Source organism: Crocuta crocuta, unplaced genomic scaffold (assembly GCF_008692635.1).
Source record: "Crocuta crocuta isolate KB4526 unplaced genomic scaffold, BGI_CrCroc_1.0 scaffold45, whole genome shotgun sequence".
Taxonomy (NCBI): Eukaryota; Metazoa; Chordata; class Mammalia; order Carnivora; family Hyaenidae; genus Crocuta; species Crocuta crocuta.
In genome coordinates this window covers 440,528-551,105 of record NW_027530544.1, presented here as the reverse complement: position 1 = coordinate 551,105, position 110,578 = coordinate 440,528, and the positions used below count along the sequence as shown (strand labels likewise).

Below are 110,578 nucleotides of genomic sequence, written 5' to 3'. Positions count from 1 at the left end.
TGCACTTAAATATCAGCAAAAACAAATAGAAAAGGGAATTTAAAAAGTGAGACCAGGTATAATTGTACAAAAATACCTAGGAATAAGTCTAATGAAAATGTCCAAGACCTCAATGTTAAACAATATGTTACTGAAAGAAATTCAAGATCTAAATAAATGAAGAGACATACAATGCTCATGATTTACAAATTCATGTTTTAAAGATGTCAGTATTCCAAATCAACCTATTGTTTCAAAACAAAATCCCAATAGGTTTTGTGAGTGTAGAACATGACAAGTTCATCTTCAAAATTCATATGGGGATGCATAAAGCCAAGAAGAGCAAAGGCAGCCTTGCAGAACAGTAGTGGAGGAGTTGTACTACCCAATATAAGACCTGTTATAAAACTACAGTAATTATAACAGAGTGGAATCAACACAAAGATAGGTAAGGCAACAAATGGAACAAAACAGAGTTCAGAAGACATGCACATGTGTTGAGATATCATTAATGACAAAGGTGACACTGCAGTGCAGTGGGGGAAATGGTGCTTTCAATAAATAAACACCATCTGGATATCCATATGGAAAAAATTAATTTTAACCCTTATCTTACACCATAGGTAACAAACAATGCTATATAGATTGTGGATCTGTTTTTAAAAAATAAAGCTTTTAGAGGAAAACATAAGATGTTCTCTGTTAGATGTTCTCTGTGGCATATGCCAAGATTTCTTAAATAAGACATAAAAGTATGGTTACTATAAAAGAAAAACGATATGTTGGAAAGTATTAAAATTAAGAAGTTTTGTTCACCAAAATACACATTAAGAGTGAAAATACAATTCGTAGAGTGCGAGAAAATATTCATATTACATATATTGTCAAAGGGTTTGTGTCCAGACTATATAAATAACTCCAAAAGGCAGTAACAAAAAGAAGCATATCCAGGTTGTTTTGAGTTTCCTATTATTAATAATACTATCATAATAACCTTTTATGTAAGTCAAGTACATCTAAAGGATAAATATCTAGAAGTGAGATTTCTAAAAGTATATGTTTTTATAATTTTTATAACTGCCTATTCATTTCCTTTGCTCACTTTCTTAGTGAGTTTTTTCCCCTTCTTGTAAGTTTATAAAATCTACATTTATTGATATTAATGGTCTGCCATTGCCTGCATTACAAATATTTTTTTCTATTGATCTTGTTTTTTGGACTTTTAAAATTAAATATAACCTAAAATGCACAAATCTTGTGTAAAACTCCATTTTTTTTACATTTGTGTAATGCACACAACTATCACCCAGATAAGATGAAATATGTATATGTATTTCTAGCACCTCTAGTGCTAAAATAATACTTGCTGATTCCCTTCTGTCTTCCAGTCAAACCCTCCTTCCCTAAGGTAATCACTATTCTGACTTATCACCATAGATTTGTCAGTTTGAATTTCATATAGATGGAGTAATACTGTTTGAATTCTTTGTGTTTGATGTTTTTGTTGTTGTTCAACACTATGTCTGTGAGACTCATCTATTTCATTGTCTGTGACAATATTTTTTTTCCTATTGTTCAGTAGAATTCACTGTACAAATATGTCACAATTCATTTCCCTCTTCTTTTGTTGATGGACACTTGAGTTGTTTCCAGTTTTGGGGTTGTTTATTGTCAAGCTGTTTAAGCTAGGAACTGTGTTTCAAAGAACTATATTCTCTGGATGGGTCTAGGCCAGAAAAACGTAAGTGAGATTTGGAAAATGGAAGTGAAGCAGTATGTTTTACTCAGAGCAGTCCAAGGCTTGTCAGAGTTCATAGTCAAATTCCTTGAATCACTAAGGCTTTGTCCTTTGCTGATGTATCTGTATGAATAGGGGAATGTGGTTCAAAGTTCAGGCTGTTTTCAAGTCTTTCCAGATTTGACTTTTCATCAGGCCCTTTTCAGTGTCCTGTGCACATGTACATAGCCCCAGAGTTAGTCAGGAGTGTGTGAATAGCTTGGTGCATCTCTGGTCCCTTCTGTGCATGCACATCACCTCATCTCAAATGTCATTGCCCTAGCTAGGATTGCAACCTCAGGCTCCTACCGCTAAACTCTTGCTCTTCTCCACTGGCCAGCATCTGCAAGATCACTTCCACATAAAATGTTGCAGGGCATGAATGTCCCCTATTCCCACAAACTGAGTGAGTCCCCTTCATGAAAGCAGGGTAGGAGAGCTACCAACCTTTAGAAAACTTTTTTGACATTTTTTTCCATTCTTGAGTTCTTAATTTTACTCATCTCTTAACAAATTGGAAATTATAGGAATTATATGTGAATGATAGAATTCCCGAATTCCGACATGTGTAAGAACTCTTTCTTACCAAATTATGGATAACATTTAATGCATACACTATTTACAGGTCACACTCATATCTTGTGCAGGTGCAGCTTTCCTAACTTCAGTGTTTTAGTGTAGTGTTATGGAACCATGTAGTGCATGGCTCTATCATCATCATTTTCACCAAACCATTCTGAACAGGTAAAGTAAAATGACATGTACTATGTCAATTAAACTTATTGTAGTATTAATTTCATAATATATATGTGTATCCAATTATCACATTGTACACCTTAAACTTATACAATGTTATCTGTCAATTATATCTCAATGAAGACGGGTGAAAAGCTATTTACTTGGCATCATGTCAGGATCATCAGATAATTCTGGCAGAGAACCTCATATGTGAGAATCTGTCTCATCTATAGCTCCTTGCATTTCAATGTCTGAAAACACATCAAATGAGGAGGCACAGAGGCATGGGAGATATTATTTCATTCCTCTTTAAACTACAGTAAAACCTTGGATTGTGAGCAACTTGTTCTGTAAGTGTTCCACAAGATGAGCAAACATTTCTAATAAATTTTAACTTCATAAACAAGAGATATCTTGCAATACGAGTAGTACATGACTTCAAATGTCACATGATCACAACTGAGCCAATGGTTCTTCTTTTTCTCTTGCTGCGGGATTGTGGGTGATCGTCAATTCAATGCAATGTCACATTTTCATGAAATCCTCAAAAGGAGGCAAAAGCAAGTGTCATTTGGATAGATTCCCTGTTAAAGTTGCACAAAAAGAAAAAGATTCCATTGAGCCAATAGATAATAGTGATTCCGTTAGTGAAAGTTGTCCTACACAATAACCCTGCTCTCTTGTCTCCCTCATACCAGCCATGAAGGTTTTTGAAAGCAAGTGCAGGTTAATTTGTTTATTTTTCTTTGTATTTTCTTTATTATTTTGTATTATAGTATTATAATCATTTTTATATGAATATTTTTGGGTTGTGGAATGAATCATCTGAGTTTCCATTATTCTTATGGGTAAATTCACTTTAATATACAAGTGCTTTCGATTATAAGCATATTTCCAGAATAAATTATGCTCACAAAACAAGGTTTTACTGTACTTATATTTATCCTTAAAGGGTATAGAGAATGATACTCTAGGTATTCAAACTGTAAAAACGAACACGTCTTTAAGAAGGTGTTTCATTTACAGGGGAAATAATAAGGGGAAGAAAGGATGAACTGTTTTGATTCCAAGAGGTATAGTTTGAGAACATACTGTTATGTAGCCAGCATTATCAGCTCATACCACCATGTACTCATTTCTGGTAGAATAAACACTAATCAAAGAAATCCCAGCATACCAACTTTCAGAAAACCATTATAATTTTTATTCCTATGTTAGAATGATAAACTAGTTTTACTAGCTACTTTAAATATTCAAGATTGCTTTATTATTTTTCTTTTCAAGTTTTTATTTAAATTCTGGTTAGTTAATATATATGGTATACTTGGTTTCAGCTTTAGAATTAGTTATTTATCATTTATATACAATATCCAGTGCTCATCACAAGTGCCCTCCTTAATACCCTTCACCCATTTAACCCATCCTCCACCTACCTCCCTACAACCCTCAGTTTGTTTTCTACAATTAAGAGTCTTTTGTGGTTTGTTTCCCTCTCTCTCTCTTTCCCTTCCCCTATGTTCATCTGTTCTGTTTCTTAAATCCACATATGAGTGAAATCATATGGTATTTGTCTTTCTCTGACTGACTTATTTTGCTTAGCATAATAGACTGGAGCTCCATCCACATTGTTGCAAATGGCAAGATTTCATTCTTTCTGATGGCTGAGTAATATTCTTTGAGCTTGCTTTAGTTAAGTAATAAATGACATGGCTGTGGTTCTCAGATAAGTATTGATGAATAAAAAAAGATATAAAAATGAAGATACAAATAGATTAGCTGTAGGCCAGAGAGAGGAAGGGAGAGGGAGAGAAGAAAGTAGGAGAGACTAAAACCAAAATGTAAGGAATAAAAAAAATAAATAAACAACTACATAAATTCCTATGTTAAGAAGCAAGTATGAAAATTTTTTAAATTCAACTTCAATTGCCAAAACTTGGAAGCAACGAAAGTTCTTCCAGTAGGTTGGTGAACAAGTAAACTTTGATACGTCCAGACAACATAAGTTTAGTCAGTGCTAAAAGGAAATGTGAGCTACTGACTCATGAAAAAGACATGGAGAAAACTTACGTGCGTATTTAACAGAAAGACTTCAATCTGAAAAGGCAGCATACTGTATGATTCTAACTTCATGACATGCTGGAAAAGGCAAAACTAAGGGGACAGTAAAAAGATCAGTGCTGGAGGGGAGGCAAGATGGTGGAGAAGTAGGGAGCTCCGTACATTTCACTCGCCCCCATCTCTCAAATGGAGAAGGCCTGAAGCCATAGGAACCCTTACAGAATCCAGGAGTTTGAGAGGAAAAGAAGACATAGTCCGCTGAGAAAACCTTATAGCGTGAGTGCGAACTGGGGAAGATAAAATCGGGCCGGGACCAGAGACACAGAGGGATGCGGGCGATTCCCCTCTGCAGGGAGTTTAGAGGGGAAAGAGAGTGGCTGAAACTGCTCAAGACACTGTCCCTGTCGCTGGGGAACAGAAAAACCTCTGCTCGGGACACAGAAGGACCTGTTTTCCTGCTGTCCAGCTGACCCTAGGCAGGACGCACTTGTCCCAGGCAACCCCTGGGGAAACTGCTCCCTGCGCACCAGCTCGACCTAGAGGGGCTGCGCGTGAGCCGCGCCTTTGTGCTTCTGGCTCAGCTGGATGCCTAGAGGGGAGGAGAAGGGCTTAAAACTGGGAGATTTGACTGCGAGTTCGTGTTTCGGGTGACGGGACACAGAGGGACCCAGTTTCTTGCTCTCCAGCTGACGCTAGGCAGGACGCACTCGTCCCAGGCGACCCCCGGAGGAAACTGCTCCTCGCTCACCAACCTGACCTGGAAGAGATGGGAGCAGCAGCTTCTGGCTCAATCCCCAGGAGGAAGGCAAGAGGCTTGGGACTGCCCTGAGGGGATCGCCTGCGAGTTTGTGTTTCCGGCAATTTCAGTGGGGTGTGCAGACTGAGATCTGGAAACGAAGCCTGGCCTGGGATATAGAGCATAACCCACCTTGGCTGCGCCCCCGGCACAGGGAGTTTACAAACGCAAAAAGGTGAGTTGCAGCACTTGGTTCAAGAAGGGTCTGGAGCGCCGACACTCTTCTCCCCACAACCGCCAAGGCAGGCCTCTTGCCAGATGCATTGGATCAAACCACGCCCATCACTGCTAGAGAGCTGCCCTCCCCCTTTTTTTTTTTTTTTACTGGAGCCAGGGCAAGACCAACATGGATGCAGTGCCCTGATTAATTCTGGTCACTGGCTTGCTTAAACAGTCACATTTAATCCATTCTCTAGAGGTTAAATTCTAACCTACCTATCTTTTCATCTCTTTCTCTCTGGAGTAATCAGACTATATAGTTTCTCTGGATAACACCAGCGTCATTTCTTTCACCTCTTCAACCATATTCCACTCTTTCTCTCTTTGAAAAAAGCTTCTTATTCCTTCTGCTGGCTCATTTCATTTCCAATTTTGCCTCATCCCCGCCCTGTCATTTCTCTCTTTCTTTATGCTCTTCAACCAGCACTGCATACACCCAGCTATTTATTTGTAGCTGGGAAATCAGGTTATATGCTGTAAACTGTTCTTTGTCTATTGGGTTTCTTCTTTTTTCCTTTTCTTTTCTTCTTTTTTTCTTTTTTTGTATTTTTATTTTTTATTATTTGCCTTTCCTCCTTCCTCTTTTCTCTTTTTTGTTTCCCCCTCAGGTTTGCATGTTTTTTGGATTTGTCTGTGCGTTTGTGTGCCTTTGTTCCCTGTGTGTTTGTCTGTTTTCTTCTCCAGGGCTATCTCAAGAAACAAGCCAAAGTACACATGGTGGAGAGTCCCAAAAACCACTACGAGTGGGAAAATAAAATAACCAAGGTCTCAACAAGAGAGAGCAAGAGATACCATTCAAAGAACACTTTCTGAACGGATAGGCCCTGGACAGTCAAAGAGTCTTATTTGGTGCAGCAGCACTCACAGGTGCAGAGAGCATAACAAGCTTTTAAAACTAACAAGTGATAGAAAGCTAACCAAAAGGACAAAACAGAAGAACTCTCCTCCAAAGAAATTCCAGGAAGAATTGACAGCTGAACAACTGCTCAAAACAGATATAAGCAACATAAGTGAACAAGAATTCAGAACAATAATCATAAAATTAATCACTGGGCTTGAAAAAAGCATAGAGGACATCAAAGAAACTATGGCTACAAACACCATGGAGCTTAAAAATAGTTATGATGAATTTAAAAATGCGATAAATGAGATACATAATAAACTAGAGGCGTCCAATGCAGAGATTGAAGAGGCAGAAAGGAGAATAAGTGATTTAGGAGACACCATTATAGAAAAACAAGAAGCTGACAAAAAAAGAGACAAACTGATCCAGGAACAGGAAAGAAGAATTCGAGAGCTCAGCGATACAATCAAACGGAACAATATCCATATCATAGGAATCCCAGAAGAGGAAGAGAGAGGGAAAGGTGCTGAAGGAGTCCTGGAACAAATTATAGCATAGAACTTCCCCAACTTGTGGAGGGAAGTAGACGTTGCAATTCAAGAGGCACAAGAACTCCCTTCAGATGTAACTTGAATANAAATAAGTCAGGCAGAGAAGGACAGCTACCATATGTTTGCACATATAGGAGGAATAGGAGGAACTTAGTGGAGGACCGTGGGGGAGAAGAAGGGGGAAAAATAGTGGGGGAGAGGGAAGGAGGCACACCATGAGAGAGTCTTGAATACTGAGAACAAACTGAGGACTGATTGGGGTGGGGAGGAGGGGACAGGGGGTGATAGGTATGGAGGAGGGCACTTGTGATGAGCGCTAGGTGTTATATGGAAACCAACTTGACAATAAACTATAAAAAAAAAAAAACAAAGATGGGAAAGAAAAAAGATCAGGGGTTGGGGGTGGGGGTTGGAGGAGAAATAAATGAACGGGCAGAGCACAGGATGTTTAGAGCAGATAAACGATTCTGTACGATACTATGGTGGTGGATACAGATCACTATACATTTGTCAAAACCCACAGAATGTACAATGCAAAGAGTGAACTCTAATGCAAACTATAGACTTAGGGTGTTGACATGTCAATATAAGATTCATCAATTATAAAAATGTACCACTCTGGTGCAGGAATTTATAGTGGGGGAGACTGGGGAACAGGGAGTATATGAGCATTCTCTGTACTTTCTGCTCAATTTTGCTATGAACCTAAAACTTCTCTAAAAAGTGAAGTTTAATTTAAAAAAAAAGAACTTACTCACTTTCCCCTCAGTATTTAAGAATCTCTTATGGTCTGCCTCCCTCCCTCTTTGTAACTTTTATTTCCCCTACACCTCCCCATGGAAAGTAGGTGATGGGCATTAAGGAGGGCACTTGTTGGGATGAGCACTGGGTGTTCATAGAAACCTATTTGACAATAAATTATATTAAAAATAAATAAATAAAATTTTAAACTTAAAAACTTAAAAAAAGAGCTTAAAGAAAGAAAAGAAAAAAAGAACTTGTTTCTGGCCATTGGCTTTTAACTATAATCTAATATTTATCATTTTCCCCAAATTCAAAAATACCATAGATGTAAATATTATTTATGTACTTAACACTTTACTGCTTACTTTTCTCTCAAAAGCAAATGACAAAAATATTATGAGATACAAAAAGTTTGTTTCATTAAAACAATTATCTAGCTTTACTTTCATCCTAAATTATAGCTTGATTTTGTTAAAAATTTAAGTATTTTCAACCAAAATTTAAGGGTTATCAGATATAAAAGGCTCATAGATATAATTAAAATCATGGACATTTATTATAAATCAATTGTTTTGATATTTCACAATTGGAGACAGCAGAATGGTAAAATACAGCATTGAATTTGAACCCTAGAACACCTGATCTGCCACTTGTTAACTAACAATATGTGGGCAAGTTACCTAACCTCTGTTTTCTCATCTGTAAAACCTTGGAAATGGAATGCACATGAAAATGCTAGTACTCATAAAAGGTCAAAAATATAACATCAACTGAAAATTCTAAACAAGTTTAATTTCCTTTATCATGAAAAGTTAAGATACATTTCTTCAGTCTTAGAAATTTTTACTCTTTTAAAAAAATTTTTTTAATGCTTTATTTATTTCTGAAAGAGAGAGAGAGACAGCTTGAGCAGGGGAGGGTCAGAGAGAGGGAGGCACAGAATCTGAAACAGGCTCCAGGCTCTGAGCTAGCTGTTAGCAAAGAGCCCAACGCGGGGTTCAAACCCACAAACTGTGAGATCATAACCTGAGCCGAAGTTCGACGCTTAACCGACAGAGCCACCCAGGCGCCCCAGAAATTTTTACTCTTAATATAAATTATCCCATGTCTTACAACTTTTATATATAGCTGAAAGTTTCTTCAGTCATCACTGTCACTTCCTGATTCACTCAGCTGCAAATCATTTCCTAAAATAGAAAAATAGCAAAACTGTAGCAATTAAATATTTAATATTTTCATATTTATTAATTTTGTATAAACATAAATATTATATAATATTATATATATAATATATATAATAAATATTATATAAAATGTAACACCAAGGGTGATCCAGTTTAGCTAGCATTTTGTCATTAATCATCGGATTGCTTATTGTATAATTTAGTCACATCATTAATTTGAAAAATTACTATTGCTTATAAAGAAAACATCAATCTTCAGCATAGTTTTAGTATCACCTGGCATCTATTTTAGTCTTCTTTCACATACCAACACCACCTTCTTTTTTACCCCACTGATTTAATTACAGTAGGAAATGAGAAAAAAAACTGTGGTTTAGATCAGCCTAATTCATTATGAAGAGTGAAAAAAGTTATATAATTTTTTATATAAAATTCAGTCAAAATATTAAGTAGTATTTTTTAAGAGTAATTCATCATTGGTTCCTTTTGTAATTTATCCTTTTGTAATTTATCGAAGTGCTTACAGTAATGGAACTTATTTTCCAGTGGGGGAGACAGAGAGTAAACAAACAAATACATAATATGATGTCAAGTAGGGATAAATACTATGAAAACATGAAGGTAAGTGATGGAAGAGTGGTGGGAGGTGCTATTTTAGATATGATAGTTATTGGCAGGCCCCCTTGAAGGGTGACATCTTAACAGAGGTCCAAATGTAGAGACAAAATCATAAAAATGTGGGTGGGGGGTAGGTACTATCAAGCCTGAACAGGAAATACAGATACCCCAAGGAAGAAGCCTGCTTGTGTTTGCTGATTGCAAGAAGGCCCTGTGGCTGGAGTGGAATGAATGAGGAAGAGAATGATAGGAAATGAGGTCAGGAAGATATCCAGAGACCATGGTTTCTAGGTTATGATAAAAACTTTGGATTATTTTTTTTGAAATGTAATGGCATTCATCAGAAAATTTTAAGCAGGCAACTGACTTGAACTGTTGTAGATCAGTGAATACACTATAATATACTATTAATTGTATCAGTTTCTCCCATAAGAAATAATACTGGCTTTGATTCAGGTGGTTCAGGTGGAGGTGGTGTTAAACAGTCAGGTTTATAATATAAAGACAGAACTTAAAGGACGATCAAAAGTACCAGATTTACAAGATGAAAGAAAGAGAAAAGTGAAGATGACCCCTAACATTTCTAATTTAAATAACTGGATGGTGGTATCATTTACTGAGATGAGAAATACCAGAGGAACAAGATTATGTGAGAAAAATTACAAGTTCAATTTTTGACATGAGATATTTGAGATACCTAGTAAATATTCAAGTATATATATCCAAGTAGTTGGATATATACATCTGACATGGTAGAGATTGGAGCTGGAAATAAAGATTGGGAGTCATTGACTGCAGGGGTTTATTTGAAGATATGGAATTGGATAATATCACTTGGGTAGTAAATTACAATGGTTAAAAACACTGTCGTATTTTTAAACTGTCTAAAATCAACAAAATCAACAAAAAGCTGGCATATTTTGAAGTTAATACCCAGTTTAAGAGGAGTGGTTTCTAGGCCATATAGAAGTTGTTGTAAGATAGCTCAGTTCACTGCATGAACTCCAGAACTATTACATTATTTAATAAAGAAATCTGCTAAAGCTTCTTTTGTGCATGACCATTTTATAATTTCTAAGGATTAAGTTTCCATTTATTACACAACTATTTTATGGCATAAGAATGTTCAACTTGATATGATCCCCATAGCATGAGTTTCTTAAGTCAAACCCAATGTCCTGAGTTCCACTTTTGTAATAGACCTCATGCAGCAGAGGTTATATGCACATGCTTTTGAAATACTCAGTTGATTTGAAGGATCTAGATTAGCCTTTGAACATGACATGCTAATAAAGGAAATACATTTTCAATCAAAATGTTAATTGTGACTTGGAATAGAGAGTTTACCCATAACAAATGCATTCAGACTCCCAAGCCAGTGGTTCTTAATGACAGCAATACTGATCTCTTAGAGATGTTATAGAAATTTATGTGAAGTGTTATTTGTCTAGATGATTTGCAGATTGTTAGTGGCATTTAGTGAGAGGGGAATTTAGGAATGCTAAATGTATTACAATGCAGGAACAAGTCTTGCACAATAAAGAACCCCACAACACTCTGCAAAGCTTTGCAAAGTCCACTAATATATGCATGTACCTGGAAGACCTGTTCATAATTTTAAGGCTGGACCTAATTTCAGTTTTATAAACTAAAGTATTCTTTTGCACAGACTTAAAATTCAGTGAAATTTATGAGGGTTGAACTATTATGTAAACTGAAAGAAGACTACATTTTTTTAAAATGTTACTTGAAATGTTATATTAATGCTGCAAAAACATAGGGGTGCATGTATCTTTTTGAAATAGAGTTAAATCATTATTTTAAATATTTATTTCACAAAGGTTTTTGTATTTAATTGTTTTGGAAAACATCTTAGTGACATGAATGCTTTTCTAATCCTTATTAGAAATTCTAATCCTTATTAGAACTCAACAAGTTAAATGAAGATAAAAATCATTGACATGTGTTGAATGGTGTCTTGCTCCTTTTAATTCTAAATTTATTCATTAAAGATTTCAAGTTATACTATAAAACTGTAATAATCAAAACAGTATGGTACTGACAGAACAGACACATATATCAATGGAACAGAATAGACAGCCCAGAAATAATTCTACATTTATATGGTCAATTAATCATGACAAAGGAGGCAAGAATATACAATAGGGGAAAATAGCCTTCAATAAATGGTTCTGGAAAACTGGACAAAAATATGTTAAGAGAATGAAACTGGACCACTGTCTAACACCATACACAAAAATAATCTCAACATGGGTTTAAGACCTGAATGTAAGACCTAAAACCATACAAATCCTAAAAGAGAATATAGGCAGTAATTTCTTTGACATTGGCCATAACCAAATTTTTCCAGATAGGTCTCCTACGACAAGGGAAACAAAAGCAAAAATAACTATTGGGATCATATCAAAATAAAAAGGTTTGCACGATGAAAGACCCATCAACAAAACAAAAAGACAACCTACTGAATAGGAGAAGATATTTGTAAATGATATATCTAATAAGGGGTCAATATCTAAAATATATAAGGAATTTATATGACTCAACATCAAAACCCAACCCAAATAAAACCCTAACAATCAGATTAAAAAACGGGCAGAAGACCCAAATAGACATTTTTCCAAAGAAGTCATACAGATGGCCAGCAGACATATAAAAAGATGCTCAAAGGGTGCCTGGGTGGCTCAGTCCATTAAGCATCTGACTCTTCATTTTGGCTCAGGGCATAATCTCCTGGTTCCTGGGATCAAGCTCTGCTTTGGGCTCTGTGCTGACCATGTAGAGCCTGCTTGGCATTGTCTTTCCCTTTTTCTCTGCCCCTCCCCTGCTCATGCTCTCTGTCCCTCTCTCAAAATAAATAAATAAACATTAAAAAAGAAAGAAAAGATGCTCAATGTCACTAATCATCAGGAAAATGCAAATAAAAACCAAAATGAGGTATCATCTTACACCTGTCAGAATGGCTAAAATCAAAAAGAGAATAAATAACAAGTGTTGGTGGGGATGTGGAGAAAAAGAAATCCTTTTACACTGTTGGTGGAAATGTAAATTGGTGTAGCCACTGTGGAAAATAATATGGAGATTACTTTAAAAATTAAAATAGAAATACTATATGATCCAATAATTCTACCACTGGGTATTTGTCCAAAGAAAATGTAAACACTATTTCAAAAAGATATAAGCACCACTATATTTTTGCAGCATTATTTACAACAATCCAGACATGGAATCAACCTAAGAGTTGGAAGGATAAGGAATATGTATTTTATATATAAATATATACACACAGTGGAATATTATGCAGCCATAAGAAAGGAATGAGATTGTATCATTTGTGATGACATGGATGGACCTAAAAGGTATTATTGTTAGACTGAGAAAGACAAATACCATATGATTTCACTCATATGTGGAATCCAAAAAAAATGAATAAACAAACAAAAAGCAGAATCAGATCTATAAATACAGAGAACAAACTGATGGTTGCCAGAAAGGAGGGGAGTAGAGGAATGGGCAAAATGGGTGCAGGGGAATGGAAGATACAGGCTTCAAATTATGGATGAATAAATCACAGGAATAAAAGACACAGCATAAGGAATATAGACAATGATATTATAATAATGTTGTATGGTGATAGATGGTAGGTATGCTTGCAATGAGCACAGCATATTGTATAAACTTGTGGAATCACTATGTTGTAATGTAACATTGTATGTCAACAACACTCAAATAAAAAAATTTGAATAAATAAAATAAATAAATTTGTTATTTAAAAGTAGGTGCAAACATTTGGTTTACTTTGTTGTCCCTCTGGTTTGGCCATGCTTGAGAATTTATAAAGTAGAACGTGTATTACTAAGTCATTTTAATTTTTCTTAATATTATATTATTTTCAAAGATGTATGTATCTAGGTGATATTGAGTTATGAAATTCATTTCAAGTTAGTTAAAGGGGACTTTAAAATATCTGTTATAAAAGAGAGCATTGGGTCTGATAAGGTTGAGAAATGAGATTACTGTGGTAACAATAAAAGAAGGTTTAGTTCCTCTTATAAGAAAACTTCTATTTGGATAAAATATATCAGAAAAATAAATTGGCTAGTTTTTTAAAGAAATCCCAAATGGTAGTTAACTACTGTTATAACAAATAACTACTGGCTTCTGCTTATAATTTTTGCATCCACAATCTTTCTGAATTCTTTTGTTATTTCTATAGTTTGTTGAATCTCCCGAACTTTTTCTGAAGACAATTATATTTTATTTCTTGTTTTCAATTCTAACATATCATTTTTTACTTGTTTTATTGCATTTTCTAGAATATTCAGTACAATGTTAAATAAAAATCATGGTGTTAGTCTTCCTTATCTTCTTCCTAACTTCAATGAGAATGCTTGCAGAGTCTCTATTATCATGTTGGCAATAGTTTTGTTTTTTATAATAAATTTTATAAAGTTAAATACATTTTATATTAGACCTTTGGTAAAAGTTTTTAAAATTCGGGGCACCTGGGTGGCTCAGTTGGTTGGGTGTCTGACTTCAACCTAGGTCATGATCTTGCCATTACAAGTTCGAGCCCCATTATCGGGCTCTGTGCTGACAGCTCTGAGCCTGGGGCCTGTTTCAGATTCTGTGTCTCCCTCTCTTCTCTCTCTGCCCCTACCCCACTTGTGCTCTCTCTCAAAGATAAACATTTAAAAATTAAAAAAAAAAGTTTTTAAAATTCATAAATACTAAATTTTGTCAAAATAAAATTTGTTGAAATTGTATGGCTTTATTCCTATAATATCTTAATGTGGTAAATTATACTGATAGCATTTAGGTTATTGAGCATTTTTTACATTTCTGTCATGACTTGCTTGCTTGTTTTAAGTGCATGGGTTATTCAATTTTCTAATATATTCTTTAGTAATTTTGTAACTATGTTCTTAAGTGAAATTGTTCTACAGTGCTTTTGTCTTGCTCCTATTTAGTTTTGCTATCAAGGTTACTCTAATATTATAAAAGATCTTTTCTATTCTCTGAAACAGTTTGTAGAAGATAAGAATTATTTGTTCCTTGAATATTTGTTAAAATTATTTATAAAACTATCTTCAGTTTTCCAGCATCTAGGGTGGAGGAGGATGAGACGTTAACTACTACTGGTTTCGTTAGGCTTTCTTTTTGTTTTTAAAAATATTTTTAAATGTTTTATTTATTTTTGAGAGAGAGAGAGAGAGACGGCATGAGCAGGGGAAGGTCAGAGAGAGAGGGAGACACAAAATGTGAACCAGGCTCCAGTCTCTGAGCTAGCTGTCGGTACAGAGCCCAACGCGGGGCTCGAACTCACAAACCCTGAGATCATGACCTGAGCCAAAGTCAGACGCTTAACTGACTGAGCCACCCAGGTGCCCCTCATTAGGCTTTTGATTTCTTTTTGAGTCACATTTGATAGATAATACTTTTCCTTGAAACTCACCCGTTTCTATCCTAAATTTCCTGGAATGAAATTTTTGTAAAATTCTCTTAATTTAAAAAATAAAAGCATATTTTAGCTATAATTTTATCTACTTTTTCATTCCTAATAATATTTGATAATATTTGTGCCTTTTCTTTTTTCTTCATTAGCTCTGGCTGGAGGTTGGTCTTTTTATTAGTTTTCAAAGAAATTAATTTTAGTTTTGTTTATTCTCTAATTTTTCTTCACTATCTATAATTTTGATTCAAACCTATATTTCTTTCTCTGCTTTCTTTAAGCTTAAGATAGTTTTCTAGTTTTTCAAGATGAATCTTTCACTTATTTGTTTTAAATCTTTTTTAAAAGAACATTTTGAGGCTATAAATTTCCCTGTATCATTTTGGCCACATCCTCAAATTACTGTGATAAATTATTTTTGATATTGCTTAATTGTAAATATTTTATAATTTCATTGTAGTTTCTTTTTAACATGTAAATTATTAAGCATGTGCTTTGAATGTATTTTAAACTAATTTTTTGTTATTTATATTTTCATTGTATTATAACCCTATAATATGATCAGTAGAATGTTAATTCTTTGAAATATGTTATTTCCTTTGTCTTAGTAGAAAGTAATTATAAAAGTTTTATAGATACCTTAAAAGAATGTCTGTTTCTCATTTTTGGATTGTAGAATTATATATTTACTATTAGAATAGGCATGTGTTGTTCAAGGATTATATACCCTTACTAGATTTTGTCTGCTTGATTACAGATGGATTAAATATTTCATTATGACAGAGACTTAGTGTATCTTCTTATTCCAATAATTTTTATTGTATACATATACACACACACACTCCTACCTATTTTAATATATATGCACATACGTTGTGAAGATATATTATCATTGGCACACAAATTTGTAATTCTTTATCTTCCTAATGAATTGAACCTTCTGTCATTATTTGGCCATTCAAGAAGTCAGACGCTCCAATTTTACCTCTTAAGTTAGGAAGACGATCACTAATGACATCAATAACTGGAAGTTCAAAAGACCTTTCCCAATCCCTATTTATTTCATAGTTTTTCTTTCTCTGCCACCCAGACTTGGCTCCTCCCTTCTTTAGTTCTGTTATTTGGATAGCTAGGGTCAGTCGTTTTCTTTATTATTACTAATTAACGCAGTGAGATTAGTTTTATTTTTTTTATTTTTATTTTTTTAAATGTTTTTATTTATTTCTAGGAGAGAGAGAGAGAGAGAGAGAGCGTGAGCAGGGGAGGGTCAGAAAGAGAGGGAATCACAGACTGAAACAGGTTCCAGGCTCTGAGCTGGCAGTTAGCACAGAGCCCGACGCAGGGCCCGAACCCACGAACTGCGAGATCATGACCTAAGCGAAAGTCGGACGCTTAACCAACTAAGCCACCCAGGCGCCCCTTTTTTTATTTTTTTATTTTTAGAGATTAGTTTTAAATACACAGAAAGTTCCATTCTCCCCCTGAGAGTATCAACCTGTATGCTTTTATTAAAAAGTATTTATTGAGCATCTACTATGTATCAGGTTGTGTGCTAGGTGCTAGAACTCAATAATAAGCGAAAAATAAACAAGATTGGTGTCCTCCTGAAGCTTATATTTTAGAAGAAAGCAAATCACACACAAGATATAAATTTATAATTATGACATTTGACATAAGCAAGATATTGCTCTGAAGTTCTACAAAAAGGAGGATCTGACCTTGTCAGGAAGGTATCCTTGATAAAGTGTGCCTTGAACTGTAATCTAAAGGAGAAAAAGGTAACCATATGAAAAGAAAGAATCTGGCTGAATGAACAGCAGTGTTTAAGGGCCCTGATAAAGGTGAAAGGTTTGAGTATAGTAGCAAAAATTAGGTAAAAGTTGCTAGAACAAAAAAAGCAAGACCATTATGTTAAGATGTTTTGTCTCTATCATAGAAGAAATTACAAATGATACTTGAATAATGTGGGAGTGGTTAGGGGAGCTGACTCTGTTGTGAAAAATCTGCATATAACTTTTGATTCTACAAAAACAACTACTCAAACCTACTGTTGACCAGAGGCCTTACCAAAAATATAAGTAGTTGATTAACACATATTTTGTATGCTATATGTGTTATATACTATATTCTTACAATAAATCAAGGTAGAGAAAAGAGAATGTTAAGAAAAGCATAAGGCAAAGAAAATACATTTACAGTACTAGAAAAAATCTATTAAAAAAAAAACCCCACGTAAAGTGGACTTGCAGTGTCTACTGTGTTGCTTAAGGGTCAACTGTGTTAGTTACTGAAAAGTTTAAAGCAGGAGGAGTGACAAATTATATTTGAATTATGAAAAGAGCAATATGGCTGCAATATACATAATGGATCAAAACTGGGTTTGAGTAGATAAGGGGTGAACCAGTTAGGACATCACTACAGAGTGAAAAGTAAGAAATAACAGTAAGTTGAACAAGAGTGGTAGCAGTGGAGATGCAGAGAAGTAGATGAATTTGAGAAATATTTAGGAGGTAAAATAAATAGGACTTGATGAAGGACTGACTATACTATAAAAAGGGAGAAGAAATAAGTCCTTGTATACAATTAGGCTTCTGGATTGTACTATGATAAATCCTGCCTTTCACTAAGAGGAAATAGTGAGCCAGTGAGTTTAAGTTGGTTTTTGGACAAAATGAATTTGGAATGCCTTTCCTAAGAGATGGTGTTGGACCTATCTGTTTCTAGAGCTCAGAGGACTAGGTCATAGATGCAAATTTATAAGTTATCTATATGTAAGAATTGACTGCAACAAAAATATGGAGGAGATTATCTAGGGAAAGAATGTGGAGTAAAAAAGAGAGAGGACCTATAATTAAGCCTTGAGAAACTCCAGGTCTAATGACGGACTAGAAGATTCTATACTGGCAAAGGAGAAGAGAAAAGTATCTAGAGAGACAGAAGAAAAACTAGTAAGACATAATGTCACAGTGTGAAAAGGAGAGGAATGATTCAATAAAAAGGTAATGATTAATCATAGTATCAAATGAATAAAGTAAGAGTTTGATTCTTTTTATTCAAATTTTAGATCAATAATCACTATGGCTCCACAGAAAATTCTTACTTTTCGATTACTCATGTTTACATATACTTACTTAAAGTACTCATCAGAAGGCCACTGCTGTCATGAGATCTATCCCGGCCAGCATCCATATCAGGAATCCTGCACTGTGGCATGGCAGACATGGCAGGATGTCCTGAGATATAAGTCCCTAGATCAGAAGGAGAGGATCTGCACTCTTCATCATCTGAGTCACTGGAACTATCCTCACTACTTGAAGATGATGAACTTTTGGAATCTGATGAACTATCACAACTACTCATCTGGTCCATTAGACTAGCTTCTGCCTTCAGTTCTGAAAATAAAACAGAAATTAATAGATAGGTTAAATAGATAATATTAAACATAAACATTAAAGTAAACTTTGAATGTGTTAGCTTCTAAAAAACTGTCGATGAAGAATAAATTAGATATACATACATTTAGAGCATTTAAGGCATTTTATTTAAATTTTTTAAAATGTTTATTTTTGAGAGAGAGAATGTGAGTAGTGGAGGGGCAGAGAGAGAGGGAGACACAAAATCTGAAGCAGGCTTCAGGCTCTGAGCTGTCAGCATAGAGCCCAACATGGGGCTTGAACCCATGAATTGTGAGATCATGACCTGAGATGATCTGATACTTAACTGACTGAGTCACCCAGGCACCCCTAAAGCATTTTATTTAAAAAGCTCCTCTACCATCAAAACAAATCACACTTCAATGCTGGGATTATGAAAATTAAAAGACATAGGCAGTGCCTAAGTTGAAATACTACATTTTTATGCCATTACACTTAAATATGTATGTAATTCAAATAAAATAAAGAATGTAAAAACTTAAAAATGTGAAAATGAAAATCTATTTTGGCAGAGACAATCCTCCAACTTCTCTTATCCTAAAACATATATAATGCAATACAATACATACAGATGAATTTTTTTCCAGCTTTTTTGATGTATAATTGACAAAATTGTATATATTTAAATGTACAACAGGCTCCTGGCCTTGGCATAAACAGTGGCTTGGGATAAAAAAACACTACCTTCAACCAGGGATCTGGACATTCAGCGTGAACAGTTGAGTGATGCCGGGTAGACAGAGTTCCTGCCTCTGCACCAGCAGTTTGAGGTGAATGAAATATTACTGAGCCATAAAAAAGAATGAAATCTTGCCCTTTGCAACAATATGGATGGAACCAGAGAGTATTATGATAAGTGAAATAAGTCAGTCAGAGAAAGGCAAATGGAATTTAAGAAACAAAACAAATGATCATAGGGAAAAAAAGAGAAGCAGAAGAAAAATTCTCTTAACTATAGAAAATAAAATGAAGGTTGCTAGAGGGGAGGTGGGGGGTATGGATTAAATCTGTGATGAGGATTAAGGAATGTACATGTTGTGATGAGCACTGGGTGTTGTATGTAAGTGTTGAATCACTAAATTGTACATCTGAAACAAACATTACACTGTATGTTAACTAACTGGAATTTAAATAAAAACTTAAAAAAAATTTAGATACCATTCTGTATATTACATCACCAGAACTTATTCATCTTATAGCTCAAAGTTTATACCACTTGACCAATTATTTCCTATTTCTCCCTACCCCTACAGTCCCTGGCAACCACCCTCATACACTGTTTCTATGAGTTTCACATTTTTTAGATTCCACATATAAGTGAGATCATACAAAATTTATTTCTCTGTGTAGCTTATTTAATGTACTTCTCTTTCTGATAGTTTGTTGTTAGTATATAGGAATGCAACTGATTTTTGCATATTGATTTTGTATCCTGCAACTTTACTAAATTCATTTATTCTAACAGTTTTTTGGTGCAGTTTTTAGGGTTTTTTATGCATAAGATCATATTATCTGCAGAGATTAATTTATTTCTTCTTTCCAATTTAGATCCATTTCTTTTTCTTGCCTAATTGCTCTAGTTAGGATTTCAGTACTATGCTAAATAGAAGTGAATAAGTACCCTTGTCTTATTCCTGATCTTAGAAGAAAACTTTCAGCTTTTCAATGTAATATATGTCATATATGGCCTTTATTATGTAGAGACACATTTCTTCTCTAATTTGTTGAGAATTTTCATTTTATTTATTTTTATTTTTTTAAGTTTCTTTATTTTTGAGAGAGAGAGAGAGAGAAAGAGAGAGAGAGAGAGCACAAGCAGGGGAGAGGCAGAGAGAGAGGGAGAGAGAGAGAATCCCAAGCAGCCTCCACACTGTCAGTGCAGAGCCCAATGTAGGGCTCAAACTCACAAACCATGAGATCATGACCTGAGCTGAAACCAAGAGTCAGACACTTAACTGACTGAGTCACCCAGGTGCCCTGAGAGTTTTTAATGTGAAATTATGTTGAATTGTCTCAAATGATTTTTTCTGCATCTATGGAGATAATCATATGATTTTTATATTTCATTCCATTAACATGATGTATCACATCTATTGATTTGCATATATTGAAATACCCTTGCATTCCCAGCATAAATCCCAGTTGATCATAGTGTATAATCCTTTTAATATGCTGTTGAATTTGGTTTGCTAGTATTTTGTTGAGGATTTCTCCATCTATGTTTATCTGGGATACACGCCTGTAATTTTCTTTTCTTATAATGTCCTTGTCTGGCTTTGTTCTCAGAGTAATGCTGGCTTTGTAAAATTAATTTGAAAGTGTTCTCTCCTCTTCAATTTCTTGGAATAGTTTGAGAGGAATTGGTATTAATTCTTGTTTTAAATATTTGGTATAATTCACCAGTGAAGCCATCTATCTGGTTATATGCTTTCTTTGCTAGGGGGGATTTTGATTATTCAGTTTCCTTACTCAATTTTGTTCAGATTTTCTTTCTTCATGATTCAGTCTTGGTAGGTTATCTCTTTCTAGGAATTTATCCATTTCTTCTAGATTAAATGATTTGTTAGCATATGGTTTCTCATAGCAGTCTCTTATGAATCTGTAATTGTAGCATCAGTTATAATGTCTCTTTTATTTATCTATTTGAGTATTCTTTCTCTTTTCTTCATTAATCTAGTTAAAAGTTTGTCAGTTTTATCTTTTAGAAAAACTCTTAGTTTTATTCATCTTTTTTATTTTTTCTAGCCAATTTTTCTTATTTCTGTTCTGAATAATCTTTATCATTTCCTTCCTTCTGTTGACTTTAGGCTTAATTTGTTCTTCTTCTGGTTTCTTGAGGTGTTAAAGTTAGGTTATTTGAGATCTTTCTTTTTCCTAATATAGGGATTTATTGCTATAAACTTCCTTCTTGAGCAGCTTTTGCTGCATCCCATACGTTTTGGTATACTGCCCTTCCATTTCATTTATTTCAAGATTTTTAAATTTCCTTTCTGATTTCTTCTTTGACTCACTGGTTGTTCAGGTGCATGTTGTTTAATATCCACAAATTTGTGAATTTTCCCACTTTCCTCCCATCGTTGATACTAGTGTCATACCACTGTGGTTGGAAAAGATACTTAATATGATTTCAATCTTTTACAACTTGTTAAGACTTCCTTTGTGACCTATCATATGATGTATCATGGAGAATGTTCAGCATTTGCTTGAGAAGAATGTGTATTCTGCTACTGTTGATACCATGTTTTATACAAATCTGTTGTCTATTTGGTCTAAAGTGTAGTTCAAATACAATGTTTTCTTATCTATTTTCTGCCTTTATCCATTGTTGAAAGTGGGGTACTGAAGTCCCTTACTATTTTTGCATTGGTGTCTCTATTTCTCCCCAGATCTATAAATATGTAATATACTAGGTGCTCCAATGTTGGGTGCATATACACTTACAGCTGTTAAATCCTCTCGATGAAATAATCCTTTATGTTATCTAATAAACCTTCTTTGTCTCTTGTGACACTTTTGACTTACTCTGCTTTGTCTGATGTAAATATAGCTACTTTTCTCTTTTGCTTTCCATTGATGGGAATATCCTGTTTCTATTCCTTCATTTTCAGCCTACATGTGTCCTTAGAGGTGAAGTAAGTCTCTTGTAGGTAGCACTAGTTGATCTTGTTTTTTATCCATTCAGCCAAACTATGTCTTTTGACTGGAGAATTTAATTCATTTCTGTTTAAACTACTCATTGGTAGGTAAGGATTTACTTTTGCCATCAACTGTTTCTGGCTTTTTTGTAGTTCATATCACTTGCTGTCTTCCTTTGTGATGTAATAAATTTCCATAGTGGTATGCTTTGATTTCTTTTCTTTATCTTTTGTATAATTGTTAGAGGTTTTTGCTTTGTGGTTACCACGAGGCTATATAAAATCTCCTACAGTTATAACAATGTATTTTAAGCTGACAATAACTTCTACCAAATAGAAAAACTTTACCCTTTTATTTCCCTTCCTACATTTTATGTTTTTGATGTGACATTTCACATCTTTTTAAATTGTGTGTCCATTAACAAATTGTTATAGCTAGTGTTATTTTTAATACTTTTGTTTTTTACCTTTTATACTAGAATTAAGTAATTTACACACTACCACTACAGTATGAGAGTATTCTAAATTTGACTCTGTACTTCAGTTTCCCAGTGAGTTTTATACTTCCATTTGTTTTCATGTTACTAATTAGCATCCATTCACTTCAGCTTGAAGAATTCCCTTCAGCATTTCTTGTAAGGTACCTCTGGTGTCAATGAACTCCCTCAGCTTTGGTGTATATGGAAAGGTCTTTACATCTTCATTTCTGAAGGACAGCTTTACCAGTTAAAGTATTCTTAATTGGTAGGTTTTCGTTGTTGTTGATTTGATATTACCCAACTCTCTTAGTCTGCAAGGTTTCTGCTGAGAAATCCACTGATAGCCATATGAGGTTCCTTTATATGTGAGGAGTTTCTTTTGCTTTTTTCAAAATTCTTTCTTTTTCTTTGATTTTTGGCAGTTTTATTATAATTTGTCTTGGTAAAGACTTTAGAATTTTTATCTTAATTGACAATGTTAGTTTCAGGTATACAATGTAGTTATTCAACAGTTCTATAAGTTATGCTATGTTCACTACACATATAGCTACCATCTGTCACCATGCAATGCTATTATAATACCATTGTATATATTCCATATGCTGTGCCTTTTATTCTTGTAATTTTCTTTGCGTTGATATTGCTTGGAGTCTTTTGAGCTTCATATGCCTGGATGTTCATATTCAGATATTCCAATTTGGGAAGTTTTTGGCCATTATTTCTTTAAATAAATTTTCTCTCTATCTTCTCCTCCTGGGATCCCTCTAATTCATACATTGTTTTGCTGGATGTATTATCCTCTAATTCCCATAGGTCCTCCCCACTCCTTTTCATTCCTTTTTTTCTCCTCTGACTAGTTATTTTAAAATGGCCTATCTTTGAGTTTATTCTTTCTTCTGCTTGATAAAATCTGTGGTTGATGCTGTATACTGTATCTCTAAATTTCATTCACGGTATTTGTCAACTCCAGAATTTGTTTAGTTCTTTTTATTATTTCAATCTCTTTGCTGAACTAGTTTTGTTTGTGTATTGTTTTCCTGATTTTGTTGAGTTGCCTTTCTTCTCTTCAAGGTCTGTTTTTATGAAACAACTATTTTGAATTCTTTGGCAATTCATAGATCTCCATTTCTTTAGGGTCGATTATTGAAAAATTATTATATTCTTTTGGTGGCGTCATGTGTTCCTGACTTTTCATGTTTCTTGTAGCCCTGCGCTGATGTCTGCATTTTTCCACATTACATATTGATTTTGATGGGGAAAGACCTTCACCTGTGGGTGGGCGTGAGGGCTCTGTCTGGGTGCAGCATGGCATTTCTGGCTCTAGGGAGGGCCTAGCAGTGTAGTCTCTGTGCAACTCCATCAGCTGAGGTCAGTGTTGGTGAAGATTGTATGGGTCCTCAGTGGCCAAGGCTGCAAGTGTCTACAGTAGCAGAGAGGGCTTTTGGAGTCTTCAGTGGCAAAGGTTGCTGGGACCTATCTCTTTTTCTCCTGTGGGGGTTGCTGTTGCTGAAGTGATCCCTCCTAGCACTGGGTTGGGCTCTTAGGACACTCATGGTGGTAATGGCACTGGTTTCTGATGCATGGATGCCTGTGAAGTAGCCAAGAAGCTGGGGTGACCATGGCTCCAGCATTTAGGGCAGTGGCTAGCCAGCAGCAGCTGTGGCATCAGTGCTTGAAGCATGGGTGTGTACAGAGCAACCTGGGTCTGGAGCATGAGCACTTGTTTACTTAGTTGTCCTCTGGNGACCTAAGTGAAAGTTGGACGCTTAACCGACTAAGCCACCCAGGCGCCCCTGTGTGTGTGTGTTTTAAATATTCTAAGTATTTTTGAAAAACCAGCTCCCATTATAATTTTGATCATAATGTTTCAGTAGGTAAAAAGAGCAATAATGTTGATATCCTCTTTGGTTTAGTATTTTTCAAAAAAACTTTTTAAGATTCTCAAAATTTATGGTTATGCAAGATCTTCAGCTAAATCGATTTTATAATTTTACAAATGAGGACAAAATGGACAAAAATTATCAGCTATTCAGGAGTAGAGTCAAGTCTACTGACTTTCAGGTCAATGTTTTTCTAGAATATGAATACAAATGTCAAGTAGTTGAAGAAAAAACTCTTTAATCTTTTTATTTTAGCAAGAAGTTACCCTGTTCAGGATTAACATGAAGATCTTTGCTTACTTTTGTGGGTTTTGGTTCAAATGATAATCTAATTTTCAGAGCCTTTATAGTATTATCTTTATCTTCTTAGTAAATCTCTAGCAGCTGGAATTTCCACAAGTTCCTGCTGGTGCTACTTGAAATAAGGAAAAGAACTTCACCAGATGGGTAAGGTGGCGCCTATAGGTGGGAAAACCTAATGCCTACAAGTGAGGAAAGGGGGTCTCTGGCCTGCTAAAAAAAAGAAGAGTGCTTCTTGGACCAGAGAATTTTTTGGTTGGCTCTCCACTGCCTGGGGGTGGGGTGGGAATACAGAATGCTTCCCAGTGAGGTGTTTGTGTGGCAGAATTCCCCTTGTCAGTGCCACCTAGCTTTGGGATGTCTTTGGATGAGACAGAAGAACTTTAGGATGATATGGGGTAGAGAGTTGAAGTTATACAGATATTTAGAATTTACCTACAGTGGAAATGCTACTCATTTACTGATGCAGTTAAAGAGATACTCAGAGATATAGTTATACTATTAAATGCATTCAAAAAGTATATTCAATATAGATAAGCTTACCATCCAATTATATGAATAACAGAGCAAACTCAAAATGAAAGAAATAATTATTTTTCAAGAGCAGACATTAATGAAAGAATAAACAAAGAAAACAAGAAAAAGGGAGTTAAAATAATAGCTAATATTTTAACAGTTCGTAGTGCCTGCTTTAGGCCTATTATAGGTATTTCTGCATTTAATCCTCTCAACAACCCTGATACATACCTCTATTTTACAAATGAGGAAACATACACAAAGAGAATAAGAGGTTAAGTAAATTTCCCCAGGTTATGCAGCTGCTAAGTGATGGTGCCAGGATTTGAACACCAGTAGTCTGACTCCAAAGATGTCAGTAGTTACCTACTTAATTCTCTTTCTCTCCTCATCTGGCAATGGATGTTGACAAATGTTTTAGCTACATGAGTGAAAAAATATTCCTTAATTTAAAAATTTACATTGTGAAAGCGCAAGTGAGTCTGATCAATTTTGCACGTATTCATTGTCCATTGCATAACTTAGGTTGTAAAACAGACTTAAATCCATATTGAAATTCTGCATGTGATAAAAATGGCTTTTTTCAAATTAGACATACAAATGGCTAATAGACACATGAAAAGATACTCTATATCACTCATCATCAGGGAAATACAAATCACAACAACAAAGAGATATCACCTAACACCTGTCAGAATAGCTAAAATTAAAACACAGAAAACAACAGATGTTGGTGAGGAGACAGAGACAGGAGAATCCTCTTATACTGTTGGTAGGAATGCAAACTGGTGCAGCCACTCTAGAAAAAAGCATGGAGGTTCTTCAAAAAGTTAAAAAGAGAACTACTCTATGACCTACCTATTGTACTACTAGGTATATATCCAAAGGATACAAAAATAGTGATTTGAAGGGACATATGAATCCTGATATTTATAGCAGCATTATCAATAATAGCCAAATTATGGAAAAAGCCCAAATGTCCAATGACTGATGAATGGCTAAAGAAGATGTGTATGTATATATATATATAATAATAATATATATAATTAAAATATTTTAAAATACATAAAAAATAAATAAAAATTTAAAAATAAAAATAAATATATAAAATACATAAAAAATATAATAAATATATAATAAAAATAAATTATTATATATAATAAAATACATAATATTATATATATTATATATATATTGCACATGAATTTAGCCTCAGTCCTTCCATCTTGACCCACAGTTTACCTTCTGGGCCTGCACTCAGAGGGCTATGTGACTATCCTCAGATGTAAAGAAAAAAAAAACAAATAAGAAGACAAGGGTTAATGTTCCCTATTAATGGTTATTTATGACACAGTTTGCATACTTTGTCCTTGAGATAATGGCTATTCCCTTGAAACTCCCGAAAACCCTAAGCCATGCCTTCAAAATAACAATGTTTTCCTACATACCAGGATAAGGGCTGCCCTCTTTATCACTTTGTAGCCTTTTTACAATAACCACTCAATTCTGATTCTGTACTGCCCACTTGTCTGCTTGCTCATTATAAAAAGCCTTAAGTCCTTGGACTCAGGGCCGCACATTTAGAGTTCTGTGTTAACTTTGTGTGGTCCCGGCCAGTAATAAAGACTCCCTTAATTTGGCTTCAGTGGTCTCAGCTGGTCTCTGTGTCTCTCGGCATAACATATATATAATGTAATATTACCCAGCCATAAAAAGAATCAAATTTTGCCATTTGCAATGACATGGATGGAGCTAGAGAGTATTATGCTAAGCGAAAGTGTCAGAGAAAGACAAATACCCTATGATTTCACTCATGTGGAATTTAAGAAACAAAACAGATCAGTATGGGGGAAAGAGAGAGGCAAACCAAGAAACATACTCTTAACCTTAGAGAACAAATTGAGGGTCGTTGGAGAGGAGATGGGCTGGCGGATGGGTTAAATGTGTGAAGTTAAGGAGGGCACTTGTGATGAGTACTGGGTGTTGTTATGTAAGTGATGAATCACTGAATTCTACACTTAAAACTAATATTACACTATATGTTTTGACTAACTCAAATCTGAACAAAAAATTGAAAAAAAATGGTTTTCATATCAGAAGAAATGTCTTTATATCATTTGATACAAATAAATTTATATCAATGGATATCAATTGATACCATTAAATGGATAGCAATATCATATTTATTAATTCTGTTAATACCTATTCATCTATACTGTTGGGGAGGAGAGAAATTTGGATTCTCATCTTATTTCTTTTTTTTTTAATGTTTGTTTATTTATTTATTTAGAGAGAGACAGCATGGGCACAAGTGGGGGAGGGGCAGAGAGAGAGAGACACACCCACACAAAATCCAAGCAGGCTTCAGGCTCTGAGCTGTCAGCACAGAGCACGACACGGGGCTCGAACTCATGTACTACAAGATCATGACATGAGCCAAAGTCAGATGCTTAACTGACTAAGCTACCCTGGTGCCCCTCATCTTATTTCTTAAACAAAAACCCCAGACAGCTCAAAGATGTGAATATAAATTAAACCACAGAAACACTAGTACAACTGCCAGACATCTCTACTCATAAATTTGAAAAGGTGATTTATCATAGCAGTAGACATTGGCATAGAAGGGTCAAGCAAATAGTTAAAAGAAGACAGTCTAGGGAGCATGCTATACAAACATTTCAAGGTAATTTCTTATATAAAATTAGACCTTGGGATCATTAGACCTTATAAGACGATGATAACTTATCCTCTAGAATACAATGTTTTTATTAAGAAGGATTCCTTCTTGCGCTGTAAAATTATTGCTTGTTCTTCCAAGATTTTTTAAAAATTCAAGTTAGTTAACATATAGTGTAGTGTTGGTTTCAGGAGTAGAATTTAGTGATTCATCACCTACATATAATACCCAGTCTTCATGACAACAAGTGCCCTCCTTAATGCCCATCTTCCCACCCACCGCTCCTCCAGCAACCCTCAGTTTGTTCTCTATAGTTAACAGTCCTTGAGGGTTTGCTTCCCTCTCTGTTTTTATTTTATTTTATTTTTCCTTCCCTTTCCCTATGTTCATCTGTTTTGTTTCTTAAATTCCACATATGAGTGAAATTATATGGTATTTGTCTGTCCCTGACTTATTTCTCTTAGTATAATACCCTCTAGTTACATCCACATCATTGCAAATGGCAAGATTTCATTCTTTTTGATGCGCTCTAAAATTATTGTTGAAGACACTATACAATTTAATGCTCTCTAGAATAAGTTCCATATGATTAATTCCTTATAGAATAGAATAGCAGGGAAGAGTCTGATTCTTTGGAATCTGCCCCTTAGATAATACAAAATACACTATTTATTTATTTATTTATTTATTAAATGTTTTACTTCTTAGTATGTGAGAGAGAGACAGCATGAGCAAGGGAGGGTCAGAGAGAGAGGGAGATACAGAATCTGAAACAGGCTCCAGGCTCTGAGCTGGCTGTCAGCACAGAGGCCGACACGGGGCTCGAACCCACGAACTGTGAGATCATGACCTGAGCCAAAGTTGGACACTTAACCAACTGAGCCACCCAGACGCCCCCAAAATATGCTATTTAGGTCTTCATTTTTGTCTGAGTGTCCAGGAAGCTCAGATATAAATTTAACATTTTAATAATTAGTAAGTCTTTAAATAATTTTAAATAATTAGCAAATCTTGCCCTTTAATATCTTGATTTTCTATTCCAGTATTTTATTATATACATGAATAGAATGACATCATAATTCAAATCCATTTTGGAAGCAAATATGATATAATAATAAACTAAGATTCTAGATCCCTTGTAGAAATAAGGGTTTTAAGTGTATATATTAAGTGTTTGTAAAAAGGACACTAATATGTGGGGGAACTAATACTATAGTGAGCCTAGAATGGAGCAAGTGGAATTGGAGAGCTACATATAAATTATGAAGGAAGAGTGTAAGAATGAATGTACGTTATAATCAGATGACTAGAGTTTTACTCCTACCACAATTACTATACTAAAGACACCCAGCATGAAGCTAGAAAAAAATGGAGATTTCAGTTTCCTTCCTTTCAAAAGGTCTATGCCTCCCTAGAAACACCTTTCTGCTGAGAAGTGAGCAGCAATTCAGAAGAACTTACTCACTACATGTTATTACATCTCCTTACTTCCCTATTGGTCTGGTGACATCTTAGATACTCACAGTCTAGCTATAAACAAAAAACTTTTTGACAGAAAGATGCTGTTAGGAATTCACAACTGTAAAAATTTAAGTCATCACAACTATAAAAAAGAAACTGTAGTTATAAACATATAAACAGTCATTTTTTTCCCCTGAATAATAATACAAGATACAAATTCTGTTCTACAGATATAGTTTTACTGACATAATACCCTAAATCATAAACTACAGTCTTCCCCCATAAAAATCAATAATTACAGAATATAATATGCTCTCAATGACAGTTTAAAATCAGTTCCTTTGTTAGGGCCCCTGGGTGGCTCGTTCAGTTAAACGTCCAATTTGGACTCAGGTCATGATCTTGCAGTTCATGGGTTCAAGCCCTGCATCGGGCTCTGTACTGACACCTCAGAGCCTGCTTCAGATTCTGTGTTCTCCCTCTCTTTCTGTCCCTTCCCTGCTCACATACTGTCTCTGTCTCTCTCTTCCAAAAATAAATAAACATTAAAAAAAAATTAATATCAGCTCCTTTGTTAATTAAAATAAAAATTTTCACCTAATATTTCTTAATAATTTTTTATAAGGGGAATTATTTACACACTTAGATTTTACCTCTTTCAATATCATCCATCGGAGATGCTGGGGACATTTTGTCTTCACACGGAGAATGTTTTACAAGATTGGGAGTCCTAGCTGAATTCCGCATTTGCTGCTGCTGTTGCTCCATACGATATTGAATTTTACTACTTCCTTCAAATCTGCAATTCAAAATATCAAAGGTCAAAACAGCGTTGGTAGTTATTTTTTTTTTTAATCTTTTATTTATTTCTGAGAGAGAGAGAGAGAGAGAACGTGAGCAGCGGAGGGTCAGAGAGAGGGAGACACATAATCTGAAACAGGCTCCAGGCTCTGAGCTGTCAGCACAGAGCCCGACGCGGGGCTCGAACCCACGTACGATGAGATAATGACCTGAGCTGAAGCCGGACACTTAACTGACTGAGCCACCCAGGCACCCCGCATTGGTAGTAATTTAACAATTGCAACTAACAAAGTTACTAAAATTGACCCCTTACTCTTTTCTTTAGAAATCTTTAAATGATATTCAAAAATTAAAGCATTAATTTAGTTCATTTTTTTAATAAATATTTAACAAATACTGAACTATGCTATATGCATGGCATATTCACAGATGTGAATAAAAATGAAACTACTGCTCAAAATTGAAGATATGAAACATACACAAATGACTAAATAAATTGAATTATACATAAGCGTATAACAAGTACAACATATTCCCTAAATTCTAAAATTATCAATTCTGTTAAAATCAAATCACTTTCATATTTTTTTATTCCTAACTTTAAGACGTTTCTAAAGGAAGTTTGTATACTTTCCAACATTTTTGCGAATAGAATATATAATACAATTATGCTTGACTTCTGTCTCTTCCATTGCCACTCAAATCCTGTCAGTTCTTCCTTCAGAGTATTTAGAACCTCACTGTTATCTTCATTCCTACTTTCAAAAATTGTGGTTTATTCACTTTTCTCTTTACCACACTATTTTATTTTACTCTGCTTGTTTGGTGGGTTAATGTTTTTAAAAAATGTAAGCATGTCAATCTACTTACATACAGGCACAGAAACAAATCACTGCTCTATTAAACAGATCCTACTCATTGGCTCCGAACAACTCAGATATATTCCTGCCTTCAAACCTTACCTACAATTTCATGTTCTTTCTGATCAATTAAATATTTTCTAAACTTTCCTACTAATAAAAGTTACTTAAGCAGGAAGAGGATAATAAAAAAGAGCTTCCAAGGGTCCTTCTCTGATCTGAAGTTGCATTTGGGAACTCACATTTAACAAGTACCCATGGTAAGTCTTATCAAGAAAGACTTGATAAAAAGAAAGGAAGGAAAGGCCCTAAGTCTTTTTTTTCCTTTTTTAAAGTTTTAATTTAAATTCCAGCTAGTTAACATACAGTGTAACATTAGTTTCAAGTGTACAATTTAGCGATCCAACACTTCAATGCAACAGCTAACTCGTACTCATCACATGTGCTCTCCTTAATCCTCATCACCTATTTAAACTCATTCCCCACCAACCTCCATCCAGTAACCATCAGTTTGTTCTCTATGGTTAAGAGTCTGTTTCTTGCTTTGCCTCTCTCTTTTTTGGGGCTATGATTGTTTGTTTCTTAAATTCCACATGAGTGAAATCGTATGATGTTTGTCTTTCTCTGACTGACTGATTTTGCTTAGCCTGATATTCTCTAACTCCGTCCACATTGTTGCAAATGGCAAGATTTCATTCTTTTTGATGGCTGAGTAATATTCCAGTGTGTGTGTGTGTGTGTGTGTGTGTGTGTGTTTGTGTACATATGTACACATATACATACATACCACATCTTTATCCATTCATCAGTCAATGGACATTTGAGCTCTTTCCATAATCTGGCTATTGTTGATAATGCTGCTACGAACATTGGGGTGCATGTATTCCTTCAAATTCTTAACCTCTCAATACATCAATAAAGACTCCCAAAATGTTTCGATCATTGAGAACTTCTTCCTTCCTTTACGTGCTAGAACAATTTTTGCCTATACTCTTTGTATGGCTTTTAGTGTAGGTCTCTTATATTACATGACAATGCACCACCTATTTGCAAACAAGAATTTGAGATAGCTATATTCTTACTGACTTTTTAAATGGAATGACCTGTTAATCCAATTAAAATGCAGACATTTTGAGGTTAGTATTTGTATAACAAACTTTTCTTTTTCTAGTACTTTACATATTTTAGGTGCTCAATAAATTTTTACTAATGATGATGAAATTATTTTGGAGAATGTATAATGGCTTTGTTCAGTTCAGCTTTATCAAAGAATCTACAATAGAATAAAATGTATACCCACGCATATAGAAAACATTCAGAAACAAAAAAAGTTTTTATGTATCATAGAAAGAAGTGGTAAAAGCTTTTGGCTAAGGATCTCCACCAAATTTAAGCTTGGAAAAAATTTAAACTTTAAAACTTTTCGTACCACAAAGAAATAAACTTTATAAAATAATGTGATTTAATCCAATAATTTTTTCACTGACATTTCCTAAGCAATTATTTTGTTGATAAAGTAATTCATTTCATCAACCACATACTTTGTTTTCTTATTAAATGTTTATTTATACTTGAGAGAGAGAGAGACAGAGTGCAAGGAGGGAAGGGGCAGAGAAAGAGGAAGACACAGAATCCAAAGCAGGAATCCAAAGCTCTGGCTGTAAGTTCAGAGCCCAGCGCAGGGCTTGAACCCATGAGCTGTGGCATCATGACCTGAGCTGAACTTAGACGCTTAACTGACTGAGCCACCCAGACATCCCCAACATACCTTGTTTTTTTTACAGTGATGTTGCTGCTGAGTTTTTCTAGTCGACATTCTCCAGTATCATGGTTAATAATTAAAATGCATTCCTTTAAGTAAGGTTTCTTTGAACCTTTGAAAACAGTTACTGGTGGAGTTGAACCCTGTTTAAAAAGTTAAATATTATTACTTGAAATATGTCATAGAAAATCAGTTGGGAGGGCCTTTGAGATCTCTGTGTTTCTCAATCTATGTTATAACTCAAATCACCTGACTACCTAAGTTTACTACTCTGATAAGGATTTGTAGTAAAAAAGACAGAGATGAAGCAAGGCTGAGGTCTCAAACTTGCTACATTGAAAAAAGGGAGGGGTGCCTAAGTGGCTCAGTCAGTTAAGTATCCGACTTCGGCTCAGGTGATGATCTCATGGTTCATGGGTTCACGCCCCATGTCGGGCTCTGTGCTGACAGCTAACTCAGAGCCTGGAGCCTGCTTCAGATTCTGTATCTCCCTCTCTTTCTGACCCTCCCCTGCTCACACTGTCTCTCTCTCTCTCTCTCTCTCAGAAATAAATAAAACATTAAAAAAATTTTTTTAAAAAGAAAAAAGGAAACAGAGGAAGTACTTGCCCTGTGTCATTAAAGATTTGTTTCATTGGTCTACAACAGACAATTGGGGTTCAATTCTAAAACACCCAATATATTTTACAGATAAGGGAACAGAAGCCTTGAATCATACTTCCTACCCATCTTCTTCCTTCGTAAGTTTAGTTTTTAAAATCTGGTATTTTATTAAAGTGGTGTGTCCCTATGCAGATCTATTACACTAAACCCACCAATTAATTTTAGCATCATTAAAAGTGGGACAGCCAGGCATAATATCCTTCATGATGTGATATAAAAGAAAGTAAACAGTATCACCTATAAAGTATTCTTGCCTAAAGAAAAACCACTTACCTACACACATACACACACACAGAGTATAACTCACATGATGCCTTTAGATAGATCTATCAGTTTACAGGAAATTTAAGAAATAAATGAATAAGATACCCCCAAATAGAAACCAAAGGACTCCAAATTACAGTTGATAAGAGATTTATACAATATTCTTCTTAAAGATATTTGTATTCCTACTTAAAATAGAATATATCTTAAAATTATAATACATTACTATACTTTGAATTCCTGAAGAATAAGGACTGGATCATATTTTTTTTATTTCTCCTAGCACCTAAAGTACCAAACCCTTCAGAGATACTAAATGGATGTTGAATATGAATATGAATACTTCGATCCAAAGTTAAATAAAGCTGTCATAATCTCTATACCTGCTACCCACATTTTGAACAAGTTTTTAAAAAGTAAAGCTTTGGGGATGCCTGGGTGGCTCAGCTGGTTGGGCGTCCAACTTTGGCTCAGGTCATGGTCTCACGGTTCGTGAGTTCAGGCCCCATGTCGGGCTCTGTGCTGATGGCTGGCTCAGAGCCTGGAGCCTGCTTCAGATTCTGTGTCTCCTTCTCTCTCTGACCCTCCCCTGCTCACGCTGCCTCTCTCTCTCTCTCAGAGAAATTAAATTTTAATTTAAAACATTAAAAATAAAATAAAATAAAAAGTAAAGCTTTTTTCCTGGGGTGTCTGGGTGGTTCAGTTGGTTAAGTGTCCAGCTCTTGACATCAGCTCAGATCATGATCTCATGGTTCATGGGTTCATGTCCTGTGTTGAGCTTCTCTCTCTTGCTCTCTCTGCCCCCTCCCCTGCTCATGTACTCTGTCTCTCTCTCAAAATAAATAAAATGTTAAAAAAATAAAAGTAAAGCCTTTTTCCGTATTAAATTGAACACCATTCCTATTTTACATTTTTAGGTTTATTTATTTATTTTGAGAGAGACAGAGCAAGTGGGGGAGAGGCAGAGAGAGAGGGAGAAAGAGAATCCCAAGCAGGCTCTGCACTGTCAGCATGGACCCCATGTGGGTCTTGAACTCATGAACCATGAGATCATGACTTGAGTCCAAATCAAGAGTTGGATGTTTAACTGACTGAGCCACCCAGGCGCCCCACTATTCCTATTATAAACTTTAATTCCTGCCCAGTCCCTTATTCCATACCCTTAGAAGAGTATTAATGTAATAAAATACCAGGAAACTCCTAAGAATATGAACTATCTTTGCCTCTAAATAACTTTTATGAGCAAATGAAATTTAAGTCACAGGCAGCCTGAAAGATGAGGACTCAGTCACTGTGAAAACTGGGGGAAGAGAGCTCCTGGAAAAGGGAGCAGCAAGTGCAAAGGATCTGAGTTCAGAAAGAGGAAATGACAGGGAGAGGGTGTGGGAGAGGGAGATGAGTTTGGCAGATGGATGACTGTAGATCCCCACAGGGTCTTGCTGGCCATGAGGTGTGGGGTGTGTTTGAGATTTATTTTGAGAGACATGAAAAGCATTTAAAGCCTGTACGCAGAAGAATGGAACTAGATTTTTAAAAGATTGTCTTGTGTAAACATGTATGAACATCTACAGTGTGCTAGACACTGTTCAAACTGTTTTGTATGCACAATATTAACCTCATTCAATCCTCAAAAAAAATTAACTATTGAATACATGTAGTCATCTCCATGTTTACTACTTATAAATTACCCAACCTCAGAACCCCATCATCACCTCACCTAGCTTACTATTATTTACCTCCCTACTCACCTTCCAGTTTTGTCCCCATCTGCTGACAGACAAATCTGCTCATGCCTGATTATAAATACCAGGAAAGGAAATTAATCAGTAATGGAATGAAAAAATACAATAGAACTCCCAAAGAAATAAAGGGGAAAAAGAAGAGATTCTTTTTTTTTAAANGACCTAAGCGAAAGTCGGACGCTCAACTGACTAAGCCACCCAGGCGCCCCAAAAGAAGAGATTCTTAATGAAACTAATAAAAAGCAAAAGAGAAAACAAAATAACTAATAAACATACTATAAGATGATAGATATAAAAACCAAGTATATCAACTTTAAACTAAATGTGGAGAGATTTCTCCTAATAAAAACAGAAAGTGTTGAACTGGGTTTAAAAATTATTCTGTTATCAAAAGATATATTTTAAACAAAATGTCAGCTAAACAAAAAAAGAGATTCCATGAACATGCAAACAGAAAGCAAAGGTGGCGATATTAATATTAGACAAAGTAGTATTTAAGCTTAAAGTCACAAAAACAGGATTAAAAATATTATTACATAATGATAAAAGATACAATTCATTTAAAAATATAACTGCAGGGGTGTCTGGGTGGCTTAGTCGGTTAAGCGTCCAACTTTCGCTTAGGTCATGATCTCGCAGTTCGTGGGTTCGAGCCCCACGTTGGGCTCTGTGCTGACTGCCAGCTCAGAGCCTAGAGCCTATTTCAGAGTCTGCATCTCCCTCTCTCTCTGACCCTCCCCTGCTCACACTATCTCTCTCTCTCCTAGAAATAAATAAAAATATTTAAAACAATATATAACTGCAATAGGATGTTAAAAGAAGCCCAGTCCTAAAATAGGCTGAGGTCCCAAGAATGTGGTAAGCTATTCTCTCATTAGAGCTAAATAAACTCAGTGGATGAAATCAAACCTTTCAGGTTCATCCTGGAAGGGATGTTGCCCAAGAGGGTGGTTTAGAGTGGCATAGCAGTCCATATGACATATGGAACTTTCACAGGTCCAGTGTTTGGGGGCTGAAGTCATATGCAACCCCTAGAGGTGCATTTCCTACATAATAGGAAGTGTAGTTGAAAGTTTACAGTGGACTATTTCAATGAGGCCCACAAAAGCACTCCACAAAATACAGTCACCACTAAAGAATGCCAAACTTGGACAGCACCAATGAGAAATCATAACAATTAAGTAAGACTTTTCCCTTCCAAATTCAACATTTTGAAATTTTATAGTATCAGTAGTCAACTGTAGAAAATTATTCATAAAGAAGAGAGATTTGTAAATTCCCACCATTAACCAGCTTAACAGCCTCCATTTTTGTTAGTTTCCTTTTTTTAATGTTTATTTATTTATTTTGTGTGTGTGTGTGAGAGAGAGAGAGAGACAGCGAGCGAGCACATGCACCCAGCATGCACTAATGGGGGAGGGGCAGAGAGAGAGAGGGAGAGAGAATCCCAAGAATACTCTATGCTCTCCATGCTCAGCACAGAGCCCAATGCTGGGCTCCATCTCACGACTGTGAATCACAACCTGAGCCAATATCAAGAGTAGGACACTTAACTGACTGAGCCACCCAGGCATTTTCATTAGTTTCTTCTACTTGGTATTACCAAAGAAAACCTAGAGGAATAAAATTAGAAAAATCTATCCTATCTGGTGGGCATTAAAGAGGGCACTTACTGGGATGAGTACTGGGTGTTATATGTAAGTGATGAATACTAAATTCTACTCCCCAAATCAATGCTACCCTATATATTAACTAACATGAATTTAAATGAACAACAACAAAAAAAAGAATTTTGTTAAAACTATTTTACAAAGGTCAAGGATTTATCAATGTCAAGAAGACTTGGATTTGAAACCCAACTATGTGGTTTGTTTGTTTGTTTATTTATTTTATTTCTGAGAGAGAGAGAGCACAAGCAGGGGAAGATCAGAGAGAGAGGGAGACACAGAATCTGAAACAGGCTTCAGGCTCTGAGCTAGCTGTCAGCACAGAGCCCGATGCGGGGCTCGAACCCACAAACTGTGAGATCATGACCTGAGCTGAAGTCGGACGCCCAATCGATTGAGCCACCCAGGTGCCCCCCAACTATGTGGTTTATAAGCTACCGATCTTTGGGACAATTACAAAACCACCACATGCCTCAGTTTCCTTATTAGCAAAATGTCATTAAGAAGAGTTCCTAAAGCATAGGTAGCTGTGGGGCTTAAGTGAGCTAATTCTTTTTTTTTTTTTTTTAAGTTTAATTTTTTATATTGAGAGAGAGAGAAAGCATGAGAGAGGCAGGGGCAGAAGGAGAAAGCGCGAGTGAGCTAGCCAGCGAGAATCCCAAGCAGGCTCCACACTGTCAGCACAGAGCCCGACATGGGGTTCGAACTCATGAACCATGAGATCATGACCTGCGCTGAAGTCAGATGCTTAACCAACTGAGCCACCCAGATGTCCCAGTGAGGTAATTCTTATAAAGAACATAGAATAGTACCTTTTACATATAACACTTAATAAATGTTAACTATACCACATAAAAAAATCTACTCTATTAAAGAACTGCCAGAAACTGAAGGTACTCTTAAAAGTATAGTCTAATAAAAGTTCTATTTTATAGGATGACTCCTAGCTTCTATTCATTTTTACCAGGATGATGAAAGCCAAGTTCATAAAGAAAATAGAGAATCTAAATGCCTCAAACTAATATCATTACATTTTTACAAAATTAACAACTCTAAAGAAATGTAAACCTCCAATTTGTTTAAAGAAGTTCTTTAATGAATGGAGGAAAACCCACAAAGTGAATTTGAGAATGTAATTTCTATTCCTATTCATAATTATCCAAGGACTATATGGCCAGTGGAGAAATATATTTGCTCTTGACAGGTGGTAATTTTAACTATTCTCTTTCATTTCAGCTGTCTAAAATGAGTTACAGGATAAAGTTTAAATTCTTTTGCCTTACACATTAAGGCCTTTATTATCTGATTTCTAAATACCTGTCCATCTCCCACTGTGTCCCTAGTAGACTCCTTCTGACCTAGCCATCCATAGTGGCTATCTGTAGTTCTTCAAATGTAACAGACTCTTTTGTTGCCTAGTCTTAGCCCATGTCTTTTTCTTTTCTCTGCCTAAAATGTTCTTCCCTCTTTCCTTTACCTGGGTAACTTCAACTCCCCTTCAAGACAGCATACCCTGCCTGGCATCTCCTCTCTCTCTGCTGACTGAATTATAGCTCTTTTGTACTTCTGTAATATTCTTTCAATACAGAATAATCAGTAATTTCCTGTCTTCTTCATTAAATGGTAATATTTTTCAGGCCATTGACCATGTCTGGTCTTCCGCTGTATTCNGTATTTGTTAATTATTTTAACTATAAATACATGAATTGTGCAATTATTTTCATTTATTTAAATTTAGTAGAAATACTGTGAAAGGATCCTTTAAGTCTAAATATATAGAAATACTCACTTCTATATTTGGCAGAGTTATTGTCACCTGTTCACCTTTGCCGACTTCAAGCTCTCCTTCACAAGAAGTGTCAATAGAAGCAGGTTTGAAGTCATCTAAAAATAGAAACAGATATGGATTTTTATTAGATGGAATAATATCTGGCTACCTGGATATCAAAGGGGTGTTTGTGTGGCTCCGTCAATTAAGCATCTGACTTTTGCTCAGGTCGTGATCTCATGGCTTGTGAGTTCAAGCCTTGCATCTGGCTCTGTGCTGACAACGCAGAACCTGCTTCGGATTCTCTCTCTCTCTCTCTTTGCCCCATACTCTCTCTCTCTCTCTCTCAGAAATAAACATTTTAAAAAGTGTGATGTTTCAAAGTGATAAATCATTTTTGACAGCTAGTAATTAAAATGGTTTCGAAAAGTCTTCATATTACAAATAAAATCCAAACCTGTTTATTTCTGTATATATAATTCTGAGAAAAAAAGAAACAGCTAAACTCTACAACAGTATTCCTCAAACAATGCTCCTTCTGGACCCTGTTTAGAGTGGAACCTAGACTAAGATGTTTCATTGCTAAATGAGAAAGAATGAAATCTGGCCATTTGTAACAACATGGATGGAACTTGAGGGTGTTATGCTGAGTGAAATAAGTCAGGCAGAGAAGGACAGATACCATAAATTTGCACATATAGGTGGATTAGGAGGAACTTAACGGAGGACCATGGGGGAGGAGAAGGGGAAAAATAGTTGAGAAGAGGGAGGGAAGCAAACCATGAGAGACTCTTGAATCCTGAGAACAAACTGTGGGCTGATTGGTGTGGGGGAGATGGGAAGAGGGGGTGATGGGCATGGAGGAGGGCACTTGTTGGGATGGGCACTGGGTGTTATATGGAAACAAACTTGACAATAAACTATTTAAGAAAAAAAATTAAAAACAGACGTTTCACTGCTAAAAACTACATGTCATGTTTTCACAATTTGCTAAAAATTGATATTAGTAGATTGCTTTCAATTTTCAGTCTTTTTCTCCCATAATTTTTCTTAAACCACCTCGAGTGCCTACTATCACTTGCCTGCTGTCCTAGCAGAATACAAAATTAATGAATGCATGGCAAATGCATATTCATGGAAAAACTTGGGGAAAACTTAGGAAAAACCAATCACTGAGTTTAAAAGTTTGAGTTTTTCATGGATATGTGTACCACTAAAGGATACATAAATTTAATCAAATCTGCAACTTCAGAAAACTTAAAATAGATTTTCATTTTGAGTTAAATCATGATTCAAATGATGTTATTAAAAATATATTACCCAGAGGAAATTTAGGGTGTTCAGATATTTCACATGCTAAACAAGTTTAAAAACCTCTAAGATATGAAAACCATTTAAAAATAATTTACATCAATACATATTAATGACCAATAATTCTGATACAGAATTCCTCCAGTTATATACATTTTTTTCCAGGTTAACTCTTTATTAAAATATAGCAAACATGCAAACTAGAATATGAATCATAATCTTGATGAATTTTCACAAAGTGGCATGGATGTAATCAGCAACCAGATCAAGAAATAGAACATTAGCCTCTGAGAGGCCTCTCCCAATTATCCCTACCCCAAGAGATTGATCTGTATATTAACAGGGAAGCCCCAAAAAGTCTAAATCCAAAATACTGAACCTTTATTTGAATTTAGAGAACTATAACAAGCAGGTCTTGGGAAAGGAGAATCTTCCAGTCCTTATCAAATCATCTGCTGTCTACAAACAAAAGCTTGGCCATGCTTCTCAATGACAATTATAATGGCTAACATTTATAAGGAATATTTACCTCCTGCCAGTCAGCTTGCTTAGCACTTCATATTTAATTCTTTAACAATTCTATTAAAAGAAATGAAATCCATTCACATTCCATGTGTTCCTTAAGCACACAGGAGTATAAACAATTCACCTTTAGTATTCTTTATGATTTATTTCTTCATGCTGCTTTAATTCAAAACTGAATATATGAAATAACCAACTCTTAAATATTGATGCTTATTTCTAGACTTTAAGAAACAGATTAAAAATACATAGGCAATATGAAAAAGGTGAAAGAATTTGATTTACAATAGTAGTACCATTGAGGATAAAGATTAGACTGAAAATAAATTGGGCAGCTTATTAGTAGCAGTAAGGTAATGACAAAAATAAAATATAATTAAGGTGTTAAGTTTTAGATGCTTGAAAGAAGTTCTAGGGAAATAAGTATTAATTAATATCAATTGCTGTAAAGACAATACTAAAGGAAAAAAATCAGAACCGAACCTTGATTATCACAAAAATAAGGAGAAAGGAGAAAGCAGAAGACAGAAAAATCCAAGAAAATAAACAAAGATACAAAACAAAAATAATAACAGCGACAACTTATGTGCTAATTACTTTAAATTTTTTCCTAAGTACTTTTATCTTGAAACCTTACAAAAATTCTGTGAAGTAGTGAATACTCCTATGTTACAGATATAGCAAATGAGGGGAGAAGAAATTAAGTCCCTTGTCCAAGATCATGCAATTAACTAAAGCTAGTATAACAAAGGAGCTATCAAATTCAGCTAGACAAAAAAGGTAAGTTGACCAACAACCTTTGAATATCAGTCTTATTGATATCAACATTAATGGAGAAAGAACACAAGTTCAATTTGAGCTAGTAAATATCATTTGTAACCCTAAATGAGAACTTCACTTTATAAGGATATATATAGAACAAATGAAGTAACTGCCACTTAAAATATTTTAGTATAAGTAATTTATCATCATTGCCTATGGGGATACCCATAGTAACAGACTTTGTTGGCTTTTAAATGTCCTCAACTTCCTAATTTTAACTATCCTTTAAGGTTCTGCTAATCAGTATAAGTATTCACATAAACAGTCCTCAATCTTCTTCATCACTCACATTTAATCATTATGTCTTTTTCCATAATGTCTTTCAGAGCCATCTCTTATTCCATCTCCTATTCTTGCTGAAGTCAAACTAGTTTTCAATCAACAAAAAGCTACAGCTTGCCCATATGTTTTTCTAGGTGTTTTTGCTCTTAGAATGTGAATCCTAGTTCAAAGTCCCCTCTTCCCTAAAGTAGTCTCTGTGTGGGGCCCTTTCTCCATTCTCCAAGATCTCAATTTTTTTGGTCTACTTCTACAGCATTTATCATACCACTCATCAAAACCTAACATAAATTTCCTGGTATTATTTACCTCTTTCTGTATATGCTCTATTGGACTGTAATTTTTTAAAACATAATGCTTCATACTTTAATTCCTCCTGAATTATGGCTCCTAGCATAATGCCTTTTAATATAATGGGCACATATGAGATCTTTGTAACTGACTCTGGTTCATATGTTTATCCTTCTCTGAACCAACTCCAAATTTATTTTAAGTATAAACTTATTTCAGCTAAATTATGTGAAAATGTTTTCTAATTGTTTCTTGAGGATCAGATTCATCTGTACTTCAAGACTCTCATTTCTTTAAGGTAGATACTGCCATATTCATTTTGTACTTTTCACTAGCACATTTCTGTTCTCATAGAGGACACTGATTGCTTAATATTCGACAATAAAGAATTCTCTACGATAAACACGTAAAACAGAAATACATCCTAGAGTAAAGCCAGGGTTTTCTGATCTCCCATATTTTTCTGGACAGTGACATAGAGGACAATATTGGGAGATCTGACTGTCATTTAACTACAGTTAAATAACGCTTTAGAGGAGAGGCCAGAAAGGTAATTCAAGGCAGACCAGTAGGGAACCACTGTGACCTAGAGAATGAATAAGCCCAACCTTAAGAAGACAACCACAACTTGGATCCAATCAACTCCTGCCAAGAGAGACATGCGCTTGGTGAGGCCAGGTTATCTTCTGATTTTTTAAAGAGAAGCTGGAAATCCAGATTTCTGTATAAAAGATCTTAATTTTTACATATTTACAAGTAGTTTATGTTAAAACAACAACTGTGTGGGTCAAACAAAGCATCTCTAAACTCAAACTCAGCCAACAGACTGTTAATCTGTAACTTTTGTTTTAGTGTTTAAAAACTGATTCTTGGGGCGCCTGGGTGGCTCAGTCGGTTGAGCATCTGACTTCAGCTCAGGTCATGATCTCACGGTCGTGGGTTCGAGCCCTTCATTGGGCTCTGTGCTAACAGCTAGCTCAGAGCCTGGAGCCTGTTTCAGATTCTGAAACAGAAGATTTCCCTCTCTCTCTGACCCTCCCCCACCCACACTGTCTCTATGTCTCTCAGAAATAAATAAAACATTTAAAAAAAAATAAAATAAAATAAAAACTGATTCTTTTTCTTTATAACATATCATCACTTTAGATCTTTACAACAACTCTTTGAATTGAATATTCTCCCCCACATTTTACCAATGGGGAATTCTACTAAAGTAATAAAGCCAGTTAAAAATCAAATCAGGAACTCAAGCCACAAACTCTATCCACTCATATAGCCTCTTTGCCTTATATCCGTAGTTGTTAACTTTTGTGTGTGTTGGCAGGGTGGCAGGGGTTGTTAGGAGATCAGGAAGAGTCATAAGTCCCTATGGGAATCTGATGAAAATTATAGACCAGCTATATAGATCCTCTCTACAGAAAAAAATGCATATATGAAAATACATATCAAATACTGTATAAATTTCAAGAGATTCACAGTCCCTGAAACCTTTCCATAGATGTCTGTAATATGAGACAACTATAAGAGATAGACACGTACTCAAAATATCTATGGCTTTATTTAATGATAAGCATGAATTCATAATCCATAAATCTATCAAAACTATTCTGAACCTATTTACATTTCTAATTATTTTATTGTTAGAATTAATAGAGTCTAGGTTTTATTACTTGTTATAATAATTAATATTGCTCTTTATTTACTTTCAAACAATAAGTTTTTTTAAGAATACAACTTTTGATTTAGAGGAACTCCTTGTATGATTTTTGGGAATTTTCTTAAATCTAAAATTATTTCATAATAAAACATCTTTAAAAATGGCAAAAAAAAATACAACTTTTGTGTTTCAAATGATTAAGTATAGTTCTAGAATTATAGAATTTGTTGAATAATCTCATGTTTTTCATATGCTTCCAAATGTCAAATGTATTTTCTAGGTTGCTATGACTCCAGACTACACAGTTTACTTCTTTCAGTTCTCTTTGGTTTGGAAACCTTACTACCAATTTTACTATTTGTTTATTCACTGTGGATTCCTTCACCTATATTATTTTCTTCAGGTTTACAGTACAATTATTTATATTACACACAGAGGAGAAAAACACTTCCTACTTTGTATTTAATACTTTTTCAATCAGTATTGATCACTTTTCTATTTTGGCTATAGTTCACATAATGTCAGTATCTTCATAAAAGAATCACAGTTACTATCATAAGTTTACTTCCTGATATTTGAACTAATTCAAGTAACTCCAAAATCCATATCCTTTCCAATATACCACATTGATCAGAGAACATTAATTGTAAATATAATTTTAATTCAATTTTTCATTAGTGTACTTTCTAATGTTTGCTCACACCAAAGCTTAACAACCATTTTTGTGGGAGTGGCTCTATATGAAGCCTCAGTCTTCCTGTAGTCGCTGACTACAGTGTTATCAATTAGTGTCAGCAAAAAGTGGTGTCATTTACAAACTTAGGAATTTCAATGTTTATTATCTTATCTAGATAGAAATTGTAAAATTAACACTAGCCCAAATTCAAAATTTATTCTGGTGGGTTCTGTACTCAAACTCTTCCACCCAGTTAAGTATCTGCCACTAAACATTTAGCTTATCACTTACAGAACATCACATGTCTTCCCTACCACATGCCAGACTATCTTTTTGATAGGTTTTATTGCCAAGCCTTGATAAATGCTTTTTGAAAGTCTAAGTAAATTGCACTCCTCATACACACATGAATATAAGCCTTCAAGAATAATGGTAACTACTATTTATTCTCTATGCATCAAAGACTGTGCTGGGTTGTTTATGCAATCTTATTTAATCCTTAAAAATTCCTGAAATGTAGATATTATTATTACCATTTACATATTAGAAAACTAAGGCTGAGAGTTTAGAGAATGTTCCAAAAGTTACATTACTTATTTGGTGGTAAAGGCCAGAATTCACATCCAGTTTTGTTCAAAGACTCAGCATGTTAGACATAATTACCCCATACATGAATATAGAATATTACATTCTCCCAGGTTACACGGACTTAAGTGTTTGTTATAAATTAGGTCCACCTGCCCAGTATGAAAGTAAGATTTCTTGTTCTATAGTTTCCATCCCTTACTCTGAGTCATTAAGAGTGAAGATCATACAGTAAATGAAACTGTCCTCAAGGATAACAATTTTATTTATTTTTTATTTTTCTAGTTTTATTCAAATGAATCTAGAAAGATTCTGCCTGCTTCAAGAATAAAACTAAGGCGGAAAATCCTCTTCCACAGAACTAAGTGTGTATCTAAACATCTGGGTTTATTGTGATTGTTATTCCTATGGTTGATTTGTCGGTTTTTTTCATTCTTATAGCTAGATCAACTGATTCTCTGACTCTAAAGGCACAATTCCAGCATGTTGAGAACTTTTACAAATGTAAAGCTTTGAAGCACCTGCAAAGAGCTTTGAAAAAGCTATTTTTTATCCTCCTTGTTTGGGGTTCATGCCCTTAAAAGAGAATATATATCCAAATTATACAAAAATACATTTTTAAGAAAATTTTTATAATCTTTAACCTTATGATTTGAAAAATTACTAAAAGGCTACTGCAAACCTGAGAAAGAAGAGGAGAGAGGAGATACTATATGTGAGAAAGGCATGGAGAAACCAGGTTAACAGCTATATCACACCTCTGTTAAATGGAAGTGAAGGAGAGAAACTGCACAGCTAGCATTAGCTGTCTCACTCTGGGTAACCTTGGATGACAGAGAATGGCAAAGAAGAAAAAACAAAGGACGCTGTTGAAGATCTGTTGACAAATATCTCTACTGTTTATTCTACAAACTGGATGTTAATTTTGTTTAACAATAAAATGTAAATATATCTTTGGGGGGGAGTTAAACCTATTAATCTTTATATCTTTACCTTGGGTTACTGTAAATAGATTGTCTACAACTTAACCAAACTTTTGGAGAATGTTGAGGGTTTTTTTTTTTTAATGTTTATTTTTGAGAGAGGGAGTGCAAACAGGGGAAGAGCAGAAAGGAGGGACAGAGGATCCAAAGCTGGCTCTGTACTGACAGCAGCAACCCCGAGAAGTGGGGCTGAAATCATGTACCCAGAGATCATGACCTGAGCCAAAGTCTGACGCTCAACCAACTAAGCCATCCAGGTGCCCCAAGAAAGTTGAGTTTTAATTGAGTGTTTTGATTGAAGCATGGAAAATTTCAGAGTAAAAACCATGAAGATCTCTGGACAGTCTAAGAACAGGATGACTGAGAAAGGTGGAATGATGAGACACTAAGGAAGAAGAGGGCAGGGGAAAGGAAGTGAAAAAATACCTACTTTACAATTTTGCCACAGAAAAATAACAGGTTATGAGTCAAAGATCTCAAAGTTTCCTTTCCGCTCTATAATTCTGAGGGCTATTATGCAAAGAATGAAATGTTTTACATACCAAAATCATAATATGCTACATTTTCCTTCCTGAAATCTATACCATCCAACTATTAAAGCAAAAGAGAACCGTTTTCTACCTCAACATTACAGAAAGTAATTTACCAGAACTAGTTCCAGAGAACAAAAAGGAAATCAAAAGGAGAAATCATAGGGAAGTAAATACCTTTCTAAAAAAGAAATGAATAACACACCCTCCAACACTTAGATAATCAGTATTTGATGGCTGAACGAACTCAGGGGTCCAAATGAAATACAAATTACTGGAATGGTTCAGAGTATCTACCCAGGAACACCCTAAACAAGAACTCTCATCAGCCAGTGACAGAAAAAGTGAAGAAAGGAGGGAAGGTTTCCCTATCAGCCTCAAGGCATTACCTTCATCCTGCATAATAGTTCGGTCCTTTGCACCCTTCCATCTGTCACCTAACTACCTTCCCATCGCCTCTGCATTATCCACCAGTCACGTCTGTCTCCAGACACCCCTGTGGATCTCCTCCACAATGTTTCCCTTACCGTTTGCTGGTCTCACTTGAATCTCTCTGTCCAGAGTTTACAGCCGACACCTGCTCAACTCTGGCTCCTTCCACAAAACCCCTAGGACTCCAGGCAGGGCAGCGGTTAGCGCCGGCCACCCCACTCTACAGCGGACTAAGGAGGCCAGTGGGATCACAACCCGGGAGGTTTGTGCCTCTATACCCCCATACCCAGAGCTTCCCCTCTCTCCCGGGGATCGTCCTCACTCACAGCGTACAGTGTGGAAGGCACAGCGCGGCTGCTTCTCGAAACTCTCGCCCAACTTGAGAACCCGCTCGCGGTGATCGATGCGCGAGGGTCCCGCAGCTCCATTCATCATTATCCCTTGGCTCTGACTTTACCTCAGCCACCTGTGCTCACAGTCATCTGCCACCTCATCCTGAAGCAGCTGCACTTGCTGTGGCCGGGGCAGCTACCAGACCCCGCCCCGCGCCCGACGCGCGCGGCCCCACCAGAAGCCTCTCGCGTGCTGATTGGCTGCCTGTAGAAGGACGCCCCGCCCCCTGGCTCCAAGGATCCTGGTCCCGCCTCCAGACCCGTTCCCGCGTTGAGACGCAAGCCACCCGGGAAAGGCTGCGTAGCTGAGGTTCGTGGTGGGAGTTGGGCTCTTCGGCGGAGGAACGCGGAGAGAGAATGAGGTAGTCTGCTTGAGGTGGTGACTGGAGAGGGAGAGATTCCCGGGTGCCCGGAGCCCTAAGGTTCTGGGCCAAGTGTCCCGGCACGTAGGAGCTTCTAACGGGAGAATCTGCGCCCTTTCTGTGGAGATCTCTAGTGGAAACTGAGGCCCGGGGAGGGGCGGAAGCGGGGCACAAGGCCTGGTGTTTTGCCCCAAGGCCTCGTAGCGCCGAAGCTGATTTAGAATCGAGTGAAGGAGCCTGCGGCCTCAGAGCCTCAGACCTTGGACCTGACTGGAGGCGACGCCGTTACCTCGGCAATCAACTCCTGATTTCTGTTCCAGAGGAAGTTCACGGTGGTGTTAGGACCGAGACAGGGGGCCGGGAGGACGGAGGGAGAAGATTCGGAGTTAGAAATCACGGTGTTTAGGATCACTTGGAACGAGATTGCATTAGGTAGCCTTCTTTTATTTATTTCCTTCACAGTGAGCTTTGGAGGCAGTAAACGGCACGGCCCGGAAGACGAAATTCCCAAAGGATCAAGGCCAGAGTTCGTGCTGTGCCACAGGGTAATAGCATTAATAATTGAAAAATAATTGTCTTTTCTTTTTTCCTGTCAAAAGTTCATGAGTTTAATGGTAAAGATGAGAGAAGTGTTGTATTAGAAGAGAAGCACCCAAGAGAAAGTTGACAGATGGTTGTCATAAGGGGTGGTTGCTTTTCAGGTAAGTGTGTAATCAAACTCTACCCTGTTGCTTAACCTATACCGTAGCCAAATTTGTTAATTTATTGTTTTAGGCAAATAGATGAATGTGTCTCCTTAAACCTTTCTGCTTGTGTAAATTCTACTTTGATAAGGCGTATTCAGACTGGTTGGTGTGGTAATTAAGTGCTTCAGGTTCTGGAGCCAGAATTTTTGGATTTGAACCCCAGCTTCATACTTTACAGTGTGACTTCATACAAACTAAAGTATATTCATCATTAAAATTGGGGGGCGGAATAATAGTGCTTATTCCTTAGAGTTGCTGAGAGGCTTAAATGAGTTAATACACGAAAGGATTTAAAACAATTCATGGCACATAATTAAAGCTCTCCAAATGGTTATCGTTATTGATGTATAACTCTACAATCCAGCAACAGTTTAGAACCACCCTTGGTTTCTGCTTTCTTTTCTAAATCTTGAATTATTCTAGAAAGTAGGAATTTTGTTTACTGATAAGAAAACTAGTTCAGAGAAGCCCAGTCCTCTGACTCTGTGATGTGCTGTCTTATTGTCTGTGTCATCTATTTGGCACTTAAAGTATTTTATATAATTATTTTATTTTACATATATGTATATACGTGTGTATACTTTTCTGGCCTAACCAGCACATGAACAGGGACTCTGTCCTGTATAAAATCTTTGTGACCTATGCATCTAACATAGTGCTCTACACACGTTTGTGATGATGATAATGTTTCAGTGATCTTTTATTATGTTAGCCAGAGTGCAACAATAGTGCTTTAAGCCTACTTACATGAAAGAGACTTCCAATTAGAAGGTGTGCCTGGGTGGGTTAGTTGGTTAAGTGTCCCACTTTGGCTCAGGTCTTGATCTCGCTGTTCGTGAGTTCCAGCCCCATGTCAGGCTCTGTGCTGGCATCTCAGAGCCTGGAGCCTGCTTTGGATTTTGTGTCTCCCTCTCTGTTCCTTGCCTGCTCGCTCTCTGTCTCTCTGTCTCTCTCTCAAAAATAAAGAATTAAAAAAAATTAAAAAAAAAAAAAAGAAATCTGAGGTTTCCATAATCCTAATAAAGAGGAAAGCAAAGAGTCAGGATATTATTGACTTTTGGAGTCAATTTGTGCATTTATTCATTCTTTCAACATATATTTAGTACCTACCAGGTATGGACAAAAGCACTGTGGGAGTATGGCAGTGAAACAGAGAAATAAGAAGGCAGCCACCAAGGATGGTATGAGCTTTGCTGTCATGAAACTTACCTTCTAGTGTGAATTTTCATCAAATGTATTAAAATGAACCAGGTTGTATGAGTCCAGAAATAAAAAAAAAATACCCAAAAAACAAAAAAACCAACCAGATTAATGAACTAAACAGAGTTCAAAAATATACCCAAGCAACATTTCAAATTGCTTTGTTTAGGTCTATTCATGACATATCACCTAAGGAATTTATGACCTCTGTATGCATTTGTTCTTTTCCACGAATCTATAGCCTCATCTAACATAAAAAATATTGTTATATTTCTGTCTTACACCATTCACAAGTAACTTAAATGTGTATTAAATATATAAAGATATAAGTAAATGAAGATAGAACTAAAACCCATAAAAATACCAGAAAAAAATTAAGAGACTATAATTTAGCTCTTAGGATTAGGCAGCACCTTTCTAAGATTGACACGAAGTTAGAAGTCATAGAGGTAGAGATTGTTATACTTGACTACATGAAAATTGTGAAACTGTGATAGACACCATAATCAAACTTAAAAAAACATAAATGACAGACTGAGAAATTGTTTATAGCTAGTATAAAGATAATAAAGGGTTCATATCCATGTATGAAAAGCTGAAAGCTTCTATAAAAGAATAAGCCAATAGGAAATTTGTTGAAGGATACGAATAGAAAATATATAAAGAAATAGCCAGTGAACGTGAAATGTGCCTAACTTATCTAATAATCAAAGTAATACAAATCAAAACAAGATGATATCATTTTCCATCTAGCAGATTGGTAGAAATGTAAAAGATAACAGTATGTATCAGTTAAGGCATAGTAAAAAGAGCAGCCTCCTATGTTGTTAGAGGAAGTATAAATTCGAACACCCATTTTGAAGAAAAATTTGGTACCATCTAATCAAAATTTTAAAAATTTATATCCTGCCACCCAGCCATCTGACTTCAAGGAAAATTCATCCTGCAAGATACTAACATGAGTGCATAAAGATGTGTACATTCATAGTCATTGCAGCATCGCTGGTAATAGCATACTCTGAATGACCTCCAATAGAGGGGATGGTTTAAATATATTTTAATGCACTCTTAGAAAAGAAGATAGCATAATGCATCCATTGGAAAGAATGAGATAATTGTATCCACTCTCTTGGTAAGTTGTATGCCTACTGTATGCCAGGAGTGACACCAGGAGTTGTGCTGGGCTTTCTTTGAAATAGTTTCAGAAAACTTGTATTTTATTGATTTATATTTTACCTAAAAGGGATGACATTTCAATGCTTATATTATGTCTAACTCCTCAGTATAAAAGGCAGACAGTGATGCCAGTTTTGAAAAATAATACCTAAAAATGAGTGATTTAGAATTATGTTGTTTGGGACTACATCTTGTGTTTTTCATTATTTTACATGGAAAGGAATATAACGAACATTGTATCTAAAACCGTAGACTTTGGAGTCAGACTGATCTGGTTTTGAATACCGACTCCACCCAGATGCTGGTGGAACCATGATAGATTTCTTCGTCAAGCTTTCTTTTTCTTTTCCTTTTTTTTAAAATTTTTTTTTTTTTNCCCGATGTGGGGCTCAAACCCACGAACCATGAGATCATGACCTGAGCTGAAGTCGGACAGTTAGCCAACTGAGCCACCCAGGCGCCCCCAAGCTTTATTTTTCTTATCTGTAAAATGAGATGATTACAGGCTCTACCTCATAGTCCTATTGTGAGGATTGAATAAGTAATGCATGTAAAAGCACTTAGTACAGTGCTTAGTTCATAATAAATGCTTAATATATGTTGGCTTTTATTGTAAGTAAATATCATATTTTTTGTTAAATAATGATACCATTGAGCTTTGAATGCTGTAAACAACAAATTGAATTGGGATGTGTTTTTTATTTAATTTTAAGATAATTGGTTTATGGTGATGAAAAAGAATGAAATCTTGCCATTTGCAACAACATGGATGGAACTGGAAGGTATATGCTAAGCAAAATAAGTCAGTCAGAGAAAGACAGATATCACATGGTTTCACTCATGGGGAATTTCAGAAACTTAACACAATCATAGGGGAAGAGAAGGAAAGAGAAGATAAAAACAGAGAGGGAGGCAAACCATAAGAACAAACTGAGGGTTGTTGGGAAGTGTGGGGAAAATGGGTGATGGACATTAAGGAGGGCACTTGGTAGGATGAGCACTGCGCATTGTATGTAAGTTACAAATCACAGGATTCTACTCCTGAAGCCAAGACTACTCAAATGTGAGAATTAAAAAAAAGAAAAGATAATTTGATTTACTATGCTATTTATAAATAAGCTTTTGTTATGTTATAATTACATCCCCATTTCTGAGTTGTGTGTTGAGGATCTCCAAGACCAATCCAAGGTTCAGTGATTCCCTGGGAGGGCTCACACCTCTTAGGATACAGTCATATTTGTCGCTGGGATTTACAGTGAGGGGATAGAAAGCAAAATCAGCAAAGAGAAAAGGCAAATGGGTCAATATCCAGAGGAAAACAGGTGCAAATTTCCAAAAGTCTTCTCCCATTAGGTTCACATAGGACACAATTCTTCCTATAATGAGTTGTGACATTTTGAAGTGTTGTCTACCAGAGAAGCTCACTAGATACTCAATGACAAGGGTCTTTATTGGAGATGGTCTTTATTGGAGATGGCATCCTCTACTACAAAGTACCAGAATTCCAAACTTTTGGAAGGAGAGCAGGCATTCTGCATAAGCTACATTGTTTTTTACAAACACTTTAGGTACAGTGTACCACCCTTATTAGGGAATGGTGGAAACCCTTCTGAAATCCAAGTTCCTAGGCACCAGCCAAGGGCCAACTTTGTCTCAAGTTTATGTTAACTCTTTTTTGCACATTCAGTGTCTCTTTTATGATCAAAGAAATTAATTTCTATCTCAGGATTATTGTGTAGATTAGAGAGAGTAAATGTGGAGCATCTAGCACTGTTCCTGACTTTTAGTGCATGATAAATAATACCTGCTGTAGCTGTCACAGTAAGTTATAGTATAGAAGTCTTTAGTTCTTTTAGAGGTATTCTAGTTAGAAAAACTAGAATTTCCTGTAAAGAAGAAATTGAAAAATCTGTCCTCAACCAAGCAAAACAAATTTGATTTATATCAAAATTATTTTTCAAACATTATTTAGGGAGCAAATGTTTTAGGGCTGTTTGACCTTTATCTTTCTGATCCTGTTAAAATATAGGTGATAAGAAATGAAGCCAGTGGGTACAGACCCAAGGATCTTATCTCTAGCTGCCGAAGTTGCAAAAAGTCCTGAGCAAAATGTCCCTGTTATACTGTTGAAGTTAAAAGGTAAGAAAATCTTTTTGCGATTGGCTAACACTGTTTAAAGAACAAAACATTTCCATCATGGGTATAGTTTCAGCATTTGTTTCTAATTTGTTCAGAGAAATTTTAACATTGTGATAAAGCAGTGATATTTTTCCTTTTTAAAATATTTTTAGTTATTATTCAAACTATAAAAATAAAGCTCTTGGGTTTATTGAGCAAAAATAAGTATATCTTCTTTCCTTTTGCCTTAGAAATAATAAACAACACACCTTTAGGAAGCTCAGAGTTGAAGAAAATAAAACAAGATATATATTGTTATGACCTTATTCGGTATTGCCTTTTGGTCCTCAGTCAAGATTGTTCTCGAATCCAGGGTGGTTGGACTACAATTTCCCAGCTTACACAGATATTAAGGTAAAATAAAGCATTAAGTCCTCTTATTCTTGAGGGATGTAGTTAGTAGATTCTTATTTTCAACATTTGCTTCTCTATTCGTCTGGTTAACAAGAATTGGCAACCTTCTGTGTTAGGTTATGGTTGTACTTTTCCTTCATACCATATATTATTATTTGTGACTATATTTGTGAATATTTCACTATCTAAAATTTTGCTACATAAGTCCTATGAAGATGGTGATCATGTCTTTTGCTCAACACTGAGTCCCAAGTACTTAAAAGACTCTTTATTGACTAAGGAATATATGAAGAAATGAAGATTTTTAAGGCACTGGCTTTATTCTGGAAAAACTTAGACTAGAGATGGGATGACAGTCATGTGACTTTATCTTACAAGGCTAAATGATAAAGGTGCTAAAATGAAAGATGTAAGCAAGTACTATAGGAGAACAGATAGAGAAACTAGTCATTTCATGTTGTATTGATTTAGCTATCTCAATTGTATATTTCATTAGGTAACCCAAATCCTGTCAATAAAATTGAGAAAATCAAAATCTTTTATTTTTAAAGGAGGTAATAAAATAAACCAGTTGTTCTCAGTGCCTAAGTCACTTTCTAATTAAGTAACTAAATGCATGCATTACTAATTGGATCTTACCTTTCAAAACTGTTTATTCCAATTTGTTACTAAGTAAAGGCCAGATTCAATGTGTATGGTTAGAAAAAACAATTAACAGATATATATAATATTCTTTTTTATACTCCAGTTTTTAAGATTATTTCTTAAAGTGAATAAGGCCTAATATCTTTGTTTTGATTAGATATATTAGCTCATGAAAATATTGATTGAGCAAGGCTCTCTGAGGTGGAATCCAAGTCTTAAGAAATCCCCATGTTTGTGCATATGTAAAAACTGTAATTATTAATTTCTTTATTAATGTTCATGATCAAATAGGTACTCCAACTTTAGGAACCAAAATAAAAAGAGAAATTAACTTTAGGATTGATGTTCAAAAAAAAATTACATTGAGCATTAACCAGTTACATTTTTTGCATACTCATATATAGTAACTATTGCTTATCCATGTCTTCACATTATGTTGAAAAGCCTCTAACAGCAGTGTCTACTCATTAGGAATCAGTCTTGGGTCGGGGACTCTTGTTAGTATTTGTTTACACCAATACGTTTTATTATCTAGAGGCTTGAATATACCCATTTCATATTTAGGGAGTGACTTTTATGTGAAGTTTTAAGAGGACTCATTTCTCTAGATGAGTTTATCTCCTTTAATGTAAATTGTAAAGTATCCCTAATAAAGCAAGGTTTTTGTAGTTTACTTTTCTGATAAAAGGAACGTCTAGTCAGATACTCTGCAAACTTTAAGAAAATAGATCTATTAGAGAGTAGAATTGGTATCGGAGTATTTGATTTCTTAAATCTGTCCCTTGCAGACTAATCCTATCCTGGGTATTTTTCAGCTATCAGATGTCTCAAAGGTATCAGCACAAATGTTTTTCATGAATTAGTCTCCCAAGGTATTGTATTGCTTTTAGAGTGTTTATAGCTCATTCACTGAAAACTTGCCTTGTTTCTCTTTATTGTGAGTCAAGTGTATTTTGTTTCTCAAAAGGTTGACAAGTAGGTTTTTAGGACATATGAGTCCTAGTTCTCCGTACAGGCAAAGTTCATACCACTGGACTTCTCTAGAAAGTTGTAATACTACTGTTCCAACAAAAGTTCTTTATTGGCTTGGCGACAGAAGAGATACTAAAAATTCTCCTTAAGGCACAGTGTTGTCTATAGAAGGTCTAGCATTCAACTGAAATTTATAATTAGCACAAACAGTCACAGACTTGTGCTCTTATTTTAGTCATTGCTGTGTGGGCTTGGAGCCAGGAGAAGATGCAGAGGAATTTTACAATGAATTACTTCCATCAGCTGCAGAAAATTTTCTGGTTTTGGGAAGGCAATTGCAAACATGTTTCATCAATGCAGCTAAGGTATATTTTTTTATTCAGTATTTTAATAGCCAAAATTCTTGAAAAGGTGTTCCACATTATTTTTCACATATTCAGTATTTGGATGAATGTACAATTAGAGTAGTGGATTCACAAATTTTTGAAATTATAACCAAAAAACCTCTGTGTGAAACTTTAAAGTGCTGGCTGAAGTATACTATATGATGTTTTGAAGCATTTGCTTTGCTTCTCAACTTTAAGAGCACCCATAAACATTTATTTTCATAGCATCTTTTTAAAACATACCTTTTACTTAACAGTAAAGTATGGTTCTGTCACCCAACACTTTTCTAATAGCTTCCATGGCAAAGAACAAAAAAGGTGAACTTTCTATTTGATCTTTCAGATCTTCTATAATCAAAATATTTCAACACAAACATAGGGGTTATTAAGTCCAGCAAGTACTTCTTGGGTGGATTGTGCTAAATGCCGTATGTACTATTTTTTATAACCCACAGATTACTTAGAAATATGTTGCTTAATGTCCAAATATTTGAGAATTTTGTTTTTAAAGTTTTTACTTAAATTCCAATTAGTTAACATGCATGCAGTGTAATACTAGTTTCAAGTGTACAACTTAGGATTCAACTTTCCATACAACACCTAGTGCTCATCACAAGTGCACTCCGTAGTCCCCATCACCTATTTAACCCATCCTTCTACCCACCTCTGCTCTGGTAACCATCAGTCTGTTTTCTATAGTTAAGAGTCTGTTTCTTGGTCTCCCTCTCTTTTTCTCTCCATGATTGTTTTATTTTTAAATTCCACATATGAGTGAATTTTCTTGTTATTTTATTGTTACCACTTTCTACCTTAATACTATTGTGGTCAGATAACATGCTCTGTATCATTTTAATCCTTTAAAATTTTTTCAGACTTGTTTTATGGCCCTTTTATCTCCGTGAATGTTTCATTACAAGCAGTCCTTGCCTTGCACAGTGTTATCTTAATTGAAACTCGTGTGTATCAGAATCATGTAAGGTTTTGATATGGCACAAGTTTCATTTAACATGGCACCATGCAAAAAGCAAGGACTGCCTGTATATTTGAACATGAACTCTGTATTTGTTTGGAATGTTATGTGAATATCAAATCAAATTAGTTATAAACTCTATAGGAGTCATAAGTGTACATGGCTGAAACTCCTTTATCTTCTAATACTTCTTGGTTATATATACATTTGGCCTACTGCTATATTAAATTTTGAGCAGATTCACAACTTTTGTGAATTATGAAGAAAAATAAGTCATCATGGGATATTAAATTTCATTTGAGGTGCTTCAAGTATATGAAGAATAGACGTAGTCTTATACTTAATGCCTAGGCTAATAAAGTAGGCAAGTTCTTTAGATATTTCTTATAGGAAAACCTAAGACAAATATATTTTTAGTTAGAAAAAGCAACAAATTAAAAGATTATGGGTAAAATTGAATGAGACACACAATATGGATAAGAGAAATTTGAGTACAAGAAGTATTGTTGACAGGAGCACCTGGGTGGCCCAGTTAGTTAAGCATCCAGTTATGGCTCAGGTCATGATCTCACAGTTTGTGAGTTAGAGGCCCACATTGGGCTCTATGCTGACAGCTCAGAGCCTGGAGTCTGTTTCAGATTCTGTGTCTCCCTCTCTCTGTCCCTACCCTGCTCAAGGTCTGTCTCTCAAAAATAAATAAACATGAACAAAAAAATTTTTTAAAAAAGTATTGTTGACAGAGAATTTAACTTAGTGGTAGAGCATATAGGCTTTCTATGTAATAGGTCAAAAATTCTTCCAGTATCTCCATTAGCATTTTGAGGGATGCTAGCAGTAAATAACTTTTATATATTTGCTAGACTTAATTAATTCAAGTCAGTTAAAGCAGCACAAACTATGGGAATTTGTGTTAGACCTGATTTCTTTTCCTGGCTGTGCCACAAACTAACTCTGGGTTCTTGGGCAAATGACTTGATTTCACTGTACCTCAGTTTCTTCCTTTGTAAAATGATTTCTTTTTTCCTTTAAAAAAATTTTTTTTAATATTTGTTTATTTTTGAAGGACAGAGTGTGAGCAAGAGAGGGGCAGAGAGAGAGGGAGACATAGAATCTGAAGCAGGCTCCAGACTCTGATCTGTCAGCACAGAGCCCGACAGGAGGCTTGAACTCAGGAACTGTGAGATCATGACCTGAGCCGAAGTTGGACACTTAACCAACTGAGCCACCCAGGCACCCCTGTAAAATGATTTCTATCTCATGAATAGCTCAGACCATTAAGACAGCTTTATGTTTTCTTTAGAATATTTTTATTTAATATTAGGGGCAGTAGTAATAACAGTATTTTCATTTTTATAGTCCTTTAAAACTTTTCATAATACTTTCCTGCTCTTTATTATGATATTTGTATAGAAATGAAAACTCCTTTCATAATACATTAAAGGGAGTAAACTAACTACAGCAAAAGAGAGCCCCTTTACCACAGGACAAAATTAAAATAGATAAAAAGGAGATTACAAGGGTGGCTGGCCTGGATGGCTTAGTAGGTTAAATGTCCAACTGTTGATTTTGGCTCAGGTCATAATCCCAGGATTGTGGGATCAAGCCCCACATCGGGCTCTGTGCTGAGCATGGAGCCTGGTTGAGATATTCTCTCTCTCTCTCTCTCTCTGTGTGTGTGTCAAATAAGAAAAAAAGAACAAAAAAAGGAAATTACAAGAAAACTGAATTTATAAGTTTTTTTTTAAATCTACCTAGGTGTTTCCCAATCAAAAAAATTGGCAGTGGGGGGCGCCTGGGTGGCTCAGTCAGTTAAGCATCCAACTTTGACTCAGGTCATGGTCTCATGGTTCGCTGGTGAGTTTGAGACATGCCTTGGGCTCTGCACTGATAGTGTGAAACCTGCTTGGATTCTCTGTCTCCCTCTCTGTCTGCTCCTCCCCTGCTCACGTGCACATGTGTACATGTGTGCGCTCTTTCTAAAAAAATAAACATAAAATAAAAAAGCTAAACTCACTGTCTAAAGAACCAGACACATTTTTAAAAAATGTCTTTTAATTAGCTGTTATTTAGGTAGTAGATCACATGGTGAGACGTACACAGGATGATCTGGCCTAAACTGCAAACTGGTTAAAATACACACACACACACACACACACACACACACACACTGCAAACTGGTTAAAATACACACACACACACACACACACACACACACACACACTGCCATAAGAAAAATACCCAACCCAAAATTTTGAAGTGACTTGGGGTAAATTTTGTTAACCAGTCTCAGAAGCCATGAATTTATGGATGGCATTATCTAATGGGTTTTTTAAGGAAAACAGCAAGTCTAGGAGCCCACCACTTTCCTTTGAAATTGACAACAGTGAACATTACCATGCTCTTTCTGCTGTGTCTTGGTGAAACTGGCAAAGGCACTTTACTGGACTAAAGTAATTCTTGATTTGATGTGACATTTCTTTCTTTTTTGGTTTTTGTTTTTTCTTTTTATTGTTGTTGTATTTAAGTTAGCACATATCTATTTAAGTACCTACCTAACCCTGTGCTAAAATAATAAGAAAAAAATACTTTTATTATTATAATAATCTTTGCAGTCATAATGCTTTTGCTGTCGTCATCATTACTTTTGTGCTAGAGTGCAAACATTTAAGACATGGATAAAATTAGTGGCCTTTTATACAACTTTCCACTGTAGTAACATGGCCAGTAAATGACAGGATTGTGTACAAAGTCTCTTTCTTATTTGCCATTACAACATATACTCTAATCTACTAATCTCCCTATTTTCCAGAAAGAAAGAGTCAGAAAAAACTGTCATTTATCTGTAGGATAAGTACCAATAGAACATTTACTATGTCAGAACTGTTTTTGACACTGAGTGTCTAATGGAGAGCTAAATAACATGGTCTCTGCTCTCATGGAGTCATAGATTAAAAGCTGCAAGTGAAATGTGCTAATAATAATGCTCTACATAGTAACATCTATATTTGCATATAACAGTGATTTTCAACCCTGGCTGCATAACCAAATCAGCCACCTAACTTCATAAAAATATAGATGTTCAGACTTTGACTTTGGAGATTCAAATTGTTTGGGTTAAAGCCTGTACATGGATATATTATGTTTTAAAAAAAGCTCTACAGTGATTCTGATGCATAGCCAGTGTTGAGAAATCCTAATATATCAACTTGTAGTTCTTACACAATTTACGTTGTCTCATTTGACCTCTGTTTAACAACCATTTCTCTAGTAAGTAGAGTAGGTATCACTAGCCTCTAACACAAGTTTTATAAATAAGAAACTAAAGGCTACAAGATCATAAATAGCTAAGTAAGATCCAGCAACCAGGTTCTCTGATTCCCCAGAGAGAAGTTTCTCTTCTTTTTTTTTATATAAAGCAACTACAGAAAAGTAAATTGGGTTTGTGTGTGTGTTGTGTATATTAAGGGTGAAGAAAAAGATGAATTACTACACTTTTTCCAAATTGTGACTGATTCTCTCTTCTGGCTCTTGGGAGGCCATGTTCAACTCATCCGAAATGGTAAGAGAAAAGATTTTTAAGGTAACTGATAATCATTGTAAAGTACCTGCTAACAGCTTGGGTTTTTTTTCTTCCTAAAAATAAATATCTCATTCACTCTACAGATAACCACAGGTAAATGAAACTACGTTGAAATAACCACACACACAAAAAAATAAAAGCCCATCTGTACATTCCAGCTTTAAATAATCAACATTGACAATGTGAATATTAAGGAGAAAATTGCTTAAATATAATTTAGATACAATTGTTTTCTTAGCTTTTCCTATTTAACAAATCAAAGATAAGGGCTAATGATAATTTTAACAATTTAAGGAAAAAATTTTTTCTAAGCTCCAAAGATTACATCTGTATTTTAGATTTAGTGTGAGAGAAATCCCTGTGTACAGAGTATATATGATTTAATTCATAGCCTAACTATTCATGTAAGAGTAATAGGATATTTCTACACTTGAGAAATATAAACATGTGTTTTATGTTTTCTTAAGACTGAGGAAGTAATCTTTAATGATAATTGTGGCAACATTCATATCCTTTTAAAAGATTTAATCTAAGATAAATGTACCTATATAAGAGCAATATAAGAACATTGACTTTTTTTTAGAAAGTAATAATAGAATTGAATTTTTATTTTTAATTTTATTTTTTTCTCAGAATTATGCATGCACATAAAGAATCAAATAGTTCTATAAGGATTGTTAAAAACACAAACTCTGGCCCTTGTGCCTCACTTCATTCCCATTTTTCAAAGGCAGCTGCTTCCAATTAGTATAACTAATACTTTGGGTACTTATATCCATTTGAAACTAAGTAGACCCAGAAACCAGGTCCTATGAATCCCTAGAATAGTCTCTNTTTTTTTTTATATTTAGGTACTTCCTTTTCTTTTAAAGCATTATCTATTCCCCATTTATGAAACAAATACTATAAAGTTTCCAATTTAAACAACTATTTTACCAGAAATCTAAAGTACTTAGTTTTTACAATGCTATAACGAGAAATAAAAGGCATAGTAAAAAGAGAGACAGCAAGAGAGAGAATACTTGAATAACTTTTAAAATATGCCATTTTTTTCTTCCATAAATAGTAACTACAACAAATGTGACAGTGTTCCTCAGGTCATTCTGTAGATTTAAAATATCAGTAAAGTATGTATTAAAACTAAATTACATGGTTGTGAAATTCATATACAAAATGGGTATAAAATTAGGGTCTCTAATAAACTTTCTCTTTAAAAAGAATCAGCTCTTGGAGAAATGGCTGACCATAGGTCTGAGATAAAAAATATGCAAAGGGAGGTGATGGGCATGGAGGAAAGCACTTGTTAGGATGAGCACTGGGTGTTATATGTAAACCAACTTGACAAGAAACTAAGGGAAAAAAAATTACTATCAGAAAAAAAAAGTATGCAAGGTAAGCCTGAAGTATTTTGTATACCAGATAGAAAGGAAGCAATCAAAGTTTAATGAGATCTTGTGAAAAGGATTCAGGAGCCAAAATAAGGAAGCTTCTATTAGCTAAATATGGGAAATTAGAGCAGTAATAAGGATAATAACTATGGAGGATTAAAACATATCAACTTTTTAAAAATTACCATTAGAGTCTACTAGGGAACCAATTCATTTTGAAAACTGGTAAATGAAGAATCCAGCATTTCTCTTGCCTTTTCTTATGAACTGATGAGAAATTTCTCTTTATAAAAGTATTCCAATTGGTGAAAAAATTAAGATCTACATAGACAAATCTTTATGTAGACAAAAATGAAAAAATGTACTTATTCCAGTTATAAAAAAGAATTCTTTACTATTGAAGTAATAGAAAATAACAAGCTATAGAAATATTTAATAGTGGAATTGTTCTCTTGAAGTTGCTAAATGTTAAAAAAAATGATGTTTAGTAAAATTGAAATATTGGACTTTGTAAATGGAAGAACAGTCATTAATATGTGAAAGAAATCAAATGTATTCTCTCAGGAGAGAGAAGAGGAAAAGAGTAAAGTTGTTTCATGGAAGCTAGGATAGTATTCACACAACTGCCTTGTCTGCACACCTGATCCCGCTTAAATTAAAATTCTGATAAGTTAATAGAGAAGGGAGTAGAAACTGACATTTACTGAGAACCTATCCAGTAGGGTAGTTTTAGGACATTTGGCAGTAGTCTGTGAGAGAGCTCTTCTTATTTTATAGATGAAGAAATGGGAGTTCTGAGAGGTTAAGCAATTTGCATAAGCATCCAATGTCAGGCCTTTATAACTGGCTTCTCAAAGCCCAAAAATTATAAACCAATAAAAACAAATGTTTTCTAAGTAATAATTTAATTATTAGTTAAGACAAAATATTAGCAAACACGGTACATTATATAACAATTGTTTTAAGGATGTCAGTATTTACAGTTATATGTACTATTTCCATTCCTTCATATTCTCTTTTTTTCACAGAAAATTTGATTTTATTCACTGAAATTTATTGCTAGAAAGATTCGAATTTAGGATATGTTTTATTTTATTTCTCATTTAACGGGAGATAACAATAGAGTCTTAGTATTTGTAGATGCTTTCTGTTTATAACTTTTGTAAAATGGAATGACTTATTTATGGTTACCGAAACTACCCATCTTAAAATCTTTATTGTAAACCAGACAAAGGCAGGAGTTTTAGCAGAAATGGTCATGCTTGGATTTGGTTTTGAAAAGAAATGAATCTTGATTATGTCATAGAACCTTTGTTTTAATTTTTTCTCCTCTTTTAGTACTGCAAAGTGATCATTTCTTACACTTACTACAAACTGACAATCTTCAAATAGGATCTACAGTCATGACTATGCTACAGAATATACTACAGATCAACAGGTGATTTGGTTTTACAAAGCATTTATCAAAGTATTTATAATTTTAAACTTTTGGTACAGAAATGTTACCAGTTTTATTCTGGTTTTGCTGAAATCATCAATTACATATGACTAGTGCATGATATCTCAAGAGCTCTGTTATGACGATTGTCTTTCAGAAAAAAAAAATAAAACACCATAAAAGACTAAATTTATCATTGAATTGGTATCTCAGAGCTTAAGAAGCTTGTAGACAAATCTCAGGCTTAGAGAAGAATATTTAGGGTGCTATCTGATGAAAAATATTGAGATTACAATTAAAAAATGCTTAATCATATTTGTTTAGCAAACTGCAAGCTTACTATTATGTGAGATGCTTTACTTAGAAGGGCATAAAAGAACTGATAGCCAGTTTTTCCAGATTAAAATGGAAAAAAAAAGTATACACAATTGTAATAATTGATTCTTCCAATTAAATATGGATTTATTAAATGTCTACTAAGTGTTAGTATGTGTCTGTCATTGGGTTCCCAAAGTTGATTAAGATATAAAACTTGCTTTCAAATAGCTTACCGTATAGTGGAAGAGACCAACCAATGGACATGATTATTTTATAGCACATTAAGTTACAGTTATAAAGGTGTGGACAAGTATTAGAGGAGCTCCTAACCAAAACCAAGGGGTGATACTTCCTCAAGATGGTAGCACCTGAGGAGAAACTTTAAGAATGAAAAATTAGCTGGAGAGAAAGAAGAGAAAGCCACAGGCAATAATGCAAGCAAATGCACAGAAATAAGAATTAACATGATGAGGATGAAAAATGGGTACAGTTCATCATTGCTGGCATCTACAGTTGGTGGAGGTGACTAACAAGTTCTACAGACTTAAGTCATGAAGAGCTTATATGTTGTATTAAGGAAATTAAGTCCTATTCTATAGGTAATAGAACTATTAAAAGATTTTTAAAATGGATAAAAATAAGTATATTTCACTTACATTACTCAGGTTACTATGTGGGGGAAGAATTTAAGGGGGACAAAACTCTAGACAAAGAAGGCAATTAAGAGGAAGCAACTATAGTAATTCAAGTGAAGTAGTAAAATCTTGGCCTTGGGCACTGGTACCAAATAGATTTTAAAACAAAATAAAAACTAATGAAAACCATCAAGACTTTACTGCCACTCGTGATTGAGATGGAATAATTGAAATGGATTTACCCTACCACCTGAAGAAAACAAATACCAGGCAAAATATGAAACAACAGTTTTAAGGAAACTGGACTTAAGTCAGTGAAAGAAAAGTGAGCCCTAAGAAAAAGGAATTAATAAGATGAGCCTAACAGTTTCTGCAACTCACAGCATTGAGAGCGTTTCCAGACTGTGGCACAGGGAGGGGTATCCTAGCCAGGCTGAGTTGAAAAGGTAGAGGTGAGAGTCTGAGGAGAACAAAACAGCTAGAGTTATAAGACAGAACACCAAAGAAGAGAGAGCTACATGAAGAGAGAGCCCCAGATGTCAGAGTCTCCTTCAAGTATTTGGTAGAGTACCAATTGGCATATACATGTGAAGAAACTACTCAATGTCAGAGAAAAAAATAATCCAAAACAGTGAAAAGGAACAGTATCAGAAGTTCTCACAGAGCCATCCAAACAAAAGCAGCACCCAAAAGGATCAAATTATTTCCAAATAACTGCTCTGGTGTTTGAAAATGTCTTTATCTTAAAAAAAATTTTTGTAAGGTATACAAAGTAGGAAGTTTAGCAGAAATGGTCGTGTTTTGATTTGGTTTTAAAGGGGTGAGAAAATCCCACCTGTGCTATCATAGCATCTTCGATTTCTTTTTTTCCCTCTTCCTTTAGTAATACAAACTGATAATTTCTTACAATTACTACAAACTAAAGATGTTCAGGTAGGATCTACAATCATAACTGCTATAGAATATACCACAGATTTAATGGGTGGCTTGGTTTTATAAAATATTACTGATATTTTAGTTTGGGCAGAAGCATTACCAATCTGATACTAATTTCACTAAATTATTGGTTACATATGATTTGCATATGGAACTTGAAAATCTCTAACCAAAAGAAAACTCAAAAATATTTTTAGGAATACACAAATACCTAGCACCCAACAAGATAAAATTCATACAAGTACCAGGCATGCAAACATGCAGGAAAACAGGACCAATAATGAGAAGAATCAGTTGATGAAGACTGACATATATGTTAGAATTAATAGACAAGGACATTAGGATAATCATTATAACTATATTCCATGTTTTCAAAAAGTTTAATAAAGACCTATATACAAATCCCAGAGTGAACTTCTAGATATGAAAGCTGCAAACTCGATATGAAAAATACGCTAGATAGGATTCACAGCAGATTAACACTGCAGATTAATGAATTTAAAGACATAGCAGTAGAAACAATCCATAATGAAACAAAAGCAATCAAGAAAGAAAAACACCTTAGTGGACTGTAGAACTATTTGAAACAACTTTATGTAGGCATAATTAGAGTATCTAAAGGATGTAGTAGAGTTAGAAGAAAATATTTGAAGAAACCGTGTCTAAAATTTTTCCACATTCGTTGAAAACTATAATCTTGCAAATTCAAAAATCTCATCAAGGGGCACCTGGGTGGCTCAGTCGGTTAAGCGTCCAACTTCGGCTCAGGTCATGATCTCACGGTTCGTGGGTTAAGCCCCGCATTGGGCTCTGTGCTGACAGCTCAGAGCCTGGAGCCTGCTTCAGATTCTGTAACTCCCTGTCTCTCTGAGCCTCCCCTGCTCACGCTGTCTCTCTCTGTCTCTCAGAAATTTAAAAAAAAAAAAAAATTTCATCAAACCCCAAGGACAGTAAAATATGACACCAAGGTACATTGAAATCAAAGCATTAAAGGGATGCCTGGGTGGCTCAGTCAGCTAAGTGTTCAACTTTGGCTCAAGTCATGATCTCATGGCTTGTGGGTTCATGCCCCACGTTGGACTCTGCTGACAACTCAGAGCCTGGAGCCTGCTTTGGATTCTTTCTCTCTCTCTCTCTCAAAAATAAACACATTAAAGTCAGTGAAAAGAGAAAATCTTAAAGGCAACCAGAGGAAAAAAAGACATCATACAAGAGAGGAATGAAGATAAGAATGACAAAAACTTTCTCATCAGAAGCTTAAGAGGAGTTGAGCAACATCTTTAAAATACTGAAAGAAAACAGCTTTCAAACCTAGAATTTTATACCCAGTGGAAATATGTTTCAAAAACAAAGGCAAAATACTTTTTCAGAAATCACCAGCAGACCCACACAAAGTACAAGAAATGTTTAAGGAAATCCTTCAACCAGAAGGAAAGATCTACACAAAATATTGAAGAATATCAGAAATGGTAATCATCATATAACTATAAAAGATTATTTTCCTTATAATATATGTGTAACATAATGTTTACTTATACAACAATAATAACGTATTTGGAGGTTTGTAACGTGTTAGTAAATGTATTACAACAATAACATAAAGACAGAAAAGGAATGGAAGTGTGTTACAAATTCTTATACTATAAATAGGTTTCCTAGGCTATCTGAAAGTTTGCTTTGTGCCTCTTTGCTTTTATGGAAGACCTACATTAGTACCTGTTTTTGCTAACCAAAAGAAATTCGAAGACAATTTTCAGTTCTACAGAATGGTAATTGTTTCTTCACTTTTTAGAAGTGATGTTTATAAAAGGTTTCATAGGAACACTCTAGTTTCTTGATAGTGGGAGACACCTGTACATGTAGTAGTATATCAATTAAAGTTAGTAGTATATCACTTGAAGGTATAAAGCTAGTAGTATATCACTTGAAGATATATGCTGTGAACGCTAATGCAATCAATAAAGTAACAAGACAACGAGTTAATAGCTAATAAGCCAAGAAAGGCAGTAAAAATCATAAAGCAATACTTACTCCAAAGTAAGGCAGTAAAAAAAAAAAAAAAGTAAGTAAAGGACAGTGGAACAAGTAGTCACCAACTAACAGATTTAAACCTATACTGTATTAGATACAAATGGCTAGAGACCCTCAGTTACAAGGAACAGATTGACAAATTGGATGAAAAAGTAGGAACCAGCTACATGCAATTTTCCAGAAATAACACCTTAAATATAAAAACACACAGGGGTTCCTGGATGACTCAGTTGGTTGAACATTCAACTCTGATTTCGGATAAAGTCATGATCCCAGCATTGTGGGATTGAACCCTGGGTCTGGCTTCATGCTGGGTGTGGAACCTGCTTAAGATTCTCTCTCTCCCTCTCCCCCACTCCTGCACACGCTCTCTCAAATAAAAGACATTAAAAAATAATATAAAAACACACATAGATTAAAAGTGAAAGGATGAAAATAGATATACTATGCTAACCATCATAAAAATAAAGCTGGAATGTCTCTATTAATATCAGAAAAAGTAAGTTTCAGAAAAAAAATATTACCAATGATGGTTATTTCATAATAAAGAATCAGTTCATCAGAAAAACATGTTTACTGACCTAAAAGCAGATATGCAAATACAAAGAAAATATTGATAGACTTACAAGGTGAAATTGACAAATCTACAATTAAATTGAAAGATGTCCATATGTCTTTCTTGATAATTGGTAGAATAAATAGATTAAAAAATATGACAATGGAAGATTTGAAGAAAATCAACAAACTTAATTGAAAATTTTAGAACATTCTGCCAAAGAACAGCAGAATGTACATTATTTTCAAATGTAAATGAACATTTACATAGATAGGCCCTTTGGGGGCCATAAAATAGGTTTCAATAAATGTAAAAGGATTTAAGTCATTCAAAGTATGTTCTCTAACTTCAATGTAATTAAACTAGAAATTAATACTAAGAAGACCTCTGAAAAATCCCTTAATATGTGGAAAATAATGCTCTCATCTAAATAACCAAAAGGACAAAGAAAAAATAAGTTAGAAGATGTTTTTAAATAAATGGAAATGAAAACAGCATATCCCAGTTTCTGGTATGAATCTAAATTAAAGCAATACTTAATGGAAAAATTTATATCACATTAATACCAACATACGTTTCACCCACTATCTAAAAGTAAAGCATTCATATAAAACCTTTCCTAAGCCAAAATGGTGTAAAGCAAAGAAGCAATTACCATTCGTTTATATAGGAAAAAATGTTGAGCATTTAAGACCCCAAAAATGACCTCCCAGGCTTTTCTGATACCTTAGGACACATCTTGCTAAAGGATGCACAGAATAAATTGAGATACAGCACAGATGCTCACAAACAGTTCAAAGTGATGGTGGCCTGATGCTGAAATACTGAGTGCAGTTCCCAGGGAAGGATCTTCTTGGTGCCATTCTGGCTTTTCGGGATGTGCACTGCTTTTATAACAGCTTGCTGCAAAACAAATACTGAATGCTGTTTTCACTTTTTGCCTTTTTTGTAAAAGCAACAACCTTCAGTTTTATTTTAATTAGCAAAAAACATGTACTAATGTAGGTATTTCATAACAGTTAAGGGATATAATGCAAACTTTTGAAAAGCTGGGGCTACCTGTATTAGAAAAGAAGAAAAGTGACAGCCAGATCATTAACTTCACCTTCCCCTTTAGGAAACTAAGAGGGGGGAATTAAGTTCTAGCAGAAGAAAGAAAATGATAGGGACACCTGGCTAGCTCAGTTGGTGGAGCATACAGCTCTTGATCTCAGGGTTGTGAGTTCAAGCCCCATGTCGGAGATGGAGATTACTTAAAAAATAAAATATTAAAAAAAAAAGAAAGTGATAAAGATCAAAGCAGAAATCTGTAAAATAGTAACAATAACAACAACAGAATAGAAAATCAATGAAATCATAAGCTGGTTCATTGAGATGATCAATGAAATTAATAAACCTTTAACAAGACTGATCAGGGGAAGAAATAGAAGAGAATACAACCTATCAATATCAGGAATTAGGAGACAACACAATAAAGTCAATAGATATTAGAAGTGTTGTAAGGAAATAATGTGAACAACTTTATGCTAATTAAGGTAAAATGGACAAGTTCTTTGAAAGACACATTCTACCAAAACTTGCTTAAGAAGCAAAACAACAAAAAAGAAGTGATAGATAATCTGAATAGCCAAAAGTATGAAGAAATTGATTTTCTGGCTGAAACATTTGCCACAAAGGAAACTTCACTGGTAAATTCTCATAAACATTTAATTAAATAATCCTAAACAAACTCTTCTGGAATATTGAAGAGGAAGAAATAGTTCCCAACTCATAATATGAGATCAGAATTACTTGTTACCAAACCAAGACATTATAATATATTAAAACCCAACAATATATTAAAAAGTCAATACATTTTGAATAAGTTGGATTTATCCAAGGAATCTAGGACTAGAGTAATATTTTAAAGTCAAGCAATGTAATTCATCATGTTAACAAAACAAAAAAGGAAAAACATCATTATATCAATAGATACAGAAAAATTATTTGAAAAATCCATGATCCATTCCTGATTTTTCAAAAAGAAAAACAGCACAGTATTAGTAGAAGATAGAACCTTGTCAGTCTAATGAAAGTCATCTAGGAAATACTTAGTGCTAAATGCTTTCCCTAAATGACCATGGACAAGATAAGGATCTCCACTGGAGTTTCTAGCTTTTACAGTCAAGCAAGGAGAGGAAAAGTTATTTGTATAGACAGGAAGAAACAAAGCTCTCTGTATTTGGAAATTACATTGTCATCTATGTAGAAAAACCAATAGACAGTACAAAGAAGCCACTAAGACTAATAAGTAATTGTACCAAGGGTAATAAGATATAAAATCAGTATAAAAATATAACTTGTATAAAACTTATATAAAACTTGTATAAAACTTATATAAAAACTTGTATATAACTTATATAAAAATATAAGTTGAAGGTTTATATCCATCAGTTAATACTAAAAAAAGTTAAATTTTTAAGATATTGCAACTTAAAATAGCATAAAAATATGAAATGTATAGGGTTAAATCTGAAAAGATATGGGAAAGACCCATTCACTTAAAACTGTAAGACATTGCTGAGCAGAATTAAAGACTATGTAAATAAATGGAAAGATATACCATGTTGATAGATGAGTGGTGCAATATTAAGATTCAAATTCTCTCCAAATTGAATTTAATTTAAATTAAAATACTTTAAATGTAATCCCACTCAAATCTAATTTTTGTAGAAATTGACAAATTAGTTTGTCAATTTCTACAATTCATATGAAAAATAAAGGACCTAAAATATAAAATACCCTAACCAACTTTGAAAATGAAGAACAAAGCTGGAAGGTTTACACTACCCAATTTTAAGGCTTTATAAAGCTAACATAATTAAAACAATGAAGTGTTAATGCAAAGATAAACAAATATTTCTATGTAACAGAATAGAATCCAGAAATAGACTTAACACATATATAAACAGTTGATTTTCAAAACAGGTGTAAAGTCCATTCAGGATGAAAACAATAGTCTTTTTAAGTGTAATGGAACAATTGGCTGTCAGTATTTAGAGAGAAGAATTTTGATCTGTACATCTTAACCAATACAAAAATTAATTCAAAATGGATAATAGACCTAAATGTAAAATATAAACTACAGACCTTCTTAAAGAAAATAGTAGAAAGACATTAAGACCTTGGTTTCCATGAAATTTCTTAAATTCTTAATCATGCCACCAAAAGTAAAATCCATGAAAGAAATTGATTAGTTTAGACTTCATCAAAATTTTAAGTCTGTTCTTCAAAAGACACTATTTAAGAAAATAAAAAGACAAAACAGACTGGCAGAATATATTTGAAAAGCATGTATCAAGTATTTGTATCTGGAATATACAAAAACTTTCAAATTTTTAAAAAGCTAAGTTTGAAAAATGAGCAAAAGATCTGTACAGACACTTATAAAGAAGATACGTGAGTGGCAAGCCCACAAAAAGATGTTCAGCAATATTAATCATTAGAGAGATACCACTATACACTTGTTAAATGGCTAAAATTTAAAACACTGACTGATTCAAATGTTGACAAAAATATGGAGGAATCAAACACTGCTAGTGGGAGTGATATAATAGTACAATTACTTTGGAAAATAGTTTATTTTCTTAATAAGCATGTACCTACCATATTTTCCATCCATTCCACTTCTAGGTATTTGCATGAGAAAAATGAAAGTATATGTCCATACTAAGACTTGTACATAAATGTTAATAACAGTTTTATCTGTAATAGCCAATAACTAGAAATAACTCAAATGTCCATTATAGGTGAATATATGGTATATCCATTCAGTAGACTACCACTCAGCAAAAAAAGTGAGTTAACTATTTATATATGAGACAATACAGATGAATATCAAAATAATTGTGCTGAGTGAAAGAAACGAGGCCAAAAAAAAAAATACATACTGTATAATTCCTTGTATAAAATTCCTGTAAACAAATTTTAGTGACAGAAAGTAGATTAGTGGTTGTCAGGGAATAAGCTTACAGAGATGAAGGAGTTGGAGGACTACAGTGAAGCACAAGGAAACTTTGTGGCACAATGGGTATGTTCCCTATTGTGATATTAGTGGTGAAATGTGTCAAAACAAAAATTTTATTCAACTTATTTATTAATGAAGGAACCAGTAAGATGTTTATATAGATTCAAAGGAGAATTTGAGGAAGGGAGATTTAAAGACTGGTTTTTCAAAGGAATATAGAAATGAATTTGCTAATAGCTAAAAAACCTAATTGATGTCTTATAAAACAGTAGCAGTTACCTTTGTTTACTAGACAAAATCCATTTGTATTGTTGATGAAGAATCTGTTTGCATTGCACTCAGATAAGAATCACTGTTACTCATTTTTTATAAGCTAACCTCTACTTTTGCAAAATTGCAAAATATCCTAATCAATAGTAAATACATAGTTAAGCAAAGGTACACATCCCTAGAAGATCACACACTCCTTAGGGGCAGGTGAGTAAAAAATAACCAATAATTTCTTTTGACTGTTTTCCAAGTTTCAGACAAGTTTTCATCACATAAGTAGTACAAGAAGGTAATTGTTAATGTAATGAAGGAAATACCTAAGGAAAGATAAATTCTATATTACGTCCATGATAATTGAATTCCTATAGGATTTTTCTCGTCTTACATCGTTAAGCAATGAACCATGTACTGTCTTGTGATTTTCTTTTTATTGTTTGAAGCTTTTAAATCATCTATGTAATATTTTGCACATTTATCTTTCCTCTGCAGTTTGATTGCAGGTTTTTCAGAGGAGAGAGTATTCGGCTGCTTTGTATTTCCTGTTTTAGCTAGCATGGGCCTTGCACACAGTAGGAATACAATAAATAGTAGTTGATTTAATGTGATACATTCATAGAACTAAGCTATATGTTTAAAAACTGGGTTATCTTCTTGCATCTGGCCACAGTTAGTCATCAAGTTGCTAAAATTTTTATGTTTAATTTTTTATACCTATACATCCATTAGTAATGGTACATTCTTTATCTTTTTATTTTGTTCTATTAGTGGTGATTTACTCCGAATAGAAGGAAAAAAACTACATTCAATTTTAGATGAAGTTGTTTTCAAGCTTTTATCAACTCCTAGCTCAGTCATAAGAAGTACTGCTACAAAGCTCCTACTGCTGATGACTGAAACCCATCAAGAAATTTTGATTTTACTGAGACTGAGTGCCTGCTACAAAGGTAGTGCATATATTCTTTCTTTAATTGAGATTCTCAAAAAGAAATTTTTATTGATGGTTAATGGAAAACAAAATTTCTTTATTTTTAAAGATTCCAGTTGTTATCATGCAGTGTAATATTAATTTCATGTGTACAATTTAGTGGTTAAATAGTGATGGGGATTAAGAAGTACGCTTCTGATGACCACTTAGTATGGTGTGGAAGTGTTGAATCACTAAAATTCTTATACTTTAAAAAACTCAATAAGTGAAGTGTGTAGATAAAACCCTATTACAACAGATACCAATTCAGGAAAATACTTTATGTATTCCAGTTATCTTCATGTCTAAATGGATGGTTTGTGGTACTTTGTGGATGAGGTTACAATGAATACTTCTCTGACAAAAAGTGTTGTATATTAAATATACTATGTTGTATAGTAAAATAATGACCAAAAAGACTGGTGACCTTTATAAGATTAATTTTACTGGAGAAAATAGAGCTGTGCTTGAGAGATTGACAGCCCGTTTGATCTTTACATCATTAAACAATTACTCTTCAGGTCTTACACTGCTTTTTCTCAAAGCAAACAAAACTTCCTCACATGCAAAATTATATATGAATAAAAGTCAGAAATTTTGAGGAGGAAAGGCTCAGTATAATGCCATTCCTATATAATAGCTTTCATTTAATTGAGAATTTACTATGACAGTCATAGTTCTGCATACCTTATTCTGCATTAAAATATTTAATCTTCATAACAACCCCATGAGATACCCTCATTTTATAGCAATATGAAAACAGAGACATGAAAAAATTAGGTAATTTACCGAGGATCCCACAGATAGTGGGGGTTTTTTGTTTTGTTTTGTTTTTGTTTTTGTTTTTAAACTGACAAGCAAAGTTGTTAGGTTTGTTTTATTTCTTTGTTATCCAGGGCCATGAATTTATTACACTATCTTATTTAGCATGGTCAGGAAATGGGTTTCTAGTTACGAGTATACTCACTAATACAGGGCCATATTATATGGAAATGTTTAAAGATTACAACATTAAATTATGCATTTAATACCCAAACTATTACAGTGGCCTTCTAATCATGCTTGATGATTTGGAAGGCACTATTTAGTAACTAATCTTGCATCAGTCATTAGTGTGAACATTGTAATTATTTTGTTATAGGAATAAAGAGGGAAAGAAAGTGCCACTAATAGTACTCTCTAGTTGATATTCTGCCAGATATTCATTTTTAAATTTAATAATTAATTTTTGTCTGTAAGAAATGTGAATGTCCAAAGAATTCATTATAAAGGAATTTTGCCTTAACAATTCATCTTCCTTTCTTTTCTCAGTAGTAGAACTTACTTAGTTTCCTCAAGATATTTTACAATGATTAAACAAAGAGGGAGGCAAACCATAAGAGACTCTTAAATACAGAGAACAAACTGAGGGTAGATGGGGCTGGGGAAAATGGGTAATGGGCATTAAAAAGGGCATTTGTTGAGATGAGCATTGAGTGAGCATGTAAGTGATGAATCATTGGATTCTACTCATGAAGCCAGGACTATACTGTATGTTAACTAACTTGAGAATAAATAAAAAATTTTTTTAAATTAGAAAAAAAATATTTTACAATTATTGCTACTGCTGAGAACTTGAGTTTTGAAGAGAAGTATAAAGGCATGGTCAGATCCATATGGGCTTCCCCAATTATACATTCCAAGGACAAGTTACTTTATTTATAGTGAATACCATAATACATCATTTCAACATGCTTAGAAATAGTACTTTATACCTTATACTACTACTGTGTTTTATTTTGGGATGAAAATGCAGTATTTATAACACTTCTGCTATAAGAATTACTCAGTACCCTATTGATTTGCCCCAAATTACATACAATACTGTATAGTTTCATTTAATAATAGGTTTCTTTAAGAATGACTAATAACAGGGGCGCCTGGGTGGCTTAGTCGGTTAAGCGTCCGACTTTCACTTAGGTCATGATCTCGCGGTTTGTGGGTTCGAGCCCCGCGTCGGGCTCTGTGCTGACTGCCAGCGCAGAGCCTGGAGCCTGTCTCAGAGTCTGTGACTCCGTCTCTCTCTGACCCTCCCCTGCTCACGCTGTCTCTCTCTCTCTCTCTCCTATAAATAAAAAAAAAAAAAAAAAGAATGACTAATAACTTGTTTAAATGTTTCCATAGTGTAGTCATTTAACTCAGTATACTATTTATTTTTAAAAGTGTTTCAGTTTAAGGTATTTATGTTCAAACAGGAAGAAAATTCTGTATCTCTACCTTTTGATTTACCACTTACCTCTTTTTAAGTAACGATACTGAGGGGACAGCCTTTGCATCAGATATTACAAGTGAGCACATAAAATTACCTAGAACACAGAAATATCCTAAAGACCTCAATCTAGAAGTCTTTGAGAAAAGGAGAAAAAATCATGTAATTAATTTTGCTGTTGTATTCATTTCTTTCTAAACTAGACTTTTTAACCTCAAATTAATCCTGATAGATAACAAATCATGTTTTATTTTTAAATGTACCTTTGTTATTCTGTTTCAGGACTCAGACGTCTACTAAATAAGCAAGAGCCTGGGACAGAGTTTAGTCAAGAACTTGGACAGCTCATTGCCCTTTTAACCCCTAAGGTCTATCAGGAAGTAGAAGAACAGGTAATAAGTTACAAGAAAAAATAATTTGCATATTTGCTAACATTTCAGTAAACATTTTAGTTTCAAAATACTGGAGAGTGGTAGCTTCTTGAATTTTTTATTTGCTGTCTTTCTCCCTTTCTTTACTTATCTCCTCAAATATTCTGAGCAGCCAGAGTTTGATGAGGCAAGGGGTTTCTATGGACCCCATTTTTTATCTTAGAGCCTTTTTTTAAGCCTGTTCAATGAGTTCTTCATACCCTTCAATGCTTGAATAAGTGAGGCCAGGCATAAGAAGTCAAGCAGAGGGGAAAGTATTAAAAATTGGCAGAACTATGAAATTCTTATACAAGGAGTAGAAGTGAGATTAATTAAGGAGAATTCAGAGCTAATCAAACTATATCTTGAATAGATTCTAGATAGTACCTGAGAATCTAATGTACCTCCTTTGGAAGATCAAGTTTAATATTCTTAGACCTCACCTGTCTTGACCCTATGAAATTGCCTCCTCCCCAGTTTATTAGAGGTAGAGATTAATACTTGCCCAGGCCTGATATTTTAAAAGGTAAACTTTTAAATAAAATTTTCCTAGAGGTGTCTGTAAATTAATTCTGGCCTTTAATTTCAGAAACTACATCAAGCAGCTTGCTTGATTCAAGCTTATTGGAAGGGTTTCCAAACTAGAAAGAGATTAAAGAAGCTTCCATCTGCTGTGATTACTTTGCAGAGGAGTTTCAGGTAAAAAGGTTTGGTGAGGAATGATGATCTTAGAGGATAGATATATCTTATTACAGTATAGCTGAGTGAACACCTGAGGTGTTTTTTCCCTCAATTTTTCTAATCTGGTTCTTTTACTCTTTTTCTAAATTAAAGGATAGTTCACATACAATATTATGTCAGTTATTCAAAGTGATTCAACATTTATATACATTGTAAAATGATCATCATGATAAGTCTAGGTATCAATTGTCATCACACAAATGTATTATAATATTATTGATTATATTCCCTATGCTGTACTTTACATCCTTGTGACTTGTTTATTTAATAACTGGAAGTTTATACCTCTTTTCATCTATTTTGTCCATCCCCCTGCCTGCCTCCCCCTTTGGCTACCACCAGTTCATATCTGTTTTTATAGATCTGTTTGTTTTATTTACTTTGTTTTATTTTTTAGATGCTATATATATGTATAGAATCATATGGCATTTTATTTTCTCTGACTTAATTTCACTTAGCGTAATTCCCTCTAGGACCGTCTATGTTACCACAAATGGTAAGATTTCATTCTTTTTATGGCTGAGTAACATTCCATTGTATTTATTTTATAAACCACATCTTCTTTATCCATCGATTCATGGACATTGGGTTGCTTCCATATCTTGGCTATTGTAAATAATGCTTGAGTGAAGATGGGGTGCATATATCTTTTTGAATTTGTATTTTCATTTTCTTTGGATAAATACACATAAATGGATTTTCTGGGTTGTAAGATATTTCTATTTTAAAACTTTTAGGAACTTCCATACTGTTTTCTATAGTGGCTACACCAATTTACATCCTGATCCCCATGCACTAGGTTTCCTTTTTCTCTCACATCCTTGCCAATACTTGTTATTTCTTGTCTTTTTATACTAGCCACTCTGACAAGTGTAAGATAATATCTCATTGTGGTTTTGATTTGCATTTCCCTGATGATTAGTGATGTTGAGCATTTTTTCATGTGTCTGTTGGCCATCTGTATGTGTTCCTCGGAAAAATGTGTATTCAAGATCTCTACCCATTTTTTAACTGAATTTTTGGGAGGTGATATTTGGTATTGAGTTGCATGAGTTCTTTATGTATTATGGATATTAACCCCTTATCAGATATATCATTTGCAGATAATCTTCCCCATTCACAGGTTGCCTTTTGTTTTGTTGATGTTATATCACCGTATAAAAGCTTTTTAGTTTGACATAATCATAATCGTTTATTTTTGCTTTTTTTTTCTGAGGAGACAGATCCAGAAAAAAAATATTGCTGAGACTGATGTCCAAGAGTATATATTGCCAGTGTTTTGTTTTAGGAGTTTTATGGTTTCAGGTCTTAGATTTAGGTCTTTAATCCATTTAGAGTTTATTTTTCTATAAGAAAGTGGTCCAGTTTCATTCATTTGCATGTAGTTGTCCAATTTTCCCAGCACCATTTGTTGAAGAGACTATCATTGTATATTCTTGCCCTCTTTGTCATAGATAATTGACCATAGGAGTGTGGGTTTATTTCTGGGCTCTCTATTCTGTTTCATTGGTCTACATGTTTTGGTGCCAGCACCATTCTGTTTTGATTACTAGGGCTTTGTAGTATAGTTTGAAACCTGGGAATGTGATACCTCCAGCTTTGTTGTTCTTTTTCAAGATTGCTTTGACTATCCAGGGTCTTTTGTGTTCCATACAAGTTTTAGGATTCATTTATACTAGTGAAAAATGCCAGTGTAGATAGAGACTACATTGAATCTGTAGATTACTTTGAGTAATGACATTTTAATAATATTAATTCTTCTAATTCTTGAGCATAGTATATCTTTCCACTTAATTTATGCCATCATCAGTTTCTTTCATCAGTGTCTTACAGTTTTCACAATACATGTCTTTTACCTCCTTGGTTAAATTTATTACTAGGTATTTTATTCTTTTGGTTCAATTGTAAATGGGATTGTTTTCTTAATTTCTTTTCCTGCTACTTCATTATTAGTATATGGAAATACAACAGATTTCTGTCAATTAATTTTGTAACCTACAAATTTAATGAATTCATTTATTCTAATAGTTTTTTTGGTTAGGATTTTCTATATATAGTATTATATAATTTGGAAACAGTGACAGTTTCTTCTTACTTCCCGATTTGAATGCCTTCTATCTCTTTTTCTTTTTCTTTTTTTTTTTAATGTTTTATTTATTTCTAGGGGGGAGAGAGAGAGAGACAGAGTGAGCAGGGGAGGGTCAGAGAGAGAGGGAGTCACAGACTCTGAGACAGGCTCCAGGCTCTGAGCTGGCAGTCAGCACAGAGCCCGACGCGGGGCTCGAACCCACGAACCGCGAGATCATGACCTAAGCGAAAGTTGGACGCTTAACCGACTAAGCCACCCAGGCGCCCCTTGTATTTCTTTCTCTTGTCGATTGCTGTGAATAGGACTTCTAGAACTATGATGAATAAAAGTGGCAAGGGTGGAATCCATGTCTTGTTCCTGATCTTAGAGGAAAAGCTCTGTTTTTCACCATTGAACATGATGTTAGCTATGCTTTTGTCATATATGTCCTGTATTATTTTGTATCTTTCCTTTAAACATATTTTATTGAGAGTTTTTACCATAAATGGCTATTGGATTTTGTCAGACGCTTTCTCTGCATCTCTTGAGACCATCATATGATTTTTTCCTTTGTTAATGTGGCATATTATGTGGATTGATTTGTGAATATTGAACCATCCTTGCATCCCTGGAATAAAACCCACTTGATCGTGATGTATGATCCTTTTAATGCATTCTTGAACTCCACTTGTTAAAATTTTATTGAGGAATTTGCATCTATCTATGTTTATTAGGATTATTGGCATATAATAATTTCCTTTTCTTCCTTTTCTTTTCTTTTCTTTCTTTCTTTTCTTTCTTTCTTTCTTTCTTTCTTTCTTTCTTTCTTTCTTTCTTTCTTTCTTTCTTTCTGTGTCTTTAGTTTTGTTATCAAGGTAATGCTGGCCTTGTAGAATGAATTTAGAAGTGTTCCTTCCTCTTAAATATCTTGTAGTAGTTTGAAAAGAGTAGATACTCTTTAAATGTTTGGTAGAATTCACCTGGGAAACCACTGATTCTGGACTTCTATTTGTTGGGAGTTTTGTTGATTCCTGGTTCAATATCATTATTAGTAATTGGTCAGTTAAGATTTTGTTTCTTCCTGATTCACTCTTTTAAGATTATATATTTCATTTTTTGTAGGTTCTAAGTTGTCTAATTTGTTGGCGTGCAATTTTTCATAGTAGTCTCTTATAATCCTTTGTATTTCTGTGGTGTTAGTTGTAACCTCTCTTTCATCTCTGATTTTATTTATTTGGGCCCTCTCTTTTTTTCTTGATGAATTTGGCCAAGGGTTTATTTTGTTTATATTTTCAAAGAACCAGTTCTTAGTTTCATTGACCTCTTTTTTTTTTTTTTTACACTATTTAATTATTTATGCTCTGGTCTTCATAATTTTTTTCCTCTATTAACTGTGGGCTTTTTTTGTGTTCTAGTCCCTTTAGGTTTAAGATTAGATTGTTATCGATTTTTTTTTTTGTTTTTTTCTGTGTGTGTGTGTGTGTGTGTGTGTGTCTGTGTGTGTTGGTTTTTCTTTTCTTTTTTTTGAAGTAGGCCTATGTTGCTATAAACTTTCCTCTTGAAACTGCTTTTTCTAAATCCTATAGATTTTGGAATGCTGTGTTTCCATTTTTATTTGTCTCAGTGTAATACTTTATTTCCTCTTTTATTTTTTTGTTGACCTATTGTTTATTTAATAGTGTATTGTTTAGACTCTGTGTGTTTGTGTTTGTTCCAGTTTGGTTTTTTTTCCTTGTAATTGAAATCTGGTTTTATACCATTGTGGTTAGAAAAGATACTTGATATCACTTCAGTCTTTTCTTTATAAATAGTTTATTGTCAAATTGGTTTCCATATAACACCCAGTGCTCATCCCCACAAGTGCCCTCCTCCATGCCCATCTCCCCCCTTCCTCCCCATCCATCAGTCCTTAGTTTGTTCTCAGAATTCAAGAGTCTCTCATGGTTTGCCTCTCTCCCTTTCCCCCACCATTTGCCCCTTTCTTCTCCCCCATGGTCCTCAGTTAAGTTCCTCCTAATCCTCCTATACGTGCACACATATGATATTTGTCCTTCTCTGCCTGACTTATTTCGCTCAGCATAACACCCTCAAGGTCCATCCATGTTGCTACACATGGCCAGATTTCATGGTTTCTCATTGCCATGTAGTATTCCATCATATAGATAAACCAATTCTTCTTGATCCATCTGTCCGTTGATGGATACTTAGGCTTTCCACGTTTTAGCTGTTGTTGAGAGTACTGCTGTGAACATTGGGGTACATGTGCTCCTATGCATCAGCATTTCTGTATCCCTTGGGTAAATTCCTAGCAGATATCACTTCAGTCTTAAATTTGTTGAGACTTGTTTTGTGGTTTAACATGTGATCTATCCTCAAGAATGTTCCATGTGCACTTGAAAAGAATGTGTAGTTTGCTGGTTTGGGATGGAATGTTCTGTATATATGTTAAATCCATCTGGTCTAATGTTTTGTTTAAGGCCACTTTTTCCTTATTGATTTTCTGTCTCAATCTATTCAGTGACGTAAGTGAGTTATTAAAGTCCCTGCTATTATGTATTACTGTCAGTTTCTCCCTTTACATTTGTTAATATTTGCTTTAAATATTTAGGTTCTTCTACATTAGGTGCATATATATATATGTGTATGTGTATATATATATGTATATTTTAGGTGTAAATATATATATTTACAGCTGTTATATTCTCTTGTATTGATTCCTTTATCATTATGTAATGCCCATATTTGTCTCATGGTCTTTGTTATAAAGTCTATTTTGTCTGATAGATGTATTGCTGCTTCAGCCTTCTTTTCACTTCATTTGCATGGATTATCTTTTTCCACCCCTTTATTTTCAGCCTATATGTGTCTTTAGGTCTGAAGTGAGTCTCGTAGGTAGCATGTAGATGGGTCTTGTTTTTTATCCATTCAGTCACTCTCTGTCTTATGGTTGGACATCTAGTCCATTTACATTTAAAGTAATTTTAACAGGTATGTACGTACTGCCATTTTGTTCATTGTTTCCTGGTTATTTGTGTAGTTCTTTTTTTTCTTCTATTTTTTGTGATTTGATGACTTTTAGTGTTATGCTTGGCTGTCTTTTTATTTTTTGTGTAGCTATTATAGATTTGGGGTATGTGGTTACCATGAGTTTCATATATAATGCTCTAATTATGTCAGTCTATATTAAGTTAATGGTCACTTAAGTTTGAACACATTCTAAAACACTCCCCCACCACCATGTTTTTGTTTTTGACATCATATTTTACTCATTACTTTGTGTGTCCCTTAACTAATTGTTGTAGATACAGTTGACTTTATTACTTTTGTCTTTTAACCTTCATACTAGCTTTATAAGTGGTTCATCCACTGTCTTTACTATATGTTTGCTTTTACTAGTGAGATTTTTTTCTTTCATAAATTCATTCCAGTTTAAAGAAGTTTCTTTAATATTTCTTGTAAGCCTGATTTTCATGGTAATGAATTTCTTTAACTTTTGTTTGTCTGGGGGACTTTTATCTCTCCTTCTACTTTGAATGATAATCTTGCTGGGTACTCTTGGTTGTACGTTTTTCCTTTCAGAACTTTGAAAATATCAAGCAATTCCCTTCTGGTCTGCAAAGGTGCTGCTAAACTAATCAGCCATAAGGCTGATTACATAACTAGTTGCTTATCTCTTGCTGATTTTAAGATTCTCTCTTTAATATTTGACATTTTAATTATTGCATATCTTGGTATTGACTTCTTTGGGTTAATCTTGTTGGGAGTTTCTGCACTTTTTGAATATGGATGCATGTTGCCTTCCCCAGATTAGGAAGTTTTCAGCTACTATTTCTTGAAATAAGTTTTCTACCCCTTTCTCTTGCTCTTCTCCTTCCAAGACCCCTAACATGCAAATGTTAGCACATTTGATGTTGTCCCAGACATCCTTTAAACTAGTCTAATTTTTTCAAGTTCTACAGTCTTTTTGCTGTTCAGGTTGGGTGATTTCTACTACACTGTCTTCCAGGTCATTGTTTGGTTTTTCTGCATTATCTAATCTGCTGTTGATTTCTTTCTAACTTATTTTTCATTTCATTTATTTTAGTCTTTAGCTCTGATTGGTTCTTTTTTTATATTTTCTATGTCTTTGTTGAAGTTCTCCCTGTGTTCAGCCATTCTTCTCCCAAATTTGATGAGCATCTTTGTAACAGTTACTTTGAACTCTTATGTAGTTCTTCTGAAGTTTTGTCTTGTTTTTTTTAAATGTTTTTTTTTCTTATTTTTAATTTATTTTTGAGAGGCAGAGAGCGAGCAAGCAGGGGAGGGTCAGAGAAAGGGAGATACAGAATCTGAAGCAGGCTCTAGGCTCTGAGCTAGCTGTCAGCACGGAGCCCGACACGGGGCTCAAACCCAAGGACCATGAGATCATGACCTGAGCTGAAGTCGGATGCTTAACTGACTGAGCCACCCAGGTGCCCCTTGTCTTGTTTTTTCATTTGGACCATATTCCCCTGTCTCCTCATTTTGCCTGACTTTCTGTGTTTGTTTCTATGAGTTAGCTAGAACAATTGTTGGTCTTCAAAGAGAAGGCTTATGTAGAAGACGTCCTAGGGGGGCCAGAAGCATAGTCTTCTCCAGGTCACTAGACCTAGGTGCAACAGGGGTGTCTCCTTTGTGGGCTTCATGCACTTTCCTTCTGATTGGGCTGCAACTTTTGTGGGCACACTGGTGGGTAGGACTGTCTAGAGCTCCCCTACCAGACAATTTGGGTGGGCTTCAGTTCAGGCCACTGCTTCCCACTGAATGCAGTGAGGCAGAACATGCTTTAAGGAGATGCTAGTCCCAGCCACCTGCCACCTGCAGGTTGGTGTGGTGAGTCCACAGGGCTATGCTGGGGAGAGGCATGTGGTACTAACAGAGTAGATGGAGAGTATCAGAAATGGAACCCACCAGTACTTCCATTCCCGGAGAAAGCTCCAACAGATACCTGGTCCTCTTTTAGCACACACCCTAAAATCAGTAAATTTCCTTTACACATGGCCGAGGCACTTTTCAAACTGCTGCCTCTTTGCTGGGTCTCAGAGTGAGTAAGTTTGTACGTGGATTTTTAAGAATAGAGTGTTCATTTCCTATAGCCTCTTTGCTGTCCCAAAAGTAAGCTCCACTGATTTTCAAAGCCAGATATTTATGGGCCCTTGTCTAGGTGCACATCCCCAGGGCAAGGTAGCCTGATGTCAGGTTTGAAACCCTTGTTCCACAGGGAATACCTCTATGCCTGTGGTATCTCTCCCACTGTGGGTGACTGTACCTGATCTCATCTCTGTCCCTCCTACTTTTCTTAATGTGCTTTGTCTTTATATTTTTAGCTGTAGAATAGCTAATCTTTAGGTTGTTCTTAGAGAGAGTTGCTCTGTATTTAATTGTAGCCTTATTTTCTGGAGAAGGAGATGAGCTCAGGATACTCCTGCTCTACCAACTTCCTCCTTCAGCTGTTTCTTTTACTATTGCTTTCATTCTTCTGAAAACACATTTCTGAATACCAGCATTCCAGTAACTAGATGTACTTTCAAAGCAAAGGACATAATGTAAGACAAAAATCTGATGGAACAAATACACAATTCTATTCACTTGATAAGACTTTTTTTGTGGGCAAGCCTACAGAGACAGGCAGTGATAGTCAATTATTTTATTTAACCTTTAAAATAAAAAGGTGCCTTAATTGTTCATATGTAATTATGGCAAAAACACAATGTATGAGTTCATAACAGTTTTAGTATGTTCACCTGAGTTTTATCAGTAAATATGCATGGATAGATATGGTCATTTAGATATGACACAGTGTGTCATTAATCTGTTTCAAGTGGGCCAAAAATGAAATACTGACAGCATATTATTTATGACTGACCCATCTAGATTCTTAGAGCCTATCGAAAGAATAACGCACACACACATATATACACACAAGTACATGACTTAGCTCCTAGTCATTTGTGATGAAATAGAGCTATCTCTGAAGTTATTTTTCATGCAGCTTTAGACTTAAAGCTAAATTTTCATTCACTAAAGTGAAACTTGCATATTCCAGAAGTCTGTTTTCTAAGAGGAGTAAAACTAGTCTTTTAATAACTGCAGCTGCATTTCTCAGTTGCAATTTTTTAAATAGTAATAGTGAACTAAAATTTAGATTTAAGTCATTGATGAAATTTTCCTTCAGAGAATAGTTGAAGATAGATTATTACTATTGGGCATGAGTTTTGTTATCTTTTTTAACATGAAATTTTAAACATGTTTCAATTGCCTGATAAATGCCAGTGGCCAAGCTAGGTATTGGAAGAGGTATTAAACAGATCTGATTTTGTATCCCACCTCAGCAACTTATGGGCTAAAAGACTGTGGACAAGTTGCCTAACTTCTTTCATCCTCAAGTTTCATGTCTATATAATGAGGATAATTGTGTACTTCCCAAGATTAAAATAATATAAAACTTTGTTTGTTTTTAGCGTATTACCTGGAACTTAGAAAAAATGATAGTGGGGAAATACATATGGCATATTTTTTGCCATTGAAGATTTACAAATCTAGTTAGACAAACAGATATGTTAAATAAATAGTACTTGTGAGAGGCAGTTGTAATTCATTCCAGCATTGCTCATGGTTAACTATGTATCCTACAATGTATCTCTGTAAAAACATTTTTGAAAGGATTTTTTGGTCAAATAAATATGGGTAATGATGAATATTTTGAGTCACAATTTATATTATTATCTTCAAGAATCTGAGATATTCTTGGTATAGCTTGCCTTCTTGTGGTGAACTCAAGAGTATTTATTACTTATGGATTCTACTTGCTATCATTCTTCCCTCTTACATGTAAAGGTACATGCTTCATAGCATGGACTCAGACCTTTTAATGTTCAGTCTCACAATTGTTGTCAAATATGCCAATCTACTTTTTCTTGTAATATAAAAATCTGTATTTAAAAGTATCCCAGGATTATAGATTTTGTCCACTTAGAAGTATATCTGTGGATGCTAATTTATGTTCCACTATTTTAAAGTAGAAGTTGCATTGCTTTATATAACAAAACCAGTGTATTCATAAATATTTCCATTAAAAGAAATATGAAGCCAAAATTATTTACATCTCACATTATAAACAGTTTGGGTTTTTTTTCCAGTGTTTTGAGTTTGAAGTCTTAGGACAGACTGAAGTATGGTTTTAACCTTTGGGTTTTATTTAACTTTTAACTTCAAGTTTGCTTAGGCTTCTGTACCTTTCCTCTTCTAGTTGAAATAGTTTATGCAAATTTTTCTTGCTTCCTTTATGACTGGGCAAAGGTTATTTCTGTCTCTTTGTGGTCAGGTCATTATCTCAGAGTAATTTTTCTCTCCCATGTTTTTTTGGGGGGAAGAAGGAACTGCTCACCACTCATAATTATGGACCCATATTAATCAAAGCTTTTTCAATTCCAGCAAGAGGCACTCTTGTATAGTCATGCCTCTTTTGCTGTGCTTTCTTAGGGGTTTCTTTTCCTTTTTTATTTTTTATGTTGTGTTGGATGCCTTTTGAACTGTCTTTTTTTTTTTAAACTGAAGTGTGGTTACATTAATTTCAGGTATACAGCGTAGTGATACAATCACTACATTTAGACTGTGCTCACCACAAGTATAGCTACTGTCTGTTACCATACAGGCTATTACAGTACCATTAACTGTATTCCCTATGCTGCCTGTACCTTTCATCCCTATTACTTACTTATTCCATAACTAAAAGCCTGTACTTCCCACTCCCCTTCACCCATTTTGCCCATCCTCTCACCACTTGGGGGTTTCTTTTTTATTGAATCATATTTTATGGTCAGAAATTTTATTTAATGTTAAGTGCTCTTTTCCTCAGCGAGGTTTTCTGAAGCAGCTAAAAGCTGTGCCAGTTACCTTTGGGGAACCTCACAACCTACCTACCTTTATCATAGTGCTGATATTTTGGTGTCTTAATCATACTGGTTTCGCTTTGCAGGGGGAATAGTTTTTTTCCTCCTCCTATCTTAGGTTCATTCCCTGGGGCCCTAGAAATGAGACTGACAAAAAAGGAAAACAAAACAAATTAACAAGAAAAAAACAGTTTATTAATAGGTGCAGTGCACATGCAGAAGATACCTCACATGATGAGCAGCTCCAGTGAGTGGTTAAAACTTGGGACTTGGGTAGCATCTTAACAAAGAATAATAAATTCATATAGAAGTGACAGGTAAAAACAAAACAAAAGGGTTTTAGGCTTCCAACATCAGGAAATTATGGAAAGGTAAATATATTTGGAAAACTGATAGAATATGTGGGTTATTTGTCTAGGTCCATCTTGGCACCAACTTTCCATCTTCTTTGTGGCCATAAAACTTCTTTGGGAGGGGCAGTTTATGGCAGTCTTCATTTCTGAGAGATTTCTGAGAGGAAATATATCTGATCAATCATTTCCCTTTTAGAAGTGCAGTACCAGTGCCAGATGGTCAACTGCCTACTCTTTCTTATAAAGAAACCAGTTAAATGAATACTCAAAATTTTTTTTTAATTTTTTAACATTTATTTATTTTTGAAAGAGAGAGACAGAGCACTAGTTGGGGAGGAGCAGAGAGAGAGAGAGGAAGACACAGAATCTGAAGCAGGCTCCAGGCTCTGAGTTGTCAGCACCAAGCCTGATGTGGGGCTCAAACCCATGTACCATGAGATCATGACCTGAGCCGAAGTCGGACGCTTAACCGACTGGGCCACCTTGGCCAAGATGGACCTAGAGCCACCTAGGGGCCCCTCAAATTCTTTAGTGATTAAAGGGACTCTTAACTAGAACTACAGAGTAATGAACTACTACTAACTAGAATGTTCTTAAGTGGGAGGAACACATTCAAATTCAAAATCACACTAATTCCTAATAAATGCTTTCAAACATGAAATTAAAGCATGTGAATCCAGAAACACACATATTTCTAATTTATTGTCATTTCAAACACTGAACTTCACTTTTCTACTATATTTCTATTTGTGTTTTACTTCTACTGCACTCACCGTAGTCTTTTCATTTTTGCCGTATTTTATAACCTGTGTGCTTAAGCTTTTACCTAGACCCAGTTTTCTGACAGATAAAGTGTCCTAGCAATTCAGTTTTAATAATAAGTTTCTCATACTAATAGTAAATTTAAAATAATGATAATGCAGTGTTAGACATGACCATCTATAAACAATTAGATAATTTAAAGGAGATTTTGTTTAGGGCCTATTGTTCTCTTTAATCCTCCTTAAGTAGGTGAAGAGTAAAATGTCTTTACCTATATGCTGCATACAACCCACAGTTTTGCAGGGAGAGTTCTATAAGAGAGGCAAGTTTCCATCAACATTGTTTGAGAATGTAAAGGCCCCTCACTTCATTTCCAAATCTTAGGAAGAGCAACAGACATTTAAAATATTTAGCTATCCCTGCATCCTCTCTAGAACCCCTTCTCCTTTTGGCACATATGAACTTGAGGTCTTCTCTACCTTTCTTAGTAGGGTAAGAAAGACATTTTGAAACAAACCTTCGACTCTAAACAAAGTGTAAAGCCAGAAAAAAAAAAACTTAAATTGTAATTGGTAGCAGTTAGGGAATGCTAAGAAAATAAGCAAAAACCACACACACCAAAAATTTTATCAGAATAATTTTGTGAGTTTCCCTTTTCTGTTTTAAAATATTTTTTAGATTGCTTTATGCTTGGTTTTCCTTTTCCAAAAGAAACTGAATTAAAAATCATTATAACTCTATAACTATACCATTTTGAAGTCTGCCTGTCTACAAAGCTAGAGCCAAGGTACCTCATTTCTGGGAAAATAATCTAAGAGTGAATGTTCTTGACTGAGACACAAGCAAAGTAAGTCTATAGAGATAAAATAAATAATGTATTTTTCTCTCCTTAATCCTTTTTGTTTTCCTTTTCAATGGGTATCTGGAAGCATTTTGAGTATATTTATTATAGACTTAATACTTGTGATCTCCTTACATAGTGATATAGGAAGCAAACTGGGTAGAAATGGCTAAGGAAGAATTTGCCGAATAAAAGCAGATAATATACAAATGGTAATTAAGTATTTGTGGCCACATGAAAATTTCATAGTTGACTCTAATAATAAAGGTTCTTAGCCAATAATTGAGAAATAGGTAAACATGAAGAAAATAAAAATCATTCATAATCATTCCATGCAGTTAAAGTCACTATTGAAATTTTATTTTTTTATGTATGTAATATAAATTTTTAACACAATTTGGAAAGTTTTCTATATCCTGATTTTATTTTTACTTGACATTAGACTTGGGTATTTTCCCTAGTTACTAAATATTTTTTGAATTTTTTATTTTTTGATTGTTCATAGAATCCTGTCCAGTGAATGAACCAGTAATTTATTTATCTGGTTCCCTATTGTTCTCAACTCGTTACAGTTGTAACGAGTCTGTATATATATAATTACTAGTGAGGTTAAACATTTTTTCATCTATTTCTTGAATGGATGTATCATTTATGAAAAAATTGTGTATAAGATAGTTATTGTTTCTGTCACAGATCTAAACGAACCAAGATGTTACTAAAGCTACATAGGCAGAAGGAAGAAGAGGATCGCAGATTACAGTTGCTCCTTCAAAGACAGAGAGCCATGAGACTATCCCGAGAATTACGGCTGAGTATGCTCGAAATAGTTCATCCAGGTGGGTGGCAATGTCAATTTTATAAGTGTAAAAATATTTAAAGCATCTTTTAATGAACCAGATTTCCCGATGCCTGATGATTTTTTTTTTCTTTTAATTTGGACCATTTCCCTGTTTCTCCCTTTTCCAGGTAAACCTTATTAAATCTGGAGTCAAAAAAAAAAGTTACTGTTTTTTCTGACTAAGGCCTATTTTTTGATGAGCAATCTCAACTAGTTTTCTTATCTTTCAGATAAAGTAGTGAAACATAAATATATATGCTTAAAGATAGCCTTCAGAGACATAAAGAATCTCCTTGACCTTAAGTAAAGAGTTGGAATACTGCTACATTCTGGCATCAGAACTTTACTCATACACCAGTATAAACTTTGTGACATCTTACCACCTTTGACACACTAAACTGAGATTAATATTATAGTCTGGGAATTGGAATGGTTTTAAGATTTTGGTTTGTTCTTCCCTTTCTCTCCTACCACTCACTCCCAGTGTTCTTTGCTAGCCTCTTATTTCTTGTTTTACCCCTTAAATATAAATGTTTCCTAGTGTTCCATCTTTACCCCTCACTCTTATGTTGCTCTTCTTGCAGTATCCTTTCCATAACTATAGCTTCAGCTACCAACTGAGTGCACATTCAAATCTTGTTTGCATCTTCACCCTCCCAAGCTCTAAACCCAGCACTTCCTAATAAAACTTTTTACAAAATGAAATGTTCTTTATCTGCACTTTTGAATATGGTTCCCACTGACTACACATGGCCGTTGAGTACTTGAAACATAGTGCATGCAAGCACATGAATCTTAATTTCACTTTACTTAAAGTAGCTGTTTTTGGTTAGTGTCTACTATATTGGACTGCACAGCTCTGTAGCCAGCTCCTTATTAGATAGCTTTACTTAGATATCCACAGGCATCCCAAAACTAGTCATCATCTCCCCAGTTCCCCACCAATTTCCTCTCCCTGTATTCCCCTTCTCAGATAATGTCATCAACAGTCTACTCAATTTCCCATCCTAGAGTTCTTTCTCTCTCACACATACAAAAACTCTAAGAAAAAAAAAGGCATCTGTAGACTTAAGAGAAATTTGGAAGTACACAGAATAGTTAATACATACATACATTTTGCCTTTTCCCTCTCATGGTATGGATTGAATTCCTAACCATGTACTTGTGATTCTTTTTTCTGAATATTCTTGCTAGTAGATTATTAACCCTTTTCTCATCACTTTGCCACAAAAAAAGTTGTATGAATCTTTTCTCTAAAAGAAGCAGCATAATCTGAGAAAATTTTTGGAGTTTTTTCCCCCTACTATCTTATAACCATTGTAAAATAATAAAATTGGGGAAATTAATGAATAATATTTAAAGAAACAAATAAAAAGACTGTAAGATTGTTGTTGTTATCATTGTCCTGATTCCAGAACTTGAGAAGGCATAGCAATTGAGTATGTTGTAATAGTGTGTGTCATCTTTTTAGGTCAGGTGGAAAAATATAATCGGGAAATAGAAGAGAAATCAGCATTGATTATCCAGAAACATTGGAGAGGGTACAGGGAAAGGAAAAATTTTCGCCAACAGAGGCCATCTCTCACGGAGTATAAAGCAGCTGTCATACTTCAGAGAGCAGTGAGTCTAATGTAGTAAAAAGATTACTGGATTAGGAGGCAAAAACATGGATTCAAACTTGACCTTGTATATACCTGCTATAGTCTAGTCACAGAGCTTTTCTGAGTCTTCATTTCCTTCTCTATAAAATAAGAACCTCTTTTTCACTGGACAAACTGATTTAGACACCCAGTCCTTAGTATTTGCATGGAACCTTGTACATCATTTATCATACTGCAGTGTTATTTGTTCATTTTTTTTTTCTTCCTTGGGCAGTGACTTCATCAGGGGTAAGGAACTAAGTCTTACTTATTGTTGTCAGCCCTCAGCATGTGCTTCACATATGAATTGATGTTTACCCTACCTTTTTCACTTAATTGTTATGTGAGTCAAATGAACTGATTTATGGGAAAGTATTTTATAAATTGTAAAGCCTGTACAAGTTCAGTACATCAAATTTTATTTTTTAATGTACAGATAATATGTTAAGAAATAATTGGATCACTGTAATTCTTGAATTATAGAATGGTGTTCTTAAGTGATAATTTTCCTGAGATTTATCTGGAACATAGTAATATTCTTTTGCCTTGGAAAACTATAGCACACAGGCTGTTTATTTCATTTAATGACCAATTTTCCTAATATCTGTTATTCACTTGTACCTGTTAGGATTTCAGGTCTATAGCAGTTAACTTTTTGATACTTTACTGTTGAATTTTAGGTTAATTTCATTTTTTCACAGTGATAAATTTTGAATAGTCTCTTTGTTAATTCTTCATGATTAACTTCTTACAAAGATAATTAAAAACCACTCTTTTAAAAAACAGGAAAGAGTAAGTACTAGAGACATAGGTAGAGATTTGACTGTTGTCTCCTTCTTCCTCAGGCTTTTCAGGTAATGTCAGGTTCTATCTGCAACAAACAGTCCTGTACCATACCAAATCACACTCACACCTGCTTTTTACCCTTTGCTACATAAGGCCATCTAAGAACCTATGAATATCAGTATTGGAGAGACTTCTTTTAGAGGAGGAGCCCTTGGGTTCTTTCTAGTACTTTTTATATCATGGGTGCCTCCTTTTTAAAGTCTTTTCTGTCAGAGAATTAAGTAGGACCTTATGAAATTGAATTACTACTTTGACTATTTAGATAAGTCCAATTATTTTTTTTTTATGTTCTATTTATTTCTGAGAGAGACAGGGAGAGACAGCATGAGCAGGGCAGGATCAGAGAGGGAGATACAGAATCTGAAACAGGCTCCAGGCTCTGAGCTGGCAGTCAGCACAGAGCCTGACACAGGGCTCGAACTCATGAACCATGAGATCATGACCTGAGCCGAAGTCGGACACTTAACTGACTGAGCCACCCAGGTGTCCCTAGGTAAGCCCAATTATTTATCAAAGGATCCTCTACTCTAAAATAAGATACCCCAATTTGTCCACCATCCCTTAGAGAAAGAAGCACAGAGGTCATTAGAGAAGGATATCTGACAGCTATGAAGGCAACGTCAGTTTGGCTTTCACATTTTTCTTTGGCATAAAAGGAAAACATCTGCCTCATATCTCCCCCACCCAAAAGAAGGATTACAGGTCTCTGTTATAAAACTAAAAGGAATGGGTCAAGGTCATGTTTTTAGTCTTTGCAACTCACTACTAGAGATAATGGTGAAGTCAAAGCAAAACTTAGCCAAAAATAGAAAAGGTAAGTAGAGGATTCCTTTCAGGGAAGGAAAAGAGAGAGAAGTTACGAAGTATAGAGAGGGAAATGAAAGTAGTAGAGAAAATTAGAATAAGGCAATCAGTGGTCAATAAACAATACGTTTTACTACCTTTAGAAGCATCTTTTTTTAAGACATACTATAAACCTGCATATAGACTACGTCCAATACAGTACTCACTCACCACATGTGATGACTGAATACTTGACTTGTAGCTAGTCAAAATTGGAATGTGCTATAAGTGTAAAATAGCACCTTTTGAAGACTTAGTATGAGAAAGAGTACAAAGTACTTCATTAGTAGTTTTATATTGAATACATGTTGAGTGCCAATATCTTTTACATATGTTGAGGTATAATGTTTATATAGCTCAGTATATGCAAAATATTAATTTTGACTATTCCTTTTTACTTTTTTTATATGTCTACTAGAAAATTTAAAATTACATATGTGAATTCCATTATATTTTTATTAGCACTGCTATTGATCTTTGTAAGAAAAAAAGAAATAATTCATTAGTTTCACTGAAAGTAGTAGGAATATCATTTCCTTGAACTTGTCCTTTAGGTGGAACTACTTTTTAGTGTTTCTGGCAGGAAAAGGCCAGAAGAGTTGTTTACTTTTCTCCCTCCCTTATTTTTTGCAAAAGGAGAAGCATTTGTTTCTTATGTAATTAGAAATTGAAAAAACTGTATGTAAACTTGCTAATTTCAAATTACACATTCTTAACCCAGATAATAAATTGGAGTTCTCTGTAGTGGTATAGTGTTGAAATTAAATTTGAAGAGTTAGCTGTATTTTCCCTTTTAACAGCTCCATGATTTTCTTCTCTTGCTTTTTCATCTCTTAAGAAACTCAGAAGGAAGGTGATGGTTGCTGGTGTCTGGTCTCTAGAGTCAGAATGATGGCAGTTCTTGCTGCTTGATTATAGCAGAAAAGTACTTTGCACTATTATACAAATCCTTCACAGACTGACCATTGAAAACACTTAAGAGAAACAAATCCTTAGCAGTTAAGAAAATAAAAACTAGGAGATAAATAACAATTTCAAAGAGTCCTCAAATGACAAAGAATGAAGAAAAGGTTAAGGTGGGCTTTTTTGATATAGGGATGGAAATTCCTCTGTCCTGGTACCTTTACTCTAAAGTTCCCAGCATAGCATAATAAGCCTAGGGTGGTGTTAATAGGAGGAAGTAGAAGAGAGAGAGGAGAAACAAGGATGCACAATCAAGTAAAGGGAACAATACAAGGGAGAGAGTCTCTTAACAGGAGGATGCAAGCACAGTTGAAGGCTCTAGTAACATACCAAAAACAGGGATATTAGGGAAATTTTATATACTGAGTGAGAATACTTCCAGCCCTGTTCACCACTTCCCTCAGGTCCCTGTGTACTGTCAGCCAGTCTTATTTCTTCGAAAACAGTAGACTGAGAATATTTTCTTTGGGAAATCTGAGAAAAGTTACAAGTATGCTCACGATGGGTACTCCACAAAGAAACAACAGCCCAATTCAGTAGTTTTATATTAAAGTACACCACAGATAAGCCCTACCCACAAGGCCAGAATTTCTAACACCTTCTTAGTGCTCGGTCTTAAATATCAGTTCAAAGTATCACTGGATATCTGAGGAAAGCTGAAACCAAAACAAACAATAAAACTACTTGGTGGAAATAGAGACATTGCAGGGATAAGAAAACTTAAAAAAAATCTGTTATTTCCTCAGAGCTAAGAGAAGATAATGCAAACAAACCAAGATGCTATATAAAAGGGAACAAATAGGGGCGCCTGGGTGGTTTAGTCGGTTAAGCGTCCGACTTTCGCTTAGGTCATGATCTCGCGGTTCGTGGGTTCGAGCCCCACGTCGGGCTCTGTGCTGACTGCCAGCTCAGAGCCTAGAGCCTGTTTCAGTCTGTGACTCCCTCTCTCTCTGACCCTCCCCTGCTCACGCTGTCTCTCTCTCTCTCTCCTAGAAATAAATTAAAAAAAAAAAAAATTAAAAGGAAACAAATAGAACAAAAATTGGCAGAAGAAAAAATGAAAGATATAATAAAAGAGCTAGCAGAAAAAATTTGGGAAATATAGAGAGCAGGGCAAAAAGAAAAGATAATCAGTCCAGGAAGTCAAATATTCAAACATTTGAAACAAAGAACAGAAAAAAACCTGAGGAGAGGAAATCAAATAATTCAAGATTTTCCAGAACTAAATGTCATGAGTTTTAGATTAAAAGGGCTAAATGTCTAAAACAAGAACAGAAATACACTCACATTTATTTTATATCACTATAAAATACACTGGGGCACATAATACTTCTCAGTAGCAGTATTGGAAGCTAAAATGTATTGGAGTAAGGCTATTACATTTTGGAGGGAAAAGGATTTCCTTCTAGAATTCTACATCAGCCACACCATCAATTAAAGATAAAGGTTAACTAAAGACATTTTCATGTATCACAGAGATGTATTTTCATGTATTCACCAAGATGATGGTGAATGGAGATCTCCGGATGACACGTATGCATCAGGCATAGAGAACAGTCAGTTCAGATTGGAGCAAGTCATATAGCTCCAGAAAATGTATATCCAAAAAAACAAATTTGATAGAATGTCTGATACGTTTTAATGTATTAAGTAAGCATTAGGAGAGAGTTTAGATACATGATCAGTAATAAGTACATAGAAACGTAACCATAGGAAAACATTTATTCTCCAGAAAATAAAAAATGAGCAAGAAGGGAAAAGTAATCATATACTATATGGTTCAAAATTGAACGACCTTTATGGAGTTATAATTATGTAAACACTGAACATTGATTTAACTAAATTAATAATAATATTGGTTGTTTGGGGATGTGGAAGATAAGTGGGAGGGCAAGCAATGAAAGAGAGCTAAGCTAAATCCTTATCTTCTGTAGAACAAAGTCGATACATAAAACCTACACATGAAAAATTACAGAAAAGTAGATGGAGATAAACATCAAAAGGAAAAGATGAAAGAGTTAAAGTTGTCTTGGGGGGGCAGAAAGCTATAGTTTTTTTTAATAATTCCTATAAAACTGCCACATTAAACAATAGAATTATATCAAGGAATTTTTTCTGGCACTGAGTAGTAAAATATTTTATACTTTGTGAGCCATTCAGCTCTATAGTTACAATACAAAGGAAGCTGTAGACAATACATAAACAAGCATGAAACATCAATAGTATGTTATTTGTAGACACTGAATTTTGAATTTCATGTAATTTTCAGAAGTTAGAGTATATTCTTTTTAATATTATATTCTTTTCATTCTTTTTAATCATATAAAAGTACAAACCATTTTTAACTCTTAAGACATCCAAAAATAGGCAGCAGGCTGGATTTGGTCTATGGGCCATAGTTTGCCAACCTTTTACTTAAGGCAACTTGAATATGTAGCTTTGATGAAATAAAAACTACAAGGAGGGGAGAAGAGTGAAAAAAATTGGGCAGAATAATTTCAAATTTGTTTCCAAATCTTGTCTGCTTTCTTGTTTTACCAGGAATTCTTTCTGAAGGAATTCTACCAGGAATGAGAAAGAATGTTAAGAAAGCACTTCTGTCAGTAGCCCCATACTCTATAATTTTATAATATTTCTTCATTTACCAAGCTTTTTCTTATATACTGTCCTTTTGATCCTCACATTCTAAGGGGTAGTAAGTAGTCTAAGTAGACCTGGGTCTGTTTTCTATAGACATAGAGCCCATTCTGTAGAGAGCAAATGACTTGCCCAAAATCATACACAGTTTATAAGGGACTAGTATTCAGAAAGAGCTTTCTTCTAGTTTTTTCCTCCTGATTGCTTACTATACTATGCCTCAAATCATATAGTTTATAAGAGACTAGAATTGAGAACTCATTTCCCATTTTTTCCTCTTTATTGCTTAGTATACAAATAATACATGAATATATCCTTGTAAAATATTAAAACACTCCAGGAAAATATCATTAAAAAGTCGTTGTTCTCCCTCACTCCTGTCGTAATCCTATCCCTCTCCCCATACACACTAAGAGTTAACAACAGTTGTAATGTTGTTGCTACCATATGTTGTAGAAGAAAATAGTTCTATTAGGAATGAAAAATTATAACTCTTTTTTTTTTGTCCCAGACTCTTAAATTTCTAGCAAAGTGTCGTAAGAAAAAGAAACCATTTGCTTCTTGGCAAGGACTCCAAGATCTCACTGATGTACGCAGAGTTGAACTGAAGCAACAAGTGGATGACTATCTTCGAAGGCATCCGGTATGCAAGCTTTTCTGCCTTGATAATCAGTGTTTTTTGCCAGTGCTTGATATTCACCAACAAAGCAGTGTGTTCATGTATTTATTATTGGAAAAAGGTAATACAATGCCTTTACCATAGAGTTAAGTGGCTTTGCCATAGAGTTAAGGAGTCTTATAATTACATGCACTATTGTATAGTTAATAAGAAAGGAGACTGCTTCAATTCAGTCATTTCCTGCAGTGTATCAGCAAAACATGGTCATTGCTTTCTTTTTTTTTCATAATAGTATGTAAAACTATGTTGAAGCTTCCACAAAGAGTATATATAGCTTCTAGTCAATATTTGTTGTTAACATATATACCCAAACACATAACACATACATGTGGGAACTGACATCTGCTATTATTCAAACTCCAGGAGCCAATGTTATAAAACATATGACTGCCTCTTAGGATTTTATCAACATAATACTGCTGCTAACACCTTACTCCCCATAGAAATGTCCATATGTTTTACTTTATATAACCACAATACTACAGATCAAGTGTTATTTGCTTCTCCCTTCTGAGTTCTTGACTTTATACTCCTAAGTGTCTTTGAAGATCATTTTTCTTTCTGCTTTTAGAGTGACTCCCCACCCTGTCATTAATTTTAATTAATTTTAATGACCCATACTTCTGCTAGTCATGCCCACTTTCTCTTTTCTTGATGCTTCTCCCATACTTCCACACTTCACTAATTTTATGAGGAAAGTTGGGAGATTATACATTTCAGTTAGTCGGAATTCTTATTGCCCTCATTCGAACTAACCACTCATAAAAGCACCATTTAAGTACTTTTCACATCTATTTTCTTATACTTCCATTGTTTGTCTCTGGGTTCTCTTTCTCCCTCCTCTCTGCCCCCTCCTCCCCACAAACACTCTTTCTCATTCTTTCTAAAATCTGAAGGTTCTGGGTGACTAATGTTAGAGGTTAAGAATAATGTTAAGTAGTCCTGTCATTCACCCTTTCATTCTTCCATAGCTTCCCAAACTAAAGAGCCTTATGCAAAACAAAAACAAAGAAACAAAATCTCAAAAAACAGAAAGACTGATATAAATGGGAATTAGAGGACTAACGTATTATAGCTGAGCATGTATCTCATAGATTACCACTGAAACAGAGCATTAGTAAAAGCAGAATTGGACTGCAAGGCTCAATTGAGGAGGCATAAGTAAGGCTTCCTACTTTTCCTGCCTACTGATCTGAATACAAGAATTCATAAACTAATACAAGCCTGTGGAAAAAAAAAGGCAAGCCTGCCCTTGTAGGTCAGGCCCTCTGTGGTTACCACATAGAGGTAGATAATAGAAAAAAGTTCTGACTTCTGCTTCTAGCCAAGATAGAGGGACAGGGATAGAATTTACTTACTGCCTGAAACAACTGGGGGAGACAAAAAAGATAAGATTCATGAAACAATGGTTTTCAAGTCTACAGACATCAGACAGTAAAGGTTAGTAATTCCTGAGAGGAAAGATGGAGTAAAAGGGACTAGATTTACTTCTGGCCTAAAATAACCCCCTTCTGGGGGTAGGGGCTGTGGAGATGAAATACATGGAACAATAGTTTTAATGACGATGGACATCAAACAATGAAAGTTAGTAATTCCTGAGAGGGAACAGAATGAGTCCTATGATGGCCCTAGCTTATTACCCTGAGAGAGTTCCTAGGTCACAGCACAAGGAGAAGGAACAAAAGAGGAGCTCTTTAGAATCCCATGCTGAGGAGATGGAACTGAGAGTCTGAGAAGAGCAAGGTAGCTAGATTTCATAGGACAGAGTACCAGAGTAAAAAGAGATACAAAGAGAACCCCAGATATCTGGAGAATGTTCCCCTTGAATGTATTTCAGAATTTTGATTAGTACATGTATATAAGGAAACTACCCAAGGCCAAGGAAACAGTCATCTTAAAAGATAAAAGGGGAGAGTGCCTGGTACTCAACACAGGCCCAAGAATAGTGCAAATTATCGTCAAACAGACTAGAAAAACTTAATTCACAGGGCATTGGTAATAAAACTCAGGAAGGTCTTGTCTTAGTAGTAGAAAGTAAATAGTATATACTGATGCATTCTGCCAAACAAATCATAAAAGCAAGAGCCAAAAATATCAAAAAATGTTTATGTAAATCCCAGGGAAAAAAACCTCAAGCTTTTTAGAAATACCAAAATAACTAGCACTCAACAAGGTAAAAGTTACAATGTCTTGCATTCAATCAAAGATTAATAAGCATATATAGCAGCAGGAAAACATGACCCATAATGAAGAGGATACTTAAACCACTCTAGAAATTACACAGATATTAGAATTAGCAGAGAAGGACATTAAAAGTTATTATTATAACTATATTCCATATGTTCAGATTTTAAGTAGGGATGTGGAAAATATAAAAACTACCCAAATCAAACTCTAGAGGTAAAAATTTCAGTGTGTGATATGAAAAATACACTAGATCATTAATAGCAGATAAGGCATGGATGAATAAGATTAATACAGTTGAAGGTATCATAGTATATACTATGCAAAATGAGACACAAAGAGAAAAAAAATTTTAATTGAAAAGAACATTAGTGAGCTGAGTCTTCATGTGGCCTATTAAATGAATAATTGAGAGTTTCTGAAGAAGATAGGAAGACAAAATAATGGCCAAAAACTTTGCAGACTATAGATTTACCCCCAAGTCCAATGAATGCATAAGACACATAAAAAAAAAACCTTATGCCAAGGCATATTGTAATGGGATTCCTCAAATCAGTAGTAAAGTAAAAGTCTTAAAAATGGAAAACATAAAAACATAAAGACAAAAGAGACAACATATTTCTCAGCAGGAACAATGCAAGTAAAAAGATTAACTTTAAAGTATTGAAGGAAAAAAAAAGTTATCCATGTAAAATTCTTCACCATTAAAAATTATTTTAAAAACAAAGACAAAATAACATTTTTAGACATACAAGTGATGAAATACTTTGTCACCAGCATACTCACACTACTAGAAATGCTATAGCCTTTGAGTTGTAAAGGATTTCAGATTTCTCTTAAAAATGATACCACAGGGGCGCCCGGGTGGCTTAGTCGGTTAAGCGTCCGACTTTCGCTCAGGTCATGATCTCGCGGTTAGTGGGTTCGAGCCCCGCGTCGGGCTCTGTGCTGACTGCCAGCTCAGAGCCTGGAGCCTGTTTCAGAGTCTGTCACTCCCTCTCTCTCTGACCCTCCCCTGTTCATGCTGTCTCTCTCTCTCCTAGAAATAAATAAATAAAACATTTAAAAAAAAAAAATCTTTAAAAAAAAAAATGATACCACAAAAAGTCCAACTCTACATAAAAATATGGAAATGCATAAAGCACTGGAAATGGTAACTACATGGGTAAATATATGACTTTTAACTCATCATTAACATGTTTATAAAATAGAATTGATTTTCTAAACCAAAACATCATCAAATGTTCTGTAATACATAGTACAGGTTAAATATTTCCAGTTTTGTAGACCATACAGCCTTTATCATTATTATGCATCTCTGCAGCTGTAGATTAAAGCACTCTTAGATAAAATATAAACAAATACTTGTAATTGTGTTTCAGTTGAACTTCATTTTCAAAAATAAGCTGTTGATTGTCTGAAACAAAAATAATAACAATGTTAATGGTGTTTGTAACATATGTAACAATACAATGCTTTACAACAATAGTGTAAAAACCAGGAGAGAAATAGATGTATACTATTAAAAAGCTTTTATACTATATATGAAGTGAGATGATAATACTTGAAAGTAGATTGATAAATTAAAGATATATATTCTGAATCCTAAAACTACCAATAAAATTAAAAATCAAAAGAATTATATAGCTAATAAGCCTATAAAGGAGATAAAATTGAATTATAACATATAGTCGATTAATCAAAAAGAAGGCAGAAAAAGAGGAGACAAAAAAATGGGAAAAATGAAAAATAACAAAATGATAGACTCAAACATAACCATATCAGTAATTATAATAAATGTAAATGGCCTGAATACCCCCAATTAATAAGCAGGGATTGTCAGATTAAATGAAAAAATAAGACTTGATTATATGTTGAGTACAAGAAACATACTTTAAGTATGAAAAAATAAAAAGAACAAAATGTGCAAACACTAGTGAAAAGAATTCTAGAATGACTATATTAATATCAAAATAGATGTCAGAGCAATATTATTAGATTATTACCAGAAGTAAAGAAGGCAATTTCATAATAATAAAGGGGTCAGTTAATCAAAAGGACATAAGAATCTAAATGTTTATGCACCTAAAAACAGAACTTCAAAATATATGATGACAACATAGATGAACTTTGAGGCATTATGCTAAGTGAAATAAACCAGACACAAAAGAACAAATATTACATGATTCTAGCTGAAGTACCTAGAATAGAGACAGAAAGTAGAATGGTGGTTTCCAGGAACTGGGGGTAGGAGAATGGGGAGGTAGTGTTTAAATGGCATAGAATTTCAGTTGGGAAAGATGAAAATGTTCTCGAGATGGACCCTGTTGATGGTTGCACAACAATGTGAATGTATTTAATGTCACTGAACTATTCACTTAAAAATGGTTAACATGATAAATTTTATGTTATATATATTTAGCCACAAGAAAATACATGAATCAAAAACTGATAGACCTATGATGAAAAATACAGAAAGCCACAGTTATAGTTGGAGATTTCAATACCCATTTCTAAACAATTTATACAATAAATAGAAAAGTAAAAGGAATATAGGAGACTAGAATGACACTATCAAACAACTTGATCTGATTGACATTTCTAAGACCCTTCATGGACTGACAGCAGAATACACATTTTTCTCGTGTACACACAGAATATTTACCAAGATAGACCACGTTCAGTGCCATAAAACAAGTCAGTAAATTAAAGAAGACTGAAGTCAAACAAAGTATGTTCTCTGACCACAGTGAAATTGTTTGATATTAATAACAGAAAGATCTCTAGAAATATCATCCCCAAATATTTGGAAACTAAACAACACATGTCTAAGTAAAGGATCAAAGAAGTAAAAAGGGAAATTAAAAAATATTTCAAACTGAATGGAAGCATATTTCAGAACTTGCTGAAGAATGGATAAGGAAGATATGGTGTATATGTATACAATGGAATGATACTCAGTGATGAAAAAGAATGAGATCTCCCCATTTGCAACATTGTGGATAAAACTAGAGGGTATTAAGCTAAGCAAAATAAGTCAGTCAGAGAAAGACGAATATCATATGATTTCACTTATACATGGAATTTGAGAAACTGAACAGATGAACATAGGGGAAAAGAAGGAGAAATAAGATAAAAACAGGAAGGCAAACCATAAAAGTCTCTTAAATACAGAGAACTGAAGGCTGCTGGAGGGCAGGTGGAGGGATGAGTTAAATGAGTGATTAACATTAAGGAGGGCACTTTTTGGATGAGCACTGGGTGTTATATGTAAGAGATGAATCAGTGGGTTCTACTCCTGAAGCCAAGACTACACTGTATGTTAACTAGCTTGAATTCAAATTATTTATAAATAAATAAATAACTTCTGGATTCTAAACCAGTTTTTGGAGGCAAATTTATATTGCTGACCATCTATATTAAAAGAAGGGTCAAATCAAAGACCTTAGCTTACATATTAAGTAACTAGTAAAAGAACAAGTTAAACCCAAAGTAAATTGAAGAAAAGAAATAATAAGCATTAGAGAGAAATCAATAAAATAGGAAACAGACAATAGAAAAATTTAATAAAATGAAAAGCCAGTTATTTGAGAGAATCAATAAAATTGATAAACTTGTAGGCAGACTAATCAGGAAAAAGAGGAGATATAGATTACCACTGTCAGGGATAAGAAAGGTGACTTCATTGTAAATACTACAGATATTAAAGGATAATAAGGAAATATTATGAACAACTTCATATGTCAATAAATATGATAAATCTCATGAAAGAAATTCCTTTAAAGATAAGAATTACCAAGCTTACCCAGGAAGAAAGGGATAAAATGAATAGCCCTGTATCTATATATAGGTAACAAATTATACTTATAAACTTCTCAGGAAAATATAAATCATGTAAATACATGCAAAAAAAATCTCAGCAAAGTAAGAATAGAAGGAAACTTCCTCCATCTGATGAAGCATATCTACAACCGACAATGATGAGAGACTAGATGCTCTTTCCTGAAATCAGGAACAAGACAGAATGTCATTCAGTATAATCAAAATTCCAGCAAGCTTTTTTTATAGAAATTGACAAGCTGATTTCTAAAATTAATATGGAAATGCAAAGGACCTAAAAAAGCTAAGACTACAGAAAGATCAAAGTTGGAGGGGTAACACACCTGATTTTATGAACTATGGAGTAGCCAAACTGTGGTACTGATATAAAGATTTTTTTAAAAGTAAATCAGTGGAACCAAAATCAAATCCAAAAATAAGCCCACATACATGGCCACCTGATTACTGCACAGTTAATGTGTAGAGAAACTGGAACAATTAGATATCCATATGTAAAAAAAAAAAAAAAATGAACTTGGATCCATATATTGCATCACATATAAAACTTAAAACAGATCAAAGAGTTAAATGCAAAATCTAAAACGATATAAAACTTCTAGAAGAAAACATTAGAGAAAAGTTGTGATCTTTGGTTGGGCAGTAATTTTTTTTTAATTTTTTTAAATGGTTTATTTTTTTCTGAGAGAGAGAGACAGCGTGAGCAGGGTAGGGTAGAGAGAGAATCTGAAGCAGGCTCCAGGCTCTGAGCTGTCAGCACAGAGCCTGATGCGAGACTCAAAGCCATGAACCGTGAGATCATGATCTGAGCCGAAGTCGGCCGCTTAACCGACTGAGCCACCCAGGCAACCCTGGGCAGTAATGTCTTAAACACAACAACAATAGCATAATCTACAAAAGAAAAATTGATGAAATTTGCGTTTCATCAAAATTTTAAACTTCTGCTTTTCGAAAGACACTTTAATAGATTATTTTAAGTCAAATATTGGGAAAATATCTTTGCCAGGTATGTATCTGGTAAAGGGTTTGTATCCAGAATGTAAAATGAATTCTCAAAACTCAGCAATAAGAAAACAAAGCAAAGCAATTTTTTAAACATGAAAAAGATTTGAACAGACACTTCACCCAAAGAAAATGTGGCAAATACTTGAAAAGATACATCAAAGTCAGTAAATAGAAATTTAAACCACAGTAAAATCTTTATACAACTGTTAAAATGGCCAAAATGTTTAAAGTTGACTATATCAAAGGTTGGCAAGTATGTGGAGGAACTGTAGCTCTCATAAACTGCTTTTGGGAATGTAAAATAATGTAGCCCTTTGGAAACAGTTTGGTGGTTTCTTTAAAAGTTAAACATATATCTATCATATGATTCAGTGATCCCACTCTTAAGTATTTATCCAAGTGGAAAGGAAATATATATCCTTATAAGCACTTGGAAATGAATGCTCATAGCCCAAAACTAGAACTAACCCAAGCATCCATCAACAGATAGATAAACAAGATATTCTATATACGTACAATGAAATACTAATCCACAATATAAAGGAATGAATTATAGATACACACAGCAACATAGATGAATCTCAAAATAATTATGCTACGTGAAAGAAGCCAGACAATATACACTGAATTATTCCATACTGAAAATGTAATCTATAGAGTAACAGAAAATTAGGTCAATGGTTGCTTGGGGATTGGAGAGTAGGAATGAAAGGTTACAAAAAGGCAGTGACACTTCTGGTGGTGATGGATGTTCATTATCTGACTGTGGTAATGTTTTTCACAAATGTATACATAGGTCAAAGGTTATCAAATTTGTGGCACCTGGGTGGCTCAGTAGGTTCAGCATTTGACTCTTGGTTTCAGCTCATGTCACAGTCTCACGGTTACATGGTTTTGAGCCCCACATCAGGCTCTGTGTTGTTAGCACAGAGCCTGCTTGGGATTCTCTCTCCCTCCTTCCCTTCCCCACCCTCATTGTGCTATCTCTGTCTCTCAAAATAAATACACTTTAAAAAAATTTTTAGGGGTGCTTGGGTGGCTCAGTCAGTTAAGCATCCGACTTCGGCTCAGATCATGATCTCACGGTTCGTGGGTTTGAGCCCTGTGTCAGGCTCTGTGCTAACAGCTAGCTCAGAGCCTGGAGCCTGCTTCAGATTCTGTATCTCCCTTCTCTCTCCGACCCTCCCCTGCTCATGCTGTCTCTCTCTCAGAAATAAAAGATTAAAAAAAAAATTTTTTTAATTTTAAAAAAAATTGACCACGTTGTACATTTTTGGTAATTGTAGTTTATTTTATATCACTTTACCTCAATAAAGCTGTATGTTTAAAAAAAATTAACCTAAATGCAAAAAAAAAAAAAGGCCTTTTTCCCAACAGGTAGATCATTGGTTCCTAAACTCTGTAAAGAAGACTTAATTGCTTTAGCAGTGTTAATCAGAGTTATAAATTTAATCCCTTTATAAAAATAATATACCCACGTCACACACACCAAGAAATTCTGAATCAATAAGTTTGGTGTATCCTCATGGTTCTATTTTTTTTTTATTTCATTTAGTTGTAAAATATACAAAATAAAACTACACAAACCCAAAGTTACCATTTTAATCACTTTAAGTGTACAGCTCAGTAGAATTAAATATGTTTACATTGTTGTGCAACTATCACGACCATCTTCAAAATGTTTTTCATTTTGCAAAACTGAAATTCATACCCATTAAACACTAATTTCCTATTCTTTCTCCCCTCAGCTCTATTCATAGTATCCTTTGATGCACAGAAATTTTTAATTTGATGGAAGTTCAACTTTTCTTTTCTTGTGTCTGTGCCTTCACTGTCATAGTCAAGAAATAACCAAACCTATNAAAAACTTGAGAGCTTTCCCCCTGAGATCAGGAACACGACAGGGATGTCCACTCTCACCACTGTTGTTTTCCCCTTTTATTCTAAGAGTTTTATAGTTTCATCTATTTAGATCTTTGATCTCTCTCTCTCTCTCACTCTCTCTGTTTTTAATACATTTTGTATGATTTTGATGCATGCTCTTGTTTAAAAAACAAGTATTGCTTTAGTCATACTCTAGTGCTCCTGATTAAGATTCTGTGGCAAGTTAGCTGGAGTGTGATGTATCCCAGATCCAGGAACTGGAGTACTTGAGTAAGCTGTGGTGTTAGAAGCTTTATAAGCTTCAGAGTTAAGATTTTCTTATTCTTGTCCGAGCTAATTAAGTTCTCTTTAAAGTAGCTGTGCAGCCAAAGGAATATGGTCCTTTAGTTAATTTGTCCCTTGTTTTGTGAAATCAGAAGCAGTTATAACGTATGGTTTAGATAAGTTTGGGAGTGGGAGTGAGATAAAAAGTAACATAGCCTGTCAGGTGGGATCTGGAACAAGGGGTTGGCCTTGTTATTCCTCTTCCAGGCCAGTATCTTGAACAACAAGAGTACCAGGTAGAAATCCGTCAGGAGATTCATTTGATAGGCTGGGAGACAGCTAAGCATTCAGGAACCTCTGCTAAGTGATTGGGTGAAACGTACATATATGTCTCCTGTGATCATTTTTTCTCTTCTTTGTTCCTAGAGCTCTCAGATGTCAGATGTGACTAGCAAAGAGCTCCATTCCCAAGCTCAAGAACAACTGCAACATTACCTTATGGGCAGAGCCCTAGAAGAGAGAGCCCAGCAGCACCGGGAGGCTCTGATGGCTCAGATCAGCACCAACATTGAACAGTTGATGAGTATGTGCCTGTTTATTTTTGTTTCCTAAAATGAACAACCTATGCAAGATTTTGTGACATCCAAATTCTTCAGAAGGAAAATATCATTTAATGGTTTATTAGCCTATTTCTTGTCTTCAGAAATTTCTAGACCCAGAACATGCCAGCACATGATCTTTTCAAATAATGCAGATCTCATAACCTACTTTTTGGCTCTTTCTCCCAGCCTTGCTATAATTCATAGATACCAAGTCAGACAGAAGTTATTAATTATAAAGATGCTGAGCCCTACTAGCCAAATTTCGTTATGTAGTCTCAAAAGCTTTTGATAATATTTTAGAAGTAGATGACAGTAGTTACAGTGCCATTTTATAATTTTTTTAAACATGTATTTTTTTTTGAGAGAGAGACAGAGTGTGAGCAGGGGAGGGGCAGAGACAGAGGGAGTCACAGAATCTAAGCAGGCTCCAGGCTCTGAGCTGTCAGCACAGAGTCTGATTTGAGGCTCAAACTCACAGACTGTGAGATTATGACCTGAGCTGAGGTCTAGCACTTAACCAACTGAGCCACCCAGGCACCCCCATTCTATAATTTTTAATTATGAATTAAATTTTACATATTAATTAAATATATTTTTATATAAGTTGTATTAATATATTNATAATTAAATATATATTTATAAATCGAAATATAATTCTAATTTTTTAAATTTAATACATCTGCTTCTCACAACCACAGGTACATTAGGGAGATATCTCATCCTACATTTCACTCCTCCTATGAAATACTTTTAATGTGTATGGAGCAGAAAGGACCAGTGTCTTCTATTTAGTGCTATTTCTTGTGAATTTTGTGTTTTTCAACAGATAGGTGGCTGGAACTGAGCCTTTCATATATAGGATGGGATTCTGCTGTGTTTTAAAAATTCATGTTCTTTAAACCATCTTAAAAAATCTACTTCTTTTTAAATTCTTCTTTTGAACACAGTATGGGAATAGGTATGGGGTTATTGCCAGCCACAGCTACAACTTGTGAATAGTTACATGCCATCTGTAGTTAGCAATGATAATAGATTCAAAATTGGAACTCTATCCCCTACTTACTATGGCATAGTTTTAACTCTGTAGTTTCCAAATTCCTACTTGTTTGGTACAGAACTCTTCTACTCACCTGTTTATTTTCTGTTTACTACAGAGGCACCAAGTCTGAAGGAAGCAGAAGAGAAGGAACCTGAGCTCTTCCTAAGTAGATCCAGGCCTGTGGCAGCTAAGGCCAAGCAGGCCCATCTCACCACTCTGAAACATATACAAGCACCCTGGTGGAAGAAGCTTGGGGAAGAAGCTGGAGATGAGATTGATGTCCCAAAGGATGAGCTTAGTGTAGAACTAGGAACTTTACTCATTGGTGGAACCAAACCCCCTTAGGGAGCTACCCAAAGAAATGACACTTATTTCAGGAAATTATACTGGTTCTGCCTCTGGCATACCAGTAGACTAGAGCTATCCTAACTCATGGTTTTCCAGAGATTCCTCTCCACGTAAGATTTTCAGGCAGTAAGAAAAGAGTTACCTTCTACCTCTATCTCAGTTCTCTTTTTCCTTTCCACATCAACATACCAGGCCACACACAAATTAGTATGGCTTTTATTGTGGAACTAACCTCAGCCTGACATTCTGTTGGCTTAGATGAAATGTGGTAGTTCTTTTGTTTTTGCTGTTTTCCTACTAGAGATGTTTTCTAAATAAATATTTTCAACAGTTCTCAAAAACTTGTCAGGATTATTTCAGCTTTTCACATTTATTGTTTCGAATGCATGTGTTTCTACAAATATAAAAAGTGTGTTCTTGGCCTAATTTATTAAAATGAGGAAAAGAAATAGTCATTTGAAGGGCACTTCACTATTTTCTACCAAACAGTATATGAATTCATTTTCTATCTTGTTATTTCTAAAAGAACTACATTTTAAAAATATCCTAGGAGGGACACCTGGGTGGCTCAGTGCATTGAGCATCTGACTTCAATTCAGATCATGATCGTGTGGCTCATGAGTTTGAGCCCCCTGTCAGGCTCTGTGCTGACAGCTCAGAGCCTGGAGCCTGCTTCAGATTCTGTGTCTCCCTCTCTCTTTGCTCCTCCCCCACTCACACTTTGTCAGTCTCTGTCTCAAAAATAAGTAAACATTTTAAAAAATTTTTTTTAATCCTAGGATTCAGAACACACACAAGAATTCCTTCAGATAAAACTGCATTTGTTCTGTTAAACTATGAGAATTATAAAAACTCACTGTTTCCCTTTGTTTTATCTCCTATAAATCTCAGCTAAATATAATAATTTCTGTTATGACCCTAGGTACCTATATGGGTATTTGGTTGCAACCTAATACTTTCTAATTTTCCTATTTATCTTTGTGTTTTAGTACCAGAAGCTACTTCTGTTTGTATTTGTAACAATATAGAATTCAAATTAAAAACATTTAACAAGTCATGGACTCAATATCATAAGGAACTTGTATGATGTTTTTTGTATAAATGAGTGAAAATACCAGTATTTCTGGATAGGAAGACCAAATAATATAATATCCATTCCTCCACCATTAAGTTTAGTAAAATTTTATTCAATATCCTAATGTAATTTTTATTCATAATTGTGAAAGAAATGTATATAATTCATCTGTAATTATCAGTTGAAAGTTTTGATTTCATTTAGAATGTAGAAAGCTCTGTGAGAATGTTAAAATGCCATGTTAAAAATGCCAGATAATCTACAAAAATAATTTTTCTTGAGCCTATCTGATAGTTGAGCCTATCAAGACAACCGAGTAAATTGAGATGGGACTCAATATCTGTGAAATGAGCTATTTCATCTTTAGCAGAGCACAGGAGACAAGAGTAGCTGGATAAGAAGAAATCAATTAAAATTTTTACAAATTCTTAAAGGCCAAGTATGGGTTAGCATGTCAATTTAGAATATCTAGGAGCCTCAGATGGGAGAATTGAGACCTTCCACCAAATACAGGAAAGGTTGGGAGCAGGGCAACAGGCCTGAAGAGACACCCTTCTTGGTTCAGGCAAACATGTAGGCTGCTGCTGAGTGCCATGCCCAAAGCCTCTCCTGCTTTCCCAAATCCTCCTCTTAAAAACTTTAGGCTGCTAGAGCAGGGGTAACAAGGCCTCTTACCCCCAAGGCTCAGAGAAAATTCTACCACATGCAAGGAAGAAAGAAAGAAAGAAAAACTGCTTCTGGAGGCAGGATAGGAAACACTCTACCCCCAGACACCAATATAGATCCAGCATTGCTGAGGGAGGTACAGAAACAAAATCCCCCTCCTGAGAAAGAGACAGGAAATCATCTTAGCTCCAGAAATCCTACACAATACAAAGCAGATGTCTGCTAATGCTGGGGGGGAAGAGTGCCTGCCAAAGACCACCAAAGATAATGACCACCAAGCAGTAGAAGAATAGGAACCCTGAGAAAGCCCTACCTCCAACCACAGGAAGAAGAGACCTGGCTTAAGATTAGGCTAGATCAGGACAATACGATATCCATGTCCCAGCAACTAGCCTAGCACCAAGTAATAAGCAATGGCACTTTATTACTGCATGGAGAGAAACCTCCTCTGTGGCAAAGACCTACAGAGACAGCCGAAAATGGAAGATGGAGTGAGAGCACTGAAAAACCTTCAAGCTTCCAGACCCCAGTATAAGCAGATAATAGCAGCAAAAAAATAATTTGAAGTCCATGGTGCATTGAAGATAAAAAGGACAACCAAACCCGGCCAGAGTCCTGACTACTCTGAGTCAACCCCACTGTACTCTTAATTCTTTTGTTTTAAATTCTGATTTAATTCTATCTGATTTATAATGTGTTTAGTATATTGATATAACAAAACAATTCTACATTACTCAGTGAAAAAATGTCTTAAGACATGGAAGAAAGGTGATTTTACCAATCATCAATTTAGATGTCACAATTTAATTTTGTTGGATGACTTGCTTACCTATAAGGGTTCATTTTCTATAGAAAATAAACTACTGAAGAGGGTTTAACAAATATGAGAAACAGTTCTTAATATTACACCCTTATGAATGTAGAGGGTGCCTAGAAACAAAAAATTCTGTAGTTAACAAAGTGTAGAAAACCCATTCTGCATTATGTTATTCCTTTTAGGAATATCCATCTTCATTTAGGTCAATTTCAAATTATGGCAAAGAAAATCCAAATGCATGATTGCTAGATTTAACTTTAAAATTTTTAAGGTGTTTCCCCCCAGCTTTATTAGGTATAATTAACAAAATTGTATATATTTGAAGTATATAACGATGTGAAATGATAATCACAATCAGGTTAAATAATACATCCATCAGCCTACATATTTACCTTTATTTCTATGTGGTGTGAATACTTAAGATTTACTCTCAGCAAATTTCAAATATAAAAATACAGTATTATTAACTATAGTCACCATGCTGTGCATTAGATCCCTGGGACTTACTCGTCTTATTTGAGCAGCTTCTGCATTCCTCCCACCTCCCAGCCCCTGGTGTCCACCATTTTACTCTCTGTTTCTTTGAGGGTTTTTTTTGTT

The 110,578-nt window shown here is 34.8% G+C and overlaps 2 protein-coding genes across 4 annotated transcripts; one reads left to right on the top strand and one right to left on the bottom strand.

Moving 5' to 3' along the window:
* Nucleotides 1-8,267: 8,267 nt before the first annotated feature.
* EAF2 (ELL associated factor 2) lies at nt 8,268-47,488 on the bottom strand. 2 transcript variants are annotated; one of them, XM_077767729.1, is made up of 6 exons: nt 47,302-47,488; nt 38,909-39,003; nt 32,790-32,926; nt 30,014-30,159; nt 18,110-18,370; nt 8,268-8,893 (listed from the first exon to the last, which is right to left on the bottom strand). In XM_077767729.1, exons 1-6 carry the CDS (start codon nt 47,408-47,410, stop codon nt 8,847-8,849), a joined length of 795 nt encoding a protein of 264 aa, XP_077623855.1. In that variant the 5' UTR covers nt 47,411-47,488; the 3' UTR covers nt 8,268-8,846. The 2 variants fall into 2 exon arrangements, with proteins under 2 accessions (XP_077623855.1, XP_077623856.1); XM_077767730.1 differs by lacking the exons at nt 32,790-32,926; nt 47,302-47,488 and having other exon boundaries at nt 38,909-38,967.
* A 180-nt stretch (nt 47,489-47,668) lies between these two features.
* Nucleotides 47,669-107,755, top strand: IQCB1 (IQ motif containing B1). Of its 2 annotated transcripts, none has more exons than XM_077767727.1 (15): nt 47,669-47,729; nt 48,192-48,274; nt 52,881-52,990; nt 53,221-53,383; nt 55,236-55,365; nt 59,822-59,915; nt 62,663-62,762; nt 72,280-72,458; nt 75,009-75,118; nt 75,726-75,835; nt 88,505-88,647; nt 90,121-90,269; nt 96,090-96,221; nt 105,858-106,014; nt 107,188-107,755. In XM_077767727.1, exons 3-15 carry the CDS (start codon nt 52,891-52,893, stop codon nt 107,415-107,417), a joined length of 1,797 nt encoding a protein of 598 aa, XP_077623853.1. In that variant the 5' UTR covers nt 47,669-47,729; nt 48,192-48,274; nt 52,881-52,890; the 3' UTR covers nt 107,418-107,755. The 2 variants fall into 2 exon arrangements, with proteins under 2 accessions (XP_077623853.1, XP_077623854.1); XM_077767728.1 differs by lacking the exon at nt 48,192-48,274 and adding an exon at nt 48,329-48,430 and having other exon boundaries at nt 47,678-47,729.
* The last annotated feature ends 2,823 nt before the right edge of the window (nt 107,756-110,578 follow it).

Excerpts from the sequence above, each read along its gene's own strand:
- IQCB1 (XM_077767727.1), top strand. The coding sequence starts at position 52,891 with ATGAAGCCAGTGGGTACAGACCCAAGGATCTTATCTCTAGCTGCCGAA. Across the intron at positions 72,459-75,008 it reads ACTGAGTGCCTGCTACAAAG|GACTCAGACGTCTACTAAAT; the intron begins GTAGTGCATATA and ends ATTCTGTTTCAG. Across the intron at positions 90,270-96,089 it reads CTGTCATACTTCAGAGAGCA|ACTCTTAAATTTCTAGCAAA; the intron begins GTGAGTCTAATG and ends TTTTTGTCCCAG.
- EAF2 (XM_077767729.1), bottom strand. The coding sequence starts at position 47,410 with ATGATGAATGGAGCTGCGGGACCCTCGCGCATCGATCACCGCGAGCGG. Across the intron at positions 32,927-38,908 it reads TAACTCTGCCAAATATAGAA|GGTTCAACTCCACCAGTAAC; the intron begins GTGAGTATTTCT and ends CTTTTTAAACAG. Across the intron at positions 30,160-32,789 it reads ATCACTGTAAAAAAAACAAG|ATTTGAAGGAAGTAGTAAAA; the intron begins GTATGTTGGGGA and ends TTTGAATTGCAG.